The 109,066-nt window shown below is 37.3% G+C and overlaps 1 protein-coding gene and 1 long non-coding RNA gene across 3 annotated transcripts; both read left to right on the top strand.

The window, feature by feature from the left end:
* Positions 1 to 12,005: 12,005 nt before the first annotated feature.
* Positions 12,006 to 95,586, top strand: SH3RF1 (SH3 domain containing ring finger 1). 2 transcript variants are annotated; one of them, XM_059844503.1, is made up of 12 exons: positions 12,006 to 12,137; positions 13,443 to 13,931; positions 63,136 to 63,411; positions 64,148 to 64,243; positions 69,910 to 70,212; positions 71,079 to 71,189; positions 78,592 to 78,746; positions 81,090 to 81,260; positions 81,426 to 81,685; positions 85,137 to 85,495; positions 87,097 to 87,431; positions 92,932 to 95,586. In XM_059844503.1, the coding sequence occupies exons 2-12, from the start codon at positions 13,545 to 13,547 to the stop codon at positions 93,098 to 93,100; spliced, it is 2,622 nt and encodes an 873-aa protein (XP_059700486.1). In that variant the 5' UTR covers positions 12,006 to 12,137; positions 13,443 to 13,544; the 3' UTR covers positions 93,101 to 95,586. The 2 variants fall into 2 exon arrangements, with proteins under 2 accessions (XP_059700486.1, XP_059700485.1); XM_059844502.1 differs by lacking the exon at positions 12,006 to 12,137 and adding an exon at positions 12,222 to 12,474.
* LOC132326410 (uncharacterized) lies at positions 44,211 to 46,973 on the top strand. Its single transcript, XR_009486227.1, has 2 exons — positions 44,211 to 44,900; positions 46,648 to 46,973. It is a non-coding gene; the product is annotated as an uncharacterized LOC132326410 (long non-coding RNA).
* Positions 95,587 to 109,066: the final 13,480 nt, after the last annotated feature.

Below are 109,066 nucleotides of genomic sequence, written 5' to 3'. Positions count from 1 at the left end.
AGAAAAGACTGGACATGACAGTTACTGCCATGGCCTAGCTGACATGGTGGTATTCAGTGAAAGGTTGGAGTCTATGATCTCAAGAGGTCTTTTCCAACCTCATTTATTCTGGAAATCTGTAACAATTCTTGATAAAGATGTCTGAAAGATAGAAATAAAATGCAATAATCTGTCATAATTGTAGCACATTGAATTGAGCCTTTCTCACTGACATTCATTTTGATAACTTACATAGCCATTTGGAGTATTTTAATCCTCTTCTTTAAAAATTGTAAGTGGAACCTAAAAGATTAAGTCTATGACAGTTGAGCTTCTCAAAAGAATATATTTGGACATAACATTGGACATACTTTTATGTCTTTTAATTATTAGAAATATGGGTATACTTTTTTTTTATACTCAGTAGTTTAAAGCATTATTTAGTAGACCTGTATTTATTGTTATGTATATGAGAATTATTTCAATGGCACTAAAATATCCCTGATGTGATTTTTAGCTTAGTAATATAGCACTTTTTCCAGCTGTGGAAAAGCCTGATTGCACTAACCTCTGTATCCAGTTCCACTGTGGCCTTTAGTACATTAGTTAATGATCACAGTGCCTTGAGTAACTTAACTCACTGTATTCACTTAATACTGCTCTGTCACCTTCCCTCAGACAACCACTATTGCTTTCTCTCAGTCCTCTTTGTCCAGAAGCTTGAGCAAATTCTGACTCCACAGACCATGAGGTCAGACATTGCCAAGTGGGAAAGGAAGCACAGTTCAGTCCTGGCCCACAACCTTTGTTAACCAAGCAGAGATACTGTAGTAACTCTTTTGCTCAAATCCATAGTGGGCAGACTTTCCACCACAACCCCCAGTATCTTGCTGTATATAATAGTACTGGAGTGTGGATGAGCACTGTCATAAGGCCTCCCAGTAAAATTAAAGAAAGCTTGAGTCAGATGCCACTGAGATTTGTTAAGCTTCTCCTGTTCACCGTAGTCTGTTCTTTCCCTCTGCTGATGATGATCAGGACCGGCAGAAGGAAATGTTCGCCCACCCTCATGCTTGGGCACGAAGCAGAGCGTCATTGATTAAACTGCTGAGAAGATGGGTGTGAGCCAAGGCACCAGACTCTGAGCTGCAGTTGGTGAGGATATGAACACGTCTTCCATTCTGCTCATTCTGCCACAGTGAACACAATCTCCATCAGAAGGATGGGATGTAACAGATGGAGCTATAACTTAAACCACTTTGTAACAGTTCCTGAAGCTCATCTGTCAAGGATGGTGCCAGACTGCTTGTGCAGTGTTACTAAGGGAAATTTATGTATGAACATACAATGTGAAATAGGCCTGCTGAGGACCAAAAGCTGTGTAGCCTATAGCGTTTATCTTGCATTAATCAAGTTGTAATGTATTTGCTTAGCACTATTTTTGTTTTCACTTGCTGGCAAAATCCCCACAGATGTTTTATTCTACCTTACAGCAGTTAAAAAGGTGAGAAATGTATAACTGAAATAAATTACTAATTGTTACTAATTGTAAGTTCCTGGCTTATCACACAATAAACCACGGGGGCTTATTAGAGGATCACTCTAATCTAAAGTATGACACAGGTCAGATGACTTCTTACAGTCACTAGCTTTAATAAAGCTGTCTATGACACTTCAACTCAGGTATTTTCAGCTGAAATTCAGAAGATTGGCAAGTCTGTAAGATGTGGGGTATCCTCTATCCCTCCATTCTGCATTTCTGTCTTAGTGGTATCTGAAGAATATGCTGCTCACAGCTATGCTGATGGTCATGGAAATTGCAGGTACCTCATTTTTGGAAATCTTGATGCTTTTGCAGCCTTAGGGAACTGTATTTTCTTGCCATAGGATAACAGAGAGGTCAGAAGGCTTTGTGATCATTGGCCAGAAGACTGTGTAGAATAATAGAATGAACTGGGGAAAAAAATGCACTGAAAGCATCTGGGAGTTCTTGTGCATACTAGACAATATATTCTATACTAATTTTCTGTGGCTAAGTTTACTGTTACTGAGGCCTAGAAGTAGCCAAATAAAACAGCAGGGAGGCCTTTTCTATGTTTCTTGCCTCTATTTCTCACTAACATTTTTACATTTGCTCACTCCCGCTTCTAATGGAAGCAGGAGGGAAAGTGCTGAGTACAGCACTAATGACCTGAAGAAAAATACTGAAGGAAGCAGCATGGAGGCCATGGTTTCAACCACTCTCCCTCCTTTGCCCAGGAGAATTTCAGTGACCTCTTGACACCTGCCATGTGAAACTTTAAATTGACAAGGGTATTTGCCAAGTAAATTCAAAAAATGGCATTAAAATAGTATTGTTTCTGACTTAATCCTCCTAAAGTCAATGCAAGTGAGTTAAGGTTCCCAGAGCAGCTATAGCACACTAACCTCAATCTGGATGGCTGGGTATGTGAATGTATATCAGGACTGATTAAAAAACACTTCCAGGCACTTCCTAATAGTCACTGGGGAAACTGAAAATAAAAATGCCAAAAATTAAGTTACAACTTATTTCTGCATTGTGCTGGTATATTGGTTAAAACTAATCTATTTCATGTTATGCAACACTACCTAGAGTCAAAATACTAATTTGTCCTATCAAAACAATGGGGAAGGCATTCATGTTCTTTATAAGCTGATTGGTTGTTCTGACGTGTTTTTGCTGGGGTAAGCTACTCAAGAATGATTCTTGTGACTCTTGGAAAATATTCTGCCTTTATTGTAAGCCAGTTGCCAACTTTTCCTCTGAAATCTGAAATAGAGAGACATGAGAGTATGTGGTACCTCAAGTATCTCCATACCATACTCCCCCACACCCAGAGAATACATTTGCTGCCCAGTAACACTTGCTGGTCATTATTAACTCTGATCCTGCTTGTTAATAGTAGGATTAATTCTACTCCAGGAGACAGTTGCTAAACTGGAGATCTGTAGTTTAGTACTTGGAATTGTTCCTTTGCTTCCTCCCCAGCATATTATTTAATTGAACCTGTAGAGATAAACACACCTGTGCCAGTCCTTGTCTCATTTGCCTTACCTTCTTTTATCTTTCCAGTCTTTTTTGCCACAAGTTGCCAAGTCTTCCATGTATGAGGTAACTGTGCCTTCATGTTGCCCATGCCTGTCATATAGAAGAGGATCAGCACAATAAATCCCATAAATAAGAATGCTCCAGAAGACAATACCAGAAAAAATGCTCACCAGTGTGAACTAGTATGCAGTAAAAGACTAGTACCTGCCATTTGCTGACAGTTCTTTAGAGTGCAGCTGCCTTAGCTTTATGTAAGGATTATGACGTGGATTAAAAATCCATCAGTTTTTTAGCAAAGGTGTGACCTTGGAGAAGAATTGTGGTAGAACTGCATTAGCAGTTTGCAGGTTTTTGGCACACTTACCCATTGTCAGTGCCCTGGTCCATCCACACACAGAGTTGCTGTTTGCATTTTCTGGGACACATGGGAAGACATTACTTGAACATGAATTTGACTATAGCTCATATAAAGTGTCTTTTTTAAGAGGTATTTAAGGGCTGATTCTTAGCTGGGGGATGGAATCCAGCTGCCTGTTTTCTTTGGCCCCAAGAGCCAGTTTTATGTGATTTACATTTGCAAAGCTGACTTCACAATGAAAGAGCTTGAGGCTTGGTTTTGAGGCATGACGTGGTTTTTTTTGGGATTGGAGTTTCTTTTGGTGGTGGGGGCATGCTAGTGAGTAAATATTTTACAGCCCACATTCCTAGTTCTACAAAATCAGTGACTCCAGGCTCTGGGACAATCTAAGTAAGCACAAAGGCTGGAATTTATTGCTAGTAATGATCTATGAGATAAGATTTTTCAGCTAAGCCAGTGCAGAGTTCTCTTGCCAGATGTGTGGGAGTGAAAGTGACACAAATCTTAAAAAAAAAAAAAGATAAATCTTTGGCAATCCCAGAGTGATTATATAGCCTTGTAGCACTAGCAGCCTTAGAGAATTCATTTTGTGTCTCAATGTCCTTATTGACTTAGAAGCCAAGTCTCAAGCTTTATGAAAGGAATCCAAAGTAGTGCCATGAATACTCCATAAATTTATCTCACTTCCTTAATCTTATTTTGAACAAAGATAGTTTTGGGTCCTTTTTCCTACATTCCTCTGTATATAAAGAACTGTGGTAGCAGTATGATAGTGATTCTGCAAAAAATCACTAGGGAACTTGTCCCATTATTCCCTTACTTTCATCCCAATGTAATTAAAAACTTTCCTTCATAGTCAAGCTACATCATAAATTCTTGGTTTTTGCTTCCAATATATCACAAAAGCATGGTACATGGCTGGTACACAGATCACATCCAAACCTCTGCCTACACCCTTTCACAAGTGTACCAGGAAATGCAGAGAACCAAAGCTGTAAAGGAGTTTCTGAACCTTTCAGACAACCAAGAGGCCTAATTTGTGCTAATGGGCTGCAACTTTCCTTGGAGCTGAAGGTACATTCCAAAAAGGGATGCTAAAGTCAAAGAAAATGCTTTCCCTTAGTATAAGGACACTGCTTTGACTAGTTTGGAATTAAAATGGTAGTGCACTTTAAATGCTGTAACACATTTTAATTTTTTATATCCTAGTACACAAACTCTTACACAATCTATCTCATTGCTTATGTATAGCACCACAGCAGAACTGTTCAAGTGTGGCAGAGATGTTTGAAAAGTAAACATGCTGATAATCCTACTTGCCTGTTACATAGCTCTGCCCAGCAGGCACTTTTAGTAAGAAAATGCTATTTTAGGGAAATAAATCTCTCTGAACAAAAAATCTAGCTGTGTATGCTTTTAAGAGCTAACATGACAACTTTTTTTTCTTCTTTTTTTTTTGCAAACTATCAAACTGTTGCAGTACTAAACTGTTGAAATTCTAAAATAACTTAGTTTAGAATTTAATCTTCTTGTAGATTTTGCTGTAAAAACACATGAATTTAATAAAATTCATGAATCATGAATCCATGTGACATGGAAAGATGTCACATATTTATCCTGGAACATCTTACCAGTCCCTGCTCCTAAGTCTGAGAGTGAAACAGCTACAGACTCTTCTAGGACAAAATCCGAACCAACTCTCTCTGCAAAAGAGATGCAGGTGAAGGGATTATGGTACTTTTTAACAGATTGCCTGATTTGGACAGTAGGAGGAACTGCAGGACTCATCATAAAACAAGAGGAGCCGCACTACAGATACATTATTGCTACACATTTGTCACACTTTAGCTTTCATGACCCCAAAAGCATAAGTGGTTTTAAAGAGTTACGCCTCTGTAAATGCACTTCCAATAACTTCGCTTGGAATAAGACACTTTGGATAAGGTGTTTGTTAAGACCTGCAGAAAGTTCTGAATTTTCATTATGTTATCATGCAGGTACTCAAAGGAGAAATAAAATCCTCTGCATCACCTTGTTGTAGAGCCTATGCTCTGAGTGGACATGAAAATTTCTCATCTTGAAAGACTGACAAGAATGCTTAATATGCTCTAAGGATTTATTTGGTAAGAAAGTGTGAATAGATCTGAGGTTCCACCCTGTTACTCACTGGAGGCACCCCAAGGCTTTGGCCATGGATGTTTGATCTTGGAGGGTTGATTTGACTGAAGGATGCCTCTAGATAAAATAGCACAGTATTGTGAATTCTCCCCGTCTGTGAAATTATTGACTAGCTTTGTCTTCTCACAGGATTTTAGAGAGTGAAGCTGTGGTGTATTTCTAGAAATACAAAGTATAACAAAAGGCAGAATCTAGGAATTGTAGGCCTGACATGGTGGATCATCTCCTAAAACCCAAAACCTTCTCTCTCTGCAGCCCACATGCAAAAGTGCCACTGACTCTCCTCAGCAATTCCTTCTCCTATCTAAAATTGCAAATTTTAATTTTTTTTTTCTTTTTGGTTGAAAAACATATGTGCCAAGTATCCAGTCTCCAGACATTTGGTTTCTTTCAGACACTTTGGTAATGAGGTGTGGTAATGAAGACTAAGTAAACTTTGATGAATGTTGAATATCCTCCATGATATTTTTGCTTATTTAAAAAGAAGAATTGTTTGGGCCCTGCAACTCATCTCATCTGTGTGTTTGAACATTTGGGTGTCCAAAGCTCCAAACACTTGTCACAGTGTTCCTCAAAGATAAAACTGGACTTTAGTCATTCCTGCTCACTATCACTGGAAGTGGTTTATTACAGTTCTGCCTGATCTCAGTCTAGAGTCAGTAAAATGATAATTTTAATTCAATATTTATATGTTTAGTGGTTTACTGTTCATATGAAAGAGGTTTACCCTGTGACTGGAATGCAGCCCTTGCAAGTGGGGAAAATACTAATAGCTTTTTAATAGCTTACAATTTGCTAACAATATAGCAAACTATTAAAACAGCATGTAAGCATTCCAAAATGTCTAGGGCAGTCAATAATTCTAACACTACATTCTGAATCACTTAAAAATCTGTGGGACACCAGACCTTAATGGGGCTGGGAGATACCAAGAGCAGAACTGAACACATAATCTGGTATGCTCTGTCCCCACCAGAATCTCCCCTGTGGAGAGAGCACTAATTCTAGAGGGGCAAAGAAGCATTGGAATCAATTCTGCAGCCTCACAGATTAGGTCTGCAGCTTATCAGCTGTATGCAAGGAAGGGAAAAGATATTCTGATTTTGGAATAAACTTATTAAGAATGGATTCTAACATTCCTTCTCCTCTTCTAAAATCTTCACAGTTGTACCATCTGGCTTGATTTCTTCAAACATGCATTCTCCTTTGTTTTTCCTTTAACCTTATTTGTAGTAAGGGCAAATTCAAGCTTACTGGTTAATGAGATGCAGGTACAATGTTCCCATCAGCATAATGAACATTTAAATCAAGTCCTTGACCAACTACATAACCCAACACCTTATTGCATTTCTACAAGGTACAGCACTGAATGATGCAGCTAGGTTATGGGGATCATAAGCACCCATAAACCCAGCATTTTCCTGTGACTAACCTGGTGGGAATGTCCTGTAACAAAAAGCTCACCCAAATACTGAGAAGTTGTAACATGTTTATTTTTTAATGCCACAGACACTTTTTGTATTGCACATTTCCTCCCTGTGACTCAAATTAAGTGACTGCAATAGCAGCAATATGTACAAAGTTACAACCCCAGGTTCACCTTATCAGGGAGAACTGCTTTGCAACATGAATGCACAAATGATACTGTTCTCAAGAAAGCTGGATGCCTAGAACGCAGCATAAAAAATGTACTATTGGTACATTTGGGCTTCTAGTTTTACAACCCATTTCTCCCAACTCCTCACAAATACCAGAACAGTAGAGATTCTTCTGGCAGGATGCAAAAGCCTTAGAAGTACATTTGTCATTGATGTAGTTAAAACTAGTTCACAACCCAGAAAGTGCATTAAGTATAGCACAAAACTCAGTTTGCCAGCAAACCAACTGGATCAGTATAACCATGCTGAGGTCCTTGCTGCTAGAATTATTGCCAACAGTAACTGAGCTGTATAATTTAAAGCTGCTACTAACTGGAAAAAAAAATCCCAAAAAAACCAAGACAGCAAAGCAAAACCAAACTGCAATCCCCCTTACCTCCCTGAAAAACCTGACCCACCCCCCCCCAAAAGAATCAACTCTTTAATGAAAAAGGATGAAGTCTTTGAAGAACATCTCTGCTCATTTCCACCAGAGACGGAGACGGAAGATAGTTGGCCATGGGCCATCCTTTGTGATGTGCTGTACTTACCAATGTAAAGCCAGCAAGGTCAGTGTGGCCATCAGCAGTAAACTTTCACTAAAGGGATGTCAGTGGGAATTTTGCATGGCCTTTGAAAGGGGATCACCACCATATCTCCAGGGGTCATTTTACAAATAAATAAGATTAACCTTTTTGGTCTGTGCTTGAGATCTATATTGCATGGGGAAGACAGGCTAATGTGGACATTACAAATGAGAAAACATGATCCTTTCTGACTAAATTAACAACAAAAAAAAGCTTTAAAAATATTTTAGTATAAAAATGTAGCTCAAAACAAAAAAATGCTTATGAACCTACAAATAAAATGAATTCAGACTGTGACTGCCACAAGACACTGTTGTGTTTTCTTTCTGATAGGACATAACACATCTTGTTCCATGAGTCTTGTTATGTTTGAGCCTTTTGCAGTTATCTGAAGACTTTCAGGATGGAATTCACAAATAAAATAATTATGCCTTCATATGTTTAGTCTTGCAGACCTGCATTTCTCTATATGGCACTCAGCTTTGTTTTATTACTCTAAATATATATAGTGCTAACATGACTTTTTCAGGCACATGGATTATCCCTGCTGTCAAGGGTAACAATCTTCAGGGACACTTTGTAGGATTGGAAGGAAGACTGGATCTGGTGTTGTTCTGTAGTGTGTTAGTGTATTAGGGCATTAGTTACCAAATGTCTTTAAGTTTAAGATTTGCATGTTGAAAAATGTGCAATTCTGAAATACCCCATATTACTTATCCATTAAATTTCCTAAGAAACTAGATGCAGATAGAGTGCATCTCCTAGCTCCTCTTCCCAACAATTCATTGGCAAAACCTGATGGAATATCTGGAAAGATTTTAAGATTCTCGAGGTTTTATAGAAAACAGTGGTCATATAAAAAATAATCTAATATTGAATGTCCCTCCTACAGCAAAGGGTGCAGCAGATGTTGTTCTCTCTTCTTGTGAGCTGCCAACTTATCAATTAACCAGTGCTGGTCAAAGCCAGGCACAGTATAGACTGTCTCACATTTTAAAGACAGAGGAAAACTAAGGGTACTTGAAAATGTGCCAGAAAGGAATTAATGCAGTAAGGGTCAGTTAAAATAGAAAGTGTGACTGATTCAACAGATTGGGCTGAAGACATGGAGGCTCTTTGGCCCAGAGAGGAAAAAGAAGGTATTGGTGAAGAGGAGTGCAGCACAGTGGGTTTACTGCACTAAGGATGCAGACACAGAAAAAAAGGAAAGAGAAAGGTGTTACCAGTTCTTTCTGCTATTGATGTTGTCTTTTGCTGTTTTTCCTATTGTCCTTTGCTTCTTCCTTTACTCAACAGCTTCCAGGTGAAGAGAAACAACATACATTGAAGGAAAAAAAAAAAAAAAAACAAGTGTGCCTGAAACCCAGTGACAAAAGTACAATTCATTACTCCAAAAATGTGTGAAGTACAAACAAATATTAATAGACATTATAATTGTATAAATCCAGGTAGTTAAGTAACTAGAGGGCCTCATCTTTCAGATCTGTGTTTTTAAGGGATTTCTGCCCTTTGCATCATGTACTCAGTAAAAGGTGTACAAGGAACTAATGAACTGTGCATAAGGATGGGACAATTTCAAGAAGTGAGGCCTCCTCACGTAAAGATGTCTGAAGTGTGCAATTCCCTGCTTACAGTTGGTAGCAGGAAAGAATAAATTCTTCAGTGTATCAGCAATTCTGTTCCTTTCAGTGCTGGCAGCAGTGTATTCCAGGCTCTCTGAGTCAAACACTTCATGTGTAAGAGGGCAGTGGCATACATCTGCACACACCCCCACATTTTTTTACATGGATGATAATTGCTTGAAAATTAACTACAGCTACTGCTCAGGAAGTAACATATTTACCTGATACTCTTCAGAGTGTTTACTGCTTTGGTTTGTATTCCACAATGTATTTAGTATTTTACAGACTTTACATAAAACACTATCAAAGACCAGCCCTGATAAAGGGGTAATCTTTTTATCCTGCTTCCCTGAACTTTCATCTTGCTTCCCTGGTGCACCACTTGTGTTGTAAATTCCTTTACTGTTTTAATAGATATTTTACATTCCTTAGGCAGCAAAATAAGTATAGACAACAGTAATTGTTCTTGCTTACAAAACTATGCTAGGAAGGCTGGCAAATTATTACCATGAGATCTTTTGAAGAAGCTAAACCCAAAAGTGAAATCCAATTGTGAGATGAGACTTTGTTTAGATTCAACAAGTCTCTGTTTCAAATGTGCTGATTATCCTTTTTTCTGTAGTGACAGCACTGACATGGCAAGATAGAAGGATACTATGAGACACAGGAATATTCTTATGTATCAGATGTTTATACCCTTCTATTTATGCTACAATACTCCCTGGAAAGCACAGACATAGACCAGAAACCCATCTGTATCAGTTTTCCTAAACTCCAGAATTCATGGGGGAGGAAATCTTATTTCTTAATGAACTGTACATATTTAGCAGCTTCAATATTTCCACTATGTCTGAAAAATAAAATAAAATATTAGAGATGCAATGTGAGAGAGTACTTACTTGGAAGTCCCAATAATCAGAGAATATCATTACCACTGGAAACAACCAAGTTAGCATATGCAGAAAGTAAGACAGAAAAGACTGTCACACTATCAGCTTATCCAAACCTACACAATTCATGCGTGAAAAGGAAAAGAAAAAAAAAAGGCAGTATTTTTACATATACACACAAAATTCAAGTAAGGATGACAGCAAATTTAAAGTTTTAGAATAACCTGAAATGGAAGGGACCCACAAGGATCATCAAGTTCAGCTCCTGACCCTGCATGGGACAGCCCCAAGAATCACACCACATGCCTGAGAGCCTTATCCAAATGTTTCTTGAACTCTGTCAGACTTTTGCTGCCACAACTTCCCTGGGGAGCCTGTTCCAATGCCCAACCACTCTCTGGGTGAAGAAACTTTCCCTAACATCCAATCTAAATCTCCCCTGACACAGTTTCATACCATTTCTTAGGGTCAACTTGAAAGCTAGAGCCACACACAAACTTTTGGATTGCATCCTTTTTAGAGTTGCAGTAGGCAAAATGAATAACTGGAACTTATGTATTTGTCTATTTTTTTCATCACCCATAGACAAGGGATCTCATTTGATTAAAAAAACCCCAGGCTTTAACTTCTTTTCGTTTTATGCTAATTTGTATGTATCTTACAGTTTACTTCCCCCTTCATTCCCACAGTCTTGCAGAGAAGTATCTCACACAAAACACCCCACAAGCAAGTGCATCATATCCTGAATACAGAGGTGTGTGGTTGTGTGTGTGGGGGAAGTGTGTGAAGAGAGACACTCACCAATTTTCTGGCATCATTTATTTAATTAAGCAGTCCTATCACAAAACCGTTTAGTTTGGAACAGACCTCCAAGATCAGCGAGTCCAAATGTTAATCCAGCACTGCCAAGCCCAGTACTAACCATGCCCACGAACACGCTGCACTCGACCTTACCACAAGCGTGCTGCAAGGGCCCGAGGGAGTCGAGCCGCATCCGAGGGCAGAGATGGACGTGACCCGGCAGCCTCGTCTCCTTCCCGGCCGTGCCCAGCACGGCAGCCCCTGACCCCCGGAGCGGGAACAGCCACGGCCTCACCGCGTCCCACCGAGACGCCGGGAGCTGCGGGCGCACAGCCGGGGGAGGCTCAGGGGGGGTCCCCCGCCCCGCACAAGCCCGCCCAGCATGAGGAGTCTCCTTGGGCGGGCCGCCGCGGACTCCGGGCACCGCAGCTCCTCCTTCTGTGGGGCCTGGCAGCCGCAGGCCGGAGCCCCGGGTACGACTTACCACAGAGAGCGAGCGGGGGCAGCCCTGCCAGGAACGAGCGAGCGAGCGAGCACCCACCCTCGTTCCCTCCCTCTGTCCCTCTTCCTCGTTCGCCACCGCCCCCATGCAAACGGTGGCAGCCCCAGGTACCCGTCCGGGCCGCCCCCAAGGCAAAAGGCAGGGGGAAGCGCCTGCTCCTCCTGTCCCAGGAAGCCGCCTGCGCTCTCCCACCGTCCCAGCCACTGCCCGAGGCACCTACAGAGGTGCGGACGGCGGGGAGGACGAGGCAGCCCGCGCCCCGTCCCCGCCCGCGAGGGGCGGTGCTGCCGCTGGGTACCCGCCGGGCCCGCCCCCGCTCCCTGCCCGCGGCCCCTCGGCGGGGCGGTGCCGGGCGGGGCGGTGCCGCGCCTCGCGTCAGCGGCCCCTGCGCGGCGGGGCGGGGAGGGCACGGGAGTCTCGGCGCTGCCGCGGCGGGAGAGGCAGCGGTGGGGCCGGCGGCGGCGGCGGCAGCAGCTCCTCACGGGAACAAAGCGGGGGCGGCGCGGCCACACGGTGAGATCCGGGTGAGGGACGGGGAGGGGGCGGCGCTCGAGCTCCCCCGGGACCCCTGCGCTCCCCGAGGGGCGGCTCGGCGCGGTGCGGCGGAGGGGCCGCGGGCCCGACCCCTCCCTCCCTCTGCCCAGCGCCTTGGGGCGGCGTGACAGCGCCGTGCCCCCCGCCCGCCACCGCCTCCCGGGGAGCCGTCCCCGCTCGCCCCGTGTCCCCGCAGGGACCTCTGCGCGCCGCCGCCGCGGTGTCCGCCCGCCGGCGGGTCGCTGTTCCCCCGGGGAGCAGGGGAATATAAAGCAGTGGATCGGGGAGGCGGTCCGGGCGCGGAGCCCGAGAGCAGGTAGGTGCGGGACGGGCGCCCGGGGAGCCGGGGGCGCCGCTCCCGCAGGCGGCTGCGGGGGCTGGGGGGTGGCGCTCAACTTCGCCCGGCGCTGGGCACTGCCGAGGTCAGCAAGCCTTTTTCTGCCCGCGAAGCATCCTGGTGTGACTTCTCGCAGAATGGTTTTTTTTTAGGGAGGCTCTTTAGTGGCGTTTGGGGTTTTTTCCCCCCTCCCTTTCTCAGCCCGTCGCTACATAGGCTAGAGCTGGCCGGAGGCTCGCCCCTGCCTCTGTGGCTGCCTACGCAGCGCTCGTGTTGTCCTAACGATATGGCAGTAGCACTTCCTGCTGTAAATCACTTCGCGATAGTTTTTGAAGCGCTTCTTTAAGGCGGCACTGTAATGAACCCTCTTGTCAGTGCTTGCGGTAAGCTTAAAACCCTGTGAGCTGGACGCTGGTTTTGAGGCTGAGCTGTGTAATGTGCTGCAGTAGTTTTCGTAGAAAGGGTAGAAACGTAGTTCACTGTTGGTTTAGTGTTGGCATAAATGTAATTCCCCTTGCTATGCTCTGTTGGTGTAGGCTGTGTGGTTTTGGACCCTGTTGTAGTTACCTTTGCCATCTTCTTGTTGTGAAAGAAAGCTAATCTCAGATGTTCAGAGAGACTGATGTATTAAGAACTATGAAAAGTAAGCTTTATTAATACTGCTGTACTGGGGATAGCTCTTTGTTCTAGAATAATTTGAGGAAATAAAATCACTCAGACTGAAATTTATGGGGACTTGAATTTAAAAACCGTAGCTGTTAGCATTTGTTAAAATATTTTAAATAAGTAGATACATTAATGTTGATTGCTATTACTGTATTTATGTTTCATTTATTGAATTAGTCTAGTGATCTCTTATTTTGCTCTTTGTATGAACATCATCATATAAAATAGTCTTGCTGACTTTTTCCAGCTTATTAATGCCTTTTTCTCTCAAAAAATTTTAGAGCACAGTCAGAAGAGGAATGGATGTAACATGATACCCTTGCAGTGCTCAAAACACACAAATTCTGCAAAGATTTGTTTTTTGGTTAAGTAATACAAGGAAAATGGATGAATCGGCTTTGCTGGATCTGTTGGAGTGTCCTGTTTGCTTAGAACGCCTTGATGCTTCTGCAAAAGTCTTGCCTTGCCAACACACGTTTTGTAAACGCTGCCTGCTGGGCATTGTGAGCTCTCGCAATGAGCTGCGATGTCCCGAGTGCCGGACTTTAGTGGACTGCGGTGTTGATGAGCTCCCCAGTAATATTTTGCTTGTTAGACTACTGGATGGCATCAAACAGAGGCCTCGAAAACCCAGCGCCGGCGGAGGGACTGCCGGCACAAACGCTTTGAGGGTCCCCATCACCACTGTAGCTAACTGCGGATCAAAGGACCTGCAGAGCTCGCAAGTTGGGCAGCAGCAAAGGGTGCAAGCACGGAGCCCTCCTGTTAGGGTAAGTACCACGTGGTGACAGTATTTTGTTGCATTCCTGTCTTTTCCTCCACCATTTCAAAACAGTTTGTGGCCTCTGCTTTGGGATAAGGGCAGTCAGATAGTTAATATAGCAAAACAATGTAATTTTGAGAATTTCTGTAGATATCTTGCAAAGCATGTTGGTATTCCCATCAGTGTTGGTTTAATGTTGCATAAATATTAATAATGCTTCCTAATTGAAACTCTCAGTTTTTGAGGCAAGAAGAAATCCTTAACTCTCCAATTCAAAGTCAGTCAAATTGAGTAAGGTAACTTATGTGGAAGGCTTAAGTTAAGTTATTATTAAGGATAGAGATCTTATGAAGAACGTTTGAAATTGTTTTTAGTTTGTCAACTGCAAGACTAGAGATTTCATTTTGGCTCATGCACTTTCTGAAATGATTCTTACAATCAGTACATTTCCTATAAGTTAGACAAAACGAATGTTGAACATGAGCAGAGAAGTTTTGCCGCTTGCTTCTAAGGTTTTACTTTCTTCTGTTCAAAAAGAAATTTTTGAATTCCTGCAATCTGCTAAGTTGTTTGTACTCTTAGTCCTCAAAAATTCTTTATTAGTTTTTCCTCAAGTATTTTTTCTAGGGGATTTGGAACTTGTACGTACCATGATAGGAAGACATTGCCTTCTTTATATACTCTAGTTTTTTCTAAGAGCTGTGCAACCTGTAGACTCTGTCATACCTTATAATCAAGACTCAGTAGTCTCATTTATGATTATTCATTCTAGAACCTGTGTCAGGAAATGTAATTTTATGAGATGACAGACCTTGCTCTGTTTTATCTAATGACAAAGCAAGACAGCTTCTCTGAAAGGTTTTCTGCCCAGTTTGTTTGAGTTCCTGTGTTTGAAGTAGAGTTTCTGAATGGTTTAGGTGGTTTCTGTCTTGTGGAGTTTATTAGATTTTTATGAAATGTCTTAAGGAGTTCCAAGAAGAGGACCTCAACATATTTTTGGCAGGACTAGTCTTTATTTTGAAGGGTATCTAAATTATTTAGTTTACTTACCCAGTGAAGGACGTCTAACATTGATTTTCCTCGGATATACTTGACATGATTGGAATCTCTTCAAAAGATCTTAGATACACCTTTTAAGTTTACATAAGGATTTAAAATACAGTTGTTTGTCCACTAGTTGGTATTGCTTTCTCTGCTTGCTAGAGATCTCATTAGGTTCTTTACTTTAGAATATAGAAATTATAATTATCAACTCACTTCCTGCTAATGAGTTTTGTTTTGTATATACATTAATTGGTGAGAAGGTGATCTGTGGGGTTTTTCTGTTAGTGGTTTGTTTTTGTGGTTTTAGTGAGTTTTCTTTCCAGAACATAGAATCCTTAAAAAGTAATGCAAAGAAGCATCAGGAATATCAAAGCCAGTCTGGTCTTCTCCAGAACTTTAAGGTGTTTATTATGATACCTTGCATTTGCAAATGCTTTACTTAAAACAAAAAACCCTTATAATTTCTTTATATATTTTTGTGTTGACCTTTGTAAATAACTGTATTTTCAGAGACTGTTTCCCCTCCAGAAATGTTTCTGGTGCAGTGCTGTGCATGAAAGGCTGTACTTCAGAATTTCTCAAAGCCTTATTAGACAAAATAACTTGAATATGGAATATTTTTTCTTTTTTTTAATGTTCTATAATATCCTGTTTTGCAACATTTGCATTTCCAGATGTTACGCAGAGTAGAAAGTGATAACACATGGAAGGTTGCTTCAGCTTATCCTGTACCATGTGCCACTAAAACTGTGACCATATGCATTCCTCCTGTGGTAACTGATACTCATTGTATATTAGTGATAGGTTTTAGTGCTCTACAGTAAGTCTTATTCTGTCTTTAGTTTTGGAGTTTCACAGGCATTCTTGTGCCTTCTTTCCTTTGGGAGACAGGGAAAGATGATGATCTCATCATTTGTCCACTTTGTCCAGAGCCTTTTTTACTAGGAAGCCAGTATCTTTAAGAACATGAACCAACTTTGATGGATAAGAAGGTGGAGATATGAGCTAATTTTCTGTTTTCTATATGGAAAGTGGTTTTGGAAAAAGAAAAAAAAAGTCAGAAAGCAAAATGCCACTTTAATGGACAGTGTTGAAATGAATGCCCTATTTGTTTTACTAACTCTAACATAAAGATGCTTGCAAATACAGTTCCTCCCTGGGAATTGAAGAGGAAAATCTGTTTCTAGATGACTGGCAGAGTCAGATTTCCTAACCTAATTTTGCTGAAGGGAAACTAGTAAATGAAAGTTGCTGTTATGTTAAATGAAGTGAATGTGGATGAAGGCTGTCAAGTCATAAACATTCTGCTTATACCCTGAAGTAATACTAAACTCATAAATGCCCTTTCAGAGAATGCCATAATTTTCAGAAAAGGTTAATACAGCATGTACTGCAGCATGATTTCCTGAACTGTATCAACGACTGTGGAGTGGCCAGTCCTGTAATTGCACACTATATTGCATTCTCTGTATGTATGTGGTGACACATGGCAATAAACAAACAAATGGTTCCTTGAGTCTTAAAACTAATGGAGCTGTGTGGGTGGTGGGAATTAACAAATCTTGTGCCTACTATGTCCCCAACTAAAGTAACCTGTTTCTTTCTGTAACCTCTCTAAGGTTAACTGCTGTAACAATGACAATTTCTCTGTGCAAGTTGTTAACCTATTTTATTCCCCTGCTGTTTTGATGTATAAAGCCTCCTGTGCCTTTCTCTGGTACTGGCTGGACTGCACCTGATGGAAAACTTGTGTTTGCTGTCTGCTCAGCAGTTCTGTCCCAGGCAGCCAGCTTGCCTGGGACAACAAACAGTTATACACATACTGCAGCTTCCTCTCTGGTATGGATGCAGATTTAATGCTTTTCTCCTTGTTTTCAAGTGAAAGCCTTCAGGTAGGTTGACAGCTTGGAAGAGCTGTAAGAGCCCCAGCCTACTGTCAAATCTGCTTGTGACTGATCATCAGAAGCAAGTTGGGCTGTTGAGGGACTGCATGATCACATGAGCCTTGTTGCCTTCAAAAATGTTAGGGTCCATCCTTTTATGTTTATGCTCATGTTATTAATTTTTTTCATTTTCACAGAGTATGTCAGACAAGAATTATCCTAAGTCCCTTATGGCAGTTTTACAAGGATATGCTTATTGCAGGAGTCTTACATGTAGCTGTGTGCGTAAGTTGCTAGATGTTGGAGAGCTGTTCTCTCCTGGACAGATTTAAGATGATCCATGTTTAACTTTTCCTTGGAATTTGTATTTGCCTAAGTCTCCTTCTAGTTTGTTTATAGACCAACTTTCTGAAGTTAGGGCTATCTTTTTCACAGAATCCAGAGGAGAGTTGTCTAGATAGTCTGAAATCTCATCACTGTTGAAAATACTTTGTAATAAGGTTTTCAGCTATTTTCTGGACCAAATGTAGGCAGGAAGAGCTAAGAGAAGAATTCAAATGATCTCCATTAACAAGAGAAAAGTATGAATAGCTCAAAAGTTGGCCACTGAGGAGGAAAGAAGGACCCACTAACAGGAGATTGTGTCATGAGTTTCTGCTAATACTTAGCAGTGGTGCTGTGTCATGTAAATCCATGCATCTCTTTTCGTATTTGTTTAACAAGGAAAGCAATACTAAAATTTTAAATTCCTGTATCTCTACTACTGCATTTGTGATCAAGTAGACTCACCTTGGAACTGCTGAAACAGTTGTAATGGCAAAAGGAAAAGAAATGGAGCCAGGTTTTCCACCCGAAGCCGTGGTGTTTGACCTTGCCACACATCTTGGGGCAATAGGGTCAGTGGGCCACCTTTGGGTCTGTGTGGATTTAAGCAGGTTGGGCTTCTCTTTCAGACTCAATGGATGATATAAGCAATCAATTTTCTTTTATCTTAACCACCCTGGAGAAGAGAGCTCAGAGTGTTGGTCTCGTAGTTTGGCTGTTGAGCATGTTGCAAAAATCTGACAGGAGCCAAAACAACTGCTGCTTTTGTAGTCATGGCACTTGCTGGACTGTGAAGGTCCTGGCAGAACTTAAGTATCAAAAGAAACCTTTTAGACTAGAAGATAACAATAGGACAGAAAATGTGTGTTCATGGATCAATAACTTTACATTTTTTAAATAAATATGGTGATCACCAAGCATAGCAATAGGTGTAGATTGGAACAGATGTTTAAATCATGTTGGAACAAGAGTTAGTGGAATAAAATAATACAAAGAAATGTATCAGTAAAAGTCTGCTGGTGGAGTACTCTTAGAGGAGGTTCCCATTGCCATAATAGATCAGATTGTCAAGTGTACCTATTTAAAGGAAAAAGCAGTTGTAGAAATATGCAAAAAACAGTGGTTAATGCAGTTAGCTTCATGATTGTTCTTTGTGATCACAGGCTGGAGAATCATTACTTGATGGTGCCTGATTTTGAGCTGAACCCCCCCAACCAAAAGGTTTTTCCATACCATATGGCATCATGCTCAGCATATACATCTGGGGAAAGAAGAAGGAATGGGGGGAATTTCCCAAGTAACATTTGAGAATCTGGAGATAGACACCTATTCATGCTCTGGAGTGATTATTAGAAAATATTTTGTGAAGTCTTTGCCAATCATATATGCATGCTTTTGTTTCATTTCATGCTTGCTGAGATACCAGATTTTGCTTTTACCTTTACAGTTTCTTGTACAGTTTTAATTACTTCTGTACAGTATTACTTCTGTGTAATACTGTTGTATCCTATGTGAAACTAGAGAAAATTTAATGGAGATCAAAAATGTGAAAGGAAAATAGACTGACTCTTATGGTGTTAATGTGTTCCCTTTCAGAGATTAATAATTAGATAGAGAAGGAGGATAAGCAAAAGGAAGAACTGTGTCTGTATCTAAAGGCATTGGGCTAGGATTGAGAGCTTCCGGGCTCAGTTCCTGGCTTTGCTACAGGCATCCTTTATGACCTTGCACAGAGTCACTCAAAGCTCTTTGTGCCTCTGTTTCCCATCTGCAGATATGACTGATAGTACTTTCTTTGTGTGACTCACTATTTAGACTTTATGCTCTCCAGGGCAGACACTGACTTTTTTTAAAATATTGGATGTATCCATGGTTGTTTTACAATAGTTCCACAGTCTCAGCTGAGGTCAGTATATCCTGCTGTTAACTCTAAATCATTGACTTCCACATTACTGGAGAACTGTTCATAATCCATTTCCTGTACCAAAGACGGTGCAATGCTTAGTGTCACATTGTTAAGAGGATTTAATTTTGTTTGGATGTCTAATAGGAAATCACATGAATACCTCAGTGAGGAAAAGCCAGACACTTGAAACATCTGTGGAAGTCATAGTCCACCCTTCAGCTAGGGAAATCTGCATCTAACTGGCACACTGGTGTGTAGATTTGAGTGTGTTTTGAAAAGAAGGAGAATATCCAGTGTAAATTGTGTTGATAATGCAGAAATGTTTAATTCTATAGTTTGAATCTGCATAGCTATCTTGAACCTGCCAATTAACATTAATCTGCCTGATAATATAGCTGTCAAACTAGTGTAATCCCTTTTTTTAGAAAACAATTAGATTTTGAAGTAAACTGATCTATAAACTAAAGAAGTCGTCCACATTATTTACATGTGATACTGAAATCTGAAATCCCTTTTTAATCTGTTTACAAGCTTTTTTTTGGTGTCTTCATGTGGAAGAGAGGGCTGTCTCTATTTCCCTTCATTTTCTAGTTTAATATTCCTCCATTTATGTAGATTTGTTTAAAACCACCTACATGAAATGAAATGGTGTCTTTTTTTCCTCCACTTTAATGTGGCCAGTGAGTTGCTCTACTCAAAAAGCTTTGATCATTTAGAAAATTTAAACTTCTGCATAAAAAGGGAAGTCTCAAGCCGTTACTTTTAATGGGCTTCTGAAGGGAAGCAATTTTTTTAGAGAGAATAAAAATCCTTGAATTTTTTTCACATATTACCAGAAAAATCAAATACCAATAAAATTGCTTTATGAAAGTGATCCAGGATCTGGTTAGAAATTTCAGTCAGTAGTGCTGTTGCTATGTTTCTCTGTGCATAGTGTCTGGCTTTCTGCAATGCATTTGGTGGCTTAATAGGCATCATGCATGGTGGGAAGAGCTGGTTGGGATGGCATCAGCTAGAAATCCTTCTTCTCCCCTCTCCTTTAACTGAGTGAAAAGGTTTTTAATGGAACTTCAGTGTTTAGTGCATGGATAGGAACTGCAGAAAACAGAAAGCTTTTAACTGCAGCTGTGATAATAAAACTGGAAAATTGTTATGATCCGTTGTTTGTCTTTCTTTTGGTGAACTTCCCCTTGCAGTGCATTTGGCCTTCTCCTTATGATACGCTTAACACCTTCCTTGGTCTTTTCTTTGGCTCCATTGTTGTTCTTTATTCAAACGATCTCTTGCCTCTGATTATACTGTACCACTTCCAAGAAAAAGAAAACATCTAGTTTTCTTACCTCTTGTGTCCCATTTGTCCATGACTGTGTCAGACATAAGGAACAAAAAATAAACAATGAGAAAGAAAATTTTCTGTTGAGGTATGTGGACTATGTACAAACTTGTAGTATATTCGACTAAGATCTGCCAAGTACATGAAGAGGATAAAGTATAAGTTAATATTACTGTATTGCCTAGCCTCCTGGGATTATTCTTCTTTTTTGCTTTTTCTTTTTCTTCTTCTCCTTTAAATCACTGACTATATCCTCTTTCTAGTGTGGGCAAGAGTGTGTCTCAGTAATTAAAGCTGAAATATCATCTGGTCAGCCCTGTTCATGCATACACCTCGTTACTGCCTTCACAGAGGAAAAGTGTGCATCTGTTAGACCTCATTTCTGTCAGATCCCTCTGTGTTAGACAGAAAAACTTGTCTTGGAAAATTAGCAGTGAATTCTTGGGTCAGTTGAACTAGATCAAATCCTTTACTTTTCACATCACTAAATCGGAGTCTTTTTGGAGAGCAGGTTTTTCGGGTTTTTTTGGACTGAGAAGTGCTGCTGTGAGGTGAGCTGGATTAGTTTTAGAAAGAAAGTGGTCCTGAGGTGGGATGATCACACATCCAAGTGCTCTTTTCTGCACTCCTTATCTCTCTTAGGTATAGAGGGGAAGATGACAGTCCTGTCCTCTGACTGTCAGATTGAATGCTGGGAGCTTGGAGCTTTGCTGCACTAGCATGCCTCTTATCCCTTTCCCATGGATATTGCCAGAGCTGCCATGCAGTTTGGGTGCAGAACCTGAGCTGGTCAGCACAGTGGCAATTGGTTAAGTCTGTTTTCACATTTGCATCCTCTAAAATGTCAGGAAGTTGTTGGGACTCAGAAAGATGCTCTGGAGAGAAGGGAAATCACTCCAAAGATGGAAATCAACTCCAGTATTTTTAATTCTTTAGACCTGTGACGCTTATATACGTATCTTTAAAATGTCATTCAATGTTGCCTGGAAACCTACAGATTTGGATTCTCCAGTTGAAGGAAGAGTGAAACACAGAGGTCAATGTTTCATTTATGGACACTGTTGCCCAAAGTGTCTCAGAATCTGAGCCTGCTAGGTACACCAAAGTCAACTGTGGTGTGTGTGTATGAGCAATCCGCTGTACCCTTAGAAGCTTTGGGTTGTGGATCTCATTTTACACTTGTGGCACCCAAATATGAGATTTATTGTCCAAATAAAGTTTTTGTAGTGTAAGAGTATAAACCGTTAAGAATTTAAAGTAATATTTTGTCTAGGTCTTTGTTCCTCTCTTATTTGGCTCTTGATTAATCTCCTCTATCCCCTGCCCCTCCCTCCCCCAGCATAAGCACTTAAATTTTCAAGTATTAAAAAGCCAGAACCTGCAAGGATGTGTCTGATCTCCTACAAATGAGGACAAGATTCTGTTGTGCGCCATCCCTCTCACACAGTAATTCTGTTTGAAATATTGCTCATATGCTTGGCTTTCCACATCTAATTTTTTGAATATGATGTGAATTTCTGTTTGGGTTTTGTTTGTTTGTTTTTAATTGAACTAAAAGCTCTGTTCTGGTGTTTAACTGTTCTTTCTATCTTTCTTGATTTTTCAGAGTCAAATTTAGATAGTCCATTTTTATATTCTGTAAATGTGCAAAGTATAATTTTACAGTTTCCAGTTGGGAAGTATGCTATTAATCATAAATGCACTTTGATCAAAGGTAAGCATTTCAGTGTTGTTTAAATATTAATATAAATAGTATTCTTCTCCTCTCTGAAGTGGAGGACTGCTGCCAGTGCTGTTCAGAAGATAAGCCTGGCATCAGGTGTCCTGTTGGACTTCGTAACACCTGAAGTGCTCCTCAGTCTTTCACATTTCTTTGTTAATAAAACTGATTTTATTTCATGCATTAGTGTTGCAGAAAGATGAGATAACTCTGCTTTCCTCTTCTTGTAAAGGAAAGATGTGCATATTACCTCTCTTGACTTTCTCTTTTCAGTATCTAAGCGTTCAAAATATACATGTACATTGAAAGCTTTTTAAAGAACTGAACCACTGTTTTACCTTGTGTGAACCACAGTTCTACAAGACAAGCTTTTGAAAAGCTCTGATTAAAGACAAAAGTATGCATTTCCTCCAGACTGTCAAGCTGCTAAACCCAAGAGAAGGAATGTGGTCTTACTTGCACAGGGGTGGCAGAACATCAATACTGAATAATTTGAAGCATGTCTCTTCAATTATTCTTTTTTGGTATGCTATCTTAGCCCTTTAGGTTATAGCCTTTGTTTTATTTATATTAAAAATGGGTAAGAATGAAGCCCTTCTGACTTTTAAAGGTGTTAAAATGGAAAATAGTCAGAGATAATCGGATGGCAATCTGAGTTGGCATATATAGGGCATAGCTGTTCTAGAAGCTTATTTTAAACAAATCCAGTAAAGTTGAGTTCACTGCACTGTGGTAAAGTGCCCCTGAGTAGTGAAGAAGCTTTTATTCTGAAGCTAAGAGCTTACTAAAAGAAAATCAATGTCTCGTGGACCTTCACTTGTTCATGTGTGCCAGTGCCCTTCTATCTCACATGGTCTTTCTCAGGAGCTAGATAAAGAAAGGAGACTCTTAAATCTTATCCACTCTAGCAGATTTAAGCCATTTTCAAAACCTGTTTAATTTAACACAGTTTTAAATCCACAGCCTTATTAAGTTAACAAGCCTTCAGCCTTGCCACCAAGTTCTGTAATCCTCTTAAGTCTTGGGACTAAGCAGGGCAGGGATAGTCAATAAGCAGATGAATAGATAATCTTGCAGAAGACAGATCTTGAAGTTGAGAAACGCTGATCTGAATTTCCATTCACTGTATGCGCTACCACTATTACTTACAACTTGAGGAAGAAGTTGAAATTACTATCACTTTGTTTGGGGGGAGGAAGAGTGAATAAAGGAATTTTTAAAAAATACATTAATTCCTGGTTTGCAACCCAATAAAATTAGGTTAAATTTTAAATATAGAATAAGGTAGACAAAAATAACAGTTTTGTTTCCTTGCTATTGTGCATGTGCAGATTAAAATCTTCTCATGGTTGTTTCACAAGCTATTTTTGCAAATCTTTCAGGCAATCAGGGGTCCAGAATTTAAGGACCACAAAGAACATTATGCTGATAATGGTGCCTTGGCCACCACTGCAATCTGCATATTGCTTCTGTTCAGTTTTGACTCTTCTAACACTACTGAGCTAAAGCTGTGTCTGTTTTCTGGGCATAACTCCTGAGGTAGTGGAGTTGGAGGAATTTAAAAAAAGGCCATATGTAGTAGAAGAATTCAGCCTAACAGGAGGATTTCTGCCAGACATGTTCACACAGCTCCAGAGTAGGAACAGAGGAAGTGGCTCATAGAATCATTAATGTTGGAAGATCATCAAGTCCATGTTTTGACTGAGTATCACTATGACCACTAAGCCATATCATGAAGTGCCACATCTGCTTGTTTTTTGAACACTTCCAGGAATGGTGATTCTACCAATTCCCTGGAGAGCTTGTTCCAATGTAGAATTCAAAGCAGGTCCAGGAGTTGGAGAGGTGGCAGAAGAGCTGAACACACATCTAGCCCTGAGGCATGAAAGCAATCACTTATCTCATTGAGGGTGGGAGAAGGCTTCTGGGAGAAGATGGCTGAAAAGCAGAGAAATTTCAGTACTGATGGATGATAAAGACCAAAATGGTCAAGTAATAAGGGAGGAAGAGGGACAGTGGTTCTGAAGGAAAGCCAGCTGTGGTAGGAGGCTTGGAACATAGCAGTAGACCAATTAGATAAAATACTTGAGAGGAAAAGGAATCGAGCAAATGACTCTTGGCTCACTGGAATTGAATTAGAGACTTGGTGAGGGGGAAGTGCTGCAGGAGCAAGCTGAAGAGGTAGCTTGATGTTTGAGGAAGGTTTTGGAGAGCACCAAAATAGAAAAGTTGCTATGGAGGTGTTGGCTAGACAAGAGGTGAGAAAGAAATGTAAATGTGTTGACTCACATGCCATCTTGTTTCCTTCAGTATGTGTGTGTATTTGAATACTGTGTATTTTATTTTTCATTGTTTATTTTGTAATAGTGTGTCTGGTATTAGGTGACGTTTAGACCAGTACAGTTACAACATGGTCAAAGAACTTCCATTCAGAGCTTTGAAGATTACTTCTGCCATATCTCTCAAGCACTTTGAGAGTCTTCACAGAATTCTGGAAATGTCTGTTTTACTACTAATAATGTTTTCTCATTATTCTTATAGAACCAATAAAGCTGCAAGTTCTGTATTTCATTAAATGAACTCAAAAAGAATATATGAAGAGGGGGGCTAGTGTCCTAGGAAGTGTTGGGAAATTGAAGAAGATTCTCAAAGAAGGAAGAAAAAATAAACATAATCTGTGACTGTTTTAATTTGATGGCATTTTCTTTCATCTTACTTCATATTTCCTAAGTCTTTTGTCTATTCCTTCAGTTAGTAATAACTGAAAATAAGGATTTAAGCATCATGCTAGCATTACAGAGTATGGTCACAATCTATTCTTTTGAATGCAGTCGTGATGTTAAGAAGAATGGATTTTATGGTACATGTTCTCCAAGAAAAACAATGGAATATTTTCAGTATGTTTTCAATCTCTTGGAGCAGCTCACCTTTCTGTAATACTTTTAAAAGAACTATCTTTCCAGATCTATGGTTTCAAAATATATTGGTTTCTGTAAGGGAGGTTTTGTTTACTTTAACTCATAAGGGAATTGGATTTTCAGTGCAGAACTAGTGGGCTGTTTCTGGAAATGGGTTCCCAAGGTAGTTTAAAATTTCAATAAATGTTTATCTTCTTGTACTGAAACCTCTGGACCCAGAAAGAAACATTAGGGTCAAGGAAAACTAATTTCTGACTTCAGCTCCTGTTGTGGGTTTATGCTCTTTTCTCAGGAAATCATACTTTTTCGTATATTCAATTCAGAATTGTGTTGCTTGCAACAGGGAACTGATGTTGTTTATGCTTTCCTATTTGTTTTTTATCACCCTACCATTTAATGGAACAGCATGAAATACATTAAAATTTATTTTAAATGGCGTAGAAGAGAAACCGATTATCCCTCTGCAGTCCATACACAGGTGGTGTGGGCTTTTCCATTTAAAAATAAAATATTAAGTACTATGTCTTAAACAGTTAAATAAGGAATATTCATAATTGCATGTGTAGTGTTTGATAGGGAGACTTTTTTTTTGGAAGTATAATACTTGTTTCAAATTTTCTGAGTTTGCACTAAAAAAATCCAAGGAAACTGAGGGTATGAGTTAAACCAGCTCATGTGTCAGGAAGTGTTTCTTCTTTTTTTTCCCTGCAGCAATCAGAATTTTACGTAAAAAGTGCCATTTTTAAAATATTCTCTGAGTAAAACTTTATGTAATGTGGCATCCTTATTCCTTTTAGAGCTTTTGAAATGTCTGCAGTTAGGCTCTATCACACAGTTCCTTATTTTTTGATGTTGTTGGGAGTTACATGAGTTACTGAGATAGATTGGTGGATGAAGTTTGTGCCTATTTTCTTGGGGTTTGTAGGCTGTGGTTGCCTGGGTGGGTGTATATTTTTGTCTGTAATGTACTGCTCAGTTTGCAGTAAGAGCTTATATTAGAAATGGTTAAAAAAGAAATAAAATTATTTTAGAGACAGTTTTGTACTTGCAGTCATGGAAGATATGGACTTCCAATATTCAGAGGTACAGTCCCTGGAAGAAACCTCTGAATGAATGAAATTTTTCTTCTTCTTACAAGGGATTTCAGTGCTGCTTCACTTAGATACAGTCAGATTGGAGCCCAGTTGCACGCAGGAGGTTTGAAGTTCAAGGTAATATATCTGAATCAAACCACACACTAATTTGGTCATTGTAGTCAGGCATGTCTTACAGCTTGAAAAACCTTTCAGTCCAGTATGCAGTAACCACAGCATAGTCTCACCTGTTGTAAATGGAAAACAAAGTATTCCAGTATTCTACATTCTATGTTTCAAGCCAACCTTCAAGTTGTTGCTTTCAGGAATTAGTAAGTTTGGATTGTGTAAGATACCTTGTGATGTCGGAGACCTCCTCCTTGTGCTTAAACAGGTAACTTAACCCTCAGATCTGGACACTGGCTGCAATTTCATTTAGGAAATCATTGTGCTCTCTCTTCTAACTACTGCTATTTGCACTGTAAGGTTAGCACCCTGCATCTTCCTGGGAACAGCATCTTATTCTTGGGAAGTCAAGTACCTCTGGTGCTCAAAGCTGGAACATAAGTAAAAATTGTTAAGATTTCATATAAACCAAAATCAAGTTACGCACTAGTTCTCTAGACTTGAATGCCTAAATATGTTTAAAACCTGAGATTCATATTCTTTCTGCATGTTTCATGTTTGGGGAAGAGGTAGAGGCAATGAAATTTTTGTGAGAGTGTGGCTTTTTTAACTTAAGGAAAACCCTTTGCTTTTGCAAAAGAAGACCAAACTTGGCACCACATTGTTGGGGCTTTGTCATTACTACAGAGCTCTGGTTTTGGGTGTGGATTCCAATCATTAAAATTTTGTCTGAACATACCATTAGATGCCAAGCTGTGCTTTGTTTTTGGAGAAGGTAGTTGATTTTTATAGGATAAATGGATTTGAATATCTTAGTAGTGGTACTTGGTGTATGAAATAGCATTTGATTTGTTCTGTGTTGTGAAACAAGAATAGTTTTTTTCAGATTTCTTTCGTCTGTTCAGCATATAAAATTTAATGGATGAAATCTGTCCAAAGTGGTCTTTCGTAAACACTCACTGTGTTTATATTTTTCAGGATCTTGTAACTATAGAAATAAAATTGCAGTTTTGAACTTTGCTATTAAAATATACATTGGAAAATATTCTGTTGGAATACAGAGGAGTGTTAATGGCTTCCATAAAAACAGATCTGGTAAAAATCAGTAAGTGCAGTAGATATCCTTCATTAGAGGGACACTGGTCTTAGTGTTCCTTAGGCAGCTGAAACGATAAAGCTGCTGCTTAAGCAGAATAAGTCTGGAACAGGGAAGACTACTCTATGAAGACTGATAAAACTGACCATAAATAGCAGAGCTAGGTCACTTGTGCATGCCTGAAGAGAAATGGAATTTTTGAGAGAGTGTTAACAAGAAGGAAGAAATGCATCAGAGCTTTGCATGAACCATCAAGGCAATAGATGACACTCTAGGGAGCACAGTAATTTCTGATAGCACCAACAAATTGCAAAGGATGTGGTTTCTTGATCATACTAGTTTTGGATAAAATCATGATTTTATGAATATTCTTGGTAAATATGATTTTGAATTTCATTTTGTCTTTCTAATGAAGTTGAGTCAGCAAGGACCTAGGAGTGTTGGCTAGCTGTTTAGATTGAGGGCTAACAGATATTTTGTACTTTATCTCTGATTTTTGTTTTTCTTTGCATGCAATGTTTTCAAAAAACATTGAAAAAAATTGTGATGGATATAGAAGTCCCATGTTTTCTCTGTTTTGTCATTTTGTCAGTATGCCTTAAATCTGCATTAGGTGAATCACTTTAATTAAGGTAAGTCAGCCTTTGGTTCAGTATTTAATGTGCTGTGAAGATTGGTACCAGTGATTGTAGTGGCTTAATTATGTAGACTTTTGACCCCCTTTCTAAAGGGGAACAACTGAAGTTGTTCCGCTCTGTGAAAATAAAATATTCACTGGAAAAAGGATTAAAACCCAACTGTTCACATCCCAGGCGAGTGCTGGGGTCATTGAGCCAGAGAATTGTTTTGTCATCACTTTGAGTGCTCCAGTAGAGGTTAGGGGAAATCCATGCCAAGACGTCTGTGGTTTGGTGGTTAGAGCTCATGCCGTGCTGGATCATGTATTGCAGGTATGAATGATGCTTTTTATGGAAATAGAACCTTTTTTCTTTTTTTTCCCTAATCTCCTTGGTTGTATCCACAGTGAATAATTTGATGAGATAAAATAATTCCATTTGCATATTTTGTCTAGAAAGCACTTAATTAACCATGGCTCTAAGTGTGGTTTTCCTCACTTTTTGACTATCAGATGGGGAACATAACATTTGTTGTTTGTGTTGGCTTAGCTGTGATATTTCTCTTCTCATTTTCCTCATGTAAAGATGAGATTAATTTAGGAGAAAATTGTTTGTTTCTGACTTCTGTTTTTATGAGAAAATAGTACCTCTTGGGATAAGCTTTCAGATGTTGGAGCATTATTGTTTTGAAAGAAACTAATATTTGGCAAATTGTAAATAAAGGGGTTGCTTTACAAGTTAAATTGCTTTTAAAATGGTAGCATTAGAAGCATACATAACTTTGAATATTATATTTCAGGTATGCTGTATCTCTGTGATCCTGTGGGGATTATATGACTGCTATTGAATTTGAAGGAAAAAATAACAAAATCAGTAATTTTAGTTTACTGTTATTCCCTTAATACTAGTACCAAATACTAATATCAAAGTACATTGAGATATATGTGGACTTCAGTTTTTCATATGACCTTGCACACTATCTAGCCTTTTTCCTATTCAAGTAGGTTCTTTCTAAGTGGTAGAAGAAGAAAAAAAAAAAGATTTAATTTTGTGTGCTTTATGTTACTGCTCAAAGTGTTTGAAAGCTTAGTAGTAAATCTGTATTTGAGAAGAATTGCTGAGCAGTGTAAAATTACTTTTTTCTTTTTTGAAAAAGTAAAATAGAACCTCAGTCTTCTACCTCCAAGGAGAGAGAACACCTGAGGCTCTACAAAGGTAGTATTTTTGAGAAGTACAAGTACATACTCATCATTGCTCTAGATGAGTAATAACTGTTCTATTTGATGCATGCAGATGAGGGAATAAAAGGGCCTGTAATGGGCCATATAAAATGTTGGCAGTAGAAAGCTGAACTACTGCTGTCTAGAAACCATCCCTTTGTTCCCTTTGCACATTCTCCATTTACTCTGTGCAATACTTCAAATAAAATGGAAAACTAGGGTTTTCGTGGGTGTATTTTACTGCTTGCCTTCTACTTTTTAATTTATCACTTGATTATTTTTTATTTATGTGAATTACTTTTATGTATTGCTTGAGTTTATGTAATCTCTTGAAATCAGGGTGCATCAGTGATGATTGTCTTAATGTAGCTATAATGATTTTTAAACTCATGGCTTTGTTGCAATTTCTGTTGGTGTGAACCATTTAATATAATTTTGAGTTTGGAAATGCAGTCATCCAGCAGAGTGTGCACAGAAAGGACTGCTGGACTGGCTTGGCACTCTGTGGTCTAATCTACTCAGGGATAATTAGTACAAGCATTAGAGATAGTTCCAGCCAGGCAGCATTAACACGAAGTTTCTAAGAAACCTCTTGCGTCTAGTTTTGTTTCATTAGTATTGGCAGTGCTGGGAGCAGAGGAGAGTGCTGCCAAGGTTATTACCATTGTATGGCCCAGCCTGGTCTTGGCTGGAGGGGGGACCCAAAACAGTGGAGTCTAGCTTACATCACTACTCTGCTTTGGATGTTGCTTAGTCCAAGGCCAACAAAATTAGGAGAAATTCTTATTCCAAGTGACATTGTGCTGGAAGCTTCTCTGAAGTGAATCATTCTTGAATAGACAAGACTGTTAAATGCTAAGCATATCCACCAGCATTTTCCTGCGTGTGCTTTCAGTGTTAGGATTTTCCAGTTTGTAGCGATAACATTGCAATGAAATGTGCCACCAAGGCACATCAGAGCTGCAGTCACTGTCAAAACCTAAATTTAGCCTCCAGCATTTTAACAGTAAAAATAAGCTGTTCATCTATCTCTTAAGCTAATATGTTGCTGCGATGAGAAAGATCTGTTAATAAGCAGTAGCCTTTGTGAGTGTAGACTTAATCATAGTAGATTTAATGATAAGGTTTATTAATGGAATCCTTGCCTCACACTTGCTCTTGTTGAAATTCAATGTGCTTTCCATGACAATTACTTGTGAGAGATCTTAATTTAAATGCTAGTTTCTGAAACTAATTTTAGGCTTATTTTTTTGCAGCAGGAAGTGTATGTATCCCGTAACATTCTTCTGCAGAAACCTGTTTTTACCATTGGTGGGGCAACGTCAAATTTTTTCTCTCTGACCCAAGTGTGTTTATTCTAACTGCCTTTTGCTAGACTGGCAAAGACTTGACTGTTAAGATGCTAGATACTGCAGCTTTGATCACATATATGAACTGTGATTTTGATTTCCCAATGACTGATATTCCACAGGGATCCACTGCAGATAGCCCATAGGTACCTCTGAAAAATAGTATGTGTCTGAAATGCTGCCTCTTCACAGCTGAGTGAAACTAATCCTGAACTGCAGAAGACTAGTTCACTGACATTCACAGTATGAAATCCTCTCTAGAGTGAAATGGTTACTTTGAGGATTCCTTCAAAAGTTGTTTTTTCTTCAAAAACAAAAAGCTCCCTTTAAAATAGGACAGTGAATTAAAATAACAACAGCAAAAACCCTGACCCAGTATTTCAGTGTCTTGAGTACTTCCCAAAATACACAGGCCTTTTATTCTCAGTATGTGGGGCTGTAGGCTCTTCAGCTCTTGTTTGTGGGAAGTGGGCACTATCCACCCAGGTACAGGCTGAAGAGATCTAAGTCACCTCTACTCTCGTGCAGGCCATGCCAGGAAAAGAAACATAGTTATTTGAGTCAATTGCAAAAGGTCAGTAGAAAATGAAGAAAGGAGTAAAACAACTACCAGGGCTACTATGCATCTCAGATTCAAGAAGATCAGCTACATTTTGTATTATTTTACAACAGATGCCTCCAGATCAGCATGAAGGATGGTCTTTTCTCCTTAATTTCTCAAAGGTGAAATTGCTTTGGATGCTCAATATGGTGAGCATTTTAGGTGCCACTGGTGGCAGCATGCTAAAATTATGCTATAATAGCATTGGAATAGATGTGAAGTAAGTTAAAAGTGAATTTTTCATTGGGCACAAAAGTGCTTAGCCATAGCTAAAGATCATCTGTAGACTGAGTTGTAATTGTAGGTTAAATATTTCCAAAATTCCTTGTATGTTAAGAAGGTTTTGACTCAAGGTAAGAAAATATTTTTTTTAATTTTGAAAATTTTGAGCTTTTTATTGTTCTTGCTTCTTAGAAAGCATCTCAGTGACCTTAGAGGGCACAATTTTAAGAAAGCAAATTTTCAATTGATGACTGTTAGTGCTTAGATGAACCTGGATTTCTCAGATGAAGATCAGAGATCAGTCTATTTCATTAACTCAAAGAGAAGGTGGAAGGGAAAGCTGTCAGTGTGCTGGCTATGTGAACAAGTCAGTGCCATGTGGCACTTTGAGTTTCCATACCATCTTATTTTTTTTAAGACAATTTATGTTTGCTTTCAGTATTGTGTTTGTATTCCAAAAGAATTTGTAGTTTCAATTCTCAAAATTTATTTAGGATTATTTTACTATAAACCTTTTAAAACTCAATACTGGATGGTATCAAATAATGTGAGATTAAATATTCATTGACAGATGTGGAGGAGAAATCTTTCATTTATGAAAACCTGATGTTTTCATAAATGAAAGATAAACCAGACAAGGAGAGCTTCGGATTCCAGGCTACTTTAGAAATTGCTTCTTTTAGTAATATTTCCCACTCACAGATTATTTTGGAAATTACTGGGACACAAGCAGTGAGCTATCCTATAGTTCCTGCCCCTAAATTATTTTTGAGTGCAGCAGTGATTGATGAGGCAAATTGCTGCCTTCACCTTGAATGGACTGGTCTTATTTGTAAATAAATACATACATGAAGAAGGCTGTAAAATAGGTTTAATTATAGACTTCAGTGGTATAAATAAGGAAAGAGCCACTGGATCCTTCAGGAGTTCATGTCTTTGTTACATATCAATATGTAATTTAAATGTGGCTCTTAAAAGTTTATAACGTCAGTAGTAGTTGGAAAGTATTAAGTACTAATTTCTGTTGTGGCAAAATTAGTATTTCTTGTTTTCTGTAGGTATATAAGTGAAGCTACTGAAAATTAGTTTCAGTGTGCACATTCTGTAAACAACTATGGAAATGGAAAAAAAGTTATTATCAAATAAGAATTTTTTGGTTTCTTAACAGTCATTCACTTGGTGGATAAACTTATGGCAAATTATATTTCTTTATAAAAGAGGTGATCCAAGCATGTACAAGTTTTTGTGGAGAAGAGTGACAACAGATAATCTTTTAATAGTTTCTCCATTTTTAATTAGTGTTTTTTTTCTTGCCATTGAAGTCTAAGTTCTTAGTGTAATGATTATTATGATACAAAAGTACTTTCTGAAATTCAGTGTATTCAGTGAATTGGATTACCATTTAGATCCTGTTTCCAGCAGACGGAGTTGAGGCCTGTAATTCTCAACAAGTACATTTGAGTGGATCAAGGAGAGTTGATTGAATCTGATTCACAAGACTGTCTTCTGTAGTCATGATGCATTTTACACACCACTCATTTGTTTTTGCCTTCTCTGCTCAAGTTTCTTACCTGAGTAGCTTATCCTACTGTCCACTGCAAGAAGTGTAGCAAGCTGTGAAAATAACATGTTTTCAGAGGAAGGATGACACTCGTTTCCTTTTGAACAAATTACAGGTTGTACTGGTAAGTTGTTTTCACTTCAGCCTGTAGGTGAAGATGGAGGCACAGCAACACCATCAGTATACTGCTATATTTAGTAACCATTGTATTCATACATTCATAAATATTGATCAGTGTATTATGTGTTCAGCCAGTGTTACATATGCAAGGAACCTCTGATGAATTCATGCTTTTTAAAAGAAAGCAAAATAAGCAGACTACAATGGGTAAAAGAATAAACTCCAGCTGAAATTGCTGAAAGAGATGGGCTTGTATCAGTGTTCTAGACCAAATCTAGAAATATTTTTTCAGTTCAGGTTCCTGTGGTCAAGGTTGCTCCCCAGCCCAGCCATATGAAAATATTACAGTATGTGAATTTTAAGAATTTCTATATTGTAAGAGAGAGTATTCTTGGTAAGCTGTGGAATTTTTCTAACTTTTTGTAGGCTTGGGTGGAGTTGGACATAATGGAAAAGAAGGAAGGACAGGAAGTACTCAGAAAACCCCTGAAATTTACAGGATGAATTCAGAAACTTCATGTTTTGCCCTCGGTAATAAAGTGCGTTAATGAAAGCTGTCTTTTAGTTATGACTGTAAGCTCCAGCTCTTAAGCTGAATAGTTCCAGCTCTTAAGCTGAATATATGACATTGGGCAGATCACTTTTTGTGCTGAATCATGATCTTTGATAGATTTATCTGCAACAATTCCAACTGTTATCACTCCTGTCTTCTGCTGAAGGTTACTGGTAAAGTCACCTTAGGCTAATGGGCAGGTTATGAACTGTGCCTGCTGATGAGCTAGCACGTGGGGTTTTTTCCTCTTGTCCTTGCCAAATGGACTTTCAGCAGGAAAGTGGAGTAGAAAATAGAAGCAATAACATTTTAGATGCTGTAGTAATATCTTCCAGAGAGCTGGAATTAGTCTTTAGTGAAATTAATATAATAGTATTTTTTCCATTAAAAAAAAAATTGTCATCTGCTTATTTACTTGGTACCTAAGATTGAGGGGAGTCAGAAATCATCTTGTGCTTCATTTAGATATTGGAATGAGGAAACATCCATCTATCCTAAAGTAGAAATAATGCAGTTCTCTAGCTTGTGCAACTAGATAAGTCAGTTGTTGTAATTTACAGAAAGCTTGCCAAAGCAAATTATTTTTAATATATTAAATACATTAAATATTATTTATTTAATGCTAAACTTTTAGCAGAAAATTACTATACTTGAAACAAGGATCAAATGTAGTACTGTTTTACACAAGCAGGTATTTATTTTTTTATGATCAGAGGCTGAAAGACCTTTCCTATAAAGACAAGCTGAGAGGATTGTAGTTGTTCAGTCTGAAGAAGAGATGGCTCCAGGGAGACCTTAGAGCAACCCTCCAGTACCTGAAAGGAGCCTACAAGAGAGCTGTAGAGGGGCTTCTACAAGGATGTGGAGTGATAGGACATGGGGGAGTAGCTTCAGAGTGGAAGAAGGTCAGTTTACATTAGATATTAGGAAGAAATTCTCTACTGTGAGGGTGGTGAGACAGTGGAATTGGTTGCCCAGAAAAGCTGTAGGTGACCCAGCCCTGGAAGTGTTCAGGGACAGCTTGGGATGGGGCTGTGAGCAATCTGGTCTACTGAAAGATGTCCCTGCCCTTGGCAAAAGGGTTGTAGGTAAATGATATTGAAGGTTTCCTCTAACCCAAAGCATTCTGTGATTCTATGGTTTCTTATGGAAATTACTGATTACTGATGTCAGTAGTGGATACGCATGGCTATGAGTTAGCTAGTAGCAGCAAACAGAGCTGGGTTTTGGACATGATATATCTAACTGTATTTTGAGGCCTAATTTGATTTTCAAAAAATAATTTTTTAAAGTAATGAGTGATTCAGGTCTGTTCTCTAATGTATTTTTTTCTTTCCAGAAACCCTGCATATCTCTTTTTTTTTAATGAAATGAGCATGTGTAATTTGTGCACTTCCAAAACATTTGGTTTCTAACACATTTAGATCTTCTTTGTGGGTATGATAAGAAATCTCAAACATGGAAGTACTGCATAGTTATGGTGTTTGCACTAGAATATTGTGTGGTATTTTTAAAATTATCTATGTTGCTCTTGAACTCTGTAATACAAGAAATTAAGGTTGCTTACTCATAAATGAGTATTTTAAGATTGTATCTACACACTTGTTGAAATGGAAGTCATTGTACTGATGAAATAGAATGAATAGAAATTTCCCAATGGCAAACAGAATATTAAAAGAACATAGACAAATCTTGACAAAATTGGTTACAAATTCCCCGTAGATTACAGCAATATAAATCAGATATTTTTTTAGAATAGACTAGTTTACCTGTATGGCGTGCAGTGTTTGTGATATTTTTCTTTTAAATTAATGTTTAAGTATTTCTATTATGCATTCAGTAAACAAAAAATGGTCTTTTCCTTATTCTAGCTGTGTGTATACATCTTTAGTAATACACAGTTGAGTATTCACTTTAGAAAGCTGTAATTAAACTAGCATAGAGTCTTGTCTTTAGCCTTTTTCATGTGCAGTCCTTAATTATTTGCATTATACAATCTTATAATGCAGTTTTTAAAACCTTAGATACATGTGTGTTTCAGTTTACTGTGCTGAGATGGATAAAAGCTTAGAAGTACATACTAAATCACTACAGAGCATCCTGTGAGTGAAGTACAGTAACTATAGTTTCAGCATTAGGTTTTCTATGTTCTAATGCATATTAGAATAAAATCAAACTTCTGTTTAAATTCTTCATGTTTTTTAAAATTTTGTTGTATGAATTTCACTTTATAATGAATGCTTCCTAAGAATTGTGGTATTTTATAGCTTTCTTCTGTCTGGTTTGCTACCAAGTACACAAGTAGGACTTTTTTCTCTTTAGCATGGTGCTTCTTTTGAAGTCTAGCTATCCTTGAATTGATTGTTAATAAGCATGATATCCCCACAGAGCTTAATGCTTTACTTTGGGCTAATTAGTGAAATCTGGAGGTTAAGTGTAGAAAGTCTTATCCTGTGGAATAGAAAGAGTTGAATTAACCAATTGTGTACATTAGCATCGTCATTTGAAAAATTCTGTAGTATGATGCTTGCTAAAATTCAGTTTGTATGCATCATTTCAGAGTGTGATATTAAACATCCTGTCAAATTTTGTTTAAGTGATCAGAGAAATACTACTAATAGTCCCAACTGTTAAAATTCAGAGGTTTTGCACTCCTTGTTTGAAATCTGTTAGCATCTCATGCTGTTATGAATTACTATAGTTATCTAAAATAGGAATAGTATAACATGTTTTGGGTTGCTTTAGGCAATTTCTGATCCAGCAAATGTAAACCATGAACTGTGGCATCCAGTATTTTTGTCCAAAACTGAGGATTTTTTAAAAATTGATTTGCTACTTGAAATAAAGCCCCATAATAACCAAAGTGCATAACTTTTTCAATGGCTGCTACATTTGACTGCATTTTTAAGGTAAATATCACATTTAAATTAAGAAATTTAAATATTTAGAGGGCTTTTTTGTAAAACCTATTCTTATTGGTATCAAAAGATGGGAAAAGTGTATGATCTATCATGTATGCATGATATTATAATATTGGCCTTTAAAAGCAGACCTGTTTTGTACCATTTGGGGACATGTAGTGAGAAGGTCTAAAATACATTGACTTTTTCAATTATTTTTTCAAGTTTCAATTTGTTAGCTATTGTAAAATCTTGTGCCACAGTAAATTTAATTTTTACTTCTCTCTGTTGTTTTACTTTAAAAAAAGTGCCTATTTTAGTAAAAGAGTAAAGCAAACTGAAGTTGATTTTTATTGTTTTCCAGTTCTTCTTAATTAGATATTCTTGTGGTTTTAGCTTACATTTGTCATCTGGTGTTAGCCAGAAACCTTTCTTTATATGTAGTTAGAATAGATGGTACATTTTAATGAGAAAACTGTATAAATTGTCTATAGCTAATGCAGTTGAAAAATTGAGTGGTGTTTAAATTACACTAAATATGATTGGAATTGCTGTTTGTCTGATAGATGGTGTATAACATACCTCACATGCTGTGTTGTGCAGAGATGAATTTATAATTATTTTTTTAAGCACTAAGGCCTGTCATATCTAATGCTAAATGATCACATATGAACATAAAATTTAGGACTGTAATTGTAGAATGTAAAATGATTTTTTCCCCTTTTAATCTGAAATGAAACCATGCTTTAAATAGAGCGACTCACATTATTATGTTCCAGCATTGAAATGCTGAACAGTTTTCCAGAAAGAAAACTCATGGCAGAGCAGGTTTGTGTGCTGCCAGCAGCTGGGCTCTGGAGAAGACACTCACTGTTAGGCTGTTGACTGCTTCTCCTCTGAAGTGGCTGGAGATTTTCACTGTTGCATCTGAAAGATTAAAGCTGCTCTTAATGCTGAGTTTTGGTGAGTACGTGGGAGGCTATTTGAATTTTTTCTCTGAAGACAGTAGTTCAAATGCTCCTGCAGGAATGGGAATTGGTCCCCTTTTAACTCACGCTGTTATTTGTTGCCTCTGATTGAAGAGTAAGACGGTAAATATTGCTCATCCCAGCAGGCAGCTGGAAGGCAGACAAGAGCATCTCTGCCAAACTGCCAAGGATTTCAGCCTGAGGAATGAGGAGCCAGTTGGCAAAGTGGTAAATGATTTGGGCTGATCTTTGCACTTATTTGTTTGCAAAAGCTGAGATGTTCTGAATTGAAGGATGGATTGCAGGAGAGTCCATTTTAAATCCTGATGTTAGGCAGGAACTGCCTCCTGTGTGAAACTGGTTACTGGCATGGTGACTGGCAGCTGGGTTATTAAGTGGGATTGAAAAAATCAGTAAAGAAAAAAATATAAAAAATGAAATACCATATACAACATATCAGCTATCCTTTTATAGGAGAGAGCTCTGGTTTTCCACAGTTGGATGTGATGTGAAGTAACTGTGTGATTTGACACGATGTTGCAATGTTTCCAGCAGCAGTTTTCATTGCGTGAGGCTGTGAGCTCTGGGAGGCATAGAACTATAAATAAAAGGAAAACTGAAAACAAAGACTTCATTTTTCTTGCTAGTGTGTAGCACCAGCATGGGGAGAAATAATCTGGTAAATTAAAAGAAAGGAGAAGATATTTTTATTTCCTGCCAGGTTGCTGGTTCACAGTAGATAGTTGTAATTTTGAATCATTTTATTGTCGCCCCAACCATATCCTCTAGAAACCATTTTTGTTTTGGCAATGGTTTAAATTGTGCCTATCTCATTGGGTTAACAAAATTGTCATGTGTTGTTTATAATGTTCTGTATCGTTTTTGTAACAGTAAATTTTTGTAAATGTTGCCTTGTAATGCTTGGTTTTTAGAAGAATTATTCAAGCTGCTTATTTTAAGCTTTATATTCCCTCTTTATGTATTTCTGAAAGTTTGGTTTGATTGCCAAAGTATATTTCAATATGTAGGAGTTCTAAAGTAGTTCAAAATTTTGCACTTTTGCAGCTGCGACTTTCCTGTAATCTTTGGATACTTGTGTGCTTTATTACCAGTATTTTTACTACTCCTGGGCAAAGAACTGTGGTCAAGGAAAATGCTATTAGTCTGTATTCCTGACTGTGAAAATGATGTTTTTGTATAGTTGTTGGGGAGGTCGAGTAATTTCTGCTTTTGGCTCTTAAGTTTTTTTGACTCTTAAGAAATTTTTCTTTTCAGGTACTTTTTCAAAGAAATTTTCAATGAAACATACTCTACCTCTGTATGTGTGAGGAGTGGTTATTAAAAGAAGTTCAGTCTCTTCTGATATTCAGCTGTGCAGGTGTGTTACAAAAGCAGGAGGTCTGCCTTTGTTGCTCTGTGTCTGTGTATCAGAAGAAGCAATGGCAACAGTGAGAATGTGTTGTGAAAACTGTTAGTGTAGATAAGGATTATGCCTCTCCTAAACAAATTCAGGTTTTCTGAGGAAAGGTGTGAGTATATGAAGATCACATAAAGACTGGTTTGAGATGGGTGGGGGTGCAACCTCTTTTCCCTTACAAATGCATGATGAAATGTTCATGAAGATATGGGAGCAATGAGAGACAATAGATAATGAGGAAAAATAGAAATATCCTTAAATTTTGTATTTAATGTGGTAATTAATTATGTCTACACTAACTACTTTTAGTAAATTTATGGGTTAAAACTCAGATTACATTGAAGTACAACATGAATATTTGTCTCTGGATATTGTCCCAAGTACTAATGATTTCCTTTTCAATTTTTTTCCCCCTTCGATTGAAACAGTGTATATGTTCTCTTTTAAGACCAGAACAAAAGTGGCAGGAAAAAGTAAGGCAATAATGAGTTGCAAAGTGTTACAAAAGGATGAATGACATTCCTAAGGGAAACAAAGTAGGAGGGCAGGGCAAAGGTCATTTAAACGCTGGACAGTAGCAGCTATTGTCTGCTGGGAAAAATGAGGGCCAACAGAAAAGCATATTTTTTCTCAAGAGCCTGTATTCCCTGCAACAAATATTCAGAGAAAACAAACCAAAATCTAACCTTCAGCATTCTCCAAAGTGCTCCCTTCTAAGACTCCAAGCCTTCAATGCATCTGCAAAATAAAAAGCTATTCCCAAGGAAATTATATTTTGACTGCATATGTTTGTTTATCTAATGCATTCAACTGCATGTTTTGAGGCATCATAAGGAAAAATTGTCATATGTTTTAATATTCCCTTTTTTTTTTCCTTTTTTCATTGTCCAAAGCATGCTTCATATTAAAATAACACAGTAGGTCATTATTACAGAAAGCTGCTGTTCTGCTTTAATGTCAAGCAGCTAATGAACAAACTTGTGCCAAAATATGAATGGGTACTAGTACTCATTCACCCAGAAGAGAATATTCTGCCTGGCTTCTGATAACACTGGCTAACTAAACTGTAACTTTACATTGCTGATTGGTTTTGGGAAACAGAAGAATAAGAGATTAATTTTTTTTGTTGTTACGGGTGTGATAACATGCACAAAATCTGCTGGAGTAGGGATGCTGACTACCAATCTAATGAGCATTTCCTAAGAGGAGTCTGTGTGCATTGCCAGAAGTGTGTTTGTGAGCATTTTAAAATCATCACTTGTGATTTTAAAAAGCATTTTGCGAGCTATAATAACATAGTCATTAACGGTGCATTAAATAATTTGGAAGTACTGATTGCTTTTTCTTGGATTTCCTGACATAGTTCATGAGGTTTTTTGGAGTAACTGGAGTCCCACTGCACATCTGGAGACAGCTGATTTCTAATTCATAGATCCTTTGAAATGCTAATACAAAAATGGTATATAGAAAATAGGTAGGCTGATGGACATTATCTTTTCCATTTCCATTTGCCTGCCTCACATACTGTAATCTAAACTATGAGTCAGGCTTCGAAATGCTCTGTCAGAATGAGAAAGTATTGAGCACAATGAATTTAAATGGTGCATTTAATAGTTTGGAGGGGTTTTTTTTCTAATGTTAACTGCAGTAGTTTTCTGGAGTTTGTTGATTATTCAACACTGGAAAGTACATTTGCAGAACATAGTTTTTCAAAACATTTGCTTTCAAGTAGGATGTGGAGGATGACAGGAGAGATGTGCACATTCACTTTTTGTATGGATTATTCTTTTTGACAACTAGGAAGGCTCCACAGTTGAAGGCTTTAAGTCTTAGTGCTTCAACTTTAAAGTTTAGTTTGTGCCTGAGTTTTTACCATTGAAAGTCCAATGATGTGTGTATGTCCGGCCATGGTGTTTGAATCAAGACTCAGTTACCCACATGAGGAAGTGCAGCTCAGTCCATCTTGAGGAAGGAGCGAGTGAGACTGTCTGGGAAGGGGCAGCTAGAAAATAATCCTCAAATGTTTTCCATTCAGTAAAATTTACATATTGCAGCTGGTTTCTCTGGGGCCAGATGTATTTATATGAGATTATCTCTAGCTAACTAAAAATAAAAGTTTAAAGACAGAACAGATGTTGTAGGTCTTAAAGCAAGGGACATTCGATATGTGCCCATGGGATAGAAATGATGTTTTGTTCTAAAAATTTGTGTTTGAGTTGCTTAATTCCTTGTAAGCCTTCTTTTCTCCATCTCCAAGGTATTTAAGTGGTAATTTAGCTGATCCACTCAGGTAGGCAGGGCCAGAAAAGCACTGTGAACCAGAAATGCAAGGAAGGAGCTGGGTTTTTTTTTCCTGCAAAAGCCAATACTTCCATCTCTTTCCATTGTAAAAGAAGATTGAGTTTAATAGCTCACATTTGACAACTGCAGTGCAAAGCTTGATATGGCAGTGCTACTTTTTGTGATCCCATCAGTATACTGTCTCAAGCATTCTTGATAAATTTGCTCTCCTCATCTGTTTTTGCTTGTGAGTGTTTGGAAAGGAAGTGTTTCTCCCGTTTACATACAGATAGAGCATCATTTGGTCTCTTGGCTAGCTGAGTACTTCAGGTGTTCTGAACCACTAATCTGAATCAGTGGTTGCATGATGTCTTTCTTTTCCCCAGATTTCTTAGATGTTTCAATATTAAATCATAACATGCTATCCATTTGTAAGTCTACAGGAGTTTCCTATATGGAAAAGTCCATTTTTTTTGTGTGTTTTACCATGTTGATGCTTGCCATCACTGGTACCTCTTGTATGAAACTGAAGTATAAAATTGAATGTTCTGTATTTCGGAAAGCAAAGCTAGACAGAAAAGAGCAAAGCAAGTCTCTGCTAGAGGGAATGAGGATTTTGGGTTGTTAACTTTTTGTCTCTGCAAAATGGAAGTTACACCACTCTGTCATCTCATTGAAGCAATTTTGAATATTTATGAATAACTTAATTTTGTTTAATTTAATTAAAACCTTAGTAAGGGAAACTGAAAATTGAGTATGCTGAGTTAGTCAAATGAGTAAGACATGGAGATTTATGATCACTCATTAATGATAAGAAAACAATGTCATACAGTCTCCTCTCAAGAAAGTTAAAACAATGATCGTATAAAATGATCAGTGGTCATAATAAAGACCGTGTTATGATAGGGGGATTATGTGAAATTGTATTATGTGTGAATTATGTTGTAAATTTACTAACTTGGAGGCCTTGAGTATGTAATGTTACTGGCTTCTAATCTAAGTTCTGTTTGAAAGGGAGAGGCAGTAGAACTACCTTGTGTCTAAATGTAAGTTGGTTCCTGTAATGAGGTACTGGAACCAGCTTTTCGGTATTGCTGGAGGGGTTGCTTTGTTGTTCAACTAAAATGCTTTTCTTCTTCAGATCCCAGAATGATACCAATAGGTAAAATACAATCCCTGTGTTATGTGCATTTCCTCTGTCTTAAGAGAGTGGACTTTTTTTTTAGTTATTAGTTTTTCCCTGTTGCCTGAACAGATGAAGTTAAGCATGATATCTTACAGATTTCTGTTGGGTTTTTTATCCCTTTGGTAAAAAGGGAATGTGTGTGTGCGTCGGGGAAGATACTGAGATGATCTGTGGGATGACACTTGTTGAGCCAGTTACTTGGCTGTCAGAAATTGGGGTTCTTATCAGTCCAGTTAATGCAAATTATTAAACCTTTGCATGATTTTTCAGTCTGAAACCAAGAAAAAATGCTAACACTTACTGAAGCTAGTCAGAGAAGTTTTCTTTAGATTCAAATCCTAATTTTTTGTTGAAACGTGTCTTAGCAATACACTTTCTCTTAAATATAAACACAGTGTATTAACTCTGTGGAGGGATCTCCTAACTTGTCCAGGGCATGCCTTTCCTATTGTCACTCTCTCATTTTTCCTACAGCCTTTTCCATCCTTCATTACTTCAAGTTCTGGATTAAGTTCCTTAGTTTGTAAATATTTTAATAAAATAAATCCAAATGCTTTTTGGCATAAAGGTTTCTCTGTTCATAGTGCAGTTTTCTATGGCTCTGTGGCATCACTTCAGCTTTGGATGAAACACAACAAAACTGAGCTTTTGATGCTTCTGGAAGGGACTAGTTGAGCAGATTGTTATCTATTACTTTGTCAGAGCAATCGCTGAGCTCTGAGGAGATGGATTGCTGCTCGCTTGGTCTGGCATGGGGTTCTGCTATGGAAGCCTCTTCTGGTCTCAGATTGTTCAAAGCCTTTCCCCATTCCACTTTGCTTGATCTGCCTGTGTACCTGGAAACAGTCAAAGTTCCAAGGGATTTAAATAAACAATATTTGTATGTAATAATAAATGCAAAGCAGTAGGGAACAGCAAATATGTGGAGTGTTATTGATGCAGAACTATTGTCTTTGCTGGAATAAACTAATTGCTGGATATAATATAAAAAAGAAAGAAAAAAGGCAAAAAACAAAACAAAAAACTACACCCAAATGAAAAACATCACTTTATTTGTTTGGTAGATGTTTAAAAAAATAAAAAAAGGAAGTTAATTCACATCTTTAAAAGATAAAGGGCTAAATTAACAGCTTTAGAAGTTTAATAGGGCTTTGTATAGTTTTGGTTTTTTTTTATAATACTGCATTTTTTGAACCCTTTATCAGAATGGGGTATAAAGACAAGTTGTTCTTTCTCAAAGACTGGAAGTGAGCAGGTTTAAGTTTATGGAGAGTAGAAGATAAAATTGAAGAGAGGAGAAGCATAAAACTCTTAACCTGTAAACTATTTACCTATTCCAGGGGTGACCATTTGTAGGAAAGATGTGAAGGGGAGAGCAAGTTTGGCAAGTCCTTGCAGTCACAGTGATAGTACTTAAATAGAGTTCGAGATAGATATAATTTTTTATCTACTAAGCACCAAACAACCATACAAAAAGAATCTTGTTGCTTAAAATGATTTGTGGAGGTCTAAAACTCTTGGAAAAGTGCAGATTTCTTCAACTTCTAATGTTAAAAGGTGAAATTTCATTGCCCTGTTACTATGTTCCGATTTTCAAGCCAATTTTTTATATTATAACCTCGGTGTATGCATAACTTTATAAAAAACCCAACAAAAGCCCCCAAGGCAAAGTGTCTCTATAGAGGTAGATCCATGTCATGTTTTATATGATACAGTCCAAATATATTCAAATTTGTTCTGACTAATTTTTCTTTTGACTTTATATTTTACTGATATAATCTCAGAGGACTAAAGCTGAGAAACTATATTAGTATTCTATATATTAGCATAATTTAACTTTTAAATTTTAATTTAATAATATACAGTAAAAAAGGCTTAATATTTCAACTTTGAGTTCTTACTTACTGGGCTGACTTGGGTATCAAAATCTCATCTAAGGAGAAAAAAAGCTAACTTCTAGGAGACCTTTTAGTTGAACCTTTGTTAATGCAGTATCATTACAATGACCTTTTGAGAGTGATATAATGGGAGAATAATATCTCTATGGTTACATGAAACAAGTAGTTTGGGACATTCTGTGTTCCAAAACACCAGCTTCATTTCTGGAAAAATCTGAAATTTGTCTCATGGATGAACGAATAGATTATCATCTCTTTGAAGAGAAACTAGACTGGGATCCTTTGCCTTCCTGGTTTTGATGTGAGATCTTTCTCTAGAGGGGCATTTTGAGTGCAGGAAACAGTCCATTCTTGTAGAAGACTTTAAGTTTGTCATGTAGATAAGATTTGAAGTACTGTATTTCTGTGTTTGTTCTTGAATTTCATTGGTGTGATAAGACACGATGTTTCAGAAACCATTACAGCCTGTCTGTTTTTTTTAGGATGCCAGCCTGCTTCACTGACTGTGAAGCCACACTGATGTAATTGAAGGTAACAGTTCAGAAGAAGCAGTAAATTATTTCAGGTGAATGACTGACGAATTTGAAGCCTTTAGCTACAGCTTGTGAATACAAACCAAGCTAAAGTCAAAATGATGTCATTTGTACCCAAAGCTGTTAAGGTGAGCTTTTACTTGCGAGTGTGTGGGTAGTCCTGGTCCTTACTAAGAGCCAGCTAAATAGTGAGTTGCTCCTAGTTTTTCTGATCTGCAAGTGTTGAGTGGTCACCCTGTAACATGTTTCACAAACTAAAACTTGCTTTATTGAGGATAGGATAGGATAGGATAGGATAATATGTGATTTTCTCTTTTGTAAGGAAGTGGAGCAGTCGCTGCTCAAGGAGCTGCAGGGTAGCTGCAGTCTGGATTTTGGTGGCTGTTTTACACAGCTGGGTCTGCCTGTTGCTGTCCTCTCAGCTCTGAGCTTTTTCATTAAAAGTCTAGGTTTGTGGCTCCCTGTCAAGGCAGATAATTTTATTTAACAAAGAGAATGTAAGATACTGGATATTTGTCAGTAAATGAAGTGATTGGTCTGTGTGGGCTGATCTGGAAGCACAGGCAGAGAACTTTCTTGCCTAGAAAGACCAGGTGAATCCCATTAACTCAGTTTGTGTGTTGCTGAAGCTGTGGTTATACTGTAATTGTTAGTTTGGTACCCTGCCTGTATGTTTGCTTTCTAGCAATTTTCCCTTTACTGGGTGATAGGTCTTTGTTCAACATGTTGAATATTAGCTAGTGATAAACTGCAGCAGTCAAATCACTGAACCCAAGCAAAGGAAAAAACTGATCCTGTTCCTTTGTTCCTTTGGCTGGGGAAGAGTAGAAGACCACCGACCTTATTTCTCCAATTTGTGCAGATGTAACTCTTGGAAGGCATTTCAGCTTTCAGTCTCCTTTTTAAGGAGGTTGCTGACTTTCATTAGATTAAGATTTAGGCCTCTACCAATACTGGAGTGACCTGTGATGCCTCTTCATGTCCTCTGTGTTAACTGACCCCATTGCATCTGGGGTTTACCAGTGTCCCTTACCACTCCTATGTCCCCTAGCAACCATCTGGAACAGGGCTGCTTGGAGCTAGTGTTAGATTATCCATGTGCTCACTGAGCAGCCAGCAGGCACAGAGAACCAGGCAGAGGATGGCACTAATGTGGCACTCTGCCTTGTTTTGTTCCTGCTTGTTTTAATGCAGCTTGATAGAGAGAGGAGTGGAGCTGGCCAAGACCACAGGGATTCCTATTCAAATGTAACCAAGCTAAAAATTGCCTTTGGCTCCATAAGAGACATGGAACATTTCATACAAATCAGGGTTTTTTTCTGTAAAGTCATATTGGATCTTGGAATTTTCATCCACATTATTAAGGTTTATATTCTAGCTCATGTTTAGAGCAGATGTTAACAATAACTGTTGCCATTGAGAACAAGATTCCAAAGTTTGTGAGGCTTTTTTATTGTTGTCTTTAATATTTTAAAAGAGAATCAATTACATGCTTTTAAAATACATCCTGATTCGTAATGCTGACAATGCTGATTTCTAAAATGCCGTTCTTTTGGATATGTTTTTATGCTAAAATCCTCTGTACAGTATTCAAAGACTCGTGTTGAATTAAACAGAGAATATTTGAGTTTGGATAATTTTAGGGACAATTTTAGAGATATAAGTGAAGGAAATTTAGGAAACCAAGCTGTGCTACATTTACAAATCTGGAGAAGCTTTTACTTGTAACTAGTTAGCGGTGTATTTGCAAGGGCAATTTAATACAGTGCTTTGTTTACTTGCACAAAACAATGTAAGTACATTCCAGAAATGTCTTTTTTTTTTGGTTGGTTGGTTTTGGATTTGATTTTTTTTTTGTTTGTTTGTTTTTTTAAGGAAGGGAGAGGAGAGGCCATGTCTGAAATTTCATAACATCTATGTGATTTATTTGGAGCACCCAGCAGTCAAACCTTGTGTTACCAAACTCTTGAGCAGTATAGCTCTGCAAAAACAAATAGGAAGATGTATTAAGCGCTCCCAGCTGAAAGTTTGAAAACAGCAAAAACAGTGTGTAGCAAGGAGCACAGGAGATACTCTTATGCCATTTTTATGAAGAGCTAATTATTTACTGTTTATCTGGAAGTTTAAACTAAATGTAAGCTGCTAATGTAGACTTAAAAACTGAAAGGAAATTAAATTTGAACACCTGAATAATGAGATAATGTGTTTTGTTTCCTTTGGGCGATGTAATAAATTTGCAATGTATTTTGCCTGATGTGTGGATGATAAATGAGGTTTGCAGAAGTGTGTGCATGTACACAGCAGAATACTTGGGAGCACCATGGTGTCACAGCAATTTTTTCTGAAGGGTAGAATTTTGTTTGGACTGCAGGATGATCACGTTCATGTCTAACCAAAATGGAGACATTTTACAAGAAAGTACCTTGATATGTGCCAGAAGACACTTTTCTTGATGTTCCCCAAAAATGTAAATAAAAAATGAAGACATACTTAAGACACCATTTTGGGTATTTTTTCTATGTATTTTTTTCTTATGTATTCTTATTTTTTTAACACTGCCAGGAATCTATGATAGATAATCAACATTATATTAAATATGTTTCCTCTGGTTTTTGTATTTTAACTGATATTTTGGAAAAAGACCAGTAGTAGCCTTGCTTTTGCATCTTAATGTATGTTTAAATAGAGAATCTGTGGCTTCTTTTTTGTATTTAGATCTCCTCCTCAGTCTGCAAAGTTTACAGGTTGAATCTAGGGTACTGAAAAGTGGAAAGTCTTACAGTTTTAGTAAATAAGGACTCCTGTTACAATTATCACAGAAAGTTATTCCCTTGGCCTTTCCTTCTTAACTTATATAAAGACTATTAAGGGATCCAGAGAAGACTTCAGACAAGCTTACTGATAGGGAAGATTTGAGTTGCCTGTAGGAGACAAAACTTTGAAAGGTTGTTTTTCTGGTTTCTTCTTGCACTTCAAGTCTCATAAATAATGTTAAAGACTACTCAGTCATTGTTTCCAGCAACTCAAAACACTCAGGATGATAGAGGGAGACCTTACAAACTCGGGTTTAAAGAGAAGAAAATGTCAAGATTGGAGGTAACCTTATTTTAATTTCCACATTTTGAAACCTTATTTCTTCTAGAGCTAAAAGAGTTTTGAATGTATTTGTGAATATATCAGGGTAAATGTTTAAGTAATTGTAAAGCCTAGAGTTTTGAAATAAATACTAAAATCAATATCAGAATCAGAAGACTTGTCACAGAAACTGTAATTATATGACTGATTTATGAAAGCACATGAAAATTGGATGCCATTTCTGTGTTAATACTGCACAGCCGCAGAACTTCTGTTCATGTGACTTGATTCCTCTTTGATGTTGAGATCTTATTTTGTGTGGTGCAGAGGCATTAGTGGTATCATTAATGTAACCATTCTGATTTGGCAAACCCCAGCTTTCCAATTACCTTCTTGGAGTTTGCTTCTGGTATATGGAATATTAGAATTTTTTTTTCCCACTGAAAGTATTTGCAGATAGATGTAAATAATACCTTGTTGTATTGGAAGGATTTCGAATGCATTTAGGAATAGCACTTCACATACTCTGTATATGTGTTCTTACAGTCTGAATGCTGTCATCCAGGATTCAAAACTGATAGAGATTTTGAAATAGGATCAGTGTGACTTGGTACATGAGTAAACTTAATCTTTTGGGAAAGCTGAGAAGAGTTTGAATAGTATCAGAAGGAGAAGAGAGCAAGGAGAAAGATTGTATGCAATTAGTTTTACTCTTTAGGTAAATTTTTTAAAAAGCTTATAAGTGGAAAAAATTATTTGCTGCTTAAGCTTTTAGTGTGATATCAAGGAAGAAGTGTCTCAGACTGAAATTCTTCAGTACATTAGTCTTACTCTGAAGATCTCATTCAGGTTGTATTAATATAATGTTAATTTCTAAAATATAGATGTTTTATTTTAATTTTCTAGAATGTATTGAACCTTGTAAATTATGATTGAAGTATAATTTCTTAGCCCAGGGATCCAGTAATTTTGGGCTGTCATGATACTTTGTCAAGACAAAATATTGGTTTCTTATAAAGAAGTAACAGTTTGTTCAATATAAGCAACCCCTGAATATATGTTTGGTGATCCAAAAAGGGCAACTTTCCCAAAGCTTAAAAAAAAATTAGCAGCACTAGCTTTATATAGCGAGTGGCAGAATGAAGGAATAATGAAATTGATACAAATGACAGCTTTTTGTAATCAGAAGAGCGATAGCAAATTACAGACTAAAGTTACCATGAGTGCAAAAGTGCATTAAGAAGCATCTAAATCATTGTAGCATGGGATGCCAGTGAAAATCACCTAATGGATAAATTGTTTGTCTATCAATGTTTTCAGTTAAAGTCTTGGTGCCTTTCTGGAAGAAGTGTTCTTCTGCATCACACCCTTAATGGGCTCTTTAGAAACAACCTTAAATACCTGCTTGGAGGCACCTTGGGTACAGACTTGCAAGTCAGCTCTGTTGAAGGCTGCAGATTTTGGACGGTATGATATGATATGATATACGTTGGTATTGCTATACAATGCTTTCCAAAACTGTGTCTAGGATCACATCAAATCCTAAGCCTCAGCCATCCTAAAAAGAGAGAACAGATTTGAGTGAATAGAGAAAAACTGGAACGTCAAGGAAACCTGACGGGAAGGTTAGTTAGGAGAAACATGGAAGGGGGTTTTGCTTGTAAGATAATTTTTTTCACTTTGAGCTTAAGTCAGTGGCTGAAGAATATTTACCTTGCAGGATCACTGAAAGCATGTAATGATAACATGTATCAATACCTAATATTATAAGTGTTGTTTCACCAGATGTAGGTTTGGAATTACAGGAATAAATATTCAGGGCCTTTTTCAGGTCTCTATTTCTGTGTCAGCACCAATTCACAAAAAAGTGTTGAGTGGAACTGTTCCAAAGCTAAGGGCTGTGTTCATGTTATTGTGATTCGTAGGGTTTTTCCTGTGTATTTGTGTTTCTTTTAAGAGAAGTTGATCTGTTTGATTCTGTATAAATAAGCTACATTCTCATACAAGAGCTGAACAAAACCAACTCCATTAGCAGTGGGCCTCGAGGTGCAGGCTGTCCTACCATGGTGACAAAAAGAGGTGGAGTTTCACTTTATTTTGAGAGTCCTGCTCCAGGAGTTGTCTTTCCATCAGGCCTTAGTGGAGTCTGAGTCCGAGAACTATGAAGCAGGATGACTGAATTCTGCTTTCCAAATATATCTCAACCAGTTGAGTAGCATGAATAGTTAAGAGAGAGAATTAAAGAGCTGTCAGCCTTTCATTATCCTATCTGATTCCTAACTCTTGGCTCCAGAGCAGTGCTTTCCCATAATAATGCATTATGGTTGCACTTGCTTAATTAAAATACTTTTTATTTAAATGAGAAAGTTGTACTTCTTGTAAGCTGTTCTTGAGTATTTATTTATGGAACATAATTATTCTGTGCAATCCCTGTTAATGTAAGTAGATGGTTATTAATTTGCTTACTGTGGAGTCTCAAAGACAGGAAGTACTTGTACAGTGGAAGGATATAATGAAATTAACTTCCATGGAATAAACTTTTAATGAGATTAACCTGGCTGGAGTAAGAACTGCTTTAATTATTTCAAAGAAAACATTGAGATCATGGCATGTATCATGTTTTACAACCAAAGGACTAAAAACTTCTTTAGGCTCAGAAAATTTTGGCTAGAACTATACTACAAGTAATCTGTAGTGGGAATGGATCCATAGAAGAAAACAGTGGATGCTGAGGACCTGTTGGCCACAGGCTGTATTTCTTTCGAGGTAATACTTTGAATGAATTCTACTTTGATTCCAGGGAATGTTTGGATGAGTAGACCACTGTTGGAAAACACCTTCCATTTTAATTTCATCAAAAAAGCAGTGTAGTTCATATACATTATGTTGAGACTGCTCCAAAATGAAAAAAGAGAAAAGTGTACTAGAATATGCTACCTACTAAATATTTTCAATTCATATAGCTATTTGATTAAAATCACTATATAGAAGCATAAATTTTCATTTATGGCATGAACACAAATGAAAACTATAAGCAGATCTGAAACAGTTAATAGTATTAAAATATAAACCCTTTTTGCTGTGGAAGTAAAATAGTAATTTTTATTCAGCTGGATGAAAGAATGGATTGTTTCCTTTGTGATTGTATCATAGAAAAATGGAAAAAAAATACTTTCCTTTTTCAAATAATTGAGAGTGAAAAAAGCTCAACTCTTGTATAAATTTGTTTTTTATAAATACAGAGACTCATGAATTGTGGTCTAAGTCCAAGAGGTACTTCAGATGTTAGTTTAAAAAGTGACTACAAAATTCTCATAACATTCAGAGAGGTGAAGGGCTTTTAGTGAAATGCATATGAAAACAGATTAAAATTGCTAATAAATTGTTGCTTGAAGTAGAAATTATGTGTATTTTGAAGTAGAGGACTACCTGCAAGAAGCAGCTTTGTGTGTGTAAGACTCAAAGGTTGCAATTTATAGGCAGTGTCTACCAAATACAAAAAAAAGATAGTGGAAGATTTCCTGATGAAATCATATGTAAACATAGAGGTTCAATCTGTGTTATGACAGCACAGTAATGATCAGCTTGTTAGTGGTAAATTTCCTCTTCCACAATGCATGCAGACACAGTTGCTGGAACATCATTCATTTCAGTAGTTTAACAGTTTCTAGTTTGTATGTTACAGTGCAATCTGTTCTGTTTATTGTAACCAGCTATCAACAAAATGGTAACAGTGCAAGTGGACTAAAGGAGCAGAACTGGTGTAAACAAAGTCAGACTGTGACCTCCTTGGGCCCAAGTTCTGGTAACTTTTTCTGTGGTGAAAGACTGAGAGGTGAACAGGTTATCCTTGCAATGTAAGCCTCCTGTTGCCTAGCATTTCTAACCCTACCTCACCAGTCATGCTTAAAACCACAACAAATGTTTTGGAGAAACAATTGCATTGAAAAGCTAAATGGAAAATCTTAATCTGCCTACCCTGAATTATCTAGTTATATTTTGTGTATTACTTATGCAACTGTCCATGCCTCTGATGATGAAGTTATAGTACTGAGAGATTTTGCTTCATTTGAGCTGATAGTTTTTGTAAGAATTAGGTACTCCTGTACAGTGAAGGACAGTCTGGGCTAGAGCAGCTTGGGAGAAAACCTGGCCAGGGTGTGCTGGAGTTCACCATCCTGCTTCATTACTAGCTGCTATGTAAAACCAGTGGCAACTTTTAAGGGAATAAGGGGTTAATTAAGATAAACACATGGAATATGGCTCTCTGCTCTACTGACGGAGCAGAGCCAATTCATCTCCAGGACAGGGAGAGCAGGGGCGGGGCAGTGGGATGGGCTTGCAGAAGGGCTTGGGGGGCCAAGTGCAGAGCTCCTCACTGACCTCCCCTGCAGAAAGGAAGCCTGGGGAAGGTGGAAGTAAGGATGAAGGATGCTGAAGGAATTGATCAACACTGAGCATGAAGGTACAGGATAAAAAAGCCAGAACTCAGGGAGGGCTTGTTCAGGTACAGTAACAGCAGATGGGAGTGTGGTGATGCAATGTACCAATTCAGACCACATAACTCAAGACATGCAGATCGGTTTGGGTTTTTACAGTAATACTTTTATGCTAAAACAGATCCATTTGAACAGTATGACATGTGAAGCATAATCCTTTCTTGTAGGCACTATGTGTTCAAGCCTGCTCGACTAGTACTAAACTGAACAGAAAACTCATTTGCTGTTTGTCTACTTCTATGGACTGGATGAAATAACCAGGAAGTGCAAACTCCAGTTTGTCACTGCACAAGAGATGAATGTTAATGTAGCATTCTTCTGGCTCTTTTGTTATAATAAAGAGCATACAGGAACTTTATCTTAAAAAAAGATGCATCATTTCAGCTAGGATTTTCAAAATGCCAGCCAGCTTCTTCAAGTAGAGTACCATAAAAATCTTTTGCTTTGAAGCATAAAAAATTTAAAAGATGAGTAAGAATAAATTGCAAATAGTTTGTTATTTACTCTGTGCATGCAGTGAATGTATATTTGTGTGTGCAACAGTGACAGCTAAGATTAGCACCTTTTCTTTTCTGCAATAGGCAAGAAGCTGTTTGAAGTCAGGATATTAAAGGAATCAAATTGATTCCAAATGACTTTCAAGAGAGTGAGGGGGTTTTAAGAGAAAGAGGACGTGATACCAGTCCTAAATCAAGCTTAGCAAAAGTTCCTCCAGTTCCTGGCAACAAAGGTTTGCAGGGAATACCTGAGAAGGATGTGTGATGGTGATGTTGGGTTCATTCAAAAGGTTGAACAAGCACCTGAGCATTTACAAAATAGTTGAAGTGATGGTAAATAAACCTAGAAACACTCTCTCAGAAGGCAATGGAATGTCAGATGCTATCTCTAGGACTGTAAAATCAAATTCAGACAGAAGAGATGCCTGTGGTTACTCTCATTTTAAATACCATTAACAGTGCCTTTGTAATTTTAGAGCTTGCACTGTTTTGGTGGGGAACAAATTCACACTTGATCGTAGTGGAAAGCAAAGCATGCTCAGATAAAAAGTCAGGCCTGTCAACCTTGATAGGTTTTCATCAAAAAATGCAGCAACCTCTTAATTTGCAGCTCCGTGTTTTCCCATTGCCCAAGTTTTGGCAGCAAAGTGTTTGAGAGATTAAAGGAACATTTCTTCATGCTGATCTCACCAAGAATAATCTCACCGAGTCACTTATCCAGAGTCATTTGCCCGCTTTGCTCCTCCTGTATCATGTTCAAACTCCTCAACTTCAAAGCTCATAAGATTTTGCTTTTAGCAATCTCATTTCTCATTTATTCTTCTCAGATTTTTTTTTTTCAGTCTGTCTTCTCATCTGGAATTCCCTCATTTTTTCTTGGCGCAAGAGGTAAACATATTCATTTGCACATCACATTGAGGGAAGCTTCTTTATGTTAGTTTTCAAAGTGTCAAAACCTTTAGAACAGTACAGAGAATTATTCTTAAATTTTTATATTGTTGGTAAACCTTCTGGAACTTCTGAAGCTTGTGTTAAATTATCAGCTCCCTGAAAGAGGCACAAGGGCCTCCTGTGTCCCAGGGATTTGTGGAGAAACTGAGTGTTCCAATCTTCTACACTAAGTAGATTAATGGGGTTTTTTTCTTGTAAAGTAAGCAAGCAGAATGTGTTTTGTAAAGTGCTGCTGTAAAGTTCAGTTTGTGTGAGAATTTGATATGTGGTCATTAAAATGCATCTACTTTCCCAGTATTTATGGCTTCTGTTTAATGCAAAAAATGAAAGAAGCTAATGTATTCTGATTAGCCATGCAGACTGACAGATAACATAGTTCAATTTGTTACCACTGCTCCAGCATAGCACAGCCTGGTAGTATGGGATTAATCATGGAATCTTTTTTAGGTGTTAGCAATGCCCTATGGCTTTATGTAGATTCTTTTTTATTTCTTCCTAATGTGATGATGTTTTGTGCTAATATATTTTAAAAAAATTATTAAACCAAATGTGGATGTTTCTAAGCATTGCAAGATGTTTTTTTTCTCTGAGATTGCTGTTGACTGTATAGCTTTAACTACTGCATATGATACAGTAATCTCACCAGCTGTCATGTATGGTATGTCTGCCCTACTGACTGTCTAGATTACAGAAACATGTTTTCTGGAGGTTTAAGTGATTTTTTTTTTTCCCTTTCTGGTGACTGATAGAAGCTGTTATAAGGTTAGATGTCTGTTCAGTTAGTAGGGCAGATTTGAATTATAACAGTTGCAGTTATTGATGCTTTATTTGTGGAAGGGTCTATGAAGGTCTGTGGCTTCTCTAGCTGCCTCCCATTAAGCCAAAAGGAAAGAAAAGCATTCTGAGTTTACATGAAAATTTCTCTTTGTTTTGGACTTGAAGCTCAGAATGGTACACATCTTGCTTGGGAATCAATTATTTTGCTGTTTAGGCAATTGCATTTATGGCTTTTGACAGTGAAAGTAAATTCTAAATCACTGTATTAGAAGGATAAGTTTGAATTTAGGCAGCAGCAAGAATGCAAGGGATGTGTAATTTCCAGTTTACGTGGAAACTAAAATGAATTAAAGGAAGGGCTATGTATTAGCTGTGTAAGAAGGATTTTAGGGAAAGAGTTTAACACTGAGATGTGGTCTGTATTTTGGTAGTGGCCAGAAGGGTTTTCTCTTGTTTTGTGATTTTATATTCATATAATAAGCAAAAAAGCAAGTTATATTTAAGAAACTATTCACACCAGAAAGTTGTTGCATTTTCTAGACAGCTGTGCCAAATGAGGCTTCTTGATAAACACAGAAGTACTGTCTTGTAATTAGGTATTTTGAACAGGCAAATAGTTCTGTACTCTGAGCTTCAGGCATATATGTATCTTTAAAAAGTACTCAAGACATACTATTTCAAAGTCTTTTGTTAGGTCTTTGTCAGGCTCTTGACCTTTATAGACTTTATCCTGAGATTTTTTAATTTGTTTGCTTCTTTTCTCCCTACATTTTTCCAGTTCACTTGCTTCTTTTCTCCCCCCCCCCCCCCAAAAAAAGCTTGTCTTACCATTATAAAGACACTTTTTTTCAAAGTGTCTAGCAGCTAGAAAATAATAAAAGTACATTAGGGGATTAGTAATCAACTGCATCTATTTTTCTTTTCCAAACTGTTCTTCAAAAAGATGAAATTAATAACTGGGAGGTAATTTTCTGCAGTTTTATAGGGGTTGAGGAATTTGGAACAACAAAACTTTCAAAGCAGTCAGTGTTCCTGCCATTCTAACTTTGGATAATCATGGGGGTTTTAATAATGAGAAATTGGATATGGTTGGGGAACATAAGATATATTCTAACATCTCACACTGAGACTTCTTCAGGGATGTACAGAAGTTAGAGGCACTTCAGAGCAGGATTAGTAAGTCCCACTGTCCAGTCTCAGAGTTGTAGATGTATCCTTGCCAGGAGGGGTGGATGTCCTTTTCTTTCCTTTTTCTTGCGGTATGCAGTGTTCTTGTCTTAGAAGCCATGGGTGATATTACCTGAAAAGATAACGCATTGGAAGTTACACTGCTTGGAGAATCTAAGTGCTGAGTCAACCTGTGCTGCTGTGCTGATATTAACTTATTGTGCTAAAAGAGATTAGGAGATCCATGGTGCTGTATGTTGGCACTGGGACAAGAAAAGTGAAGTTTGATGGAGACATCGAATGCCCATGAGAACATACAAAGAGAAAACCAATGAAGATAGTGGCACTTTCTGTTTGAGCTGTAGTGTTAGTGTAACAGTTTGTAAGAGCAGATCTTTCAAACAAATCATTGCTTTTGGAAGTAGTTATTTTATATAAACATCCTAGCTCTATGTAGTGCACAATTTAAGGTTTTGTTTAGATTCTTACAAGGATCTGGGGTTTTTCAAAGCACAAATCTTTTGCAGTAAACAATTAATCAAAAGGTTTTTAAAGATTCAGAATGGAATTGTTTGATATGCAAATCGACAGCAATACAGACCTGCATTCTCTTCTGCATCTTGAAAGTTACCTCCTCAGTCTTTCCTGTGCAGAGAAGTTTTCTCATAATTCATTTTGTTTTCTTGTGGAAGAAGCAATCTTGAACATGTCAAGTGCATAGAGTTAAAATATTTTGGGGACATGCTGTGTGCAGGATATAATTATTTTCTCTTCCACTTTCTCCTATTTTTTGCTTACTTATTTTATTAACTTAGAGGTTTAGTTCAGTGGAAAGTGTTCAGAATTTTCTTTACTTAACAAACTTTGAGAAAGGAAGTAGCTGAGAACTTTGCATTTTGACTAAGAAAGAAAGGCAGCATTCTGAAAACACACTTTTTATTTGAAAAAAAGTGTTTACAAAGGTGTGACACAGAAAGGGACTGGGAGAAGTGCCTTTGGAAAGCTTTGTAAATGTCCCTTCCTAACCTTCTGTATTATTAGTGTGATTGCTTAGGCCTTAAGGCAACATCTTTAAATTCCTTTCATTCTCCTGTATTCCAGTTTTTAATTTCAAGACAACTTTGTGGGAAAGTGTTGCTCATACTTACATTAAACAACCTTATATTTATTTCTGAACATCAGACAAGAAAAAAAAGCCAAAATGTTTTCTCCTAAAAAGCTGTTAAGACAGAGGAAGCAAAAAGGGCTTTAATAAAATGGCTACTTTAAGTAGGCCATTGAGAATTTATCTTAAAAGAGCACATAAGAATTGCTTACATGAATAAAGGAGTTACCCATCTGCTATAAAACATAGGTTTCTCTGAGTCTGTGCTGTGAAATTCTTTTGCAAGTTACCGAGAGCAAAGTTAGCTGGTGAAGTCCTGAATAGAGTCAGGCAAAGGGCTCTAGGAGCGATTGGTGTGTCAACCTGCGTTAGATGGATGAAACCTTGAAAATTAGTATATTCTACTAAAGAATTTTTAACTTCAGTTGATCAAACAGTAAAAATGTAATCCTCTTTCCTCATGTATCAAGATCCTAAAATTTTTACTGATTGCAAAAGTATAATAAATATGTGGGTTTGAGTATTTCTTTTATTGTGCACCCTGGTATTTTTCCTAAAGTAATCTTTCTTCAAAATTATGGTTGTTATATGGGTTAAGTTACACACAGTTGGGTTTGAGACCCTGATCTCTTTGATCAGGGCAACCTGGCTAGCTAGTTTCCTCTTGATGCTAAACTTCTACTTTCATTAAAATCAGAAGCTGTATAGCAAGTAACTGTATTTGAATACAGCATTTCAAAACAACTACAAATTTGCACTTTTTAAAGTCAAATGTTTGGCCTTTTGCTTTATGTATGCAGAGAAAAATTAGATTTAGAACAACTGTATTGTAGAAAACCAGTAGAAATGAAAATACTTACCAACATTAACATTGCTCACTTCTTTAATCTAGTGAACTATTATATAAAAAACCCCAAGCCCTGGTTTACTGTATTCAGTACAGGAACGGTAATTTATATCAGATGTTACCAAAGGTTTGTTTTTATGATTATTACAGTATACTGGCAGCTTGATACAGCCTCCTGACATAAAAATACCTTACTTTTTTTGTCATCCAGCTAGCAGGACCTTGGAGACACTTTATCTGAAAAAATTTCATTTGTATTGATGACCTCTGCAGGCTTCTGAGATAGTTCTGATGGCACAAGTACCTAAAGTTGATTACGCTAACAAGTTAGCGTTGGGTACAGATGAATAACACTCAAGTGTGTAACACTCAGCCTTTCTTTGCACAAATCTGACCTTGTTTGAATTGTTCCTTAGATGACAAAAGTAAATGCAGGGACCCAGCTTTTAACATTCTTCCTGGATTATGGAAACACTTTGTGTTCTGGAGCTCAAAAAGAAACAGGGAGATTTAGTTTCAAATGTTATCGTCTCTAGGTTGCTCTGTCCTACAAAACTGAGTATTTAATTTTTCAGGCCAAAGCAGTGTACCTATATCTTAACATAGGGAACATGTTTCCTTCCTTTAGAAGGAAATCCAACTTGAGACAACACATCTTTTAATATAAGCAGTATAAAAAGGTCTTTGGTAAAGTATTTTCATATGCTCTAGGTCTCAAAATACATGGAAAGTTACATGCAAGCAGAGAAGGAACAAAGGAGGCTGAAGCAAAAATTGAATTACACAGATCAGGTGGCTATAAATTAAGACTTGAAACTAGGTATTGGAGCCAGTGAGATGAAAGAGACATAAAAAAATACAGATGCAAAAGGGGATGTTCTTGCAGGACTGGACAGCTTAGTAAAGCCAAAGAAGGCAAATGCATCCTTCCTATTACTTAAAAAAAAGTAATAGGAAGGATGCATTTGAAAGATTTGAATCAAGAAAGCAATAATATGAAATAGAATACACCAGAATATTAAAAGAAGCAATATTGTCCTTCAAAAAGTTTGAATGACTAAGAGTCTGAAGAGGAAATCTCAGGTTTACCTGTACCTACTGGAGAATATACACATTAAGAACTCACTTTACCCAAATCTGCCTTGCAAACAAGTTTTGACTGCAAACATTTGTATTATGTTATCCTTATATAAAAGGACCTTTCACTGGCAGTCAACTGTGTCTTACAATACTGATGGCTTTGGGGAAAAAAAAATTGACTGAAAAAAGTAGCTCTGTATCACTAGACTTACTGTACTTTCAATTGCTGTGTAATTTGAGATTTTTTTGTGGTAGTTTCTCATCTTGTCATGGTCATTAATGTGATTCTTGGTTTGATTTAGGAACTGCATGGAAAGAAAAGTCTAGGTGAAGAAAAATAAATTTTCAGTCTTTTCTTGTAAGAAAGTTGCAAATAATGGATGTTAGAGATCCTCTCACGACATGGATCAATTTCCAGTCTTTTAGATTTTCTGTAAAGAAAGGTAGGCCTAAAAACTGCTGCTGAGGTATCTGAACAAGCTGGATTTTTCTGGAAGCTGATGGAGCATGTAGCCAGTTTCAGAAAAGTGTTGTTGTCTGTCTTACTATCAACATAAGCAGTACTCCTATAAAAGGTACTACTTCCTAGCCTCTTGAAAACACTCAGTGTCTAAGAAGCTCAGACAGGTGAAACCAGTGTAATTATTCTGGGTAAATTCACCTGGCTCATGGGGAAACCCAGGCCACTTCCCAATCTTGCAGCCAGAGAGCAGGGAATGCTTTGCTTGCTTGGAAAAGGGACAGCCAGCAGCACCGTGTCTGGGAGGCTTCGAAAGAAACAGAGATGTGGATGATCCAGTGTCTGTTCCATTCATTTCCTTGAGAGAGGGTTTACTATTTTTTGCCACTTCAGCTAATGTTGGTTCTTCAAGTGCAGTATGTACAGACTGAGCACTGTTTTGTGCCAGTGGAAGCATATTTACATTTGAGCTTCTGCCACCAAAACTCCTTTTCTAAATGAAATCAGATCTCAAGTTTCTTCGCAGGCATAAGTTTCCCTTGGCTTAAGCTTATGAAAAATACATACAGTTGCATATTGCCCATTAAAAAAATAAAAGTGAAATTCAAAGTAAGGTGCCTGAAAACGAAAGTATAAATCCAAAGAGCAAAATTGTGCATTCTGTAGGTTTCTAAGACAAAATATCTGGGTTAGGAGAAGAAAACTGAGCAACCTGAGCCTCATGTATATGAATGTATATGCATTTTTTCATATTCTTTTTAAGCCATTTGTTTTGATGTCATCATGTATTATTTTCTTTACAGGAATATGGCATCTGAAATATATGTGTATATCCACGCCTTTGCTAAAAAATAATTTAAACAGTTTGTCTAGCAGCAGTAGCACTAGAAGTTCAAATATTTTTGCACAAGGACTAAGGAAATCATTCTAAGAACCTGTCATGTGGAGTCCTTCTGATTTTATATTTTAACTTCCTAAAATGGATTTTGTCTTTGTTTTGTTGTTGTTATTGTTGTTGCTTACTCAAAGAGCTGCAAGGGTAAGTGGCAGCTGTAAACTTAAGGGTAGGCTGCAAAGTTTTTCTTCCAAAGCCATTCTTTCATGTTTAGCCAAGTGAGAGACATGGAGTGAAATGTAAACTCTGGCTCAGCGTGTCCTCATGGCCATCTCTGCTGGTGAGCAGCCAGAGGGGAGAGGGGGCTGGAGCTGCCTCACCCCAAGGGCCCGGAAGGCGCCGGCCGTGAGCCGCGGCTCCAGGTTGCTCAGAGGAGGAGGAATGTGAAGATGGTGCTTGAGAGCTCTCAATCCTGTACCCCTGAAAGCAGCCCTCCCCACTGCACCCACTCTTTCTCACTTCATCGTCCCTCTGGGACAGAAGGGAAAGCCATCCACTTCTCCTCTCAGTCATTTAACTACTTCTCTTTAATCCCTGGGAGTCCAACTGGGAACTGCGTGTTTTGTTGAACTTTGTTTTATTTGGAATTATGGACTGGAACCATTTCTATTTAATGTGGGAAACAAGTTTTGCAGAAACTCAACCTTTACACTGGGAAAGGAACTTCCTATAAAGCATAAACAGATGTTTGTACTTTTATATGCAGATTTGTTTGTGGGAGCCTTTGTGATAAACTGCATAAATGCAATATGTTCTAACAATTAAATGATGACAAATGAGTTGGATTGCTTTGACATGATCTGCACTGGTACTCCTGGATTGTTTTGTTTGTTTTTAAAGAGATTTTTTTTCCAATTGTATTTTATACAAAAAGCTGATCTAAAACCTCTTTCTCAGCGTGGGGACATAGAAAGCTTTCTCCCAGGACAACAGTGAGATTCCTGGGAGAAGTCAAACTATTACCTCCAGTGCAAGAGAGATTTCTGTATCCTGTAGTAGCCATAATTGCTTGGGGCCCACTTTCTGTCAAGTTATTCTTGGCTCCTAATCCTTTTGTTTGTATGTTTGTTTGCTTGTTTGTTATTGTGATGGAAAGGGATAAGCAAGCGGTGATTCCTCTCTTGTTTAGAGGTCTGTTTCTTTTTGCTTCCTCTCCCCTGAAGTTCTCTCTTTGCACTTGTTCATACTCCATCTACACTGACTGCTTCCTTCATTCTATGTACTCTGCAGAGAACATTAAACTAAAAATGCATACACAAACACACACACACACACACACACACATTTATATATAATTTTTTAATTCTTCTTTTCTGACCATTAATTTTCCCCTCACTTGGCTGAGGCCCACAAATTCTCTATTTGGTGTCTTTTTCCATATCCAGGTTTGTACAGTGTGTCATCATAGTGCCCTGATGCAATTAAGTGTGATCATGAAGAAAAATACTATTTGCTTCAGTTTGGAGATCACCAATTGTGAACAATTGCTTGGATCCTGCTAATATGATATTTTTCATATTCATCCTGGAGACAATAGAATGAACTTTGATTTTCCTGTATTCATATGTAAATCATACTCCTCTGTACCTATGCATATACACACATGGTTTTCCTTTGACTGTTTGGCATAGAAAATAGGTTACTGGAGAAGTTAATCATTAAGATATTATTTATAAATTTGAGACAGTAATATGCATGGACAAAAGTTAAAGCTGTCCAAACAAATTGGATCATATTGAAAGATAAAATTATGTTAAATGTGATATGCATCATCACAGCTCTGTCTTCTGCCCAATGGACAGACTCAAAGTGATAATTCCTTCTGAGAATTTCCTTCCATTGTGTGTGACTTCTTGTAATATTGCTAGTGCAACTTTAGCTTACAATCTGAGCTGGTGGAAGGCTTGAGAGGAGAGACATACCATAGCATAGATGTGGCAAATTATATCAGCAACCTTGAATTTCATTAAATTTTGGTTTTTCCATATGGGCTTGCATCAAAGATGTGAAATACTGGGCTCTGTGTGACTATAATGGCTACCTTTGCTTTGGAAAGATCATATTACTAATGCAAGTTACTGCTGTTTGCATCATGAAGGGGGTAAGCACCCCTCCAGGTATTTAAATTTGGAGAAAAGAGAGTTTTGAAGGCAGTAGCCCTAACACTAGAGTTGTAGACTTTTATGACTCTGTCTTGCAAAATTTGGAGATATAGGCTAAGCAATTAAAAAATAATACTTGCAATGTATATAAGGGAGGGTGACAGTGTTAAATCCTTCTGATCTGCATTCAAGAGCAGCACCAATGATCTACAGTTTTCAGATATTATGAAGGAATCAAGTGAAGGAAACCCAAGGATGCATACCTTCAACAGACCTTTTCCAGGAATTCTTATTAGCTGTGGTTTTAAATAAATAATTGAATTAAAAGAGTTGCTCCAGGATGAAATTTTTCATTTTTAATAAACTGAAATTTGTTTTTCAAGCTGGAAAACACCTCCTTTATGTCCTCATTTTTATTATTCTCTGCCCATGAAGTAACTAAGGTGAGGAAGATAATAAGAAAGGCAGGAAAACTGCCTTAAAGGTCTTATAGCAAGTTTTTTATTCCAGTGTTGTATTTTCTTGCAGCATTTTTCTGCCAGTGGTCTCTCAAGTGGTCAGGTTGCTTTCCAGTTTGCTTGCTCGGTTTCTTTTAATGTTTAATCTTAGTGAATTAATACATGAGGGTTAAAGTATTATGTTTTTCTGCCTTTTCTGTGTCTAGAAACTTTGTGTGATTAAAAATCATAATGAAACTTGGAGGGATCTTGAGACTGCAGAGAACTGAAGCTCTTCCCACTTGTGTGGGTAAAATTCAGTAGAATCATTGCAGTAAAATATGTGTATAATTTTACTTTGCAATTTCATACTTTGCAGCTTCATTCATACTCTTCAAAAATGTAATATAAATTCTTTTTAGTAATGCTCATCTAATTCTAATGATCTATTATTTTTTTCTTTTTCTTTAGGGTGTACCTCAGTTACCATGTGCCAAAGCATTGTATAACTACGAGGGAAAAGAACCTGGAGATCTTAAATTCAGTAAAGGAGACATCATCATTTTACGTCGACAGGTGGATGAAAATTGGTATCATGGAGAAGTCAATGGCATCCATGGCTTCTTTCCTACCAATTTTGTTCAGATTATTAAACCTTTACCTCAGCCTCCGCCTCAGTGCAAAGCACTTTATGATTTTGAAGTAAAAGACAAGGAAGCAGATAAAGACTGTTTACCGTTTGCAAAGGTAAAAAGAGAATACAATTACTATTTTCTTCTAATGATTTCATTTATTTAGATAAGAAATAATACACCTGTTTTGTAGAATTATCTGCATTTCTTATTGGAGCTGCACACATATGGAAAGGACAAGTAATTCTGCAAATATTTCTCCTATATTGATTAGTTTTGCATTCTCTTTCTAAATTACATGTAATTTCTCTGATGTTTTATTTCTGAGAATGCATTTTTTTATACTTGCAGTAGTGATGTTCCTAATTTATGGGAAATAACCTATGTTGGTAATTAAAAACATTCTGTCTTCTAAAGATACACTCAAATTGCAGATGTGAAAGAAGTCATATCACTAGCAATGTTCTTAAGTACTTAAGTAGAAAAACAACATCTAGGGAAGGTTAGGTAATGAGTCAGTTGAGAAGGAAAATGGTTGTGGTTCTGTTGAATAATGCCAAGGAATTAAAGGGGGTTAATGAGTAATATGGACTGAACACGACAGGAGGACTTGCACTAAGGACAAAGTCAGATCACTGAGATGTGGGCAGTTAGTTGAACTCTAACAAAACAGGAAAAAGAACAGCTTGAACTGACTTCAACCCCAAAAGCAGCATATTCCTCTTACAGAATGCCTTCTCTGTGGTTCTTGTCCGTGTCCTGCCTTCTCTGATTACTTCTGTGTTATGGAGGAAAATTAAATGAGAAGTTAAATTAGAGCTGGGAGACATAATCACTGCATGTTCACACAGGATGATGTTCTGACTGTAATTCGTCGTGTGGATGAAAACTGGGCAGAAGGAATGCTGGCTGACAAGATAGGAATATTTCCAATTTCTTATGTTGAGGTGAGTAAAGCTGGGTCCTCAGTAAGGCTGTGCCCACTGTATGTTTAATTTTCTGAAAGGAAAAATAATCAGTACTGCTGATAATTCTAAAATAACCTGAGATATAAATAATCTTACACTTATAATTCTCTTTGGGAAAGTTAATGGCCTCAGCAGTTGAACCAGTGATTTTCACTTAGCTATTTGATACCTATTTTTATTGAATAGAATTGAAATGAGTGTAATTGGAGGCAGTCACTATGTTTTCTTGTTAATACTGGAGTCATGCAGTCAATCCAAACCACACTTAGCCACAAAATGAAAGCAGTCAGCAAGTCAGAGAAATAGTTAGCTTTTCACTGTCCTTAATAGCCACCCCTCAAAACCAAATTAGCACAACTAGGATGTCAAAGGGTGTAGGTTGTTGTTAAACAGGTAAAGGACCAGCTTTTTCATCAACAGAGCCATATATAAAACCTTCTCCATCTTCCTGCATTTGTCAGGTGTTACAACAATTTACAGTAAGAGGTAGCAGTTGAGAAAATTTCCCCAACCCTATAAATTTGAAGAGTTGAAAGCTGTATCTTTTATATAGAAAGACATCAGTGATTAGGAACGGTGTGTACAGCCACAGAGATTATTCAAATTTGAATTACAGAAAGATACAAAGGTTTGGAATGGTGCTTGTCCTTTTCTGATAGATATTCTGTGAATACTTCCCTGCACTTACAGTGTTTGATTTAAATAATTGAGGCAGAGTGATGAAAGAAAAAAGTATTTTCACATTATCTCTGGGATGAGAAATATGTACTTCAGGTCACAGAAGAAATGTGTAACCATAGTAAGAATCAAGTCAAGTTTTATTAATTCAATTTCTGAATCCTCTGATGAGATGGGAACTTCAAAAAACATTACTGCTTTCAACCAAAATTGAATTTATTATTTTTTAAAGGGAAAATATTATATTTCTTTTTATAGATTGGTGTAAGATTACAACCAAAATTGAATTTATTATTTTTTAAAGGGAAAATATTATATTTCTTTTTATAGATTGGTGTAAGGATCTGTATATCTGGGGATAGAAGATTTCACATGACTATAAAAACAAGAAGACCAAAAAAGTTTCAACTTGCTTAGTGCAATTTTGGCTTCACTTTAAGACATTTTTAAAGGCCAATTTAATGTTTTCTTGCCCTTGGGTATTCTTTCCTAGCTTCTTGCAATTAACTGCCCCTTCAATTTAGCCAGTAAAGCTTTTTGTAGTGTTTTTTCAAGCTAAATTACTTAGCCTTGTTAGAAAAAGCCCTTTCCTAGGGCTGCCACTTGAGCTATTTAGCTAACAACTACATTCCTATCTCTGCAAAAGTTGCAAAAAGGAGATATGCCCTTGAAAAAAGTGTAAAAATGAAAGTCACAAAATATATTTCTTCTAATGTTTTTAGACTGATTCCATCAACTTAGAAAATGTATTTTCAATAAACCCTTTTAGAACAGGCATTAACACTTAAGTAAGTACACATTCTCAAATCCCCACTAAAGGGGAATGGAAAGTCTAGAATGATAAATTATACCCTAAGAGTTACTTCAAATCAGATAGGTGGGTTTTTTTAGTATATACTAAACTGAAATGCATGCTGTGGTGGAGGGCAGTGAGATGTGCAGTAAAGTATGGGTTTGAATTTTGAAATGCCTGGTTTCTGAGAGCATATAACTATTGTTCTGGAAAATATACAGACAACTGATAGAAACAAGTATAGCAAACCATTCTTACCAATTTTATGAAAGACAATGAAGATGAAAAGTAATTAATATTTTTGAAAGATTTTTATATGGTAGTTTTCATTGTATTTCCCAATCCTGTAATCATTGCCTATTATTAGGGAATTCTATCATATTATCATGACAGACATAGCTTTTACCTTGTGTATGTTAGTCCACATCCTTTTGTTTGAAAATGTGAATTAGTAGCTCCATTTACTAGAGATTATCTGAAGTCATTAACTATAAAATGGGCATAGACGGCGATGTTTATTCTGTAGTATAAGTGTAATAATTGAGACAGTTCTTGTACAGTGAGGATAAAATTTTAGTTAATGTTAAAGTCTGTGAAAATCTCTGATCGTATTTGAGGACAAATTTTGCCCTTTTATGATTTAATGTTCACTACTCTGATCCTTTTAAATTTGTGGTAATAATAAAAGTGAGACTGAACGCATTTGGAGAGAAATTTTAAGAGTGATTCTATTAAATCAGTTAACATTTATAGTTATCTCTGTTTCAATACCAAAGATTATTCATAACTAAATAGATATTATTAGATTTTTTCTGAAAATTTGCAGTTCTGGGTACAATATACATTTCTTAGACCTCAAATTGGATGATTTGACCTAGTGCTGACCTCAGCCCTGCTGCGGCACTGAGACGTGGCTCAGCTGGCTGCCTCTGTCCTGCCCTGCTTGGAAAGTTCTTCAGTTTCCTGGAGTTTGGTGGGAAAGGGAATTGGATTTCAGGCTTCCTGTTGCAGCAAAGATTTTGTTGAATGGGAAAAAAAGAAAGAAAGTGAATGTAAAGATTGAAGTAAAGAAGCCTCAATAAAAATATGTCTGTTAAGGAAAACAACTGATGTAGGAACTGTAGGCATATAGGTGTATAGGTGTTTGTTGCAGAAAGGAATGCTAGATTGAAACACTTCATGGCATGACTTGGGTTCAGTCCTTGGTGACTTGAATATCTGCTAGCCATTTCATTGGAGAATGCATGCAGGTCCTTAATTTCTCTTCTCAAGGAAGAGAAGTAAACTACACTCTGCAAAATATTCTGCAGCTGTTGCTGTCTCCTGGTTACTTCAAAGAGGAGGCCAGTAAGCAGTTCTCTTCCATCTTCAGATTCATGCAACTGTCATTTTCTTCCTTCTCTGCATAAAAAAAGCACAGAATGCTTCTTTTATTTGAATCCGTCTTGAATTGATCCCATGGGAAAGCCTTAACTTTTCCCTAATAGGTTGTTCACTGTACAAAGTAATCAGATTCTGCAGGCATTGATAGCTTCTGGAGGTAAACAAATATAATTAGGTGTAACAGGTACCTTGGGGTGCTGTTAGCAAAGTGGCTTTTGGTTTTCCTTTTCATTCCTCTGTGATCCCTTAACTTCTCTGATTAGCTAGTTCTTCGCAAATAAGGATGTAGATTACATAAGAATGGAAACAGTTGGAGCCATTGCATCAACAGTATGGAATACCTAGATTCTCAGGAAGGATGTGAAGAATTTCAATCTGAGTTGAAAAGAAATAAAATGTGCAAAATAAATAAAATTATTAGACCTCGAAAAACCTGCATGTTTGTCGTGATGACAAATAGGATCCTGACAAGCTGAACAGCAGAGTAGGTTTTTTTTGGTCTTATTTTCTACTTGTTTTATATCCTTCAGCCTCAATGTTTTGTAATGAAAAAATGTTTTCACTGGTCTGTTTAAAGTATGTTTGATGTAAATTTAAAATTCAATAATCATCTAAATAATGGGCTTCATTGGAGAAAATGGGGTGTTTCTATCTTCTGTTATATGCAAGTAATACAATATTATTTTGATCCATATGATCCATCTTGAGTAATAGCAGGAAGGAAAATCTAGCATCCACCTTCTTCATGGGATTGTTTACTGCTCTGACATTGTCTTCTCCTATGTATCCTTCTTACAAGAAAGATGGAGAGGGACTTTTTACAAGAATATGTAGTGACAGGCAAGGGGGAATGGACTCAAACTGGAAGAAGATAGGTTATGATTAGATATTAGGAAGAAATTCTTTACTGTGAGGGTGGAACAGTGTGCCCAGGAAAGTTGCAGATGCCCCATCCCTGGAAGTGTTCAAGACCAGGTTGGATAAGACTCTGAGCAACCTGGTCTAGTGGGAGGTGTCCCTGCCCATGGCAGATGGGTTAGAACTTGATGATCTTGAAGGTCCCTTCCAAACCAAATGATTCTATGATTCTGTGATTCCAGTTCTCTTCAATTGCATTCTAAAGGACCAACAATAAGAACATTTAGGAAAAAATTCTATATTCTTGACTTCATGTCTTGGTTCAATTCTCCCATTATGCCCTTCCTCCACTGCAGTATATTCCATGTAGCTCTTACTCTTCTGTAGAAGGTTTTTATGTCAACTCCTCATTGTTCCAGTAGTTCTGGTTTTGAACATCATTCTTTTTTTTCTGTATATACATGAAATTTTCTTCCAGATGACATCTTATAAATATCACTTGCCAACCTCTTCTATATTTAAAAAAAAATATATATTTTTTCTTTTACACTACCTTCTATATCTATATCTGTAGATATTGACTTGTGTTCAGAATACAAGCTGGTCATCTGTGGGAGCTGCATTTAAATCAGTGGTGATGCTATAATGATTATTGGTTTCTTGTTTGTCTAGTAAAGTTTTGATGGGGTAAAATACTACTTTAAAACTCTTCATGACCATAGTAAATATCTCAAGATGTGTAGGAAAATGGTAAAATAAATAGAAGAAATAATGTGCTGAAGAATAGAAATAAAATTCCACAGTAACTAATTTCATTCTTTCATCCCGATGTTCTTCAGAAAAGATCTTTTCTTTCTTCATAATCACCTACACTTTTCAAATAACAGTATTCATATTTACTGGTACATGTTCAGAAAACTGGTGCTGGTGTTATTTCAGCTCATGATTACATGAGAGTTCTGACGTTATTATTTCTAATAGTGCTGAGATTTTCTGAAAATAAAGGGGGTTTGAAAGATGTAGAGGGTTTGTTTGTTGCTTTCCTCTCCTCCTCCCCATTATATAGCTTACATTTCATTGTAAGAAGAAAATGTGTGGGATTCCTAATTTCTTCATTGGAAAGGAAGGATTTGTTTGCATTTAATGTAGTATTGTTGTTACAAATTAGCAGATAGAAAATCTCATTTGAACAAAAATTCTTTAGGTAAGCTTAAAAAAGAGAAAAAATGGCACAGAGACAGTGCCTCTACATTAGAAAATTCAGAAGCTGAGAAGGTATTTCCACAAAATTGCCTGTATATGTTTCTTTTCTCCCTATGCCATCTTGTGCCTGTATAGGTGCCTGTTGCCAGGCAGTATACTGATATAGCTGGGTATTTAGTCTGTCCTACTGTGTTCTTAAACCTGCATTGAGGAAGCATGTGTTTTCTTTGCTGGTAGTGTTAAAGATGTGCACAAGTGCCAAAGGATATTAGGAGGAATATCTTCAAGAGCCCACATGCAAATGTGCAGGATTTTGTCATAGCCAAAAAATGGCTGAAAATGACATAAATATCCAAGAAGTTTTGTAGCACAGATTTTTCTGTTATAAGGTCAAAGGGGACCACTGTGTTTTAGTCTGAGTTCTAGATTATACAGGCAGTGGTTATTGCTGAATTAATTCATGTCTGGACTATGGCATTATGTCCTTTATTGATTGAAATTTCACCTCTGATGGTAAAATTTCATAGCAGCCCAACAGTAAGTGTATTGAGTTTGTAGTGAATGATTTGTCACTCTCTACTGCCAGATTTGTAGACTAGGTTGGTATGCTACACTTTTAAGTTGCATGGTTGAGATTATCTTATGAATAAAAGGAAAAGAGATGTTTTTTTACATTCAGGTGGCTTTTATAAATAAATAAAAAAAACTAACATGTTACTGGTTTTTGTAGTTTAACACAGCAGCCAAACAGTTGATAGAATTGGACAAGCCCTCAGGTTCTGCTGTTGACTCTGGAGAAGGTACCTCTGGGGCAGCCCACAACAATTCAACCCAAAAGCACACGGATACTAAGAAAAACACCAAAAAACGACACTCTTTTACCTCCCTCACCATGTCCAACAAGGCTTCTCAGTCTTCTCAGAACCGCCACTCCATGGAAATCAGTCCTCCTGTCCTCATCAGCTCCAGCAACCCAACGGCTGCAGCCCGCATAAGTGAGCTCACTGGGCTGTCCTGTAGTGCCCCCTCTCAGGTAATTCACATTCACAGCTATAAAGGCCTCTGATGTTGTCTGATTACTTATTTCAAGTTATTAATTGTGTCTAATTAGTAATAAATGTACACTTTTAAAAAACGTATCTTCCAACATGATGAGAAGATTTAAGGAAAATGTTTTCTGATACTTCTGATATGATAGCACATAGTTTTGGTCTTGCAGTCTAGGGGTTTTCTTTTGCAGTTGTTATATTCTAAAGTGCCACAAAGATTTTTATTAAACTGTGGAAACTATAAAGTGGAGTGATTTAATTTCTTGATTTCTTTTTTCTAAATTGAATATAATAATGAACATTAATAAAGTGCATGCTATAAAAGTAAAATATTCAACTTGAAGATTATACAAATTCCAGAAATTTAGCATCTTAATCTGGTTGTGGTAAGTAGAAATATTTGTCTGACTTTATTTATTTGTTCAGCAGTTTGTGAAAAATTGGCTGTTTCATATAGTGATTACACTTTGGGAAAAGAGAGAGCAATGGAGCCCAAGAGGAACTGGTGATGTTTTCCCTGAGCTCGTAAATGTGCTTTATTTGCACATCTTAGGGATCTGACAGCCTTTTATGGACAAAAAAAGAAAGCTGACATTGGCTAAAAGTGTGTTTCATGTAGCTGGTTCAGTGTGTCTCCAAAGATTGACAAATGTCAGCAAAAAAAAGTGAGCAGTGTGATCTAACACTGTTTATGTGAGTTTATCTGTTTATGTTTATCTAACTAAAAATTAGGTTTAGTTTAAGGTTACAAGGAGTAGCATACTGGTGATTTTGTCCATGAAGCTTACAGCTCTGTCAAAACCAGCTGTTACTAAACTACACAGAACTGATCCTTTCTTCTCTCTCCCAGGTTCATATTGGCACTACAGGGCTGATTGTTACTCCACCCCCCAGCAGCCCAGTCACAACAGGGCCTTCCTTCACCTTCCCCTCAGAAGTTACCTACCAAGCTGCTCTTGGTGTAAGTACTGCTTAAGTAAACTCAGCCTTCCCATTTTTCTTTGGTCTTGTGCAGCATTTTTTCCCCTCAAGTTCAGATATACTGATTTGAAATGATAGTTCTGTGGAAATTGTGTCCATGTGATAGACAATGGTATGAATTTAACTATAGAAAAAGCCCTATTGCTAAAATGTTTGCATCTTGGCATGTATATCCATTCTTCAGCTTTCCTCTGTAATTTCTCCTTAGTAAACATGAGAAGCACACTTCCTTCCAGAACAGTCTTCCTTTTAAACATGAGTAGAGAAGAGAGTATGCTGGGGGGAAAGTTTGGGGAAGCAAGCAGGTTCTTACAAAAAAACATCAACTTGGGACCACAGCTGCCAGGTGTTTCTGTCTTGAGATTTTCAAGATTATCTGAAATAACTTCAAAAGTCTGCCGTCTCCTCATTAAATAAGGAGATTTTAGTTGTGTGTACACCTGGGGCAGATGAAGAACATGTCTGAAATTAGGTTCTTGGGGATCAATAGGAAAACATGTAGCAAATGGCCATCTTTTAAAGGAAGAAATACATTGCAGTGCTGTTTCCTTTGAACAAATAATGTGACATTTCCTTCAAAAAGTGCAGGTATTCTTTCCAAAACCTGCTGGAATTCCATAGTTTCCTATGCTTATGTTAGAAAAACTGTGGAATGCCATATATCATACTGTACTCATCAGAGCCTTACTGCAATAAAGATTGTGGATACCAGTTTTTGGAGATCTTGAGGGATCTTATTTAAAGTGACTTTATTTAAAGTTCTTGAAATTAAGTTCGTTCAGTTTAAAGTTGTGCCCTTAATTTTTAAGGGGTGGGGCACAGTTGAATATTAGATCTTCACTTCAAAAAACCAAACAAGCCAAACAAAAAACCCCAAGACTTGATCTTGTTCAGGTGTCTATCCTTGAAGTCTTTAAACCAACTAAAATATGATGAATATCCTTGCTGCTAAATAGGTCTAGTTTTGTTTTCAACTCGTTGGCATTTGCATAATTTCATGCATTTGTCTGCAAAATTTAAGGCACAGTTGTCTGTCTTGTGGTATCAACTTTCTGTTGTTTACGAAAATGCTTAGGTGTGGCTTGCTTTGCTTCTTTCTTTGGAACTCTAAAGTTACAGTTTTCAGTCCTTTAAATTATGATGCTGTTGTTTTCTGAATTATCTCCAGTACTTCCTTTTGGCATGGTACATACATGGTGCCACATGCCAGAAGTGGGTGCAATACTGCACAGTCTTTTTCCATGGAGAAGATATTGATAGTATAACCCTTTTACCTTTTTATCCTGATTCTTGTATCTGGAAAATTTGCCTGAATATAGCACAAAGTTTATGTCTAGCTATGTATCCAGCCTGATGCCTCAAATTTTTGTCATCTTTTGTGAACTAGTAATTGCTCTCATCCAAGTAAATGTATTTCACATTCTTTGCTCTTCAGACAGACGACTTTAGTACTAACAGTTTTATAGACCATGTGCTTTTGCTCTGCCTTACTGAGTAAAGCAGATTGAGCTGCAGCTATGCTTTGTCTTATTGTGGTTAAATTGTTGACTCCTTCAATCTGTGGATAATCTGTGTAATCCTCCTGTTAAATGAATGCTAATCTGGAAACAGTTAATAATCTCATTATATTTAGGTTCCATGACATTTTAATGTCATGGAGCAGATGAGTTTAGAAAGGCCTCTTGAGGTTGTCTTATCTAACCTCCCTTGCTGAAGCAAGGCTGCCTAGAGCCAGTTGCCCAGGACTGTGTTCAAATAAGCTTTTGAAAATCTCCAAGGATGGAGACTTCACAACCTTTCTGGGCAATCTGTGTGCACTGTGGGCTCTTGTTCAAGTTGGTGTCCACCAGGAAGGACCCTCAGGCCTTTTTTTGCCTATAAGATGTACATACATGTTATACTAGAAACAATTAGCTGCTTATATACTAATCCACTTAGTCTTTTATACTTCTTTCATCCTATCCTTCAGAAAATACCTGTGAGAACTGAGCAAAAAGAATCACCCTAGGTGTTGTTAAGCAGAATGCAAGTCAAGCTAACATATATGCTGCAAACATTGAGTAATTGATTTGATTTATGAGATACTTTTGGAAAGGATTGAGCAGACAGCATTCAATGCATCATTTCAGAAGTTCTGTCAGAAGCTGCTTTTTTTTTTTTCCTCTCAATAACAAACACTTCTGTTTGTTATTAAGAGTCAGGAGTTCTTTATTTGATGCCAACATGGAAAAATACTTTAGTTTGGTGGTGGTGCAGTCATTAAACCACCCTTGGTGCTTTAGTTGCTTAAGCTTGTTCAAAGGCGATCTCACCATGGGTATTCACAGGAATTAAATTGCAATGCTAAATGCAGCATGGAGAGAAACTGCCATTGATTGTCCTGTGTCTTGGGGTGCTACTTTCTCTTTGTGATCACCATGTTCCAGCTTATTTTTCCAATTAGGCATATAATTCCCATTGAGAACCTGAATTATGCTCTGCCACCCTCTTTAAAAGTCAATAGCCTTCTGTACATCATGTTCTATTTCTTCTTGACTTGTTTTCATCATGACTAAAATGCAAGCTGGCAGCTCAGGTTAGAGTCAGGTTTTACCTGTGTTCTTTTATGACAGACAATATTAGATGATGATGCAGCTTGTGAAGTCACAGACTGTCAGGTATATATTTTACTTACACTTTTCCTCTTGCTTCATCAGCTCTTGTTTTCATTTTAGAAATGTGCAAAATGGTTCTGACCAGTCAAGAGAAAAAGTGATGTTCTTGTTTCTCTAGATGTTTCCCTCCTGGAAATACCCTTCCTGACATTCTGAACATTAATTTTAAGCTGTGGAACAATTGTGATTGTATGTTTAATACATTAGAAGTGCTTAGCTTGCGTACTTTTGCTCTTGTACTTTTTTTTTGCTTTTGTAAGTAGAAATTCTTGTATTTCTCTAAGTTTCTCCCTTTAGCATTTTTCCTAATTTCTGAATACTAAGCAACTGACAAGGAAATTGGATGGGAACAGGATGAGTTTCTGTTTAGCATGAAGGTTATTTATTTGATGTCCTTCCTATCAGTCATTTTGGTGTTTATAACACTATTGAAAGTAATTGTTCTTTGAAAGCAAGGTGTTTATACACTTCTTTTATATAATGCTAAACTCAGATTAAGGGAGAAAAAAGAAATCTGAGAGGATGAACATGATTACCCATCAGTGAAGAAGAGAATAATGTATTCCTTTACAGTAATTCTGAATTTCTGCATCTTTGCTACACTTATCACTTGTCCTGAATCTCAAAGCAAGGAAAAGCTAGTGTCTTCTCTTATCACCTGTAAGAAAGATGGCATTTTTATTGTCAACAGGAGATAATTTTCAACTGTCTCATTGTCTAACAAGTTTCTCTAAGACAGTTTGCATTAATTCCTAGCCCAAGGGAGTCTGTGACTCTTTTATTTGTGTACATGCATAGGATTGCATTTTAGTTTTTTATGTTGCTCTGGTGGTTCAAAAATGCCAATTGTATTAATTTTATTTTGTCCATAATAATGTCCTGTAGATGCTCTTTGGTACCCAGTATTGTATAAAGTAAATAACTCACAAAGTTTCAGCCAAAATTGACTCAGATAAGCTTTAGGAATGAGAGTGCTCTTGTCAAGTGACCATATATGCTCTCTACTGCTTGTATCATTTAAGCAAATTTTAATTTTCCTTCTGAAAACTTGTGCTAATTTATTTCAAAGTTTTATTTTGCATCAGGGGTTCTTTGGACAACAGCATTAACTCTTGGCTTGTGATTTGAGGTTTGATTCTTTGAAATTGAAGAAGCTATGAACTGAGACAGACTTCTCAGAGGCGGAACTTTTGGCTGTGATATTATCTCTTACACTGTTCTTTGGGACTTCCAACCATGGCTTTACCTCTAATTAGGGCATTAATTGGTCTGCCTAACTTGGCCACTGGTATTTTTGAACCTTGTAGGTGTTTAGTATATTTAAAGTTCTTTGTAAAATAAAAATAACAGACATCAAATTCAGTAGTTGTTGGGTGAAAATACGCACATACAATTACGTAAGGCTCATTCACTTGGAAGGAAATTCTTGGATGTAATTTATAAGGTTGTAATCTGATGGAGTAGATCTAGTTGCCATAGATTTTACTGAAAAATAATCTTCAAGTATGTGATTTGAACCATGATATAGGAAAAACAAATTAAATGTACCACAGCAAAGTTAGAATTACATTCAAATGCAGCAGCAGAAAAACAATCTAGCAACAAGAGATAACTTATCTTCCTTTCAATCTGCCTTTACAGTCTCTTGAGAAGTGAAAAGTGTTTTGGATTGCAATCAACCTAGATGTACATACTGCTACTTCTACAGATTGGAAATGTTGACTTTGAAATTGTGTCTTGGTGTGTGCACTTAACTAGCAGAAAGAGGTGGTCTGTATTTGGATGGTTTGCATTCACTTACATGCTGAAAGTTTCAAAAATTAAAAAATACCTAATTTTTCTGGTCTTGTTCTCTCATGCACAAAAGAGAAATTGCTCTTTATGTTGAAGAATATAAGGTAGCTTGAATTATTATTAACGAGGCACAAGCTGTGGGGGTTATATAATACACTGATGACATTTAGCTCTTTTAGGTAGTTCCAGTGTAAGTTCAATAGTGTAAGTCAGGAGGTTTTAATAACAATTGTCCTAATTTTAATCAACCAAAATTCAAATCAACTTTTGTTGCAAAGAGGAAGCAGCAGGAAGAAACAATGAGGTTTTGTATGAGAGACCTGATATAGTTTAGGAATTTTGTTAAACATAAGCCTTAATTTGTTAGCCCTCAGGGAATTTTGCAAGCCATATATTTTTTCCTAGACATTGTGGGAGTGAAGACTGTTAATGAATGTTCTTTTCCACTGCTGTGCCTTTTATTATTCTTTGAGTGAGGTGATTGCTGATCTTCAATTAACTGATATGGAAATGCAGCCTAATTATATTTAAGTTTAGTAATATGCATGTGTTTCTAGAGCATGACTACAGGTACTTTTTGAAGTTGTAACATACATTAATTATCAAATCATGTAATTTTTCATCCTCCAATTTAAAAAAATAATTTATCACTTATTTGCTGGTTTATATGCTTGAAAGTACACCTGGTGTCTGAAAAGTAGTTGCAGAAACATTCAATTTTTTCCCCTCACCTACCTAAAATACTCTTAATTATTGCTGAGCATACTTTATTGAATCACATGTGGTTTGTGTATATTCTTTCACGGAATGTTGACTATGGGAACCATCAGAACTAGCAAGTGCCCTGGAGGTAGGTGTGTTTCTCAACAGCTAGAAAAATGGTTACATGCCAGAAAACTTCTTGAAAACTTGGCTAGATCATTTGGGTCTATTTTACCAAGTCGTAGCAGTGCAAGCTGTAGAGTGTTAGTCCTCTAAAGTTCATCAAGTATTTTATTTAGATTTCTTGCCAAGTCTTTGGGAGTTTAATTGTGCTGTGGCTCACTGCTGGTCTCAATACCATGTTGATAGACATGGTGAGAAGAGTGGATCCTGAATAAAGCAGAATAAAATGCAATGTTCAGCATCTTTAGAGATGCAGGGAGTATGGAACTGTGACAACCTTGATATTGTGCATGAATAGGTTTAATTTTAAAGAGTTCCAGCTTATCATCTCCTAATGTGGATTAACAAGTTCTACTATATACAAAGAAATCTAGATGCCTAGAAAAAGATTTAAATTGACATTCCATTGATAGGTTGCATGAAAGTTAGATGCTCACATTCAGCTTGGATTTAACTAAGACGTTTGCTGAATGTCTAACTGGAAGGGACAAATAACTTCAGCTGTAAAACAGCTGAGAGAGAAATGTTGGTATTTCAGTGTGAATTATCTGGATACTTTAAAAAATTGTTGGGTTGAATATGAAGCAAATGCAATTGTCATTTTTGTAAAAAATACCCTATTAGTATCAAAGCTCTCAGTGATGTTTCTCCAGCAGGTCATTTCTGTTTATTGTTGGATACAGAAGGCCTACTTGATCTTAAGTATGTGTTAATGTATGACCAGAAAAAAAGCTTTAAATAAAATAGGAATATTTCATGATATAACATATGATTTATACCATAGCTAAGTGTAACAATTTTGACTGAAACTGTAAGAGTTGATAAATTTTCTCTAGATTTGAAAGTCTTTAATTATGCAGTTCTTTACTGTGACCTGTCAGTGTAAAACTGGTTTAAAGACCTGTCTTTTTATTAACTTTTTCACCAAATGTAGAAGAGTAATAATCACACAGTGTAGAACTAAAATTTAGTTTCCATTTAGGTTTATGTTTAGAAAAACAGAAAGAAAAGGGTAAAACCCTTTAGAATTGAAGTGTTTGAGGGGAATTAAAATGATTTTCACTTACGTATTTTCCAAACTGATAATGTAATGCTGTGCATTTATATGCTGATGTATTGGAAATGCCAGGCACTACTTCAGGATATTTTGTTAATTTATATTCTAGTTCTGTGGGTTTTAGGAAGATTATGTTTGAAATAAATTCAGTTTCACTTTTTCAAAGGTAGGAGGTTTTTTATTACTCTTTTTCTGTGTGTTGTAATACAAATAGTTATTTTTGGAAGGGGGGAAGGAAAAGCTCTCCTTTTGTGAGTGCCTTTTCCCAGGAGTGTCAGTACACAAGGTCCTAAAGAATTGTCTGAGGCCTTACAGAGCAGAAGGTAACAATTGCTCCATTGATTCTAAAACGCACAGAAGTCTGTAGGCAGGACCCCCATTACGATCTGTGGTGCCTTTTTACTGGGGTATTTGTTAAAGATTACCAATCTTGATAATACTGAATTTCAAAAGCTAACTCTTTAGACTAGAAGAATAGGAGAAAGAGGTAACAATAGCTCAGTGATTATGGTCTCATATTGTGCTTGCTTTTGTAACCCATACATCAAAAGAAAATTTCCCCCAGAAGGGGTGCTTTTGGGTGCACTGCAGCTGAATTGTATATTATGTTTCAGCTTCAGGTTACAAAAACAATCATGTTATGAAGTACAGTCAGCAGCGGGATGCAAAATCTACCTCCTGGAAGGCTTCTGAATTTTTGTCGAGCCCTATCCTAAACATGTTATAACTAGAAAGACCATTTTTCCTGTGCTGAGAAGTTGTTTGTCATTTGCTTAATTAGCTGCCAAAACTTCAAGATTTTAAACTGAAAGAAAAAGAAATAGAGACAAGGCTAACTCTCCATTTATTTTGTAACAGTAGGTAAAGCAACACTGGACTCAGTTGCTTTTTTCCTTGGAATAGCATGCCTTTTTTTTTTTTTTGCAGCTGATTGAACTCATCAAACAATATTCATCATCTGTTGCTATTTTTTTTTGTTCTTATAAAATCAGAATATGAATCCTCCACTTCCGCCACCACCTCTCTTGTCTGCTGCAATCATTGCATCGGCTGCTTCTGGACCTCAGTCTACAAGTGCCATACAAAGATCTGCATCAGGATCAACTGACCAAGTGGCACATTTACGACAGCAAACTCGTCCAAGTGTGTGAGTAAAATTGAAACTTTTCTCCACACAGAAAAATGGAACGAGATCACTAACTCCACCTGTACATATAGCACGGCAGCTGGCTCTGTTCTGCTGGAACTGCCAAAAAGCCAAGCATGCAACTTAGAAAAAAAGCATGCAGAGAGGTGATATCCCCAAACAGACCCCATACTGAACATTGTTTATGTCTTAGATAAATATAATCAGCTGTTGCTGTGTATAGAAAGAACTCACTTCAAAATATAAAGTATTTATCATGCAGAAGATGAATGAATCTTTGCGTTAGCACTGAACACTGGATAACTCAAAAGCGTCATTTCCCTGGAGTGAATTTATTCAATGTTTTCCATTATGTGTGGTATGAAAAGGCTATTCTCATATGGAATAATTTATGCCAAAACACAGAAAGTGCTGTATTTATTTTAGATGTTAAACGTGTTACTGTCAGACTACTTGTGTCAGTTGCAATTGAATTTTGACTGAAGATTCTACAGTGCACTTAATTAGTGGGTGGCAATTTGGAATGAAGGCAGAAAGCTGCTAGTTAGCATTATGTCTTCACACTTGCAATACAAGCAAACGTGCGTCATCCTTTCGGGTGAAAATATTTGGTATATTAACATGTGTTCCTAACATCTTTCTTCTTGAAAACTTCTTTGTGTGCAGCTTGGGGAATAAAAAAATGTTAAATAAAAGAAAATGTTAAATTCAGGAGCTGCTGAACCATCTAATGGGAAAAGTTTGAATAAGGACTGCTTTTGTTCTGTCCTTGTTATCTTCCCACTAGGTTTCCTCCCACTCCAAAAAAGCACCATTCTTGTATAGCAGGTGCATCTGGATTTGGGCTGTTTCTTGGTGTCAGGCATTTTAACATTGCTTCTTATGGATTATTGCACCTAGTACAGTTAATCAAGTTCCCATCTCATTTACTCCCATCTTCCATCTTCAAAGGGTTGCTCTATATGAGGATACTAATGAAATTTGGAATAAATTAACTGAAAGGGAAGTTAATGAACATCAATTAAAGCAGATCAATTGCTTTTCCATAAAGCTTCAGTATGCAGCTTTGTAGATCACTGCTAAATCATGTACAGTGAAGCCTTGTGCTGCCAGTGTTGCCTTTATGTGTTGCCTTTAAAGTGAATTTATTGCTTGCTTTGGGTACAAAGGATTTTTGTAGATATTGCAAATTTTCTTGGGTGGACAGCAAGGAATAAAAATGTAATAAAAATGCAAAAGGAGAAGCATGCAGTTAATGCTATTGTTACTGTGCACAAGAAAAATATTTTGATGAAAGGATGTTTTCTAAAGCCACTTTTTTGCCCTTGGGGTTACAAGGAGAGTAGGAAAGACTAGCACTGCAAGTAACTGTGGATCTGTTTTTGTAAAAGGGGATAGTCTAGCCATCTACTTAATTGGCTGCCTCTTGTGAAAAGTACATTTTAGAGAAAATGGAATTTATTGGAATGCTGTTTTCCATAGGCCTGGGTCAGTAATTGTATACATGGTTGAAATAGTTTTTTTAGGTTCAAATGTGGCAGAAAATAGAATACTATGGTAGTTAAAACGGTATCACTTTCTAATAATAGAGAACTGTGCAACCCTCTTTGAAAATTTGCCTAGGAACATTCCAAGATGCAACTACAGGAGCTTCAGCTTTAAAAAAAAATTTTTTCCTAATAATTTTTTTTAAGAAAAAATGCAAATGTTTCTGAACTCTCAATATGATTTCAATTGCACTATATTATGTTTTAGTGTTGCTTAGAAAACATAAAAGGAAATAAACTTTACAAGTGAGTTAGCTGCTAACCACCTTACCCATAGACTTCAATTTCTAGTCACACATCTTCTTTTGCACTGAAGTTTGCACAGGATCCTCCAGTTTTGCAGTTTGAAATGTAGTTCTGACACTGATCTTTCACTCCCAGCTATCAGAACTTCTCCATTCTCCCCAGCTCTCCAAATAAAAAAGAAATTGATGTGTCACAAAGTGTAAGAGATACGAGAAGCAGGTGTAGGGAAAGAAAAGTGGAATACACTGGGATGTGTAGTTGATAAACACCTACGTAATTAAGATCACTACCTTAATTAAGAAGATGGACAGTCCTATTACAAGTCTTTTGCATTCCTTTAAAGTGCACTTCAGAGGGTATTCCTAACTGTCATTGTTTCCTCATAATATTGCCATAACTTCTGTTTTAATGTTGTAATGGTATGACAGATTATCACAGCCATTTCTGCCATGCCTTCTCATCTCTGACTGAACTCTCTGTGCCAGAAAACACAGGTGATGTTTTGAACTGTTTTAGTTTAATCATTTGCATCTCTTTTTCTGTCTTTTAGGTATATTGCTATCTACCCCTACACTCCTCGAAAAGAGGATGAACTGGAGCTGAGGAAAGGAGAAATGTTCCTGGTGTTTGAACGCTGCCAAGATGGCTGGTTCAAGGGAACTTCCATGCATACAAGCAAGATTGGTGTTTTTCCTGGAAATTATGTGGCTCCAGTTACAAGGTACAGTATTATACAAGTGTCTAAATAGTTTAGCTAGTTTCAAATCCAGAATTATTCTGTTCTTGTATTGAATGCTACAATTGGATAATAGAAGAAGACCTGTGAGTTTTAGTAACTAGCTGATTTTTTCCTTTTTTTTTAATTGTTTGCTTTAAATTTTGGCAGGACAGTGACAAGTGCATCACAAACAAAAGTTCCCATGTCTACTGCTGGCCAAACAGGACGAGTAGTGACTATGGTCAGCCCTTCCACTGCTACTGGAACATCTCAGAAGCTCCAGGGGAATGGTGTGGCAGTGAACTCCAGCACAGTGCCCACAGCAGTGGTTTCTGCAGCACATATCCAAACCAGTCCTCAAACCAAGGTCCTTATGCACGTGACAGGACAAATGACAGTCAACCAGGCTCGAAATGCAGTTAGAACAGGTAAAAAAAACCCCTCAAAATTTGTTACCTGTGGTAGACGAACTGTAGAGTCTATCTTGACAAATGACTGGAGTGAGGATCTGTGTAAGTATATGTTGAGGTTTTTTAAAGCTTTTCTTAATGTCATTGTTTAGAGTTGAATGTTTTCTGAAACAACAATCTGAGTTGTTAGATCTCTTATTATTCTTCTCTAAGCAACCGTGTGTACGTACATACTCCCACTACTGGGAATTTATATGCAAGTACTTCAGGTGGAATTTTTCTTTTTTTTGTTGTTCCAGCAGTATCTGGGATGGGGACATTCTTTGTGCTTTCCTACTAATATGTAATTCATATAGTAATAAAAATGATAAGAACATCTGAGTCATAGCTTATTTTTTGTGTGTTAACTGCATAAGAGCTACAGAGTGCACTAATTTAGCATTCACTTTTAAATTGTCTTCTAACATCTTTGAATACCTTTAGTGTTCCTTTTCAGGTCTCTGGCTCAGGGTTGGTCCTTAGGCATTCCAGCTTGTTCTCTAACCTTGACTGCAACTTCTTTCAGCTTTGATTCTGAAACACTAAGGCAGTACTGGCTTCAAGATCCATATGATCTATGGAATAAAATTCTGTATTTCTGAAAGGTGTAACTCTTCATTTACTGTCTGGGGCAGGCCACATCATAGTGAAACATGCCTTCTTGTTATTTAAATGCAGATCCAAAAAGACTGATAGTGGTGTTTTAAAGAGGTTTTTGTTTACCAAATCCATGCACTCCTCTGTGGATTTGCCAGGCTAAGAAAATACCCACAACTGGAGCCGAATCTGTTCCAGTTGCTTCAAGAGCCTCAAAAGAAAAAGAAAAAAAAAAGGAAAATTTCAGACTATCCCAATGCTTCCCCTTTCAGAACTGAATTTAGTGTCTGTGATTTCCTGACTGAGCATCATGACAAAAGGGGTTTTTTTAATCACAGGATTCTTATTGGCAGAGCAAAAAGAGAAAGCAAAAAATGGTAATGGCATGCTCTGTTATCCCCATAAGAAGGGTTATTTCTTACGGTCTTAAGATCCATGGATTAGCCCACTTTTCAGAGTCATGCATCTCCTAAAACACCCTGTGCATGTTCAGATGTCAGCACCAGGTTTGTTTTTGAAGGTAGAATACGTACATATGTCTTTACTTATTTTATTTCCTTAATTGGCCCCATCTTCCTCCAGTCTAATCTGAAGCTGGAGCAGGTGTGTTAGTCCTTTGTAGCAACTTCTTTCTTTGCCTTTAAATAAAAATAACCAGATGCTGCTGGCAACTGCTAAGAGAAACCAAGCAAAGCATCTGTACTTTCCTGCCTCATAGGCACAGGTGGTTTCTACTCTAAAGCCTTCTTTTGAGCTGCCTAGGAGCTTGCAAGTGACAACACAAAGGAGAAATGTCCTGTGGGCTCTGGAGGCTTTTCTGTCCCTGCTTCTCTGCACCACTGTCAAGATGAATTAGCTTTTACACTTTCATTTAGCTGAGAATGTGACAGCATACTTCCCACTGACTTTTCAGGTCCAAAATGAAAAATCTGAAGGGACTGGACTCTCATCTCAGAAACCTTAACACTGGATTGAGCAAACGTGAGCTCTTAGTCACAAATACAGGTCTGTCCCTTATAAGGACCCTGAGCACTGAAGCAATAGCACTGAAGCTGCTTTATGTTCAAATGTTACATGTTCATGTTCATCTGAAACATGATCCTCTTGAGCTTTTCTTAGCACATTTGCAGAGTGTTAATCTTTCAGTGAGGCTTCACAGGTTAATGCAGGGCTCCAGCTTCAGTTTAGCTCAGGGCTTCAAGGACCATTCTTCAAATGACCTTAGTGAGACTTTGCTTGACATCACCTTTGCAGAGGGAGCATGCATCCTTTGGAAGAACCTATAATGAAAATATATATTCTGCTTATTTCATTAAAGGATAATCTGTATGAAAATAGGGTGACTTGAAGCATTTTTTCCTATCAATTCCATCAGCAATAAGATAACAAAACCAGAAAGCTCTTCCATGCTTGTCATTCATAAATTGCATGTGAGTGTAGACATATCTTGAAGAATAGCAGCTACTTCTAGGAAAACTGATATTGTCTCATGAACAAAAGCCAGCATTAATAATTGGTTTTGACCCAAAAAAGTCTTTCTACACTCTCCTTATCTTTCTTTGTAAATGTTCATGCTACTCAAGAGTTGGGAAGGGTCAGCTACAGAAGAAAAGGTTAACAAAAAACTAGACATAGCATGTAAGTGATGTGCCTTTTTTTTAATGAAAAGTGAGAATTTGTGTTTCTTACTGCATAAATTGTAATTGGGTATATTACTGTAGGATTGTTATATACAATTTGGGACCTTTGTCAGTCTTCTCTAATACACTGTTGCTGCAATCTAACCAAATTACCAGAGGAATTTGTAGGAAGCAGAATGAAGAGTTCCAGGACTTCACTGAAAACAAGTCTGAAACTCTATTAGTGTCTGATAAAATTGAGATGCACATGCATCAAGCTAGAGGGATGACCCCTTCTTAGATGGAAAGTTTCAAAGTATTTGAAGGAGAGAGGTTGTGCAGCACTGGGGTGTTAAATTTTGGCTCATACTGTTTGGTTATATCTGCATTTCATACCACCCAGTGGTGAATGGATGCCCAAGCTGTTGAAATGGTCTAACAGCATGCATGTGACTGACCACATGACTTTAACAGCAGTGTTACTTCTTGGAAGGGATCAATTAGTTCATGCAAAGCTCTGTGCTTACAGCTTTGTACTGTAACCCAGGTTAATATACTCAGCCCTGTGCTATTCTCCAGCTTCCAGTGTAGAAGTTCCTTTTATTTCACATGGATATGAGTAAATCCACTTTCTATATTTAAACATCCCAAGAGACAACAGCTTACATTTTCAGAGAAAGCATTCACAGCAGTAATTGCCACTGTGCTTATTGTTTGAAAGATCTGTGAAGTCTGTTGTGGATTTTGTGAATAGTTTAGGGAAACAATCTAATTATATTCTTAGCAGCTTCTATAAGGTGTGTTTCTTCCTACTTTCCTTTATATGTCCTGACAACTACATGTGGTATTAAAAGGAGCAAACAAATTCCAGGCAGTATTTAGCTAGCTCTTAGGTACTAAAGTGTAATCTTCACTTTGCATCTGTCTGTATGTGAAGCATTTGAGTTAGCAGCTTGGATTTCTCCACCACAGAGAAGTTGCAGTGCTGTTATTCTTCTGTTGCATACTGGTGCAAGTAGGGGAGCACATGCCACTGCTTTATTTGGGTGAAATAGATTTGGTGGTGTGTATCATGTCATTATAGTAGTATAAATGGGAGTTTAAAAGGTAAGGAGAAAACTTCTCATGATTGATTAGCTGGAACACAGTAACTGTACCTCACTTTGTGTGTCTTTTGAAAAGGTGAATTCTCACATTTCATTCTTCTATTCCAGTTGCCTCACATAGTCAAGAAAGACCTACGGCAGCAGTCACACCCATACAAGCACAAAGTCCAACCTGCCTTATTCCTGCAGCTGTGATCATTCCCCACCACTCTGTTGCCTCCCAGCAGCTCCAGCCCCAGCTTCCAAATACTGCTGCTTATGTCACAGCTGTGAATGTGAACCGCTCAACCATCCCACTGGCATGTACAGCAGCTTCTCTGAATTCTCCTAACATTGCTGCTTCATCTTTGGAGGGAGATATCAGTAGAAAAACTGTAAACACTCATCCTGGAGCTCCTGCATCTCCAGAGAGTGCTTTAACAGCTGGTGGAAGTGCTGCTGTCAGTAAAACAGACAAGGATGGCAAGGTGGGTAGAGAATAAAAGAATTCCTTTGAATTCTCCTATTTTCATCATGCAATCTTTTAAGAAATTTAAGAGCACAACCTAAAAACCCCACATGAACTTGGAGGAATGCAAAAATATCAGTCTAAAAAAATAAAATTAAAATCAGAATTCTTTTAGGTTACCTTTCTTCTTAAGCAGGCACACTGAGATATTATGGAAAACACATTACCAGCAATATTTATGAGACAGAGAAAGAATGCACATAACCATCTTTTTTAAATATAGGACAGTGGAGTCTGTAGAGATTCTGCTTTCCTTCCTTTCATTTGAAGTATTTCCTATGTGTGTCAGCTCATTCTCAGCCATGTGATTATATTGTTGTCAGAAAAATTCTTCTAGCTTTGTAATTGATTTTATTTTATAGTTGTGATGTAGTTAGGAAACTTTTTTCTCCTGTGACAACTATCTTTGTATCTCAAATATTTCAGACTTAACCTTACTACTCTTCAGCCACATGTACTCCTTAGTGAAGTTTATGAAGATTTTAATCTTAAGCTGTACACTCATGTCAGCCACTTTTTAGTTACTTTTTTTTATTATTGTTGAATGGATGTGCTCAAACTTTATTTTAAAATTACTTTAGCCATAGACATTGAAACCAGACTGAGGTGCCCTTAGAGAAAACTTATTTGTAGTTTAAGGTGAATGAAGCTAATAGAGGATTGTTTTAATTTCTTTGAATTTCTCTTTATCTTTGACTTTTGCTGGACAGTAGATTGTTGGTGAAGTGGCTCTAAGTTATTGGAGACTTGGAAAAAGGACTGAGGATTTTTACTAAATCCACTACATCCCAGGCTATCAAAAAAAATTTTCTCATTGCTCTTGCTTTTCTCCGTCTGTGGTTAAATATTATTTTAGTCTCCAGGGCTTACAATCTGGCACTTCTCATAAGCACTAAATTCACTCAGTCAAAGGGTTGGTAAGAAGATCTCTGCCACACCCTTAAAAAAAAAAAGACTAGAAACACAAAAACTACTTAAATAATTCTCTTCAGGCTAGGTAATAGTCTTCAGGGATTCTTGTCTGGACAAGCAAAAAGAATGTTTACAATCCTCCCCTTTAGCAGAACAGCAGAACACAATGCATTCCCCTTGGGGCGAATTTTTGTTAGATCATGAAGGTCTTCCATTCCTAAAAAAGGATAAATAAAAGAAACTTACCTAAACAGCAGCTTCCAGAGCAGACTTTTCTCCCTGCTTGATTCTTTGTCTTCCCAGAAACATCCATGTTTGGTGAAATATTTTACTTCATAGATTCCTGTTGTGGTAATATTAACTCCTCACACCTTTTTCTAGACAACCTTTTGTGACAGAGCCATTTCAATTAAAGTTAAACTTTAACCTAACAAAGTGAAAGGACTTAGCTTGTTAATGATCTAAATTACTTGCTGTTTTTCTCTTTAGAATGTTAATAATTTTCTTTTTCTTTTATAATTTTCATCATCTCCCTAATGTCAAGTATGTCCTTGTAATTTACTGAGTCCTCTCTGAGCACAATGTCATCTATGAGAAGGAAGTGTGAGAGCTTTGTTCTAAAATGGGGCACTGCTTTTTGGTTTACAGAAAGAAAAGAAAGGTTTGCTGAAACTACTTTCTGGAGCATCCACCAAACGCAAGCCTCGGCTGTCACCTCCAGCATCACCCACGCTGGAGGCTGAGCAGGCTGCAGCAGAGCTGGCCCTGCAAGGTGCGGTGGGGCCGGAGCTTCCCTCGGCGGGGGCTCACAGCAAAGCTGGCTCCTGTGCCACGGACAGCGAGGTGCCCGGGCTGGCACAGGAGGCCCTGCACCGCAAGGGCGCTGCCCTGGATGCCGCTGTCCCGATAGCCCCGCCGCCTCGGCAGCCCTGCTCCTCGCTGGGGCCCGTCCTCAATGAATCCCGGCCTCTCGTGTGTGAAAGGTAAATTCTCCTGCGCAGCTAGACATGGGCACGCCAAGAAAAAAATCCATTCTCTGACACTTGTAGTGTGTGTTAGAACTGCTTCAAAATGCTGAGATTTATAGCAAGATGAAACTTACTTTTTAACAATTCTTTATTTACTTATCAACCAATACTCGTGTTTATATTTGTTTACTTTTCATGTTGCTTTAAAGTTTTTAAATGAACATACACTCAAATACGATGGTCACAGGTTTGGGAGACAGAAAAGGCCTCCTGTTTTTCAAAACAGAAGCAGCACATTATGTTCTTGAACTTATTAGTACCAGGTTAGTCCTGATTATTAGCAGTGTACAGCTGCCCACCTAAATATATGGTGAATGAGACCTTTATCTATCTATGCAGAGTTCTTAATATTTGATTTCTTGAGCTTTTGCCAAGATATTTTTACTGCCTGAATGCCCCATGGCTGTGCATCCACACAGGCTCTAGGGCAGCCTCTGTGCTCTGCTAAGTGAGTCTGAAAAACATACAGGTGCCTGGACTCGCAGACTGACAGGCAGTTGCTTAAATGTTCTGTGACTTTTGTGTCCACCTCTAGTTTTTCAAGTCCTCAGTAGAACGTGAAGGAAGTGGCAGTTTTCTAACTACAGGATGTTTTATTTTTTCTGGTAGCAGACAAGTAGTATGAGGAGTGTCACAGGATTTCTTTTGCAGAAGCTACAGGATTGTGTGGTGTACAGAGAAAGAATAGTAGAGTTACAATATTAACAGCTCTAGGACTGAACTGATTGAAGCTGACTATTGTAGACTTGGTTCTGATGCCATTAACTCATGGTGTGTGGGCATCCTGTTGTACTTCCAGAAGTCCACTATTTTAAGCTATACCTGTGTCTTAAAATCCAGACAGTGTATAACTTTCTGCTTGTCTTTGTTTTCTTCTGTCATACCTCTAATATTTTTGAAAAGGTTATCTCTGTTCCTACACAATTTCCTTGCAGGAGATTTCTATTTCATACTGAATTTGTGAAGCAGATTTACATTTATACATGGAAAATAAAACCTGAACGACTCTTCTTTAAGAATAACATCATTCATTTTCACATTATCATAAGTCTGTTTGGCACATTAATATGTTTTTATGCTTTGAATGTGGAAATAATATCAAATTCATTGTGAAAATAATATTAAATTCATTCTGGCATAACCAGCGCATATTAGTGTAAAGCGCTTTCTATCATCACAAAAAGTCACTTTTTCACTTCCATGATGGAATTTCTTTTTCTCAGAACTACTTACAGAAAATGATGCTAAATATTTTTATTGATCTTGTAATAACATATACTCAAACATTCTCTCTATCCTTACTATTGTTTAAGTGATAATTGCTACTGAAGAAGCATTGCTACAAGATATTTCTCAGTGGTATTCATGCATGGTTGTCAGTGTATTCAGACAGAATTTCATTTCAGTTCCCTTTGTCCTTTCAGGACAGGGCTAATTTTTTTTTCCTGCTGATGTCCCCTTGCACATTTCCTTTGGCTGAATTTCTTAAAATGTGATGGTTAATAATACTTAAAATTTACATTGTACTCAATATCTTCAAAGTAATTTATAAGCATTGATAACTCTTCAGCAGTCTGGAAGATGTGGTGCGTAAGAATCATGTGGCATCTTCAGTGAAAATTTGAATTGATGAGGGAAATATTCAGGATAAGCTCAACAAAAAGCTGAAGAACAGAGAAATCTCATGCTAGGATTATTCTGCTCTTACATCTTACAATTCCAGTCACAGATTACAGTGGAACTGTAGAGTTCCAGTTTAGAGAATTCCAGTCACTGAGACTCTGCAGTGGGGCTCACATCTTCTGATTCTCCAGCCAACACCCAGGTTGTCTTGGGGTGATTTCTTGTATTGATGCAGTGCTGACAAGGCCAAGGATCATTATGTTTTCTTTACAAAGATAGACCCAACTCCCTGCAATTCCCAGAGTGAGACATGCTATGCTATGAGTATACAGGAATTTAGTTACCTGAGGAGTTTAATTTTTCTATATAAGCTAAAAGAAAACTTCAAGCTCTTTTTGTAAGCTTTCTCTTTTAGAGGGAAATGTTGCTTAAATAGTCTTAAATTTTACAGTAAATATGCAGCATTGTAACAATAAACTACCCAGCACTCCACAATAGTGTTAGAGACTTGAAGCTGAACCTAAATACACATCACTGCATATCCTAAATTATAAAATGAATCTTTCATCCAGTTACAGTGAAAGAAAAGCGGTAATTTTGTTCTGTGATTAAAGTGACCCTAAGTAATTTCATCTACCACAGAATGACTGGTGCTCCCAGTGAGTGGGCCAGTGGCTTGACAGGGCAGCCAGCCTTCCCACATCTGGCACCATTTAATGCTGGTAATTAAATGCTGAGAATCACTCTGCCCTCGATGGGCGTTGGTGATCTGTAGGAGTCAAGGCACCCACTCAGAAGACACAAGATCTGCACAACAGCAGGGCACACTTGAGCTGGAAAGCAAAAGTTCCAAAGGCAAGGAAAAAAAGCTAAATCAAGAAGCTGAGTAATAATTATTCGTTTAACTTGTGTAATGGTAGTAATTCCAGCTTTCTGTGTTTCTCTCAGCTAAGATTTTCTGCATGTGAGAAAATATTATTATCCACTTGTTGATTGGGAAAACCACAAATAATTGTCCAAAAATCAACCACAGCAATATTTTGTGTCCAGTGAAACAGAAGCAACAAAGAAGTGGAGAAACACATGAAAGATATAATCTTTTCCATGTTACTGAATAGTGTGAGAAATGCTAATATTAAAAATGAAAATCAGAATGGAGAATTGTGAAGAAAGACCACCACCCTCTTCAAAATAAAAAATAAATTCAGGAATACAAAGCAAAACCACTGTGGGATATAGCCAGACACATTAGGAATATCAGCAAACAACTGGTAGCAAATATATTGGCTGCTTCTGGGAAGTTAAAGTACTTTTATAATACTTACATTTTGTCACTAGCTGATTAAAAATAATTAATATAATATTTGAAAAATTAATGACAAATGTTATAAGGCAATCAAAGAAAAATAAAAGAAAGTAAAAACCTCATAGTTGTACAGCTTAGGTGCACGTAAAATATAGAGTGACCACAAAAGATCTACATATCTGACTCTCAGTCATTGAAAACATTTGCAAATACTGAATAGGGAGACAAACAAGGAAGTGTTTTGGAAGATTCAAACATGTGGGAATGAACATGTTTTTCCAAAATATAGGTCATGCTTAGTAAATATGATTATTTTTCTTCAGGGACCTTGCAGTGAACTTTTGAGCTGAAGCATAGGTTTTTTGTTCTGCATGAAATTGGTAGTTTTGGCAATATGTTGTAGATGATGAAATAAGTAATGGAAAAACAGTTTCTGTTCCACAGCCAATCCAGGGTTATCTGGATAGACAGCTGTGTGAATGTGTGATGGGTCTGTGTCTGATCACCTCTCTTTGGGCAAATAGGATTTGTAAAATGTGGCAGAAAATTTGAAGAAGGACACATGATTTACAGGTGCAAAGCCTGATGGGTTTCTTCTCATTAAAAATTGAAAAATACAGTAAAATAGTACTTTAAAACCAGAGTTGTGGGGCTGTGTTTTAGACACTAGATTTCAAGATGAATATCAAAATAGTTGGGAAACCAAAATTTAACAAGTACCAAATTACTGCAGAGGTTGTTAGATGCTGTATGGAAAGCTCAAGACAACTGTTTCTGTGCTAGCTGGTGATCCTCTAGGGAGGACAAAGAGATGATGGGAGCAAGCAGCAGCAGGGAACAGACTTGTCTGTCAATTCAGGGGAGCATAGAGGTTACTGACAGACAGAAGTAGAAACTAAAAACAAGCATATTTCAAGTCAAACATTTACAAGGCAGTGTTTGACAGACTGCAAGATGAGGCAGGCATTTTGAAACTCATTTTTTTAACAGACTGTGAAGTGTGCTGGTAAATTTTCAGCCTGAGAGCAACCTGCTTGTTAACAACAGGAGAAATTCGTCATAGCTTTACTGCAGTTCTTTATGCTTCACTATCTTGTCCTTGTCTTGCCTGAGTAGAGGCTGTTGTTTTAACTCAAGCAGTTTACAGTCTCAATTTAACTTAGTTTATTAAAAATATTTGGTTCTCACTTCCTAAGTCAGCATTAAAACTCAAGCTGCCCAAAGCAGAAGTTAGTGTAGGTCTAGGTTGGATGCAGGGCATTCTGGAGCTGCACACTAATAAATCTTCTAATTGGCTTGGTAGCTTTTATGAAGTATGAATCTAATAATTCCCGTGCTCTGAAATCTGGGGATTGCCATCACTGAAACAAAGTCATGGCTTATAAGTCACTAATAAATAACATTTGACAACTAATTAAGTCCAAATATGTTTTGCTATACTTAGATTTCCTAAGAGACTTCAATTATTTACAAAGTGCAGCTACTCTTTTCTGAATATTTTTAATTGTATGGACAGACTTAACTTTTTGTTTCAAATGTTCTTAAGCAAAACATTCTGCTACAACACAGTATCTTTCTCTGCTTCAATATTACAGAATTAACTTGTTTTATTATGTGTGTATTGAGCTACAACTGCCGTTCCATCCTTTACTAGACTGTATCTGGTTACCTTCTCTTTTCATCAGATTGTTCATTTATTTTAATATATTAAAATAATAAATTATTTTAAGCTTATTAAGGTAATCATTTTCTTAATCTATGAAGTAATAGAGTTTTGTGTTGTTGTGAAACCATGGAAGAAGAGATTGAGTGGTGTTATGCATGTTAAAAACAGAGAAGTGTAGCCTCTTTTAAATGCACTCCTATTTGATTTTACTGTGAGAGACTCAAAAATACAATTCATGCCAAGTGCTTAAGAAAATTGTTGAGTTGAAAATAGTTTTTAACATAGTAGTGCACAAGCTGAGCAGCTGTGTTCAAAGAATATGTTCTAGCTTGAAGAGTTTCTAAGGAAAATGAAAATTATTTAAAAACAGCAAATCAAATTTATAGGTTTTGTTGGTTTCCTCCTTTTGTTCTTTGCCTTTCCTTAAGAGCCATCACTGGAATAATAAGAAATTAAACAAACACTTGTAAAATTATGCCCAGCTACTGCTGTGAATGCTTTGATTCTTGCTGAATCACAATGACTGAAAGAGTCTGCAAATTTATATTGGAAAAAATGTTTACAATTTTCTCCTGTTTTTTAACCATTGTCTGTGTTTTACAGGGATTTTGGTAAAAAAAAAATCATAGGAGATGCATGAATTTGCCTTAAATTTATTATGTTGCTATTATTATTATCTGTTCAAGACATACTTTTAAGTTGTTACATACTCAGCAAACAGTTCTAGACAGTTTCCTGTGCTCATAAGCTTCAACAGGCACAGAAACATTTTTTAAAGTATCGGGTTAAAAGAAAAGGTTGGGGGGAAAGGGGGGCAAAAAAAGGAACCTAAATGAAGGTGTTTTTTTCTAATTACACAGGTACAGGGTTGTGGTATCCTATCCTCCTCAGAGCGAAGCAGAACTTGAACTTAAGGAAGGTGACATTGTTTTTGTTCACAAGAAACGCGAGGATGGCTGGTTCAAAGGCACTCTGCAACGAAATGGAAAGACTGGCCTTTTCCCTGGCAGCTTTGTAGAGAACATTTGAGAAGATTCATTCCAAGAGCTTCAGATCATACTGTACTGTAAAATAGCACAAATATTTTGCCAGAAAAAGCACAGTCATGGAATATTTTCAAATGACTGTAATGTAAACAAAACTCTACATATTTTTACAGTGTCTATAGCACAATTACACCAGCGAACAAAGGAGATGAAGGCATCTGCTGGTTTTATCACTTTGAATTCTTAAGTGTGATGTGTGCCTTGTACTGTCTGATGTATTATATAGAGGAATTTTTTTCCCCATGTATGTTACATAAATGAGCAATTGTTTACAAGGCTGTAACTAATTTATTCTTGGGGTTTTTTTTAAACTTGAATTTTGTGTAATTGCTAAAATTCTTGTGACTATGATTTTAACAAATTATTAATTTATGGAAGAATAACAAAGGGGAAGCTGGATTCTCTCCTTATGAGCAAGCAATTATATCTGATAAAGAGCCTCCCATTTATCCTCTGGACATTTTTCCCCTGCTGTGTCTGACAGTGGAGTAAGTCTCTGTTGTTTGAGTTAATGTTGAGTGGTGGTGATGTGGCGTCAAATAGAATTTGCCAAATGGGGAAAAAAATGTGTATTTTCTTCTTTGGACAGAGAAGAAAAAAAGTCAGTGGTGTTCTTGAGTCTAGTTTTACTTCTTCATGAATCACCTAAGTAGAGTAATGTTTCCAGGAGGCAAAGATGTATGTGAACAACTGAACAAAACCATCTCAAGGTTAGGATCATCTCAAGGTTAGGAAAGAAGAAATTTAGGAGTACCAACAAGAAATTCCCTATATACCTTCTGTTCATATAATAACTTGGCTATTTGAACAAAGGTTACCTTTGTATATTTGGTCAGTTCTTTGGGCATTTAGCACTCAGGATCCAACAAAACTGTAAGGAATGTTAAAGCCCAACACTTAGAATAATTATAACTTGAAAACATCTGTTTGATAAGACTGAATATAAAAATAAAATTATAAGTTGTACTTCATGTCTAAAAATGCCTAAGATGTGTAATTTGCTGTTTTATTCTCAAAATGATCTGCATGGCCAAGAGATGTTTTAAAATGTCTGAGCAGTAGTGGTGGTAAGTGATGCACTTGTGTTAAAGTAAAAGGCTGTATGAAACACTGTGAAAACTTTACTAACTTCTTAACCATTGCTGCTTTGCTATGTTCTGATTTTTCTTTGTCTTGCATGTGTTACTCAATTCCTGCAGTAACGTAACTGTGCATGGTCGGCATTTTCCATTCCAATTTCCTGTTGCTGGGTTATTTTGCTCTGAAAGTTTCCCAAAAGCCACTTGACCAAAACTAGTGAGCAACTCGCCTTCAACCAGAGAAGGTGTCCAGTGTTTGAATCATTAATAAATTTTTTTAATGTCCTTGCAGCTGATGGATAGAAAGAATGCAGCCTGCAAGAAATACGTTGTTAGTCTTTCAGGGTTTTTTTAGAGATTTGACACTGGGGAACACACACGCTACTCAGCTGAACCTGGTTTTTTATTTTATTTTTGATTATAGCAGTTTAATGGTGATTTTTTTTTTTTTGTAAGACACTGAGCACCATCATCTGTGTTTAAATACCTTTAAATCTGATGTAATTTGGCTGTTACTCAGCACTTTACAAAGGGAAGCCAGTAAGGTGATTCAGTGTCACACAGAAACTGTCACACACATCTGTTAAATCCTTATAAGTTTTTTTGAAGTTATGCATTGAAAAATATCAAATGTTAATGACAGAGATTTCTTGCAATGTCAGGTAGTATCATGATGGTCTTAAAAATAAAAAAAATATATCTATAAATATATATATTTGGACATGACAGCATTCCCAAATTAGCCATCTCTTTTAAACACTGTATCATTCAATTTTTGCATTTTTAAATCTTTTAAATAGTTTACTTGAATATTCATGTAATATATAAAGGTTTTGTGAAATGAATTTTAGTTAGAAAGAAGCTGATATCAGCTTTTGTCAGCATAAATTGGCACTAGTGTGTCGTAATCTTATTTTGGAAAATTTAGTGCATTTTATATTAAAGACTACTAAAGGTTAATTTTTTCTATCTCTACTCTCCATATTTTAAACTAAGTGACTAAGGTACCTCTATTATTAGAATTTCATGATGTAAAGTCAGTTAAAAATCAGCTGTTAATCCAATAGTTCTCTTAGATGGAATACATTTTTAATTGATTTTTTTAACATTGAGTAAACGTTTGTAAAAAGGGCTTATTACATAGCAGTGCAACAATGACAAAAATGCAGTTTATCATGCCTTTTTTTGTGATCTTTTGGGGGTTATTTTTTGGTTTTGGCTTGGGATTAATTCAGTGTAGAAACAGACAAACCCTGTGCATTTGCTTTGTGTAATTCCATTAAAAATTTTTGTAAGGTATTTTATATCTATGTTTGAAGTCCAGTGAATGTTAAGTGTTTGATTTATTATGTTAAACTTCCAATCCTAATAAATATTTTCTTAGCAAACAGCTACAGCAAATACTGTATGCAAACATTAAACATAAATTACTTGTAAAGAATTTGCCAATAAAATTCCCAGAACTTAATTTCCGAATTCCTAGGAGGGTATTTCTGCTCACAGAGAAAAAGTCTTCAGATTCCTTAATGTAAGAAGCCTGGAATGATAACTATAATGCAAAAACTGTAGAGAGGACTGAGGACCTGGCTGATCTTTTCCCAACTCCTTATTTCAGTGAGTAACTTCAGAAAAGGGTAGGTAACTCCATCTCAGTCTGCTGGTGATGGAACTACAGTCTCATCAACAGCACAGCAGGTGCCCAGTGTAACTGCTTTCTCTAGAGGAAGAAGTGTCTGGTGCAATGGACCTGCTGTGGATATACTGGGAGAGGTTGAAGCATCTGCCTGAACTTCCACTGTGGGCAGAAGTGTTGGGTGGCAAGAGACTCGTTTGCCTAAAGTTGTTTTCTTTGCACAGCAGTCAGGCAGCAGCTGGCTAATGAGGAGACCTTGATTTGCATGTGGTTACATGTCTGCTATGTACACATGGCTTCTGGGAAAATTGGTGGAAATTAATCCTAAAAGTGTTTGCCAATGTTTGAGACTTGGTAAATGTTGCAGCTGCTGCGATAAGCTCAGTGTTAGTTAAGACTGACAAGCAGAACCTAAATTGTGCTGGGTGAATGGTGCAGCACTGGGTGCTCTCTGAAAGGAGGAGCATCTCATCTAACCTTCCTTAATTAAGGGGATGAGGGGAGGGAGGAAGGCAACATGATTTGTAGAAATGCAGAATGGAGAATACAGAAAAGCAAGATTTCTTTTTTTTTCATAATTGTGGTCTGACACCAGTGCATCCAGAGGAGAAAACTATAGACAAACATCGTGGCTGTGTAGCAGAAGTAAGACTGTTTCTTTGGGTTGGTTTTTTTGTTTGTTTGCTTGTTTTGTACTGTAATTATTGGGTAATTCTAATAATGTGTTTAACATCTGGCTTGCCAAAGGTATATGAAATCCTGTTCACCCTCACTTCATTACCTCTGCCTTATAGCAATAATGACAATTATGAGAGTTTTGCCTTGGCTTAAAAATATGGCTTCTGAGCATTCTGGCTTTTTTCAGAGAGCTGGCAAAATATTTTGTCTGGCTTGTTCTTTCCAGTAGCTTTAAGCAAATGTGTTTAATGATGCACATTGACCTTAATGAAACGCTAGAATCCACTTAGGTCTAGTTAAAGAGATTTGTGTCTGGCATTACTAAATCTCCTTCAGTGTAGTCACTGCTTTCTGAAGCATACACCGAGATTCTTTGGATTTCTACCATGCTTCTGCAATATGTGTACTTCTCAAATCATGCTCAGATGCTCATTCCCTGCACTAGATAATTATGGTAAATCTTAAGCAGATTTGAAGCTTGACTTGAACAAAACCAGTGTCATAAATCTTTTGAATAACAACAGCAACAATGACACTAATAATAATTCTTTTTTTAATGGCAGACTTGCAATATTTGTATATAGGAACAAAAGTGCTGAGAATGCTGATGATGAATGATGAGAACATGGACATTAGATGTGAGGAAAAATGGGAAAGAGAAAAGGATTTGGAAGACCTGTATATAGGACCTTAATCTTAACTAACTTACTAGTGATTTTACCTTAGTTACTAGAGTCAAGCTCTGTGACAGGACCTGAGAGGAACTTGGATGTCTAAGGCTGAAGATACAGCCCTCAGTCTTTGTCCAGTCTCTTCAGCTTGTGTTTGTTTGGTGCTTGTGCCTAGAACAACTGCTGTTCTCCTGTCAAATACATTTGAAATCAAAAACTAAGCATCCATATTTCTGAATTTAGTTGCAGGTTGCATTAATAAACAGAGGTAGTGCCCACTTTCTATGTATTTTATATAGTAACACTAATATTAGACAACTGAATGTCCTGGGAAATGCACACAAAGATGCAATGCATTTTTCTTCCACATCCCAATAGCTCTTACTTTCTGGGAGACAAACTTGTTGACAACCTTGAGGTAAGCACCTGCTCTTGAAAACGTGAGGTGTCACCTTTTTGCATCTGTTTCCTCCTTTGCCAACTGACAATTCCTTTCCTTCTGAGATATGTGGTGTAAAATTCACTTTCAAAGTAAAGGCTGTTTTTTGTGAGTTTGAAGATAGATTCTGATGGATTAGATTGGCTTCCAAATAGGATCATCAGCATCTAAACCTTTCTAGAAGCCTCCTCAAACCTGCCTTCTGTGGACAAGAGACTTAACTGATCCATTTTAACAGCTGAAGAGCACTTTGTTCACAATCACCCTAGTACAAGGAACAAAACAAAATTAATTTGCTATACCTAATCTGCAATATGCAAAAGCCATTCAAAATGTTACATAATGAGCATTTCATGTGTGCCTATCAAATAAGAGTGGTTACACTCTACATAATATTCTGAGCAGATCTCAGAAACTATTATCTATCTGATCCTTCTACTATGCTCTTTTCTGTCAGCTGTATTATTTTGCTAAAAAAGTGGCAAAATCAGTTCTTAAATGCTCTACTGTTCCTACTCAGTGGAGTAAAGAAAATTTAGACACAGTGACATTAGCCCCAGATTTCAATTACTCACAGTTCTAACAAGCTTGTAAAAATTCCCCTTAGCACATGTAAATGAATAGAACTTGGCTGCACTGTGCACCCAGCTCTAGTGCCCACATGGTTCAGGTTACATGGCCCAGAGGCCTTCTGATGTTTGCATCCAGTAGTCATTCAGATCAAAACCAGTTCACAGGATGTCCAAACACTAGCTACATTCTCATTTCACAGTGGTGAGAACAGCCTGTACAGGAGTGTAGAGAGTGGAAATTTGGCTGGCACATCAAGACAAAATACACTTCAATTACAAAGGCAAAAAGAAAAATACCAGGATTTTAAAATATCTGTGCAGGTGTTTTCTCCTCTCTGTTACCTCAGATGGAACCCCTTTTCACAAAGCAAATGGACTTAAATTCCCGACTCCCCCAAGTCCCCCTCCCCCATCCCCCCTTCCCAGAAAGGAAAGCAATATAAGCCCTTAGAAATATCCAGATTCTTTGGCATTAGAACACATGGTTGGATTCTCAATTACTCCAAATCAGTGCTACTTCATTGATTTCATTAAACTTTGCTGGCATACACTGAATATGCCCCCTACTGTTAAATAGTGAAGGAAAATATCTCATCTGCCCTAAAGGAATGAATATGTTTGAAAGAAATTGAGTTGGATGATTTTCATACTTGGAAAATACAGAGCTATTCTGGCTGTGTTATGCTTCTCTCAAAAAACATTTGTCCCATTGGTACAGCCGAGGCACTAGATCAAAGATGATGCCTTTTAGCAGCACTGTAAAGCACAGAAGACTTGCTCAGTTTTCAATCAAACCTATAAATTTCCAGATCCACAATTGCATACTGGGCCTTGGTTTGCTAACAGCTGCTAGTCCCAGAATCTTTTGTGGTTAGTTGCTGGTGTATTTTCTCATGGTGTATCTTCAAATGCTTGGGAGGGAAGATGAGTCAGCAGCAGAATAACTTTAAAGTAGTCATCAACTTTGTTCTCCACAACAAGGGACGTGCCCTAGGTCAAATTTCTTATTTCAGCTGGTTGAACTTCTGAATAAGCTGAAGAATGTTAGCTCTAAAAAGTTTACAGTTCAAAGAATTTCTCTCTATTCCTCTGGTAGGCAGCCTTAGTGTGTCTTTTGAATACACATGGATCAGGAAATCTTATTTTCTTGCTTGTCAAAGCATTACTGTATGCTGCTCTCCAGCTTCTAAGTTTATAGTACACAAGTAACTATTTGCCTCTGCAGTCACTGAAATTCTTTGCATTCAATAATTTAAAATCTGTGATAGACAAGATAGCTTTTTTACAAAGCTAAAGTTTAATAGTTTTTTAAAATAAAGTACTATTGGGCTTTGTACAGATCAACATTTTCATGAAAGATAAGAACCATGCAAAGAGATAAACATTTTAAAAGTTTAAAAAAATGGGTAATAATCCTGCCTAGGCATTCAGTATTTTTGATTACTTGCACCAAATGTGTATTTCTTAATACTGAATGGGTTATTTCTGCCACAGATTTAAAATTCTCAGAAAGCTGGAGAGTTTCTGTTGAGGATGTCTCCAATAAATAGGAAAAAGAGAGCAAGAATGAGATTCCCTTGCAATTCTGTTGGATGAGCCAGAGACCAGTTCAGGACCCAGTTTTAAGTGGTCCAGTTGTACATACCTCAACCCTATCGCTGTTTGGAGGTCTGCCATAGCTGTTCTCAAGAAAATGGCAGATGGTATTTCTCATTTGTTCTTTACCTTACCTAGAATACTCCTTTTTAAGGAAATCCACGTAACTTAGTGTCAAATGCAGGTAAAATTTGGCTGCAATGGCAAAACGCAACAGTGCTCTTGTAATTTGTTTCTCTGATTTGGCAGTGTTAGTGAACACTGAGATGATCAAAGAAAAGTTAACGACTAAACTATAAAATTCTCTAGGTGATGTTTCTCAACACCACATGCTGCTCTCTACAGCACAGGATCTGCAGGCTTGAGCATCAGTTTCTGAGTCTGGGAAAGTTATGCAGTTCTCTTTGTAAAGACTGACATGTCAGCAGTGAATGTGCCAGTGGGGAGTGGGTGGGAGGAGAAGCAGCCTGATAATTACAGAGGTCAGTGAAACATTGCCTGGTCCAACCACAGCTATTTTGGGGTTTTTGTTTTACAAGATGCTGTTCCATAGGAAATGATGCTAACGCTCCTCTCCCACAGTAGGTCAGGGAGGTTTGTAAGTGGATTGGACCAAGTGTTTGGGTGCTGGAAGATGAGGACCACAACAGAACTTAGCTGGTTCATGTCTGGGGGGGATCTGGAGACCTGGCTGTGTCACCAGAGCCCCCAGGTGCAGGCACAGCCGGGGCTGATGGCACAAACTGCTGTCAGAGCTGCACCACAGCTCAGATGGCAAAGCCAGGCTGTGAGAGCTGTCACCTCTCTTCAGAGGTCACACTCGTGGGAAATGGTCAGTCAGGAGGATGTGTCTCAGTGCTGGGGTCTGTTTGTGCTGGCAAACCTTTGTTGTGTGGACTCCGTGGTCTGTGTTACTGATGAAGGAGAGGATGTGGGAATTGTTCCATCTGCTCTCTCCGTACTTTTGCCAATCAGTGTAACAGGTTTGGTTTTGACTACAAACTATCACAGTCCCATACTGGCAGTAATAGAGTGTACTCGTGCAGCTATGATTTAATTAGCCCACAGTCCTGTTTCTATTGAGTAATGGCTGAATCCACCAAGAAGAAGCTTTTTGTCAAGTGCAGGAACTAGTTTGAGGAAAAATTAGAAAGCCTGTACTTTGGAGCTTCTTGGACTTTATCAGATACTGCCCTCAGAGCCTGGAACTCCTGGTAGTTTGTGTGTGTCTGAAGATCTGTCATGTGTCTGTCTGCATGTTTTCTCTAGTGCAATCCTGTCAAATGCAACATTTTTGAGGAAATATGTTTTTTTTCCAAGATTCTGGTCAATACCTGGTTAATATTTGCTATTAAAAGCTTATTTCTGTCTGGCATACAGAGGACACAAATAGAAAGCCCATGTTTTTGTAACTAAAAGCACTGTGGACAACTTTACAAAAGCTTATAGAGCTGGCTTATGTTGTGTTTCAGCTATATTTGGTAACACAGTAGAATGCTTTTGGAAGAGATATTAGATGCTGAAATAGTGATTCCAAATATAAATGAGGTCCCTAAGGCATGAATGTTATGTCTTGCTTATAACTTTAAATTACTTTTTTATAGCTAAAACTAGCATGTCTAGTGGCTTATTATAATGTAGCCTGATGTTATATCCAACCACCTAGTTTTCTGTCTTTTTCACATGCACCACTTAACCTCCTAGGCCTTCATTTCATAAAGGATTAAGTGCATTGGAGTATTAGTAAACAAAAAACCCAACAAACAAACAAAACAAACAAAAAAGAATAAGAGCTTTGCATAACAGGAGTAGATTTAAACATGATCTTAAATGAGGCATTTTGCTGAATCCCAGTGGTTTTTTCTCTCTGGACTATCCTGGAGATAAAGTAGTGTGGTTCTAAGAAAAGAAAAAAAACAATGCTACTTACAAAGAGAAGTTACTTATGCTTTTTCTAATTCAGCAAAAATAAATGAAATTGGCATTTCAAGTCTGAAATTGATTTCTTGGATACTGTAAGACATTGGATGGAAAAATACAGAACTTTGTAGAGTTTGGGTGTGTTTTCTATATTCTAATTGGAGATACTGTTCCATTGGAAAAAAAAAAATTAAAAAATTAAAATGGAAAAAGGAGAAGCAATTTTTAGCTGATCAAACTAAATGGGAATTGCAGTACTTATCCTTTTGATCTGATCTGGCTTTGTGAAGAACAGTGTTTAGCAAGTGTTGGAGTGTTATTGAGATGGCCAGGCTGAAAAGGTCAATAACTGGCTGATTTTTGAGACAGGCTACTGGTGCTGTCTGCACCTTGGTGCAGGACAGATTGCCACCCAGTGAGTGTAAAAGGTGGGGGCATAAAAAAATCTTTTAATGAGATTATTCTAGGTCCACTAACTTGTGGGTGGGAGGATTAGGAAGGGCTTATTTGTTTCTTTGAACCAAAGTAGGGATCTGGAAGCTTCCACTGATGTCTCACGTTTTGGCTTTTGTATTTTTCAGATTTTGTGCTGCTTCAGTGTGTAGTTCTGAGCTTCATATTAGGAGATGGTAAACTCCCTTCACAGAGTAGGTAGACAAAACAATTGCTTCTCTATCTGGGGTAGAAAAAACAATTACTTCTCAGAACAACTGATGCAGATCTCAGGCCCAAGAGCATAAACAAGGTGGACTGAAGAAAGAAAACAAGAAGGATGGGAATTCATAAGCTAAAGCTATAACAGGACAATTAACTCCAATATGCTAATGGACCACAACTTATAAGGGTGTGAGGCCCCATGACTGGTTGTCCATTTTTGTGACCATTTTGGGTTCATCTTGGGTGTAGCCCTGCCTGGGCCCTTGTGCTGCCCAAGATGTATCCACTGAGGCCTTCTAATAAGTACCTACTTTATTCCTTAACTCCATCTAACTCTGTTCTAGGTGGTCACTCTTCAGGAGGCATCACCATGAGAGATCTCCCTTTTATATTTGGGGTAAAATCATGCAGTTTCATGCAGAGTACAGAAAGAACATCAATTAGTTTGGCAAAAACTCTGCAAACATTTCAGAGGTGAGACTGGGATGAGATGGTTTTGCTGTTCCTGTCTTTCCTACCTGTTATGATGGGAGCTATGAAAACACTGCTGAAGGTAAAGGAGTCTCTCATTCTCAGAGAGGTTTTAAAGGAAACTGAGCTGAAAACATGAAGATTTCTAGCTTCATGAATGAGAATCTTTTGTCCCTGTTTAGAAACCTTCTCAACCAGTGCTGTTCATGCAGGTACTCTGCTGATGTGCAGATTAGCTGTAAAATGCCTTGCTCAGGTTTTGGGGGACTTTGTGTTTGGGTAACAGGAGAACATATGACTGGACATTTGTAATCTACCTGGCAGCACAAACTGTATGGAATAATCAATTAGTGTAACAAATGGTCTTGTTCTTTTGAACAACAAGAAGGAACATCTTCAGCTTGGTAGATTTGTGAGTCACAGAATGATAGAATACTTTGGATTGGAAGGGATCTTAAAGAATATTGTTCCAACCTCCTGCCATGGGCACAGATATCTTCCCCTAGACCAGCTTGCTCAAAGCCCCATCCAGTCAGGCTTGAATCTCTACAAAAACTTTGGTTATATGTCAGAACAGTATGAAAAAGAAAACAGAACTTAAATTTCCTCATAGTTTCACAAATTTTATGCCTGTAGAGTACAAATTAAAAATATCCTGAACATATTAGCTTTTGTTACTATGAAAGCTTGATCTCTCCCTGGGCCTCATTCAATAGGCTCCATCTCTTCATTCTTGGCTGCCTCCATCAGAGGCTTAGCCATTTCCCCTAATTTAGGAATCCATGGCTGACAAAATCCCACAGATCTGAGATTAGTTCTGTGAATTCAAAGAAACAGTTAAAGCCATGAAGGATGTTGCAACTGGATGCAGCTTTACAGCCAAAATGAGTTATAAAACATTTTGCAGAGTACTGCTGCTAAAAATAGTTATGCACTGAGTTGAGAAAATGCAGAGAGGCTGGATAAGGTCAGTAAGCACAACATTACCCAGTTCTTACAGTGGAGGAAATTGACCTGCTGTTAGTCCACATGTCATTCAATAGATGTTGTCCTGCTGTCTTCTGGATAAGGCCTTTCTTGTTTTTCCCTTCTTATCACATTTATTTATGTGTTGTGCTCCTTCCCTTTACTCCCTGGGCTCTTTTCCATAGGACTGCAGCTTGTTCTTTTCCTTGCATCATTGTCATCTGGCAATGGACCAACATGTCATAAGCAGAATTGCTTAGCATGTATTTATCAGATTATTTACATATATTTAACAGCTCTTGAACATAAGTGTACAGTACCACAAAAAATGCCTCTGTTTTTGCAAAGTGTTTGCATATGCCAACAAATGACAGTCTGTCTGTTTTTTGTAAATTTCAGTTAATTTATTTGAAAAATTACATGAAATACAGAGTTAATGTCAAACCTGGGTTGTCTTCGGATTTTTTTGAAATTAAACACTTATATCTTTTTGGAAATTCCCCCAACTGTTCCTAATCTACATCCTTTTAAGTTTCCCACTAACAAAATTATTGACAGCTCCCCTAATAAAAGAGAATGCCTTTCCAGATGGGATTTAAATTCTGTATCTATCCAGCAATTCACTTTATTGCAGGTGCAGTCCTTTCTACTCTAGGGCCTAAAAGTGCTTCCACAGAAGATGAGAGTAGCTATGTAGTAGGAGATGTTTCCTTAGGGCTGTGCCAATATGGGAAGCTGACAGTCACTAGCCTCAATTAAAGATGGGAGACCTGGCATTTGGAGGGGGAAGGCAAAGTGATATTTGTAGCATGCCTTCTGAGTCTCAGTTCGTGGGGGCAGCCTTCCACTGAGGAACCTAAATATTCTGTGGTGTTAGCATTCCATTCCCCTGCTAGATTTTTTTCTCCTTCTTCATTTCACTTGGAAAATAATCTTGGATCAAAAACTCCTGGGAACAGAAGCTGTCATCTCTCTTTATTCTCTGAAATGGCTGGCATGCTCTTAGTTAGAGGAAATTAAATTGTAAACACATCCTTTATTTCTTGTTTGTATCATCTCTAAATCGCTTTCCTTTCCCTTTCTCTTTCCCTTTCCTTCTCTTTTCTTCTCTTTTCTTTTTCCTTCTTTATTTCCATCCTTCTTGTGGGCATCATGTGATGTTAGCTTCCTCAAACACTAGTATTCATAATGGATTTAATGAGTGCTTGGGAGCCAGATGGCATGCCATATTTTTTTTTCCAAACATTTTAAAGCACATGACAGACAATTCATGTTGACAGGAGTGCTTCGCTGAGGTGTCTGTAAAGCAAATGTGTTACTTGTTACTATTAGAGCAGAATAATTGTTTATGAAAGGCATCCTCAAATTCAACAATGATTCAATGAAGTCAACAGAAATAAACTGTGCTATGTAAACAGTGCACACTCTGCAGAGATGCTACCCACTTGTATAAGACAGTTATGATCTGAGTGATGCACTCTGGTTTATGCAGTGATAGTCGCTGGAGTCCAAATTCAGGCGATTTTGTATGAAAATCTCCAGTCTATGGGCAGTGTTAAGGAAAAGACTATGGCTGGAGACAAAAAAGATTCTCCTTTTCATGTCAGCTGGAAAGAGAGATGCGTTGTTCCTTCTTTTATCTATTAGGAAGAGAGAAAACCACAAAAGCATTATCCATACAGAAGGAAAACAGATAAAAGCAATGGACTCTTCTATTGTAGTTAAGATTGGTTGAAGTCGTAGGTTCGGCTTAAAATATCATGGCTAATGATCCTTATGCTGCAGAAAGCCAGCCTGGAGAAGAAACCAGATATCTGGTTTTGGGAAAATAGCAGAGTCTCTGATAAATTCATGGTCTTCATGGTATCCATCTTTTCTGGTTTAGCAGCTACACTGTGAAAATTAGGAGGTAAATACTAGCTTGAATACTCTCTGAACCTCTTTTATTATAATTGTAATTAGGATATTAATTATTATTACAATTATTTAATAATAAATATAATAATTATTTTATATAAAAATATTATATATTAATTGATATTATAATTTTATTATAATATTAAGCATGGATAAATCTACTTCATTCCTGAATTTTATTAATTTTTTTTTTTTCGGTGCTCTACATTTCTGGCAAATGTAGAGTTCCCTAAGAACTCAAACAAACAAACAAAACAAACAACACAAATAAACAAAACACAAGCAAAACTTAGCAAACACCAAAAAACCCCCAAAACAAAACCCCAAACCAACAAAACAAACAATCAGACAATGGCATATGAGTTTTACATCCACCAAAATACTTGTACGGAGAGTGTTTCTTTTGTCAAGAAAAAAACCTGTGATGTGTAGAAACTGGATAAAGAGAGGCTGGATTCTGACTAGAAGGAGAGCTTGCCTACAGCAGGCTGGGGATAATCCACCCCTGTGATGTGTAGTATACAGTATATTCTCTATGTTCAGGATAGAAAAAGTACAGAAGGTTTAGGCAAGTGAGGATAAAACCATAGAAATATATTTAAAACATATATCTAGGAATTATATATATATATATATATATATATATATATATATGTATAAATTTTTCCTGTTCTGAATAAAAGAAATCAAACCAAGCTCTTGTATCACCCCTACAGCTGTATCAGCCTGTATTGTGTAGCTTTGAATCAGAATTTTTGTTCATCACTTTTGATGGTAAAATACGTGGTAAAATACACATTCTAGACAGCTCTGAATTGCTCTTCCCCCCTTCTTCAACTGGATTTCCTATAAAGTTATTATATAGGATTAATAACAAAATTACCTTCTGGAGTTTAGAGATGGTAGCTTGTGCAATCCTGGGTTTCTGCAAAACACACTGTGTGTTGTCAGGCACACCTTTTATGGGGAGCTCAAAAAATGTCTGACTTCTAGTAAAATCTCATCATAAGCTGCTCTCTTACATATCAAAACCTAGATGAGGGATGATTTAAAAAGCCCAGCTGTTGAAATAAGGTAGGTATGCATTTTATATAATCAAACATTATTTATATGACAGTCTGGTGTGAGCAACAGCTAATTTTTTCCAAGGATGCTAATCTCTCCTGATAATTATTGGAAGAAATTATTCATTGTGATAGATAAATTTAAAAATGGTGTAAGCAATCATCTGAAAATACCTCTTTTCATCTTTAATTTCCTAATTCTTACCTCATTAAGCCAGATGATTGGGTATTATTATGATTGACTGCTTTATTAGAGGGACATACAACAGTAAGGGCTTCTGTATGTCACAAGAAGATGAAGTCTTCAGCTGCTCCGTTAAGTACATGAGTGAGATGAAATGACAGCAAAGTATTTCTGCAAGAAGACGTGATACGAAACCAGATTTATTTAGGACAATCTGATAGAGAAAATTGAATGCTGGGAGTTCCTCAAAAACTTTGTAAGCATTACTCTATGGGATTCAGGCTGCAAAATGGTAACAAGCTGCAAAGAATATTGGTCTTGACATTTCCTATAGTAGTGGTGAAGATAAAGGAGGTGAGCAGTCTGTGAGATCTGAGTGATTGTCACTAGCACTATCACAGTTGCTATTTATTATGGAGTGTGTTCAACAGTCATTGCTGGCAAACCATCAGCTGAAGTTTTGCCAGTGAAAGTCCTTATGTTCAGGATCAGAGCTATTTGCAATTATGGAGGGATGACTGCACAGTCCCTTGACTTTCTGTCAGTAAGTGGATGTGCTACATTAAGTTGTATTCCTGTACTCAGTAGATTTCTGCATCATTAGGGCTACACTTGAAAACATATTCATGGTCACATATTGGATGTATGCTAAAATAGGTGAGGCTATAAAAACAGTTCATGCTTGTGGATGTGCCTTCAGTTTCCTGCTTTAAACAGTTTTTGAACTCTTCATAAATGTTATGAATGTCAATGTAGGTATTTGGGGAAATGACTGAAGTATTTCACTTTCATGTATCTCAGATCTGCTGTTTCCTGGATGTTAATTACTGTGTTTAGGAAACAAAGATTTTGCTTTGTTTTGCTTTGTATAAGTCCTTAGAACTTCCCATGAGAAGGGAGGTTAAGGATCAACTCTTGTTCCATTCTTCCAACATAGGCCTTTAGCTGAATTTTCTCACCCTAGTGAGTTCAGTCCAAATCACTTGGTCAAATCTTTCTGTCCTTATTTCCCCACTTCTTTATGAATTTTCCCATTTCTCCCAACATCCCATCTTCTTCCCACTCCTCAACAAAGCAAAGAGTTTACTGACTGTAAATAGGAGTAGATGCAGCAAATTTTCAGACTGCATCACAGGACCAAAAGAGGCAACAATTTGGATTTACCCATACCATTTGTGGAGATTCAAAACCTGAGATTATGATTAGTGATGGATTACGGCAGGAAAACCTTGACACTTGCTCCATTATAACAGGAAGGAAATTTTGTCTGGTTAGACAAAACTTTCTTCTGTTAATCCTAATGTTGAGAGCAGTTTTTTGTATATTTTGGAGTGAAAACCTCTGCTGATGAATACTTCTCAAAATTACTCTTTCCCCCCCCCCCCCCCCCAGAAACTGTAGTATTAGTTAAACATAGATTTTTACAAGATAAATTAATTCCTAAAATTATTTGCTATAAATCTTACTTTGCAGCTTATATAAATGTGTAGTGAATGGGAATATGGATGAGACTATGAAAGGCAAAATGGAGAAGTTAAGGATGTTCATATGTAAAATAAAAGTAAATTATGCAAGACCTTGAGTAGATGTTTATAAATGGTTTTTAGCTATTTTTAAGTGCTGTTTCTGAAACTACTTCATATTGGGTATATTAGATATAATTAAAAGTAAATTGCCTCTAAGAGAACAGGAGGAGAGTAATTTACCCTGGAGTATTCAAATACTTCTGCAAAACTCTTGGATGTTATTGTATCAGACTTCCCGTGATATTCTTAACACTTATGAAATATGCAATACACAAAAAAACATCCTTTCTATACAAAATGGTCAGTGGAGACTGCTAGGAGTGACATGTCATTCCGTGGTGCTGTCGGCTTTGACTGTTTTCCAGATTGCCCTGCTGGGAGATGCTGACTGCTCTGTGTGATGCACTTTGTAGTTTTGAAAAACTGTCTGTCAAAGAGGTGCTCTACAGAAAGTGGTGAGTTTACTCCCTTGATGGATGAGCTGGTTATTTCTTCCTTGTTCCTAGTCCTGGCTTGGGACTTAGGAGCTAAAAATGCCACATTCTGTGGCATGCAGGAGTGGGAAGTAAGAGATGT

The sequence above is a fragment of the Haemorhous mexicanus genome, chromosome 4, assembly GCF_027477595.1.
Source record: "Haemorhous mexicanus isolate bHaeMex1 chromosome 4, bHaeMex1.pri, whole genome shotgun sequence".
In the NCBI taxonomy this organism is placed as follows: Eukaryota; Metazoa; Chordata; class Aves; order Passeriformes; family Fringillidae; genus Haemorhous; species Haemorhous mexicanus.
This window is presented reverse-complemented; position numbering and strand designations above follow the sequence as displayed.

Excerpts from the sequence above, each read along its gene's own strand:
- SH3RF1 (XM_059844503.1), top strand. The coding sequence starts at position 13,545 with ATGGATGAATCGGCTTTGCTGGATCTGTTGGAGTGTCCTGTTTGCTTA. Across the intron at positions 70,213-71,078 it reads CCTGTAGTGCCCCCTCTCAG|GTTCATATTGGCACTACAGG; the intron begins GTAATTCACATT and ends TCTCTCTCCCAG. Across the intron at positions 78,747-81,089 it reads CAGCAAACTCGTCCAAGTGT|GTATATTGCTATCTACCCCT; the intron begins GTGAGTAAAATT and ends TCTGTCTTTTAG.